The following is a 144179-nucleotide window of genomic DNA, read 5'->3' as shown; positions in this document are numbered from 1 at the left end:
TAGCAAAGTATGGGAGCAGTGGTGATGGAAGTTGATACTGGTGGTGGGATTGTGTTAAAATAATATGCCTAAATTCAACAGTCAATAACTTTGTAAACCATGGTTCTTTAATCAAATTTAAAATACTAAAATAGAAAATAAAGATAATAAATAGAAAAGGGAGCAAGAAAATTATTTCTTTTCTCCTTACTTCCTTCTACAGATTTTACAAGAGAACTTTAAGTTAGTATCATGCCTGCTAGTGAACTCTCGGGGCCCAAAAGCCTTGCTTAAATGACAAAGCAGCTTAGTTTTCAGTGCTTGAATTTCTAATATAAAAATCTACTGCTGTTAATTATTTCTTATTTGTTGAATAAAATAAGCTGTCATCTATTGACCAATGACCAATATCTTTTAAAATGAAACTGTATATTCAAACTAAATGAGTTAAATGGAGTGGCTGTGGAACAAATCTTTTTTTTTTTTTTTTTTTTTTTTTTTTTTTTTTGTTTTTGGGCCACACCCGGTGATGCTCAGGGGTTACTCCTGGCTATGTGCTCAGAAGTCGCTCCTGGCTTGGGGGACCATATGGGACGCCGGGGGATCGAACCGCGGTCCGTCCGAGGCTAGCGCAGGCAAGGCAGGCACCTTACCTTTAGCGCCACCGCCCGGCCCCTGTGGAACAAATCTTAAGACCAATAACAAATGGTTAAAAACAACAAAACCTGGGAACTTGTCTATAGAACTGAGCTTTTCAAGGGCCAGGGAGGAGAGTGGTAGAAAAGAGGAATGTGAGAGGGAACCTTGAGCTAATAGTGGAGGAAAGTGTACTCTATGATGAGGGTGGTGTTGGAACATTGTAGGCACAATACCCTATCATGAAAAGTTTTGTAAAGCATGATGCTGCAAATGAGAAATGAATGAATAACTCAAAAGAATAAAATAGGTATCCAACAAATATATTGAATTATCAGAATTATAATGACGCCAATAAAAGTTCGGAATCCTTAAAAAAAAGTTGAACATATTCAATTGATTAATTTCTCATAGACTATGTATATCAAATTCCACCCCTGAGCAAAGGTATCTGAGGACACATAAAAATAAGGTCTGTAGGACTGGAGAGAGATTACTGTGTTAAGTTGATAACCTGGCATGTAACCAACTCTGGTTCATAGCACCACCAAAAGTGACTCTTGAGTACAGAACTCCTGTGTACTGCTAGGCATGACCCAAATTTCATTTCCCCCCTACCCCAAAAGATAACATAGGTAGACATGTCAATGTAAGGTGGGTTTAATTTTTGATTTGGGGCCACAGTTAATAGTGTTTGAGTCTACTTCTGCTTCTGCACTCAGGGATCACTCCTAGCAGTGCCCGGGACAAAAGTGGTAACAGCCATGTGCAAAGCAAGTGACTAAACTACTGTAACTATGTCTCTGATTTCATGTATGTTTTCTTTGACTTCAAACTAACTTAGACTTAGTTTTCTAGGAAAATATTGAGAAACAGAAAGGCATTGCATATTTGCAAAGGCTTTAAGTTATGCTTCTTAATTTAGTAGCAGGTATTGTTTTTCTTTTTATCCCCTCTATAGCTATTTCTCTTCTGATAGTGATGGAGCTGGGGGTGAGATCACACACCTCACCATAGTGCTCACCAAAAGCTATGCATTTTTTATTTTTATTGTCAGTTTATTGGAAAGAATAGAAAAACAGAAAATTGTATAAGGACCCCAAGTTAGTTACACAATAAATAGGGGCTTGAAGATATGAATATATGCACTCACTATACTCTCTATTGTAGATATGACTCCCTGGTAGATGCCCCTGTGCTCAAGGCTTTAACCAACATTTATAGTCTCTTTTATTAAGCCTGACCATTCCTATGGTTACCTCTTTAATAGCACTGGGAATCAGTTATGGGGCTTACGTATATGTTAACTAGAGGTCATACACACTTTAGTTGTGTTCACATGCATTCTGTTCGTAGTGTTTCCTAAGTATCACTGGGTTCTTACATGCTTGCTTACTGAGTCATAGAACTTGATTGCAGTGCCCACACATGCCTGGTTGTGTGCCAGAAATCACACACTCTATTGTTCTGCATGCTGCCAGGGATCCCAGAGAGCAAAGCTGCCAATACCTTACTCAGTACATATGGGAAGATTGAATTAATGGCTTCATGCATGCAAGGTAAATATAGGTGCTTTTAGAGTCTGAGTCATCACCTGGATCCCAATTTAGTAACTTAAATTAGTCTTTATAAACAGTAGCTGAAAAGGCTGAAGAGATAGCACAGTGGTAGAGGTTTGCCTTGCACGCAGCCGACTCAGGACAAATGTCAATTCAAATCCTGCCATCCATATGGTCTCCTGAGCCTGCCAGGAGTGATTTCTGAGCACAGAGCCAGGAGTGGCTCCTTAGCGCAGCTTGGTGTGATCCCAAGACAAAAACAACAGCGCAACAACAACAACAAAACAGTAGTTGATAAAAAGATTTTTCCCACTATGTTAATGACACATAAACAAAGGTAAGACTCAACCAAAACTCCTTAAAATAACAACCTTGCATACTGAAATAAACATAGAAGTAAACAAATCAGCACAATAAAATTGTCTGTTCATTTGCTTTAAGTTTTTTTTCCAATCTCTCCTGCTGTATGGAATTATTATTTATCTCATCTTCCACAGTACCAAGTCTATTCTCAGCTTCTGATACACTGTCCCAGAGCTTATCCATTTTGTCATTCACTTCGTTTACTGAGTTTTTCAGGCCTGTTAGATGACATGTTATTTCAGTTTGGAGTTTTGTGATTTCTGTCTTCATATTTTCTTGGTTCTTATTAGTGTTCTGTTCAACTCGATCCATGGTTTCTTTGAGTTCGTTGAGCATCTTCCATATTGCTAGTCTAAAGTCCTTATCTGAGAGGTTGATTAGTTGGTTGGTCATTATCTGGTCATCAGAATTGTCATCTTCATTCTCTATGTCTGATGCTGGCCTGCGTTGTTTCCCCATTGTCACACTTGTATTGTGGGTTTTTCTACGTGTTGTGGTGGTATTCATTGGCTAAATGATGCAGGCAGCACACTCCTCTGGCTCCACCCTTTCTGGATAGGTCGATTTGCCTCCAAGGGAGGGGAGTCCTCCGTGGATGAAGCCTCACACAGGATCAAACCTTAGGCCCAAGCACACAGCAGAGAAGACAGTCCGGAGAGAAATGCTGGGCTTCAGTGATCCAGCATAGTTCTTAGTGTGATTTTTTTCTTCTTGCTGTGATGGTGTTCTTTTCATAGAAAGAGCGCACGGCTGCGTAGCGAAGCAGAGCCAAAGTGCTCTGCTGGAGCCTCTTTTCAGCCCACTCCCAAGAGGTTCACGCAACAGGATAGTAGACAGACACACACAGGCAGCACTCACAATTTTTTACAGTCGGGCCCCTACAGAAGAATTTCTACCAGAAGTGTTTCCAACTAGACAAATTTGTGAGAAAAGCCATACAAAATTTTATTATTACTAATGGACACAACATGATCCAATTTATTAGACCATAAATATGATAGAAAAAAAACATGGAGGTGGAGTTTGCATTTTCACCTGTATTTTCTCATTTACTTATTACTGGCTGGTCAACATTGACTTTGCTTCTAATGCAAGTAAATTTGAAGTAATTTAAGTATCAAAGATACTTTTTTCAAAATCCCACAATTTTTTTTGGCAAGCAAAATAAATGAATTCTACTATGCATTATAATGATTATTTTCTATGTCAGCAGCAAATTAGAGAGAGGGAAGTTGAAATTATAAGTGGATTTTTGCCAGATTGCCATACTTATTTTCAAAAAAACTTTAGATAGACTTATGTTTGATTTATATTTTATGTTATTATTCATTGTATAAACATGATTTGAAAAGTCAAATCAACCTAGCTATTTTAAAAATAAATCAATACATGTTTTAATAGAAAATTTCCAGAATTACTAATTAGTAAACATAGATTCATTTCCTAGCAACAAGTCTCATATGAACGATATATTTTTCTGACTGTAAACATGCCTTGTATCAAAAATTATAATTGCATTTCAAGTTGTCATTATTTGTAATTATTTTGCAGCATATACAAACAATTTAACAAAATTAAAGTCAAGCTGAACAAGCTGACTAACAATTTTTGCCAACTTAAGTTACCATTGTAAAAAGCAATTAAAATAAAGAATCTCTTATGTGTTGACAACAATTCCTACACTATATTGAGACAATAGGCACACAATTATTTATTTTCTATGTCATTTTTGTAGCTAAATTTTGAAATAAACAATTGACTTGCTTAGTAAGTATTATATTCCAAAGTATGTTATTTTGACTTAACAAGTATATTAGTAGGGAGCACTTGCCTTGCACTCAGCTAGCCATGGATCCCTAGCATCTGATACGGTCCCATGAGTTTCTCTAGAGTAATTTCTGAGTACAGAACCAGGAGGAAGTACTAAGCACCAAACACACACACACACACACACACACACACACACACACACACACCCTCTAATAGCTTAATATAATAACGATGGATAAAATGAAAGCATACTTTTCAATGATTATATATGTGCTACAAAAACATATTTTAGTCATTTACAAATGTTTGGAAAGAAAGGACATTTTTGTTACCGTATAAATGTTAATGTATCTTTAAGAGGGTGATGATGCCCCACTGTAATTGTCAATGGACTGGCACCAGCCAGCCCCCTTGTAATGGTCAATTGACCTGGTAGAGAAGGAGAAGCCTGATGGTTAGAGAGGGGGCCCAGGAAGATAGTGGAGGAGAGTCTGCTGTCAGGGGCTCTGGGGTGCCGGGGCCCCAGACCTGGCCTAAAGCGCAGCATAAGCAGCATGGGCCAGATGCATCTTGCCCCCCCCTCCCCCGCAGCAAACTTTAGGCGAGCATTTAAAAGCAACTAAAAAGAGAAAATATTGGGTAGAGATGAGGGCTGCAGACAAAATCTAAATTGGCAGAGCAAGATGTAGCTAAGGGATTACACACAAGAGTATATTCAAGCATATATACATATAAATGTATTTATATATTATATATGAAATAATTTGCATACCGGTATTATAAAAACATAATACATAATTTTATTAAAATTTACTTCATATATGAAATAAAGCAACTTTCTGAAATCTTCTATCTCTGGGACTGTGATCTGTTTATGTTGCGTTTTGCTACACTTCTGATTCTTTTTTAAATATTTCTTTATGACTTTGATCCAAGCGTATCATTTGTGCTCTCTTCTTTCTTCTTTTCTTTCTTTCTTTCTTTCTTTCTTTCTTTCTTTCTTTCTTTCTTTCTTTCTTTCTTTCTTTCTTTCTTTCTTTCTTTCTTCCTTCCTTCCTTCCTTCCTTTCTTTCTTTCTTTCTTTCTTTCTTTTCCTTCCTTCCTTTCTTTCTCTTCCTTTCTTCCTTCCTTTCTCTTCCTTCCTTCCTTTCTCTTCCTTCCTTCCTCTTTGTTTCCTTCCTTCCTCCTTCCCTCCTCCTTCCTTCATTCCTTCCTCCTCCCTTCCTCCTTCCTCCCTCCCTACCTTCTTTCTTTCCTTCCTTCCTTCCTTCCTTCCTTCCTTCCTTCCTTCCTTCCTTCCTTCCTTCCTTCCTTCCGTCCTTCCTTCCTTCCTTCCTTTTTCTTTCTTTTTCTCTTTCTTTCTCTCTTTCATTCTTTCTTTCTTTCTTTCTTTCTCTCTCTCTTTCTTCTTTCTTTCTTTCTTTCTTTCTTTCTCTCTCTCTTTCTTTCTTTCTTTTCTTTCTTTCTTTCTTTTTCTTTTTGTTTTTCAGCCACACCCAGCAATGCTCAGGGGTTGCTCCCGGTTATGTGCTCAGAAATTGCTCCTGGCTTGGGAGACCATATGGGACGCCAGGGGATTGAACGTGGTCTGTCCTAGGCTAGCGCCGGCAAAGCAGACGCCTTATCGCTCAGCGCCACTGTTCTGGTCCCCAGAGATGACTTTCTTTTCTTTTTTTTTTTTTCCAACATAGGAAATACCTTTATTTTCTGATAGGAAATTGACCAACATTTTGGGAGTGACAACTGAGGAATAGCAGGCATCCAAAAATGACAAAACACTCAGAAATTAATACATAGGATTGTGAAGTCAAGTATCCCCAATGACCAACACTACCAGATCCAAATTTCCTATCAGTGTAAAGGTATAGATTGCAAGAAATAGTAGAAATAGTAAGACTTGCATCTCAAAATCATCTGTGAAGCCCATCAATATAAACACAGTGACTTCACTACCATTTTTCAACTGCATTTTACATAAATTTACATCTAGTGGCATTCCTGATATTTCAGTTTAAGTTTTAAATTTTAGAGAAAATTTTAAAAAAATGTTTTTTAAAAGTTATCTGAAAATTCTTTTTTTAATTATCTTTATTTAAACACCGTGGTTACATATATGGTTATAGTTGTATGATTACAGTCATGAAAAGAACACCCCCTTCACCAATGCAACATTCCCACCACCAATTTCCCAGATCTCCCTCCTCCTCACCCCACCCACACCTGTACTCAAGACAGGCTTTCTACTTCCCTCATTCATTCACATTGTTATGACAGGCTTTCTACTTCCCTCATTCATTCACATTGTTATGATAGTTTTCAGTGTAGTTATTTCTCTAGCTGCACTCATCACTCTATGTGGTGAACTTCATGTCATGAGCTGCACCCACCAGCCCTCACAGAGATGACTTTCTTTTGTTTTCATAGCCAGTTTCTGGGTTTCTATAAAACTGTATGGAAATGCAAAATATAAAATATATAATATAAACAGTTTATTTGTGAAATTAGTCTCTATTCAATATACTATCCTCCATATTTACCACTGCACAAAAACCTGGGCATTCTGAGGCATGTATAGTGAATATCAAATGAAAATGTAAATATTGTTCAAAATACATGTTGTCTTAAAGTAATAATGGAAAGATACTAGAATCACTGCCAAGTGAGGAATACAATATTTAACTATTGAAAAGGAGAGAAAGCAACAAATATGAGAACAAGATAAATGTGAAGCCTAGAAAAGGGATTCCATTTTGTCAAACCAATGTTAAGTTCCATTTAAAGCTAACAAGGCTAAATTCCAGGTAAGGGCTAAGTTTCTATCCCAACAATGATGATATAAGGCACTATAAACCACAATACATCACCCTAGATATCTAGCTATTAAAAAACATGTTGAAACATCCTAGAAGCTCCCTAGAAAACAATCAACCTGCTTAAAGGTGAAGACCTCCTGCTTCTGGGGCCAGAACGATAGCACAGCGGTAGGGCATTTGCTTTGTACCTGGCTGACCCAGGACGAACCAACTGTCACATATCAGGAAATGGTAGCGACCAACAGTCCACAGCCAAGGGAGGTGGGAGAAAAAGGGCCATTGAGAGCATCTCAGTAGCATAGATGGTGGTAGCTTCGTGGCAGCTTCTTCTCAGGCCGTGGCAAGACTGTTGAGAATCTGTTTTCGCTTTGGAAGCTGGTTGGCAGCTGGTTGGGGTGGGGGAAAGTTCCATTTCCTGAGAAATTAAGAACTGAGTGTGAAAAGAGTAAAAAGGGTTAAATAAAAGATCAGGGGTGGGGGGGAGTGAAGGAATAGAAAAGGATTTGTAAAGTGGTAAGGGGGGAGAAGGGTTATATAGAACAAAGGGAAGAACAATATACAACATAGACACTGAGAATTGATCCAAGTGTTGCAGTTGAAAAGAGCTGGAATTGAAAGAGCTGCAGTTGAAAAGACCCAGGTGGAATGGGTCAGAATGCTTAAAATTCAGGGGGCTGGAAAGATAGCATAGCGGAAGGGCACTAGCCTTGCAAGGCACTTCCCTTGACCTGGGTTCAATCCCCAGCATCCCATATGGTCCCCCAAGCCAGGAGCGATTTCTGAGCACATAACCAAAAGTAACCCCTGAGTGTCACCGGGTGTGTCCTCCCCCCAAAAAATGTTTTAAAAATCATAAATCCAGCAAGTCAGAGGTAAAGGTTTTCCATTTTCTAGGCCATTCATCATTGTTGAGCGAATACTTTACTAAAGAAAAGCTTTGTGGGGCCAGAGTAATAGCATGGAGGTAAAGCGTTTGCCTTGCATGCAGAAGGCCAATGGTTCAAATCCCGGCATCCCACATGGTTTCCCGAGCCTGCCAGGAGCGATTTCTGAGCATAGAGCCAGGAGTAATCCCTGAGCACTGCCGGTTGTGACCCAAAAAACAAACAAACAAACAAACAAACAAAAAAGTCTTTGTGGGTTAGATTGTGTATAGAGCATTATTAAAAACAATCATAATTTTCAAGTCTAGATATGGTAATGAGCACTGTAAGAGGAGTCTATGCCATAAAGTATCATCTATTCTAGAGGGTCTTGAGCATCCAGGTTCCTTTCTAAAAGCATGATGAAATCATGAGCACTATGGTATAATGGTAAATTACCTAAAATAGAAAACAAATTACATTAATATACTAAATGAATGAGCTCTGTAGCAGGAATTTATGGCATGCAGTTGCATATTCCTTTGTATCTATGAGCATAAGCATTAGATCACATTAGCAGGCATAATCAAGTATAAAATGAATATATTAAAATTTTTGTCAAGACATTATCTTAATGAGCACTGACTTTTTTAAAATAATATCTTTATTTAAACACTGTGATTACAAACATGTTGGTTGTTGGGTTTCAGTCAGAAAAAAGAACACCCCCCTTCACCAGTGCAACATTCCCACCACCAATGTCCCCTATCTCTCTTCTCCCCCACCCCCTGCTTATATTGAGACAGACATTTACTTTTCTCACTCATTAACATAGTCGTGGAAGTTGTTAGTGTAGTTATTTCTCTAACTGCACTCACCATTCTTTGTGGTAAGCTTCTTATCATGAGCTGGTTCTTCTGGCCCTCATCTCTGGGCACTATTACAATAATGTCTTTTATTTTTCTTAAAACCCATAGATGCAGGCCTGAAGATAGCACAGCTGTAGGGTGTTTACCTTGCATGTGGCTGACCTGGGAGGGACCCGGTTCAACTCCCGGCATCCCATATGGTCTTCCAGTCTGCCAGAGCAATTTCTGAGTGCAGAGTGAGGAGTGACACTTGAGTGGTACTGGTGTGGCCCAAAAACCTATCAATCAATCAATAAAGTTAAAAAAAATAGATGAGTGAGACTGTTCTGTGTCTCCCTCGCCCTCTGATTTATTTCACTCAACATAATAGTTTCTATGAGCATTGTCTTCTTAGTCTAATAAAATATAGCATTGCGGTGTAGAACTGGGGAGACCAACCTATATATCCAAGTACCACTGTGGACAAAAAGATCAAGGGGTTATTATAGACAGTAAAATTAAGACATTAAAACTTCTTATGATGAGCACTATAGTGTTGGTCCATGGCTTCCAAATGCATTCAGCACCAGTTTCTGTGGACAAAAGCATTAAAACATTATTATAGACATCTATAAAGGGCAGTTAATTGGACACCTACTCAATCTAAACAGCTGCATCTGTTGCTGAAAGTCTCTTTGAAATATAGAAGAGAATATAAACTTTTGTGTTTCTCCTCTTCTCCTCAGTTCCTTCTGTTTTCCTCGCTATATATACTCTGTGGCTAATGGTGTCAAGACAACATTGTGTTTCTTAGTGCAGTTTTTCTAAATATCACATATAAGTAAATCATACTATATTTATTCTTTTTCTGGCTTTCTTCATTTAACATAATATCTTCTAGTTCCATCCATGTTGCTGCAAATTGCATGATGGCATCATCCCTTACAGCTATCCAATATTTTATTGTATATATGTACCACATCTTCATGATCCACTTGACTGTTGTTGAGCCTCTAAGATGATTCTAAGTCTTAATTATTGTACTAAGTGCTGCTATTCATAGAGGTGTGCATACATTTTTTTGGATGAATGCTTTTCTGACCTAGGGATAGATACCCAAAAGGCGGTTTGCTGGGCCATATGGCAGCTAAATTTTGAGCTTAGTGAGAACCCTCTACTGTTTTCCATAGGGGTTAGATAAGGCAGCAATTCTCACCAGCAATGGAGGAGAGTGCTTTTCTCATCACATCCTCACCAACAGAGATTGTTCCCAGTATTTTTGATATGTGACATCCTCTGGTGTAAGATATATCTTATTGTTTTCTTGATTTGGATTTCCTAAGGATAAGTGAAGATGAACATTTTTTCATGTATCTGTTGGCCATCAGAAAAGTGGGAGTCCACTGTTCATTTCCTCTTTCTATTTTTGATTTTTTTTAATTTTGTGGAGTTAATCTTTGTAAGTACTTTGTATATCCTAGAAATCTGATGTGTTGAGTGCAAAAATTTCCCCGCATTCAGTTAGCTGCCTTCTAATTTTTTCATGTTTCTTTTGCCATACAGAATCTTATCCCATTAATTTGGGCTTGATTTAATTTAATTTAATGAAACAAAATACTAACACCAGCCAATAGTAACTGATAAAGGAATGGATGTTCAAATATTTAAAGACTTAAATATAATCACAAACAATTTTTTTACAGAATGATAATAAAATAAAAATTTTAATTAAATAATTTTAAAATAAATAAAAACAAAATTTCAATTTTCATTTTTGGGAGAGGCTGGTTGGGGTAACACTTGGTGGTTCATGTGGGTATTTTTAATTGTGCTCAGAGAAGCTTGCATTGAATTTAACCTGAACCCTTTCTTTCAAAGCATGTGCTCAGCTTTTTGAGCTTTTTCTAGACTCTCCATTCTCAGTATTCTTAGGAAGGTAAAAGACCAATTTTCTGATAAAGATAATACTTTTCTAGATATCATTATCGTTTGAAAATGGAGTATTCTGGGCCAGAGCGCTAGCACAGCAATATGGCATTTGCCTTGCACGTGGCTAACCCAGGACAGACTTCAGTTTAATCCCTGGCATCCCATATGGTCCCCCAGCCAGGAGCAATTTCTGAATGCAGAGCCAGGAGTAACCCCTAAGCATCACTGGGTGTGACTGCCAAACCAAACCAAAACAAAAGAAAAGAAAAGAAAATGGAGTATTCAGTGGTCTTCTTCCCAGTTATGAGACTTAAACAATTATTACCTTTCTGTATTTTTTTTTTGAAGAGGTGGTGGTGGATATATTGAGGCCACATTTTATGGAGTTCAGGGATTACCTTTTGTTCTGTGCTCATGGTCCAAGTGGTGCCAGGAAGTGAACCAAGCTTGACCACATGCAAAGAAAGAGCTTGCCTCTGTACTTTTTTCCAACCCCTTTGAATTCTCTTAAAATTAGAGTAGTCTTTAAAAATAATGGGCCCAAGACTAGAGTGATAGCTCAGCAGGTAGGGCATATGCCTAGTACTCATTCAATAAACCCAGGTTCAGTCCCTGGTTCTACCTTCTCTAGAAGTAATTCCTGAACGCAGAGCCAAGAATAACCTCTGAATGATGTCAGCAGTGGTCCCAAAACAAAACAAACAAATAAAAACCAAAATACAAATAAAAACAATAAGAAAGGCCAGAAATATGGCTTTGCATATGTATCTAGTATGCACAAGGTCCTATGCTTGCTTCCTGGCTCTACATAAATCTCACTCCCCCCTCCCCAATATGATTTCTGAGTATCACTACTGCCAGTACCTCTTCAATATTACTTAGTGTGCCCCAATTAAATAATAATAACAATAATTTGATAAGCAGTTATAATTTATTTTATTCCACCTACCCTAATCAGAATCTCAAACTCTTCTTAAAAATAAGCAAATAGGGGTTGGAGCCATAGCACAGTGGTAGGGTTTTTGCCTTGCACGAAGCCAATATAGAACGTACCTTGGTTCAATCCCCTGGCATCCCATATAGTCCCCCGAGCCAGCGATTTCTGAATGCATAGCCAGGAGTAACCCCTGAGTGTCACAGGGTGTAGCCCAAAAAGCAAAAAAAAAAAAAAAAAAAAAAAAAACAAAAAACAACAAATAAGCTAAATAAAAAAATAAGCATAAAAACATTTTCAGCTTAAATAATATTCTCTTTGCCTAATTTTTTTTCTTTCATTCTCTCAAATAATCTTGCTTCTACTACCTCTTAAATGAAAATGCTCTGAGGTTCTTTTTTCCCTTCATTCCAGTTTTAAATCTTGGATGTCCTGGGAGTTAAGTCTCATAATTTTTTCATGCTTTCCTTATTACCTGCCAGAAAGGTACATTTTAGAGATATTTCTAGATTATTTTCTAATAAAAATTTTACTTCCTTCCTTCTTTCCTTGCTTTTTACCTTCTTTCCTTCCTTTTTTCCTTCTTTCCTTCCTTCCTTCCTTTTTTCTTCTTTTTCCTTCCTTCCTTCCTTCCTTCCTTTTTTCCTTCCTTCCTTCCTTCCTTCCTTCCTTCCTTCCTTCCTTCCTTCCTTCCTTCCTTCCTTCCTTCCTTCCTTCCTCCATCCCTTCATTCCTTCTTTCCTTCCCTTTTTCCCTTCCTTTTCTATTCTTTTTTTATTTTTATTTTTATTTTTATTTTTATTTTGGTTTTTGGCCACACCTGGTGCTCAGGGGTTACTCCTGGCTGTCTGCTCAGAAATAGCTCCTGGCAGGCACGGGGGACCATATGGGACACCGGGATTCGAACCAACCACCTTAGGTCCTGGATCGGCTGCTTGCAAGGCAAACATCGCTGTGCTATCTCTCCGGGCCCCCTTTTTTATTCTTCCATTTTTTTAAATTTCTGTTTTGGGAGCCATTTCTAAGCAGTACATATGGCCTGCTCCTGGTACTGCATTCAGCCGTCACTCATGTCAACCTCATGTAATTCAGTGTTGTATTCCCTCTACTAGCTCTCCAGCCACACTTTTATTTTTTAAATTTTCTTTATTTCTTTATTTATTTTGGCTTTTGGTTTTTGGGCCACACCTGGTGACACTCAGGGGTTACTTCTGGCTATGCCCACAGAAAACGCTCCTGGCTTGAGGGACCATATGGGTTGTCAGGGCATCAAACCGTGGTCCGTTCTAGGTTAGCCCCTGCAAGGCAAACACCCTACTGCTTGTCCCACCACTCTGGCCACCAAACGTTTTATTTCTATGTGAAAATCAAGTTTTATCAAATCAAACAGGTTCAATTTAGAAAGTCCCAGGAGGAGACTTTGTCTATTGTCTAGACTTTATCTAGACATTCTTTGTCTATTTCACTTCTGCAGTGTGAGAACAAGTATCTCATTTTTTCTGTTTTATTCTGAGTGTGAAAAAAATCATCTTCCTATTCAATAGATGAATTTTTGTTTATTTTAGACATTAAAGAATACCATTATAGGAATGAATTTTCAGTTTCTTTGCACTTGAGTAACTGAAAAAGGGGACATGACTGAACAACCTTGCTCATTAAGATTCAGCCAAAACCATTCAGCAATCAAAAAATATAAAATTTTGATACTTATCCTTTTGATACATTCTAATACACCATATAGGTAAGAACTACTTGATCCTTGGTCTATAGTTCTGGGTTAAATGAGAGTAGAAACAGTATCAGGCATTAATTTTATACTGAGTTTGAAACTACCAATATTAGGCTATTTATTTAGTTAGGCTATTTATGTATGATATAATGATAAGCTTTTATAAATCGTTTCATGGTTTTTAATATTTCATTTATAGAGAATATGAATAATATATTGAAAGGAAATATTATTCCTTGTAATATTGGGAAACAATTAAATGGTTTCCTACCCTAAAAATACATCCACGATTATTTTAAACTACTAAGGATTAAAAATACTGATTTTCAAAAAAAAAATACTGATTTTCACAAGCATCAAAATTTTAAGCTTTTACTATGTTAAAATAAAATAGATGACTTTGACGCTAGAGCAATTGCACAGTGGGTAGAGCATTTGCCTTGCACACTGCCAACCCAACATCCCATATGGTTCCAGGAGCTTGCCAGGAGGGTTATCTTTCTTTCTTATTTTCTCTTTCTTTTTCTTTCTTTCTTTCTTTCTTTCTTTCTTTCTTTCTTTCTTTCTTTCTTTCTTTCTTTCTTTCTTTCTTTCTTTCTTTCTTTCTTTCTTTCTTTCTTTCTTTCTTCTTTCTTTCTTCCTTTTTTTCTTTCTTTCTTTCTTCCTTTCTTCCCTCCTTCTTTCTTTCTTTCTTTCTTTCTTTCTTCCTTTCTTTCTTTCTTTCTTTCTTTCTTTCTTTCTTTCTTTCTTTCTTTCTTTCTTTCTTTCTTTCTTTCTTTCTTTCTTTCCTTCCTTCTTTCTTTCTTTCTTTCTTTCTTTCTTCTTTTTTCTTTCTTTCTTTGTTTCTTTCTTTCTTTTTCTTTCTTTCTTTCTTTCGTTCGTTCTTTCTTTCTTCCTTCCTTCCTTTCCTTCTCTCTTTCTTCCTTTCTCTCTCTCTTTCTTTCTCTTTCTTCTTTCCTTCCTTCCTTCTTTTCTTTATTTCTTCCTTCTTTCTTTCTTTTGTTTTTTCTTTCTTCTTTCTTTCTTTCTTTCTTTCTCTTTCTTTCATTTTTCTTTCTTTCTACTTTTTTATCTTTCTTTTTTCTTTCTTTATACTTTCTTCCTTTTTCTTTATTTTTATCTTTCCTTTTCTTCATTAGTTCTTTCTTATCTTTTTTATTTCTTTCTTTCTTCTTTTTCTTTCTTTCTAGATTTCTCCCTTCCTTCCTTCCTTCCTTCCTTCCTTCCTTCCTTCCTTCCTTCCTTCCTTCCTTCCTTCCTTCCTTCCTTCCTTCCTTCCTTCCTTCCTTCCTTCCTTCCTTCCTTCCTTCCTTCCTTCCTTCCTTCCTTCCTTCCTTCCTTCCTTCCTTCCTTCCTACACCCAGTGGCTCTTGAGGGTTACTCCTGGCTCTTCACTCAGAAATCAGATCGAACCTGGGTCCATCCCTGGTTGGCCCCGTGCAGAGCCAAATCACTACCCAGTTTTCTATCACTCTAGCCCTCATGTTAGGTTTGTTCTGTAGGAAACACATTGTCTCTTCTTGCTCTGGGTTCCTTGCTGCTTGGAGAGGATATGGTGACTTTGATTCATATTTGCATAGAACTAAACTACCATAATATATCATACTATTACCAAAACTATTTAACTGGCTTTCTGTCATGTTACAAATTGATTTTAAAATACATTTTGCCTTATAAAGTAAAAAGTTGCATTGCTTGTCCTTAAACACTGCAGAAAATAAATTTAGTAATCTGTTTATTTTCTTTGCTTTCATGGATCAAGTTGGTGTATGTCAAATATCCAATTGAAATAATTTACTGCAGAAAATTTTTTTCTATATTTCTAAAACCTATAACTCTTTAACCTTATGAATTTAAGAATGAGTTCATTTAATTTCATATCCTACTATAATAATATATGTGTGTTCTTGGGTTGTTATATTTATAGTCATTTGATCTCAGTTGTAATGTATATGGTTTATTCAATGCTTATTTAGTTGTAAATTTAACTAAAGCACAACAAAAAAGGTATAGATAAACATATTTCAGTGTGTGCAAAAGAATATGATATCTTATTTTCTTATGAGGTTCATGCTGTTTGGCTTTGTTTTAGAAAATGATGACAACTTTTTTAAGAAGACCTACAAATCAAATCTTTAAAAAATATTATAGCATCATTTTAAGAAAACAAATAGAACAAATTCTTTACAGTGAACATGACTACTTTTTAAAAGCTGGGACCCAAAGTGATAGCATAGCAGATAGGGTGTTGGCTTTTCATACAATCTGAGTTCAATTTCTGGCACCAAATATGACCTCCTAAGCACTTTCAGGAGTGATTCCTAAGCACAGATTCAAGAGTAAGCCTGGAGCATCACTGGATGTTACCTTCCAAACCAAAAATCAATTAATTAATTAATTAACAGCAGACATGCTATCTATCTATCAATAAATAATGCTAGGGAAAAAGCCATATATAAAAAAACTCACTTTAAGTAATATTTAACAAGTCTTTGAATAATCAGGAAACATTTAGTAGTTTTGAGCTTGTAATGATTGTTTGAATTATGAACATGTTAGTGGTTTATTTTTATTGAAAGAGATATAGAAATAGGGCAGGAGAAATAGCACAGCGGTAGGACATCCACCTTGCATGTGACCGACTCAGGAGTTCAACCTCCAGCATTCCATATGGACCCTGAGCCTGCCAGAAGTGATTTCTGATTGCAGAGCCAGGAGTAATCCCTGAATGCCACTGAGTGTGGCCTACAAACCATATATATATTCAATGTTTTTAAAATATATATACTTCTAGGTGTAGGGTTTTTGGTTTTTTCTTTGTTCTGTTGTACAATAAAAAATTAACTTAAATCTGAGGATATTTCTATTTAAATTACAGGGTTACTTTGTCTATGGCTCAGATCCTGGGACATAAAGAGATTTTAACTTTTTTGCCCAAAGCTTCAACAGTTAATTCTGGCACCCTATAATTCCAGATGAAAAATTTAATACCTACTTGGAAATAAAATATAGAGGAGAAATTTCAAAGCAGGTCACATTGTCTATTGATCATAAAGCGCGTTGCACAAAACCTGATAGGCTTTTTGAAGAGGGTATTTTCTTCCAAGGCCTCAATTGGGATCTGACAATTTAAGTTCATCTCATTTTAATTTTTACGAAGGTGGGAGAAAGATTGAGAGAAGTATAATAGTTATCTCTCACACATTGCTTTGCAAACTCTTTTACACCAGGCATGCTCATTTGATGCTCACAGTAGCACCCTAGATTTCTGGATTTGCTTCAGTTTTTATTTTTCATATTTATTAGCAATTGCCCAATCCCCAAGTCCCATCCTCCAAAATCTAAGCAGGATGCTAACAGATTATTTAAAAATATAGGCACCTCTAGCAATCTCTTTTTTTAAGTTAAATAGTCTTTACCATTAAAAATAGTTGGGAAACAGCATGGATTTTTCTGTCCCTGTTTTTTCCTGGTTTTGATAATTATTGCTATCACAGCATTCACTGTTCACCTAAAGCAATAAGCCAGAAGATGTGAAAATGTTTGACACCAAGTTGCTGAGTGTGAAACAGAGCTCTATTGTGATGATGATAGAATCAGAAAAATTTTTAGGTAATATATTTTACCCACAAGATCTGTCATTTCTTTTCTCAGGAAAGCTAAGCCTATGTTTCATGGGCTGGTTGAACAGTTTTGAACAAGACAATAAAAAAGAAAAGTGAAATCCCTGCTAGCATTGTAGTCTCTGCCCATTCTGTTTTGTTAGTAAAGATGTTTCCCCATGGAGTCAGGGAGTATTTTTATAATTAAACAAAGCAAAAGCAACACAAACCAGAAGCCTTCCTTATCTGTCCCTGCTTTTCAAATAAAACAGTTAAATTTCAAACTAAACTCTCAAAGACCTGTGTTTTAATCATCTTGGCTCACAATAATGATTATTTGTTTGTTGTTGTTTGTTTTGGTTTTGGAGTCACATCCAGCAGTGCTTTGGGATGCTCGTGGCTTGATACTCAGAGGTCTCACCCAGCCATACCTGGTTAAGTATACAGTGCTGGGCTTCAAAGCCTGACTTCCTACATATAAAGAATAAATTCAGTCCATTGACCTACCTGTTTATTCCACTTGTTATTGCATTATTTTCTTTTCATCACCATCTTTCACTGGTCATATAATGATGTAGTTTTTCTCTGACATAAATAATTTAATAAATGCAAGTAAGGTGGCTTATGTGGACAAAAGATACCTTTTGTACACATGACTCATCTTCATTTTTGCACTATTACATAAATTACATGATATTTTTCAGGGAGTCTGGTTACATTATTCTATAGGTTGCAGTTTTGTTTGTATAAAAATCTTTTTTTTTAATTCAACTCATAGGTAGTTATGGAGTTAGGATGCTTGAGTGATAGTACAGTGGGGAGGTAGTTAGTCTTGAAAGTGGCATCCCATCTGGTCTTCTAAGCACAACAAGGAGTGATTTATAAGTACAAATCCCTGAGCAGCAGGTGTGCCCCTCAAAATCAAATGCATATGTAAGGAGTTGTTTAGATAGATAGATAGATAGATAGATAGATAGATAGATAGATAGATAGATAGATAGATAGATAGACAGAAAGACAGACAGATGGAGAGGCAGACAGACGGAGAGGCAGACAGATAGACGGATAGACGAGAGATAGATAGATAGATAGATAGATAGATAGATAGATAGATAGATAGATAGATAGATAGATAGATAGATATAGCTGGAATGTTGGATGGATGGATGGATGGATGGAGAGAGTAATAGCTTATGAAATATGGTTAAATGTTTATGGTACTAATGCATAAAATTACTGTACCCCACCACCATAAAAGTGTTCAAGATCCTACTCTAATGTTCTTATGTAGAAATTATTCTTAGCACCTTAACTCCTGGCTACTTTTACTTATGGCACCTTCATGACTATCAGAAAAAATGTTGTTGGTTTCTCCCTCTTTTTCTCTTCTATTATTTTTTACCCTCTATTCTGGGTCCCAAACCAAATTTCTTTTTCTTGCTATATGGAACATGATTTAATCATCACCAATTTGTTCTCGTGCATTTACTTTTTTCAAGTGATTACCTAAAAATTGATTATTCTTTTCTGGGTGTGGGAGATAAGACACTAGGTAGACCAAAATAAATTCTCTCTTACAGCAAGTATTTAAAAATACCCAATGTAAATTATTTAAGTAAAATATAGATATAATGAGTTATCTGGTAATACCTGTTGAAAAACAAAACAAAATGATGTTAACTAGATGGATGAATATTCACTCAAACCGGCACCTCATGGTTTTGTGAGTGGAGGAAGCACAATAAAACCAAATGAGCCAATTCCACACAACACTTCTGAAGGAATAAGACAACATTCCATTATTTCAGAGCAAGTAAAAAGTAAGCCAGAGGAATATTGTCTATGTGAGTAGAGAGATCCACCATGACACAGAATACCTTGCAAAAAACTGCAGCTTAGGACAGTTTGGGAATTAGAAAGTTATGTAGTCCAAAGAAATGGCAGCTAACCCTCAGAGGTTCTGAGCTTGAGCAGATTCACTGTAAGACTCAAAATTGTTACCTAAGAAGTGGAAAATTTTGGATAAAAAATTATTGTTACAGCACTGCATTTGTGAATCAATATGAAAAAAATGAAGACTTTGCTCAAGAGGTCAGGCAGGGGAGGCATCAAATGCTCAGTTTCAGTCATTGTTTTACAACTGGATTCCTAGGTATAATTCTGACATGGACACTGGATAGTATTCATGCTAAGGCAATGAACAGATGCAAGTGAAACTTTCTATCAATAATGTGGCTTGCTTGATGAGTGGATTTTGAAACTAGAAAAATAAATCACTTTTCTGTATCTCTTCACAATGCAGAAGCTTCAAGCATGGCATACTCTGTTTACTAATATCTTCATTTAATTCTTTTTTTTTTTTTTTTGGTTTTTCGGGCCACACCCATTAGATGCTCAGGGGTTACTCCTGGCTACGTGCTCAGAAATTGCCCCTGGCTTGGGGGGACCATATGGGACACCGGGGGATCGAACCGTGGTCCTTTCCTTGGCTAGCGCTTGTAAGGCAGACACCTTACCTCTAGCGCCACCTCGCCGGCCCCATAATTCTAAAGTAAATAAAAAACAGTATATTAAGTCCTGATTTTTAATTTTGGTCCAATATTCATGGAATACTGTGATAAATTATCCCTTAATAATATTCCCAAGGTCAGAGTAGTACCCTGCATGAGCAAGTTTATTTAGATTATGAATGCTACAAATGTTGAGCCCAGACAAGAATCAAATAAGAAATTAAAATGAATTTATTAATTAACTGAAAGTAGACTGAGGGCTGTAAATATGTGGCCAGGAAAGAATAGAATAAAACATTGCCATGACTTCAATGCTACGTATTATAAGTGCTTGCTGATTGTATATCATCATTTAGTTATAACTATATAGTCATCTGGAGCTAGGGAGCTAGGGTAAAAGAGCAGAAATTGTTTTCAATAAATTTTCAGCTTATCCATTTCTTCAGAGCTCTGAAGGAAAGCTTGCAACTTATACAAACCATTGTGTCTGTTTCATTATGCACACCTGGTCTCTGCAGGCCAGAGTCAAAAGTGCTGTTTCAAATAGCTTTTAGTAGTAGTAATCACCTCCAGAGCAGAGTTTAATTTCAAGCTACATAGATAATGCTATTGAGGTTGCAGTTGGCAAAATTGTGCATGACATATAATTTAATATAGTATTTCTATCATAGAGATTACAACAATTTACCAAATGACATTAAAAAGATAGATAACATGAAAAGACAAGGCACAATTATTGGCATGAATGTAGAAAAAACAGAAATTTGTTCTACAGAACAAATGGGACTGAAAATGTATGTGCAATAGTATAGAGATTGGCCCAGCAACTAAAATTCAAAACAAGTTGATTCCTCTGCAGCATTTTCAAAAAGGGTGGGATAGATTCACCTTTCTGTATGAAACTACAACAGTCCAATGCCACACCCTATAACCTGCTATAGAAATGACCAAGTTCCGTAACTTAACCTTATCAAATTGCCAGGCCAACAAATTTGTTTCAGATCTATAGATCCTAAGTGCATAGATTGTCACTTGAGATCATGTGACAGCTCAAAATTTCATAGTAATGCCAACCCAGTAGTATCACAAGGAATTTGATGGGAATGTTCATAGAAATTGACCGAGCTCAGTTAATCAGTAACACAGAAGACTCAACTAGTACCAAGGACAGTACAGTAAATCCTTAGATACTGACTAGTAACACCATGAAGAGATTTAAGAGAGATTTAACAATCATTTTAAATTGTCCCTTGTTGACCTAAGTTTTGATTGCTATATTTGCTTTTGTATTATAACAAACAATAGAAGTAAATTTATTTGTGCCTTCAAGGGACAGGATAGGATGGTTGTGAGAAATTGGGGACACTGATAAAGGAAAGGTCACACTAGTGGTGGTTAAGTATTTTAATATTTAAAGGCAGAAGTGACTGTACTATGAATAAATTGGTTAATCACAGTGTCATAAAAATAAAATAAAGTGCTGAAAAAATCATATGATTCAACTATTCCACATCTTAGTATCTACCCAAAGAAAATAAGAACACTAATTTAAAAATATATGTGTCTGAAGGGTATTGTACATTGTATGATTGAAACTCAAACATGAGCAACTTTGCAATTTTGAAAAACAAAATTAATTGTATTATGAACAACCTGTAACCACCTTGTAAAACCTTGTAAATCCATGGTTATTAAAGAAAGTAACAAAAAATATATATGTGTAAGCCTATGTTCATTATAGCATTGTTCATTAAGAATAATCAAGAAATAAAAGCAATGTTTGTTAAATGGTAAATAGATAATAAGAAAGGATGAAAACTCACTATTTTCAACAACATGATTAAAAATTGAGGAAAATTGGGGTCAGAGAGGTGGTGCAAGCGGTACGGCATTTGCCTTGCTAACCAGGATGGACTGGGGTTCAATTTCCCAGTGTCCCATATGGTTCTCTCAAGCCAAGAGCGACTTCTGAGTGCATAGCGAGGAGTAACACTTAAGTGTCACCAGGTATAGCCCAAAAAACAAAAAAACAAAAAAATTTGAGGAAAATTATCTTAAATTAGTCATATAGAGAAAAAGACACTATGGTTTTTAGTCATGTCAAAAATACATTTACGTAAAACAAAAATTGTATTTTGATAACAAAATAATGGTTACCAGAAGGAAAGGGGGACAAAGTGTGGGTAAAATGAATAAAGGAGGTCAAATTAGGATGATGGTTAAAAGCTAGGCTTCTAGAGTGATGATAAAATAACATAGAGGGATATATTTAAGTATAAATGATAGAAATATTGAGATTTTATTCATTTATTTAATTTTTGGTCTATACCCAGCTGTGCCCAATGCTTATCCCAGTTTCTATGCTTAGGCATTAATTTAGGGACCACATACGGTTCAGTTACCAAACTCAGATTCCAGATTGGTTATCTGAAAATTAAGCAACTTCCCTCTCTATTATTTCTCTATTGCATTTAATATTTGTTACCTTGGCTGTAGAAATTGTAATTATGGGCCCGGAGAGATAGCTCAGCGGCATTTGCCTTGCAAGCAGCCGATCCAGGACCAAAGGTGGTTGGTTCGAATTCCGGTGTCCCATATGGTCCCCCGTGCCTGCCAGGAGCTATTTCTGAGCAGACAGCCAGGAGTAACCCCTGAGCAATGCCGGGTGTGACCCAAAAACAACAACAACAACAAAAAAAAAGAAATTGTAATTATAAGTTTACATGACACAGTTTTTGGTTGTTTCTTGCTAGAGCAAACTTGGTGGTGTTCAAAGGCTATTCCCAGACTGATACCTAATATTCATGAAGAACAATGAAGTGCCAGGGTTTATCAAAGATAGAGTTCTCATGTACAAAGCACATGTCCAATCCTTGGAATTATGACCCTGGATCCATAATATAGTTTCTAACAATGGTCACATTTATAAAACAACTAGTAACATTTTGGAAAAATGAAGCTGGAGTTATAGTACAATAAGTAATGTCCTTGTCTTAAAAGGCTAACCCTGGGCCCGGAGAGATAGCACAGCCGTGTTTGCCTTGCAAGCAGCCGATACAGGACCAAAGGTGGTTGGTTCGAATCCCGGTGTCCCATATGGTCCCCTGTGCCTGCCAGGAGCTATTTCTGAGCAGACAGCCAGGAGTTACCCCTGAGCAACGCCGGGTGTGGCCCAAAAAACAAAAACAAAACAAAAAAAAAATGGCTAACACTGATTCAAACTCCAGAACACCTTCAGGAGTGACCCTCAAGTACAGACTAAGGAGTAAGCCCTGAATTCCTAAAAACTCAAAAAAAAAAAAAAGTTTGTATCCCAAAACCAAAAAAAAATTTTTTGATAGCAACTTGGGAATTTATTTATTTATGTATTTATGTATTTATTTATTTATTTGGGGGGAGTATTTAAATAACATCTTTATTTAAGCACCATGATTATAGTTGGGTTTCAGTCAGAAAAAGAACATCCCCCTTCACCAGTGCAATATTCCCACCACCAATGCCCCAAAAGTACTAGGAATTCAACCCACAGTGGTTGTGTGCAAGTCAAACATCCTACCCACTGTACTATCTCAACAGGCCAACAGCGTGATCCTTTTTATTTTCTGAAAACATATATGAAGAAAAAATATTACTCAGTTTGGTTGAACTTGACTATTTCAATAGCTGTGAAACATATTTCCAAATATCTTTTAAGTATGGTGAATCGGTACATAATAATCTCAGTCATTTTTTGTTGATTCCTGCTATCTTTCTCTCAAAAGATAACTTTTCACTGACTTATTCCCAAATTCTAGGAGTTTCTTATTGCATTCAACTCTATATCACCCATAATATTACTATATAATATGTTTAGGCTGAATCAGATAAAATTGCTGTTATCTGACCATGTTTGACCTATAAAGATAGTAATTTTATATGCTTCAATATAATAGCTTTTTCTTTAGTCAAACTAATGCTGATATTTCCCTATGATTTGACTCTCTGTAGTTATAGGATTTTGTTCCCTTTGAAATAATCTTTCTCCTTTTTCTGCAATTTAAGATTACATCTTCCAAGGCTTATTTCCTATTTTTACTACATTCATTTTTACAAAGATAACCAAGATCATACTAGTCTTCACTAAGCAAAATTATGCCTTTTCTGCACTTCCCTTTTATAATACATATATACATATACATATATTTATGCTACTCAATTAAAAATTTAACTATAATCTATTCTATAATTTGTTTCATTAGTTTGCCTCTAACTAGACAGTTCATTCTCTATAGGGAGTGTCTATAATTTAAACTTCTCTAACCTTACAGTGTATAATTGTGCTGAACATCAGTACATTGGTATTTCAATTGATTGGGCTTTAAACCAAGTCTTTCAAAGTTGAATTTAATTAAAATTAGGTTAAATAGGTGCTTATAATTTGAATTTTGAAGTCAGGCAAACTTGAATTTATTTCTTTGCCATACCGCGTGTAAACTAATTGTCCTTGGCATAATTAAATACTAAACTTCCTTTTATTCTTTTGTCATATGGATAGATAAATGTGTCTAAAATATTGGGTGAATGCCAGGATTGAATGTTTAATAAATCTTAGTTATGAAATTCTTTTCTTAAAATGTAAAACCAAATGGAGTGTATTTTTCTCAATAGTTTGAGTAATTTAGGGAGAGTATGTAGAATTCAAGAATGACAAGTGTAGCTGTAGTTATTTTTTAAGATAATTTTTTGTTTGACTTAAGCTACCAACTCCCCAAATTAAGATCTAAAAATATTATAAAGACATAAAGTTAGAAAATGTTAGTGTCCTATGTAGTTCACTACCATGAGGATATTTCTTTTTCTTTTTTGGTTTTTGGCTCTGCGCTCAGAAATTGCTCCTGGCAGGCACAGGGGACCATATGGGATGTCGGGATTCGAACCACCAACCTTCTGCATGAAAGGCAAACGCCTTACCTCCATGCTATCTCTCCGGCCCCATGAGAATATTCTTATTACTTAAAATAAATTTCTTATTTTATTCTTCTTGAATCTAGAAGGTCTTTTTGGTATAATGAATGCTAGGATAAATTAAGTGCGGTATGTTTCAAGACCTTTGTTAAGTAAATTAACTATTTTATCTTTACAAGGTTAGAGAAAGTGAAAGAACCGAGATTCAACCGAAGTGGGTGGAAGAAAAATTTTATTCCCACAGACCAAAAGTTCAGGTATCCCTGGCAACTCTGGATTCTGAAGGATCCACATAGTTTTTATACCTTTCAAAGAAACATTCTCACACAGACTAAATTGTAGCTAAGACTGAGATGGCTTTGAAAACAAACTGTTTGCCCTAATCTATTTAGCTGTCTTACTTCAGATTCCTGTATGGCACCCCCTTGCCCCTGTGTGCCCCAAACAAGGTAAGTCTCCCTTATCTTATTTTAATCTTTCTCTTGACTGTAAATCTTTACCTCCTTAATTTCCTTTTTTTTTTTTTTTGATGCTTGTAAATCGTTGTCAGCTCTTTTACACTCAGTTTTCCTCACTTTTCCTTCACAACAACTGCAATGAGCCAATTTCTATAATCACCACTCCAGAGATGGAAAAAATTATTTTAAAATAGTGTGTAAAGTTACTATGCATATGCAAAACTGTTGAGGAGATAGCTTATAAATTACCACTTCCAGAGAGTAACTTGATCACCAAAATTAAATTTTAATTCAGTTTTTAAAATTCTAAGGCATATGGTTAAAAGATTATTTAGGTTTTTTTTTTTTTTTTTTTGGTCAGGATAAGTAAAATGAATCCAATACTAGAAAGGCACGATTTCCAAAAACAATAGAGGGTTATAAAAATATTGAAATTGTTCATTGCTTTTAAAGATAATGGCTTATAGCTATTTTATTCAGTTATTTCCCTATTTGTTGAACACAGTCTGTATGCCAGGTACTCTTAAAAACACTGCCTACCTCTCACTTGTCCTATGAAAGAAATCTAAACTATTGCATGAATTTTTATTAGACCAATAACAAAATTTTGAAACACACTGGATCCCAAACAAGGGCCAATACTCATTTCCTAAATGAGCATTTTATGTGCAAACAAACATCTGTTGAATTCCACAAAATTTAAAGCACGCTGTTTGTAAATTTTACTGACAGCTGTTTCTGATGTTTTTTTTTTTTTTTTGTCAATAGAATTTTTCTGCTGTGCACCACAGCATTCTTTTATTACAGTGTCCCCTCAAAGGACTTCCTTGCTTTAATCACGTTTACAGAGATTTATGACTTGATGCTTATTCAGTGGTAGAGCTTCTTAACACAAAATGTCAGTGAGCCTGTTATAAATTGCTTCTGGCATTCCTACTCTATCTTTTATTTGGCTGGGAGTATTTTCACCTGAAAGTGATAAATTCCTGCTATAACCACTTTATGTGCCTCAGTAATTACACTGTACAGAAAAAGGGGGTTTCTACCGAGATGTCTCCTTAAAAATAGCAAGCAATAAAAAGCAGCACAATGGGTTGAACTCTGAAGTCTATTGAACAAAAACAATGACCAGTGAAATATCTGTGTCAGACTGAGTTTGATAAATGATCGGCAAAGACATAAGAGAACAAAAATCTCTAACACTAGAGCTGTAGGTATAGACTGATGTAAGTATGTCTTTAGTCTCATTTCTTTTGCACCTGTAACAGAAATTTGGCAAGTTCCTGCAAGAATGGAATTAACATCATTTCTAAAACTATCTCAGAATGTCTCAATGCTTCTACCAACTTGGTCTACATCTACATGACACTGACATCATCCACCTACCGGTAAATCAGAGACAGCAACATGTCATAGTTAAGTTAGCCTCATTGAAGCCAATGATGTTATAATATGTCCATGAGCTATATGGATCAAGAGGGGATTTGCCAGCATTATTGCGTCCATGGTTGCGGATACTGGCTTATAGTTTTGTTCCTATCAAAGTTGTTTGTTTCTTGTTCTAATTTTCTTTGGATGGCTTTTGTTTTCAGGGCTTACTCTCAGCTCTGTGTTTAGGATCATTCCTGGTAGTTCAGGGAACCATAGGAACTGGCAGGAATAGGACCCAAATCAGCAGAATGTAAGGCAAGCACCTTTTTTACCCACAGTACTGCCTCTCTGGCCTAATTTGCTTCATGTAAGCTCTTTGGGACAAACTTTTAATGGCTGAGTTTTTTTCTTCACTTAAATCAGGAGCAAAATGTTGTAAATAAAAGATCTCCAAGTTAATTGAACAGAAACTATAAAGATTTTCATTATGAGAGTTGTAAAATCATGCTATGCATGGTGCTAAGGAATCCAGCAGATATTTTATTTATGAAGATTCTCAAGAGACAGTGTTTATGACAGATAATCTAAGCTTTCTTTCAGAGTTATTACATCACATTTGCAAAGGAATTGCTACAGCAAGTATCTCTATTCCAGTAGTCACAAAATATGTAGCTTCTTGCTAAGGATATGTACTTTTTCATGGAAGAATTTTAAAGCAAGTACCTTAGAGCAACTCAACAGTGCTACAGGCAGTCCTAAAAATAGGAAAATGTATTGAGCACCTATACATTGTGAATTTAAGTGTTCATATATAAATGAAGCTCAGTAAAGTCTATGATAGGAATTTTCATCAGTTGTGCATGTTATAGAATCGTTTCATAATTTGTTCTTGTTTAGTACTAAGTTTTATACTGTTATACATTAATTTTACATTTACAAAACATGAGACTAAGTTCTAAGAAAGGTTAAACCACAGGTCACTTGATACTATCCAAAGAAATGGCAGGACTTGGTTTCTAACTGGTTCTGCTTGACCTCAAAATTCTAAATACTTAATCATCTTGCCACATTGGATTTCAGAAAAAAAAAAATAGCATCAAGCTTATGACTTTAACTTAGGTTAATGACATTCACAGAGAAAGGCCAGCTCTGTGAAATGTAGAGAGCGGGAACCACATTCCTAGGTGCTGTGGAAGTTTGTTCCACTCCATCAATTATCACATTAGATTGTTCTTTATAAACTCTTTTTAGACTGCATTTGGGTTCCGACTCTAGCTTTTATAAATTTCTTACAAACTAAATGTGTATTTGACAAAGAGAATGCATTCTAGTCAAAGTGATGGATCCCACTGCATGACACTATAAAGAAAAGCTGGAGAAAAATTAGTGTAAAAGGCTGGTTAAATCTCTAAGATAGCTTCACAGTACATGGGCAGAAACCCTGGATATTATGTTTGTCTCATTCTACTTGTTATATATAATTATTTACATAAATAAAACATACTATTTTCTAAAGCATTTTTGCAACAGAAAGGGGGGGCGGAATGAGCATTTAGACAGTTTCCAATAGCCATTAGCTTCAAGCTCAGGTAGAAGATCTGAGGCAGAAATGAAGCACTACAGATAGTAATCAAAGCAATGGGAATGGTGTAAGAAAGAGGCTTAAGGAATGGGTAAGAGCCAGGAGTAACTCCTGAACATCGCAGGGTGTGGCCCCCCAAACAAAACAAACAAACAAACAAAACTAAACCAATAGATACATAAATCAAAGGAAAGGAAGAAGATTAAGTAAGCTAAAACAGACCAACATATATACTTCAGTATCCCAGGTCTGAAGTGTTATAGTGGTAAAAGATAACTAGATAATTTGAGAGAAAAGTGGAGTGAATAATTTAAGATTTGATGTACTCAGAAGCTCTATGCAGGAAATGGAAAAGGATTATTATAGTTTAACTCTTTTTGAAATGGGGAGAGATTGGGGCTGGAGCGATGGTATAGTAAGTAGGTCTTTTACCTTGATACAGCTAACCTGGGTTTGATCCCAAGTACCTTGTGTTTACTAGGAGTGAAGACTAAACCCAGGGCAAGAGTAAGCAGAGTATTTTGACTTTCATTAACCTTCCAGAAGTAATAGTTATTCCTGTATGCAGAGCCAGAAATAATTTAAGAGCACTGCTGGTGTGCCCTACCCACCCCCCAAACAAAACAAAACAAAACAAAAGAGTAAGCCTTGAGCACTTGTCCTGCAAGGCTCCAAAACAAAAACAAACAAATTAAGGATATTGTGAATGCCCTTAGCTAAGATTTTACCAAACCCCTTTGTATGGACTAGATTTCCCTGGGGAGATTTATTTAGGAACAAGAGTTATAAGATTGACTGTATGGGAATGAATTAGCCTGAATTGGGTGGCCATCATTTATACACACACATAGACAAAAGAGAAAGATGAGACTCTTAATTCCACAATTAAGAGTGTGGCATTCCTCTGTGAGAAATAAATTGTCAGAAAATTGAAAACATGTGTGTGTGTGTGAGACAAATATGGTGAGGGTGACATAAATGATCAGAAATCTCAAGAAATTTTTGATTAAAGATTTTGTCTTCCTCACCCACTGTCCCTCAAAAGTGACTTGAAATTCAGGATCCAGGACCAAGATCAAGGTGGAGTTGACTTAAAAATAGATAATTGAAGTGGGAGAGATAGTACAAGTAGTGCATGATCCCTGGGGGGTGGGGTAGTGGAACTATTCTCCTGAATCCCCTCGCCAGAGTGGTCCCAAAATAAAACAAAAGACAACTGATTCAATCTCTACTAATAGCACAGCATATGACACATGGATGTTTTGTTCAGTTTGTTCTAAATATTTTTGTTAAGTGTGGAAAAATAGTACGGAAGGGGACATTTCAGATGGAAGAGTAATCTTGCTTAATCGTTTAATGAGTATTCTCTAGACACAATCAAATTGCTGTGAAAAATTTTAAGTCTTGGGAGAGGTAACGTTTCAATAGCATAATAAAGGAAAAAGAAGTTACTTGGAAAAAGGAACTTATTTATTTTATTTAATACAAACATCAGTAATAACTGTTCCTTCACACATTTAATGCAAAAATTTCTGCTTATTTTTAAAGTTAAACTATGTGTAGTAGTAGAAATATGCTTGAAAAAATATTCATGTTATCCTATGGCAAGGATACTGATTGTATTATCAGAGTACTGATTATATGATCATTTTTCTATTTGGTATCGTTTATTGAGTCCTAATGCTTTTACATGTAACTTCTATAAAAATTGCTCCCAATCTACATGATACAAGGCAACTAATTTGTGGACAAGTTAGGACTTGAATGAAGCCATCCATTTAGTGAGTGAGACAACTGTGTCCTGAACAGCATAAACTGCTCTTTACAAACCAGAGTCACTCATTTTAAGTTTATTTAACCTTTTATGTTTTCTAGACTAATAATCAAGGGTTTGCAATTTTTGTGTGCCTCCGATATAAAAATAGTTTTTGATAGGTGTAATGTAACAAAATAGATCAGCGAAAATTCTAGGAAATCTTTGGTTTTATTTGGTTTTTAATTGATTTTATTTTTTAGTAAAGCAATATATTGTTTTTATTTTTTATAAGAAATTTTTTATTGAATGAAAATTACCTAGAAATATATACATATATTATTATATATTATATACATAAAATACATACATACATTATATACATATAATACATATATATTTTTCCAAGCATATCTTTCTATATCTATATCTATATCTATATCTATATCTATATCTATATCTATATCTATATCTATATCTTCAAGAGAGAACATGGGCTCTAACAAAAACTTTCTCTATTCCTTATTTTTTTTTCTTTTGGTTATGTTTCTCCTACATTGCCCTATGTTTCTCCTACATTGCCCCCAATCGCCTTTTTTGGGAGCCGACGCACTCCCCACTTCTCACTATCTCAGATAAGCCCAGAGGAACCTCGACCAGGCAGGAAGGGGCATTTAGCCGCCCTTTTTTTCTCTTTTTAAACCCGGATGCCCTTTCCTATCCTGGCCCCGTCCCCTGCCCTTCCCTGACCCCGAGCTCGAAAGGCCCCGCCCCTGACTGCGTCTCCAAGCCCCGCCTCCCCCTCTGTCCGCGCGTGCGCAGGCGCTGGGGCTTCCGGCGCGTTCTGACAAGCCCCTCCCCTCCCCACATAGCCCCGCCCTCCTCGCCCCGCCGCCTGCGTGCGGGAACCGCTGGGGTGAAGGGGTCGCGTCTCCGGCCTGCTGCATTGCTGCTGGTGCTGCTGAATTTCGGCCGCGGCCCCTTCCCACCCGCTCAGCCCCTCTCCCAGGCGTCCTTCCCGCGAAGCTGGCCACGATGCCGCCTAAGCGGCTGATCAAGGCCCACTCCGGGAACCGACCTCGCCTCGCGCCCGCCGCGGAGCCGGCCGGGGAGGCCTGGAGCCATAGCCGGGCCGCGCTGGAGCGGCTGGAGCAGCTGCTGCGTTGCTCGCGTTGGTAAAGACAGATCTGAAGTGGGGCTGGGAGGGGTGGTCGTGGCTAGGCGCTCCCAGAGCTGCGGCAGGGGTCCGGGCTTTGGATCCCCGACTTGGCAGGGCCGGGCGATCTTTCCAAACTCTGGATTTGCTCCCATCTCGCCCCCGATCGTGCTGGATGGAGCTGCTTGCTTCTCCCTGCCGGTGCCAGTTCTCCTCTCCTCCGGAGCTCCCCGTGCGTAGACTTCATGGCAGCCTTTGCCGCTGGCTCAGCCACCCCCAAAGCAACTCTAGAGGGAAGTTTTCAAATTTTCGCGGGCTTGGAGGCGCGCAGGAAATGTGTGGTTCCCCTGGCTCCCGGCCCCCCCCGCCTCTTAACACCCACATTCTGGGCACTGAACGTGGCAGAGGTTTCTACTTTTATTTCTGCCTTTTGTTGTAGTTCTAGCAACTGCTCCTCAAGGCTCTGAAATTGCTAGAGACCTGCCAAGTTGGAAGTTGGAAGGCCTTGCACCCTTCATTGAGCGTTTAAGCTATTTTATTATTATTATTATTATTATTATTAGTAGTAGTAGTAGTAGTAGTAGTAGGTGGTAGAGGAGTGGGGGCAATTTTTTAGGATCCTTTTTTTTGGGGTTGGAATGAGTTACAGACAATGGGGTTCACCCCACTCTCATCTTCAATTCACTGCCCCCCCCAAAATCCTAAAAATTGCCCCACTTCCCTAGACGGAGATACCAGCTCGTAGGCTACTATTATTATTGTTATTATTTTTGCTGTTACACGGTCGGACTCCTCAGTCTAAGGTGTGTGGTCCACCCAGAGACAGTCATTTTTTGGCTGGGCCCCTTAACTTCTTTTTTTTCGTGTATTTTTCTCTAATCAGGAAGGTGTCTAAAACTCTGGGAGGTCATATTTCATTTTTCATTTCGACCAGAATTATTTATTGCATACCAACTATGGGCTGCCCAGCACTTCTACTTCTATAAGTAGTATCATTCTGGCCAATTTTCTCGTTACTGTGCCGCCCTGACTATAGGACTCTTGGGGGTCTTTTTTGTGTTTCTTTTATTGGTTCCCCACTTGCAGAACTTCATTATTTATAAGCATATATAAGAGAGAAACTTTTTCATTAAAAATTAAAAGGATGGAGTATACATGCCAAAGAGAGTGTACTGGAGGGAAGGCTGCATTTGCCTTGTATGGCATAAACATCTTTTGATCTAGGGCACTGCATGATTCCCTCGCCACCCATCTCCAAAGTGATTAAGTGACTCCTTAGCACCCAGTAAGTACACCAACAGCACTGTCTGCTGTGGTCTCTTTTGCTTCTCTGACCCACCTCTCAAATGAAAAGAAGGTGCGTTGGGTAAAAAAGAACATATGTTTTCAGTGGCTGGCATTGCAAAAAAGAAAAAGCTAAAGGACTTAACTCAGAATATTGTGCTTACTTTATTTGACAAAAACTTGGAAATCTGTGACCAAGTGTCATGCCTTAGAAAAGTCATGCATTTGCTGAGTACACCAAAACTTGAGTTGTAAAAGCAAGAGGATAATTGAAAAGGAAGAAAATTAAAATCGCCTTCTATTGTAGCCACCTTTCATACTTCAGCAAAGGTTAGACCCTTAGATGGGAATTTATCTGTATAGGATGTACCAAGGCAGCACCTATTAAGTCAGACTAAGCCCAGCTCTAGCACTGTTGAGTGGTCCCAAGTCATTTAGCCTCTTTGCTCTTCTATTCCCCCCATCTGGGAGGTAAATATTAACTGCCTAGACTCCTATGCAGATTTATTAACAAAAATAAAAAAAACATTTACTTAGCTACCTGCAAGGACCTAGATATTGTTATATCTAGGCTTTGGAGGATAGCATAGTGAATAAATCAAATTAACACCCTAATTAGTAGTTTTTCCTGAAATCTGTCAGTTTCACTTTTTATTCCTTGCCAAATAGTTTTACTGTTTCTGTCTGTATTGAGCAAATGCTAAGGGTCGCAGGACTAAAAGCAGCATCATTAAGTAGATCCAGGCTCATCCTGGCTGGAGATAGATTCTGAACTCTAGTGACTTAAACGGCACTATATATCAACTATTCAGTAAATGAACTAAAATCACTACCATTACTTTGGATATAGATTTTAAGAAATTGTTCCATTTTTTTTTCTGTAAAGGATCAGATAGTAAATATTTCATACTTTTATGGCCATAAAAGTTTTGTTCTCCCCCATTCTTAAAATTGTGTATGTACAAAAAAAATGCAAAGGAAAACAATTTTAACCTAAAAATGATTAAAAGCAGAACAACCTGTTGGCTTGATACGGTACATGTTGACTATGATTTTAACAGGTAAATATTTTAAGTTTAAAAGCTTTTTTCATTGGAAATTTCCTTTCACACTTCTAAATGATTTTCCTTTTCTTTCTTGCTGGGCATTGAAGTGAATAAGGCTAGAACATTTGACCAGTGAGGGCAAACATTTTCTTTAGATAGCCTGTAATTTGTTGTCTTGCAGCACTCCAGCTTTTTCCATTTCTTGCTCTTGCTCCCCACCATTCAAACCTGTGTCATGCTACTTGAAATTGTGTGCCAACATGTTCTTTCAGAGAGTTTCAAAGTTCTACCATAGGGCTAGTGATTACCCCGGTTACCCTCACACTCAACTTGCAGCTGTCATCTCTCTGGTGTTCCCAGCTGTCATCTGTCTAGTGTAGCTCTTAGCTCTATCCGTTACTTGTTGGTGCTGGTGAGGGATTGGCTACTCTACAGGACATCCTTTTTTGACCTGTGAGGAAGCATGGCTCCAAGGTGAAGCTGATGAAATTGTTCAAGTGGCCAGATGTGACATTTATGCTGGAGCCAAGCCTCCCACCATAGAAGCTGTTTAAAGATTCAGGAAAAATGAGACCATATCATTTGAGAAGCTGGCAGAAAGCATAGTAATAATGTGTCCCTATGGGAAACAAATGCTAATAAAAGCTGCACTCTATCCAAGCCTAGGTGTCATGTGACATATTTGTCATTTGAGATAATTATATACATCTTGACTTTTTTGGTGCTGGCCCTGTGACAGTTGGATTCTAACTTTTAAAATTTTTATTAGTGAATTAAGTTTATTTAGGAAAGGACAAGAAAGAGGACAGACAAAAGAGAAAAGAGAGAAGAGAGACAGCAGAAGAGAGGAGAAACAAAACTAACAATAGAGGGGGGAGAGAAAAAAATGGAAAAGAAAGAGAAACCTAATGAAGCGCAGTATCCGGACACTGACAACTCCAGAATTGAGCATGCAGGCTTTTGCCTTGGCAAGCTGAACATATAGTTCTTTTTCATCCAAGTTAACTTAGTAAAATGAAAGATTGGCTGGGCTTTTTTCTTTTATTTTAAGAACAGGCAATTTTTGTATTTACCCATTTCAAAGATGACCAAGAATAATGTTTTCTCTTACATCTAGAGCAGGGGTCCTCAAACTTTTTAAACAGGGGGCCAGTTCACTGTCCCTCAGACTATTGGAGGGTCTGACTATAGTAAAAACAAAACTTATGAACGAATTCTTATGCACACTGCATATATCTTATTTTGCAATGAAGAAACAAAACAGATACAAATACAATATGTGGCCTGCGGGCCTTAGTTTGAGGACCACTGAATTCTGGAGTCAGTGTGGTTTGGATTTTGGACTCTTGGCTTTAGATCCTGGCGAAATGATTTTGTGCAGGTTATTTCATCTTTATGTACTTCCTGTTATCCACAAAATGAGTTCATTGTGGTAATAGTTTCTACTTGAATTGCAATAGTTAAATAAATTAATAAGTTACTTAAAACAGTGTTTGCAGGGTTTCAAGGGCTCTGGAAATGTTTGTAAAATTCAGATGATTAGATGTCCTGACCCCCCACATTCATCTTTGGGATGTGTTTAAAATTCTGGATAACAGATTTCTTGACCACTGCATTAGAAACTTTAGTCTTTATTTGTTAGTTTCACACGTTCAGAGATGTGTAAATAGGAAGGTTACTACTCTCTGGTTTAGTGTGGTGCTAATTGTTTAGTCGAGTTTGGCAGTCAGAAGCATCTTGTAGTGCTGAGGTGGTTAGATAGTTACTTTTTTTTGGATTTGGGACCATACCAGGCAGTGCGCCTGGTTCAGGTTCCGTTTTTAGAGTACTCCTGGCAGTGTTCAGTGGACCATATGTGGTGATAGGACTGAACCAGAGTTGGCCGTGTATAAAGTATGTACTTTACTCCTGTTACTGTCTGTCTAGCTCCAAAGTTTCTTTCCTACTCTTAAAGAGTGTGCTTGATTACCAGGAATAAAAAGTAAATTTGTTCTTAATGGAATATAGGGAAGACTGAGTATGGAGAGAAGAGGCCTTGGGAGAGCTATTGAAGGGTAGTTTCATGGGCTTTGGAATTGGATGTTGGGTGGGATTTTTATTTTTATGGATGGAGCCAGATGGGGAATGATTAACAAATTATAAAATGCTAAGAAGTATTGTAGGAAGAAAGGAGCAGCTAGTCAGGTAGGCAGGAACTCAATAAAGGGTCAGGTCATGGTGATGAGTAACCTAACAAACTTTCATTTTCAGTTGGTTAATATGTTACTTTTCTTCTTTTTGGTTTTTGGGCTATAACAGGAGGTGCTCATGGGACTTACTCATGGCTCTACACTTAAGATACCTCCTAGTGGGTTCAGGGAACCATACTGGATGCCAGAGATAGAACCTGGATTGGCTCTGAAAGCAAATACCCTACCACTGTACTGTCACTTCAGTCCCAATTTCTGAAGAAGAGTAATTTGTTTAACTTTCCTGAGGTTTTGCAACCTGGATTATAACAAAAGGAAAATGTACAACTTGATTTATCAGGCACTCTGCTGTCTTAGATTCCCTAATATATAGTGTACATTATGCAGAAAACATTCTTTGATATACACAGAAAGGGGCATAGATCAAAGTTTATATATTCTTTCAAATTAGAGGATTTATTTACTTTCATGGTGCTTTGGTTCTTTGATGTCTGTCTCCTTCAGTTATACTAGATATTTCATAAGGATAGGCTCACATTTGTGGTCATGGTGTTGGGAAGTGAAATTTCTTAGTAGGAAGTTAATCCATGAAAGCAGGCTAGGATCACTTCGAAAGGGTTTATGTGTGCAGAAATGGCAGAAGGCCCTGCATATGCCAACCTCCAGAGATTCTTGGGTTTAATCGCTTGTGATAAATAAAGACTAAAATCTCCAGGCACGTATAGAAGACACTGGGATTTCTCCCTGGGATTCAGAGCTAGAAACAAAATATTCATAGTCTCTTTATAGGTCACCACAGCTAGACTTCTGTAGCATTTGTTATTGTAAGAGACATTTAGCAAATACACGAGCACCTTTCATTTTCTTTGGAGCAAAGGAGATGATCTTACAAGGGAAGTTATTATGGGTATACACCTCAGAAAAGACTTGGCTGGTTGTGGACATTTGAAAATTAATCTCTGTATTCATGGTTGAAGACACCATTTTGGAAGTGAGATGGGCAAAGTAGAAGGAGAAATGCCTGTATCTGAATCTTGAGAGGCAGCATTTGAACTTGGAAGAAATGTAGCTTTAAAGATGGAGGGATATAAATAATTATTAGATATATGTTTTGCTTTGGAAGAAATGTGTGCTAAAAGACAGAAAATATTATTTGAGGAGTTAAAAAGATAGTATAGGGATAAGATTATTGCCTTTCATGTGACTAACACGGAAGTAATCCCTGGCACTGTATATGGTTATCCAGCATTGCCAAGAATGATCCTGGAGCATACCTGGATGTGCCTGTCTTCCACATCCCAGAAAAAATAAAATCTAAAAATCTGAGTTGAATACATCTGACTTTCTTTTTTGTTTATTTATTTCAGAATATTACATTTTTATATGTTAATTTATAGAATTTTATTGCCTATTTCTTTTTTCTTTTTCTTTTTCTTTTGCACCACACCAGCTGTGCATAGCTGTAACTCCTGGCTCTGCACTTAGGAATCACTCCTTGCTGGTTCTGGGGACCATATAGAAAGCCAGAGATTGAACTGAGTTGGGCTGCATAATGTACAAATGCCCTGTTGTGCTATCACTCTGGCCCCTTTTGAGGATATTTGATTCACTGATTTATTTAGTATTTTTTTTGTGGGGTGGTTCACACCTGGCAGCGGTGGTTGCGGCACTCAGGGTTTTCTTCTAGCTATGCACTCAGAAATCATTCCTAGCAGGCATGGGGGACCATAAGAGATACTAGGATTTGAATCACCATCTGTTCTGGGTTGGCTGCATGCAAGGTAAATGCCATACCGTGACTGAGGAGGGGGGAAAGGCCTACCTGGATTTTCAAAGTAGAGAAATTCTGTTTCATGCATCTCCTTGACATCCTGGCAATATTTGATTATTGTACAGGTCTCCAGTACAGATGCAAGAAAACAGTGTCCTTGTGTTTTTTTTTTTTTTTTTTTTCTGTCAAATTATGGCAACCCAGATTGAATAGAGTAGTTTAGGACACCAGCAGAATGTATGCAACTCGGAGACTTTGTAAACAGTCAGAGCCTGTTTGCTCCAGAGAAGAATATAAAATGATTGAGTTTATAAGAACATTGGAATTATTCCCAGTTCTTGCTTTGATTACACTTATAAAAGCTAAAGATGAGGCTAAACATGGAAAAAAAATCCTGTTTCCACATAAGTGTTTTCTTATTTTCCTGAAATTTCTTATAATATGTAAGTAGATAAAAAATCAGGATCAGATAAAATTGTTAGTATAAATTCATTTCATGGTGACTCACTATGGATTTATTGGAATCTTGGCTGTTCATAGCCCATCTTGCTAGGTAGTCAATGGTTTGTTGGGGCCAATCAGGACAGATGAAAATCAAGATCTCTTGTCTGTAGAAGCAACAAAGTATTTGGAAAAAAAAGCACTTAAGCAGATAAAATGCAAAATCAATAGATTTCAACATTTATTTACAGAATCCCAAGTAGATGTCTTTTCTCTCCAACTTTGGAGCATTTTCTATCTCTCATATGCCATGCATTAATTCGGCTTATAAACTGTACAGGTTTAAAGCAGTTTCTTCACTTATCTGGTGTATGATTTAGGGCTTAGGCTTTACAAAAATAAGTGACAATATTGAAACTAAAAACCAAAAATTATTGTATTGGGCTAGAGAAATAGCTCAAATAGAGCAGCGTTTTTCAACCACTGTGTCACAGCACACTAGTGTGCCATGAGATACTGTCTGGTGTGCATGGGAAAAATTCCAATTTCATCTGTAACATGCGACTTCAGCTCACAAATAGACCAATAATTAGATTATTTCATAATAAAGTAATTATAAAATAATTTTTTTGTGTTTATTTGATTCCTATTTAAGAGGATTACTTTATTTATAGTCAATATAGGCACAGTTAAATTTTTTTTAACATTTTCTAATGGTGGTGTGCCTTGTGATTTTTTTTTTTTCATGAAAAAAGTGTGCCTTTGCACAAAAAGGTTGAAAAACATTGAAATAGAGCACATCCATAGCACGTGTCCTAAGTTCAGTCCTCAGAACTGAGGAAAAACCGTTACTGTGCTTTGTTTAATGTGATGTATATTATGCCATCCTAGATACTATTTAGATAATATGTTGACTTTGAATAATCTGGAGTAACAAAATATAATATAGGTTGGGGAGAATAATCTGAGGAATTATGCATTGAGATAGAGTGAGAATTTATTGTAAGAGAACATTTGGGTATTAGTAGATTTTAAGAACTTTGTAATATTAAAAATTGAAAAGTCATATATGTCAAAGAACTAAAACAGCACATTATCAGATCATTCATATGGTGCTCAAGTCTTCTGTCTGTGCTTAAGGATCACTACTAGCACACTTGGGGGGGCAGTCTATGGTGCTGGGATTGAACCTGGTTTGTAAATGTGCAAGACAAGTTCCAGGTCATCATATGTTAAGTGAATGAGAATATATCTGATTCCTCTACTCCGAAACCCACTGTGAATTTCATGTAAATCTTTTTCTTTTTCTTTTTGGTTTTTGGGTTACACCCGGAAGCCCTCAGGGGTTATTCCTGGCTCTGTGCTTAGAAATAGCTCCTGGCAGGCTCAGGGGATCATATGGGATGCCGGGTTTCGAACCACTGTTCTTCTGCATGCAAGGCAAACACCTTACCTCCATGCTTTCTCTGTGGTCCCACATGTATATCTTTTAAGAGATTTTTGATTATATTAGCATTCTTATACTTATTTGATTATATAAGCATTATATTTTCTTATACTTACACTTTGATTATATAAGCATTCTTATACTTACACGTTAGGTATATTACGATTTAACTACTATCTTTTTGGTAAGGGCCAGAGTGGTAGTACAGTAGGTGGGGTGTTTTCGTTTGCACACAGCTTACCCAGCTTGGATCCCTGACACCTGATTCTGTTCCCCTGAGCCTGCCAGGAGTCCAGAAGTGATTCTTGAGTATAGAGCTAGGAATAAGCCCTGACCACAGCTGGGTGTGGCCCCAAAATGGAAAAAGAAAAAGACTATTTCCTTTTTGGTTGAGATTTAGATTGTGGGCAGTCATTTGCTATAATTGCAATTCTGAATATGAATTTTTTTCATATACTTTTATATTTATTTACTTTGGTTTTTGGACCATGCTCAACTATGTTCAGGGATTATACCCTACTCGGGGATCACACCTAATGGTCCCAGAAAACCATTTGAGATGCTGGGGAAGGAATCCATTCTAGCCACATGAATGGCAAGCTGTACTGTCTCTTAGTTCCTTCATATAGGTTTTTTTTTTTTTTTTTGGCTTTTTGGATCATACCTGGCAGCGCTCAGGGGTTACTCCTGGCTCTACACTCAGAAATCGCTCCTGGTAGGCTCAGGGGACCATATGGGATTTGGACCACCATCCTTCTGCATGCAGGGCAAATGCCCTACCACCATGCTATCTCTCCAGCCCTCCTTCATGTACTTTTTATAAATTACAAGATTTTCAAAATTTTAGTTACCAGGTGATTTATATTATTTATTCTTATTTATATGTATTATTTATATTATATTTACAGTACTGTCAGTGGCAGGGATTTGTGCATTTAGCTATTCAACCCTAAACTACCACCTTAGAACACAATTATTTCCCTTCATGTCTGACTCCAGACTTTCCCCTAACCCTATTTCCATCCCTTTACTTTTATCACAGCTTTGCTAAGCTCTCTTCTATAGACCAGAGCTTAGATTCTGTTCTTTTGGGCCATGCGTTGTTTTCTATTATCTGAGTTTTTCTATTCCATGTATGAGAGAGATCATTATTTATGAAAACATTTTTTGTTGTTGTTTTGGGGGTCAACTTGGCAATACTCGGATTATTCCTTGTTCTATTCAGGGATCACTCATGCAGGGGGACCATACTAGGTGCCAGGGATTGAACCTGAGCCAACTGCATGCAAAGCAGGTACCTTACTCTTTGGAGCCCCATGAGAGATAATTCTGTATCTTGTTTCTTGGATGACTTAACTGAGCATGGTACTTTCCATTTTCATCCACATAGCAGCAAATTGGTTGAATTCTTTCTTGTAGCCAAGAAGTAATTTGTTATGTATATATACCATGATTTTAAAAATCTATTCTTGGACATTTTGGTTGTTTTCAGATTTTGGCGATTGTGAGTAATGCTGCAGTGAACAGAGGCATGCTGATGTCTTTTATGAAGAGAGATTTGGGCATTTGGGATAGATGCCCGGAAGTGGAGTTGCTGGGTCATTTGGAAGCTCAATTTCCCAGTTTTTCATTTGTTTTTATATGTAAAGCATTTTATTAGCATTTTAGATGGACATTGTTGATGAAAAGACTTTAATGAGAACATTCTTTTTACTTTATCCCTTATCACCCTTGGGTTCTACTCTAAACTTAATTGTTTTTATTTCTGTAGTTCTTCAAGCACTTACATCCATGTTTCTAAATATGGTTCTATGCTATTTGATTCACTCTTCATTTTAGTTTATTTCCTTTTTAATGGAAACAAGTTTTCTTATTACCTGTTATCTAATAATTTTCTTCTATTGAAAATGCCTGTGTATGGAATTAACAAAGTAAATGGAAAAAATATTCTTAAATATAGTGGAAGTTCTTTTAGAGTAATGTCCGAGAGTTATTCTTAGTCATGCTTGGCCAGGGGGTGCCAGGCCTGAAGATCAGTGTTTAATTCCAATGATGTAGTTGCTCATCTGTCATTTTCAAATCTTAAATTCACTATATGTGTATATTATATATTTATATGGTTATATTAACATATAAACACATACTTTTATATGTATCATATATAGTTTATGCTTTTTCTCCCTAGTGGCATGTGGAGAAACTTCTGAGGTTTAATTTAGGGCCTGATACAGTAGTGTATGTGCTTGGATGCTTTGTGCAATCTCCCTAAATTTATCTATTTTAATTTTGTTTTCCTGAATCTGTCTCAGCTTTTGCTGTGTTGTCTAGATATCATTAGTTTCATATTCTTGGGAAACTTTCTGAGTATATCTCAAAGGTTGTAAAATAAATCCCCTTGCTGTATTTCCAACAAACAGTGAATTGGTCTAAAGCAGGTTTGCACATGAATTAATAAACTAAGCCAGTCAGGAAAGAATCATAGAGTTGGGTTGCTTCTTGCTTTGAGTTCTCTATGGGCCCTCCAAACTGGGAGTGGAAAGGTTGAGTGAAAGACAAAAGTACTTATTCAGGTGTATTTACACAAGTCAAAGAGCTTGGTGAAAAGAAAGAGGAAGTTGGGGAATGCCTTTGCATAGGCAAAAGCAGAGTGTAAACTAACAATGGTGCAAGAGTTTGGTCAAAGTTGGGGTGCATTTAAATTTTTGGTATATACTCCATGGTTGGTAATGAATCTTTGAGTATCTTCTCAACTAAGCTCTAGACATGTCTATAGTCTGGCTTTGTTACATATTAATGTTGTGTACAATGGAATTCTTTGAGCTTTCCCTTAAAGTTCTTTTGATGTCTGTATTGCTCCTAATGTTGGCAATGATCTTCCTCTCCTCACTTCTTCCCCCAGTACAGTCACTTGCAAGGCATCTTTTTCATTTTGCTTTCCTAATGTTTTTTTTTTCATTTATTGGCAATATCAAAAATTTTATTCTAGCTCACCATTTAGGATGTTTAAGTCTTTTCTTGATTAGTTATTTATGGGCTGGATTTATTGCTGTTAGCCATAACACTATAATGGAAGCTAAGAATTGTAGATAAAGGGTCCATGTCATTTTAGAAAGGAAGTTTAAGTTTAGAAAGAGAATCAAAGTAGATTCTTTTTCTAACATATAAAGGAGAGTAGTAAATAAATATACTATGAGAACATTAAAATAATGGGAGAAAGGTTTCAGGAAACAAATCTGAGAGAGAAGTCATAAAGAAAGATATAAAATTACTTTGGAGAGGAGTTTCTGCAGAGTGGTGTGAAGTAAAAGTAAGAAAGATAGAGTTAATCAATGCAGGGTATATTTACTGAAGGCCTTGGAAGGCAGGATCACACATGGTTTTGTGTATTGTTCCTTAGATTATAGGACAGATTGATTAACAGTATAGTATCTTGAGCCATCAGAGCAGCCTTTTCCCCTCATTTTGCAGGATTGGGATAGTTGATTTGGTTTATACCTGGCAGTGCACAGAGGTCACTCCTGGTGACACTTGGGACCTTATATGATGCCAGAAATCGAACCAGGGTGAGCCACATGCAAAGCAGTTGTTTTAACCTCTGTATCTTTGCCCCAGGAGAACAGCACATTTAAAAAAGGAACTAGAACTAAGGAGAGTTTTTTCTCTGAACCTGGAGTTGGGTGGAGTGTCAGGAATGAACCTAGTGGTAAAATAGCTCATACTCTGGCCTTCATGACAGTACATGGGATATTGGGACATAGAGATTAATAGACATCTATTTAGTTGCTGTGATTTGGGAGAGATTCATAGGTGAAAAATACTACCAAGTCAGTTAATTCTTAGAGAAACATGTGACTTCTTTTTTTTTGGTGGGGGGCACATCCAGTGACACTCAGGGGTTACTCCTGGCCATGCATTTAGAATCGCTCCTGGCTTGGGGGAACATGGGGCACCGGGGGATTGAACAGCTGTTCGTTCTAGGTCAGTCGCGTGCAAGGCAAATGCCCTACGGCTGCGGAGGATATTATGATAGGAGGAGATGAAATGCTATCACTTTTTTTGTTTGCTTTGGTTTGGTTTTGGGGGTGGGACATACCAAGCAGTCTAGTGGAGAGATGTCCCCCTTCTTCAGACATGCATAAGGGGACCATGAGGTTTTTTATTATTATTATTATTATTATTACTATGGTATCCTGCATAATGTAATAGGAAAATTAGGTATTGTGAGGTTTTACCAAGAAATGGATTCTATAGTGTTAGTGAGCAACATTTTAAGTATCTTGAGAAGTATTGGGGTGTATACTCTTTTTTTTTTTAGCAATTTGTTGAAAAGTTCCATTTCAATTGAATATCTATTAAAATGTTCAGTGTGATACTTTTGATCATTCAATAAACATAGAAGCTGTGTTATATATTGTATGTATACAGACAATAATGGTGTAAATGCCTCAAGATCTTAGGGTTACTGTATAAAATATTGCTCATTCTTTAAAAGCTTTATATTTACAGCTTTGTTTGTTCTTGCTCTGAATATATGTGTATTAGTAATTGCTATTTTTAGTTTTATCAAGTGTTGCTGGTATTTTGATGAACAAAGTTGGGGATGTGTGTGTGTGTGTGTGTGTGTGTGTGTGATTCCAGTGTTAGGAATCTCATTAGAACAAAATATTCTATTCCTGTGGACTAAAATAGCAGCATTTTTGATGGACATCTAGTAAAAAAGAATAGATGGCTTTTAAGCAGTGGCTAAAACCACTGTCAGAATCAATTAGTCATAGACGTTATAGGCACAGGACCTAAGATGTCCCACTTCCTTGGTTAGCTCTAGAAACACTTGTCTTCCCAGCATCTTGTCCACTTTATCACCTCCCTTCACTTAGAGATGCATTGTATTGTCATTCTTACTAGGGGTCACAGATTGGGATTTTGGTTGCACTTTCAGTCATTTAGTGAAGGATTAAATAGTTAAAAAGTAGCAAGGATAGTCAGTTTTTGTTGTTGTTGTTGTTTTTGGTTTTTGGTTTTTGCACCACACCCAGTGACACTTGGGTTACTCCTGGCTATGTGCTCAGAATCGCCCCTGGCTTGGGGAATTGAACCAGGGTCCATCCTAGGTTAGTGCGTGCAAAGCAAACACCTTATTGCCTATGCCACAGCTACAGCCCCAAGGATGGTTAGTTTTTAAAAAATGTATAGATAATTCAAGGGATTCTAATTTCTATTATTTCCCATTACATGAATTATAAAAATCTTAGGATTTATACCAAGTTGCTGTTTGAATTCAGCAAGTGCATGTGGGGATACAGGGGCTACTAAAGCAAGACTTTCAAATGAATTTATCCTTAGTATCTTCTTCTTTGAGAAAGGAGAGAGAAATATGGTAGTGTTGGGCCTTGAACTTGAGAAATATGACATGGAAAAGTTTATGTATCAATGACTTAAATTGTTAACTGTTTTTTTCCAAACAGCTCTCATATTCTCAAGGAGCCAGTGTGTTTAGGAGGATGTGAGCACATCTTCTGTAGGTAAGTTGGAAATAAGTAACCACATTTTTATTTTTATTTACTTATTAGTTTGTTTTTGCATTATACCAGGCGGCGCTCAGGGGTTTATTCCTGGCTTTGTGCTCAGAAATTGCTCCTGGCAGGCTTGAGGGACTATATGGGATCCCGGGATTCGAACCACCATTCGTTCTGGGTTGGCTGCATGCAAGGCAAATGCCCTACTGCTGTGCTATCTCTCCAGCCCCAAATAACTAGATTTTTAATGCATAACAGCCATATAACCCTACTGGTAATAATAGTAATTATCTTATATCATTCTCTTAGTCTTCAAAGACTTCCCTGTATATTTCACCTTGATCCTCCTAACTTAATGTACATATTAAAATTAAAGCTTAGATGACTTGTCCAAAGTTATAAACTTGGTAACTGTTGATAAACATGGGGGAAAATGAATGTCTGTGATGCAATTCAGAAGTTTTTGCCACCAGTTAGTTTGAAATTTAGACTTTCCAAGTTATGAAAACTTACATTTTTTGGATCTGTTTTGTTTTTTTTTTTTGTTATGGGGGCAACCCATACTATCTGCTTAAAAGTTCTTTTTAGCAGTGCTTGAAGGGTCTGAAAATCCCAGAATTGAACCTGCGTGCAAAGCACAAATGATCGCTCCATCCAGAAAGTTTGTTTTTTTGGGGGAAGTTACTCCTGGCTCTGCACTCAGGATTTACTCCTGGCAGTAATGAGGGTACCATATGGAATGCTGGAGATTGAACCCTGGTTGGCTGCATGCAAGGTAAGTACTTTAACTGCTGTAGTATTTTTCTGGTTCCCTAAAAGTCTTTTATATAATTATTGTACTAGTTTCCTAGGACTGTTAGAACAAAGGGCCCCCCAAATGGATGACTTAAAACCACAGAAACGTATTGTCTATAGTTCTGTCAGGCTTCTCTCCTGCCTTCTGATGGTCTCTCTTTGGTGATAGTGTTTTTTGACTTTGTTTTCTGTGCATGTGACATTGACTCATGTTCATGATTGTCTTGTGTCCAGATTTCCTCTTTTTATAGGAATACTCTTAGCTTGATCATTTGCAAAGAGCCTACTTTCAAATAAGATCATTTATAGGTACTGAGGATTAAGGCCTCAGTATGGTTATACAAGTCAACCCCTAATGATTACTGTGCAATTATGTTCATATTATGTTACACACCCTTAACTTGTAGGTGAGAATATTCTGTTTTTAATCTCATCTTGTTCTTTTTCTTTGGGAGAACTCAATTAAAGGACAGAATGTCTTTGTGTAATTTCTGTTAAGATAACCTTCTCTTAGCAACCTTTACATCATTCCAAAGCATAAGTCTCTAGAGCAAGCTACCTGTAATAGGAAGTTTGATGATCTAATGTTTGACTTTAATGCCTTGGAGATGTCTGGGAGGCACTTATGGTGGGGCTCCAAATTTATTTGTAGTAGCTGAGGCCTATTATTTGGGGCATATCCCTAAAGAGCATATCTCCATTCTGATTGTGACAAGGGATTTCAGACTGGATAATACTGAGAGCAGATCTGTTGATGTAGATGTTGACTTGTTCTTCCTGCCTCTGTAATCATCACGGCAGGAAATGTGGCCTTTGATTGACTATAGATTTGCTCAAGGTAGAGAGACATTGCTCAGGCTTGATTGTTCTTTTTCCCTCTTGATCCCATATCATTATCTTCTGTGAGCTGTGCCTCAGAACTTGCGAGTAGCCTTGAGCTTTCTCACTTGTCTTTATATCTGCACTTTGCTCTTAGTTATCTTACCTCAGACTATTGTATATTAGATCATAACAGGTCTCCTGTCCTTTTTCTGCATTCTTGGTAGTGATGCTTTAGAACATATAAATGACATCCGTGTTGGTATCCTTGACAGTGTTCTTATTGCAGTAGAATAAAAAGCCACTATAGAGGGTTCACAGTCTCTGAACAGTCTCTGCTTGGCTCAGATTACTCGGGCCATCCCCTCCCTTGGTTTGTTAAAATACAGGCCACAAACTCATGCCCCAGCTTGGAGCAGTTTTGATTTCTTCACCTGGAATGCACTTAACACTACAGTTTTTGGAGACTGACTTTTCCTTACTAATATTTGAAATCAGATGTCACTCCTTCAAACAGCCACCCCTGATCCCCATATGAAATATTGCTTGCTCCCTGCCCCCCTCCCCCTAGCTAGCAATCAGGTCTGTTTCATGTACTATATCTTGGTATAAGGAACAACCCACTGAAGCATAGCAAACTCCATAACATTGTGAGGAGGGGGGAGGGAGGGAAGGAGGAAGGGAGGGAGGGAGGGAGGGAGGGAGGGAGGGAGAGAGAGAGAGAGAGAGAGAGAGAGAGAGAGAGAGAGAGAGAGAGAGAGAGAGAGAGAGAGAGAGAGAGAGAGAGAGAGATCTCCTTAGTGGGGCCTGTGACTTTTTAAATGGTCAGTTCAATTAAGAAAGGCATGAGAGCATCTATTAAAAAAAATGGAATCAGGGACTTGAGTGATAATGCAGTGGGTAAGGTACTTGCCTTGCATATGGGGAACTTGGATTTGATCCCTGGTATCCCATATGATTCCTGATCTCTGTCAGAAATGATCCCTGAACCTTGAATCAAGAGTAAGTCCTGGCACCACTGGGTATTTTGCCCCCACCTTCCAATGTGTTCAGTGTTCTTTGGATTTATTAAGACAGCTGTTTGAAACTTAAATTCTTTGGGATTTGGCATGAAGTAACACTGCTACTGAAAAAGGTTTGAATATCAAGCAGTTTTAAAATATGGCTTTAAACTGTCCCAGTCCAATGGGGACCAGAAGTAGGAAGCTATAGGAGTACAGAATTTCTGTAATTGACATTCATTGTTCAGATGTTTTCAGGGTACTTTCATTCCAATCTGATAAAAGTAGTTCATATGCTATCTTTAAAATAGAGGTCATTTAAGACAGGGCAGAGTATCTCAAAAGTTTTGTTTTCAGATTACCTTTTAGTTAAAAGTTGAAGACTCTAGTCTTGAGCTCTGGATGCTTACCTTGCATTTGATTGACCTTGGTTTGACTCCTAGCACTGTGTGCCCCACCTTCTCCAAGCACTAGTGAGTTTGAACTAAATCCCCCCTCTAAGATTAAGTATTTCAGGACTGAGGATATAATTCAGAGTGCTGGAGTTTTGCATGCTGCAGTTCTGGGTTGGATTCCTGGTGCCACATGGTTCCCAAGTACTTCCCAAATCCCTCTTCTATTACTCAACAGCATATTGGGAATAGCCCCTAATTACCACTGGGTGTAAACCTCCCCGCTTAAACCTTCACACCTCCAAAGTGGAGAAGAGTAGAAAACTTGAAAGGCTGAGCACATTTTTTTTTTTTTTGGTCATACCTAGCAATGCTCTTCCTCTGTGCTTAGGAATTACTTCTGACTGTTGGGGAGATAATATGGAGTTCTGGGCTCAAACCTGGGTCAGCCCACATGCAGGCAAGCCCCCTACCTGCTATATTATCTTTCTGGACCCTGGAACCCTGAGTGCATGCTTTTCATGTGAGAATCTTATTCTCACATGTTCATATTCAGCCCCCAGCACTTGCATGGGAGTAACTCCTGAACAAAGCTAGAAGTTGCCCCTGAGCACCACATGGATTTCAGAGCTCCCTTATTATTATGTGTGTGTTTTAACATTTGAAAAAGACATTTAGGATGGAGATAATATAACTTACCCCGAACTTACCCCTGGGCATCACTTACTGGGGGTAACCCTGGCCCTGCATTGTTAGAACCTGCTGAGATATCAAACAAAAAATTACTGTGATTTAAAAAGAAAATTTAGGATCCAGATCCATAGCACAGTGGGTAAGGTGTTTTTGCCTTGTACACTGTCGATCCAAGTTTGCCTCCTAGGCATCCTATATATGGTCCCCCGAATCTGCCAGGAATGATTTCTGAGCTCAGATCCAGGAGTAAACCTTGAGCACCAATATAACCCAAAAACAAACAAACAAAACAAACTATATATATATATATTTGGTCATACTAGCTGTGCTTAGGGTTTTTTCTGGCTCTTTGCTCAGGGTTCACTCCTGGGACTTGGGATCATATATGCATTTTTGAGGATTGAACTCAGACCAGCTTTGCACAAGGCAAGTGATCTACCGTTGGCATTATTTCTTTACGTCCAAAATAATAATTTCCAAAGGAAAATGAACTTTTTTATAGAACAAAGAAAAAGTAAGTGGAAGGAGTGCACTGTTTCATATTTGTGAAAATCTCTTTATTGTCTAATTGAAAAGGAGACAGATTCTTATCTGATGTTGTATTTAATTTGTTATGTTTTAGTCTTTTGATTGAAGCATGTGGAAAAATCTGATCTTAAATATATCTGTAGTTGGATAAAAGATATAATGGCTATTATAGACAGCCATTACAAATTTTCTTTTGCATTATTCTAAAAATGCTAGTTTATTTGGCTTTCTTAGAATGTGAAATCTAAAACAGTTTGAATACATTTTTTATACTCTGGTATATTCACTTCCATTAGTTTGTTTTATACTTTGAATGGGTATTCCCAGCATGTTCTTTTTCTTAATGCAATTGTCATTTGGAAAATATTAACTTACTAAGGTATAAGTAGGCAGCTCTAGTGAGAAATGGCATATTTTTACTGAATTAATAAATACTTGAGACATAATTTGAGACTAGTGACTAGTTCGAGGACATATCTGTTTTTGATCTTTGTAACTGGATTCCATTTTCTTCATTGGTTGAAAATAAGTGTGTAGTTTCTGTCTTGCTCATTTAATTTTGGGCTGCTCCCTGCAGTGCTCTGCTCCTTTGAACTATCTGCTTGGCCCTGGGGTCATAGGTGTTTGTTTTTTAAATTTAAAATATTAATGAATTAAAAAATATCATTACTGGTTTGTTGCTGTTGTTATTGTTATTGTTGTTGTTCTGTTTGGGGCCACACCTGACAGTACTCTTGACTCTTCATTCAGGCATCACTCCTGGTGATACAGACCCGATAAAAGTAAAGCTATTTCATGGGTCAGCTTTGGAAAAGTTCATGTTTAGACTGCGATTCCAAAAACTTGACATTGCACTACTCTATCTTTTTGTTTGTTTGTTTGTTTTGTTTATTCTTTGACCTCACCTGGTGATACTCGGGTTACTCCTGGCTGTGCGCTCAGAAATTGCTCCTGGCTTGGGGGACCATATGGCACCTCCGGGGGATTGAACCGTGCATGGTCCATCTAGGCTAGCCGGCTTAAGGCACCTTACCACTTGCACCACTGCTCTGGCCTTACTCTGCATCTTTTTGTTCAAAGTATGGAGTATTTTTCATTTTCACATACTTGTTAATTCACATAGATTCTGGCTGTCACTTAATATTCTATGGATCTATCAGCCTTTCCTACAAGTCAAGCAGACAGTGCCTTTCTCTGAGGTCTTCTTTTTTTAAGGCCTTTAGGCATGGAGACATATCATCATTATATATTGTAAACTCCCAAGTGTTTACCAATAATTCCAGTAGAAATATTATTTGTAATTAGAACATGTTCTGTAGGAAGTATTTCTCATAAGGTATATAGATTGTGTTTAACCATTTCAAACTGCACTCTCTAAGTTGAAAGACACATGTCATGTGAAAGTAAATTCGAGCTGACTGGGAACAGGCTTCCGTAGTTGTAGCTTTACAGTCAGAATAGTTAGCAGATGGGCAGGTCTGAAAATGTCAGGACCCATGTAATCAGTACCTAGCAGCCATATGGTCTCTGGCCACATTGTTGTGTTCGTATCTGGGTCTTATTTCCAATTAATGGCCCAAGACACAAGACAAGGGATGAGGTCTGTCAGACCTCTGGCTCTGAAACTTACTGACCTGTCTAGAATCTGTAGGAATTCCCATCTGACCAACTATGGTCGATGCTTTTTATGTTTGTTTTGTATTTTGAGCTACATCTGGAGATGATCAGGCTTATTCCTGGCTCCTACCCAGCAATCACTCCTGTTGATGCTTGGAGGGACCATACAAGACACCATGGATTAAACCCATGCTTGTTGAATGTAAGAAAAATGCCCTCCCCACTGTACTATCACTCTTGCTCCTGATGCTTTATTTGATGCTCAGTTTCATGAATCCTACACAGAAGGCTCCAGACAGTGACTTCATTGTTAATCTGAATGAAACCAGGCTCCAGAGAGGTCTGACTTTGACCTTCTTCAGAGCTGGTGTGACCTACTAACTCAGTGATACAAAGTTCTGGACTGCCACACTTTTTTTTGTGCCTACAAATGAGGGGATCACTTGAAAAGGACTGCATGTACTTTACGGGGAGACGGTACTTTTTAGGACTTTCACTCCCAGGTTCTCCAAGCTCATCTGCTGATGTGTAGAAAGGGAAGGGATTTTTAGGCTTCTCACATCAAAGTATTCAGAATAGGTTTTAAGGAGGAATCACTTATAACCTCTTTATCTTTTATTGAATGTTAGGACTTGTGTACATCTGCATCAAATTTGTATGAGTGGTTTGTAGTCCTCAAACTATGAAAGGCTTTTTTACAAGACTAAATTGTAGCTATCTCAGGGTCATTTAATTGAGTTACAGGTTTAAAGTGTGGAAGAGTGAAGATCTTTTTTGAGAACTATTGTAGTTTTTTATTTATCTGTTTTGGGCCCATTGCAGAGGTGTTCTCCTGGCTCTATGCTTAGGGATTCCTGCATGCAGAGCGTGTACTTGGCCAGTTGAACTGTCTCTGGGAATCACGGCAACTGTTTCAAAGGCTTCACACATTTATTAAAAATCTACTTTTCCTATTCTTTTTTAAGTAATTTATGGTATTTTCTTCAAACACAATTTGAGGGTTTGGAATGAGAAAGGTTGAGAGGTAGGTCTCTTAGTTAGGTACAAAGTATGGTAATGTCTCCTCTACTTTTGCCCTTTTTAAGTTCCAAGTTGATTTACAAGTGGGAAATTTTGTAGACTTACTGCCTGACTTTGTAAATTGTCTTCATAGCAAATTACATAAACAATTGTAGTAAAAGGGCTGTGCTTCATTCTGTTTCAAAAACTTTCCTAACAAATATCTTATCATTGGCTATTGTTAAATCAACCCCTGGTTTACTCCTGTTTCAATTCTGCTTATGCCTACTTTTTAGAATTCAGATTTGTTTACTCCTGTTTCAATTCTGCTTATGCTTACTTTTTGGATTTCAGATTCTGCTGAATGTGTTGATATGTGTATTTTTTTTATTCCTTTTCTAGTAATTGTGTGAGTGACTACATTGGAAGCGAATGTCCAGTGTGTTATACTCCAGCCTGGATACAAGATATCAAGATAAATAGACAACTGGACAACATGATCCAACTTTGTAGTAAACTTCGAAATCTAATATATGGCAATAAGTTTTCAGGTGAGAAATATTATCACTGTCTTTCTTAATTAAGTAGCTGATGAACTCATTGGTCCAAATCGTGTAGTACACCTAGTAGGAATTAAAATGGAGTATTTCAGATTTTTAAAAATTTCTTAATGTTTGGAATTATGTTAAAAATGACAGGTATGGGGCGGCGAGGTGGCGCTAGAGGTAAGGTGTTTGCCTTGCAGGCGCTAGCCAAGGAAGGACCCCAGTATCTTAGAGTTAGTTATGGCCAATCACCCCATACTTTATAGATGAGAAACCTAGATACAGAGTTTATAAATGATCTTGCCTAAAGTCACACATTAGTTGACACTAGAAATAAGAGCTAGCGTTCAATTTTCTGATTATCAGTCCAGAGACATTGTTTAACCTATTGTATGCTTTTTGCAGTTTTGATTTCTCTATAAAGTATATGGACTATTTTAATCCTTAATAATTGTTTTAAACCCTCATTCAGGCAATTTTGTTGGATAGAACATTCTATTAATCATCACTCTTCCAAACTGAATTAATGCGACAAGCATTTTAATTGATCAAAAATCCAATCATTCTTTTTCTTTTCTTTTTTTTTTTTTTTTTTTTTGGTTTTTTTGGGCCACACCCGTTTGATGCTCAGGGGTTACTCCAGGCTAAGTGTTCAGAAATTGCCCTGGCTTGGGGGGACCATATGGGACGCCGGGCGATCAAACCACTGTCCTTCCTTGGCTAGCTCTTGCAAGGCAGACACCTTACCTCTAGCGCCACCTCGCCGGCCCCACCAATATTCTTTTTCTTTTCTGTTTAGGTGGGGTTAATGTTTTCAGATTGTTTTTGGACTCTGTATTAACTATATAACCTTCCATTGTGCTGTCTGCCGAGAACTGATAAACTGTAGAGAGTGGTCTGAATCTTAATAATTAGATATTGGAATTGTCTTTATTGACCAGATTGTATCAATTTATTTGTGTTCTTGGGAAGATGGTTTTTTAGTTGGTGAAGGCCATGCATGATTATTGCAGGTCATTTTAAATGATTGGTTTCTGTTTTAAAATTATTCAGTACAATATTTTCAACAAGATGTGTAATGATTATCAGTTACCACAGGTAAAATTGCTGGGCATGATAAAGAAACAAAGCACATGATTTTTAGTTTGTTTTTTTCTGACTTCATAGTTTAAGAAGTATTTCTTTTTTTTTGGGGGGGGGGCACACCCGGCGGTGCTCAGGGGTTACTCCTGGCTGTCTGCTCAGAAATAGCTCCTGGCAGGCACGGGGGACCATATGGGACACCGGGATTCGAACCAACCACCTTTGGTCCTAGATCGGCTGCTTGCAAGGCAAACATCACTGTGCTATCTCTCCGGGCCCAAGAAGTATTTCAATCATAGAATTTTACTCACCACTTACCTCTTCAAAAATTATGTATCATAAATCTCTTTAAGAATGCATTGAGGAAAAGTGTACTGATTGCTCACTTGTTTATTATGACTTTTTTATTTAAGTTAAAACGATTGTCTCATACCCGTGGGATGCATGATCTTCGATAAAAGCAGTTCTTAGTCAAGAATTAGCTTTGTAATATGCAACATGTTCATCTTTCTGTGAACGTGGCTTTCCTTAGATGTCTATAGTTGTATGGTCTGTTAGGACTGTGGTCGAGCATTGAATTTTCTTATGCTATTTTGAGGTTTGTAGCTGTCAGGATGTTTTCATTCAATTGCCTCCTGTTGCTGTATTATATTAGCTGCTAGGGCTACCCAAATGTAGGTTCCATGGTGACTGGGGTGACTACAGAGAAATTTTTACTTCATACACACACCACGACACTTGGAGTGGTGATTAGAATGGGGACAGAGTAAGTTCCAATAGGTCAACCACTCGGCAGCTATTCTGGCTGTTTCTTACTCTTCTCTGCCAGTGGTGTTTGGAGAGGACAGTGGGTCTTCATCAAACCAGGACCTTCTGTGGGCAAGTGACACACTTGGGCCTTTTGAGCTCTCTGGGCTATGGAATATTAGGAATTTATATTTAGTAGAATTTGATTTTTGTGTGGAACCTAAGGCCTCACAGAATACTGCTTAAGACTAAAGGTAGAATTCCCAGGCAAAAGCCATAATGATTCATTTTCCAAAGATCATTTTGTGTCAGTTTTACTTATTATAATGAGGCAGAATTTATTTTATTCACTATCAGACTTTATCAGTCAGTGGATCATATTTTGGGGCAGTAAGTTGGGATATACTTCAGTGCGGTCCGTCAGAGCAACTTGCTGCTACAGTTTGGGGATCAAATCTGAGACTCCCACATGCAGAGTATGTTAATCCCTTTAGCCATCTTCCTGACCCTGGAAGATCCACTTCGTTCCCTGTATTTTGTTGTGAAGAAATTGAGGTAGGTCCTAGACTATGCAGAAGATAATCATTTTGTGAGTTTTTTTTTGCTTACTTGACAGTGCTTTCATGAGCTATTTCACTGCTGAATGAGAGAGAAAGGAAAGGAGAAAAGGAGGGAAAAAAAAGGAGGGAAGAAAAGGAAGCACATCATCCACCCCCATGTAGCCTGCTGTAAATAGTGGATTAGGGGTGACTCTAGGATGAAACTCCTTAACAATTCATTTTATAATGGTATCAGACTCCTTTGCTAATCTTATGGAAGATCTCTGTATTGCATATTGGTATATGAGTTTCTGTTTAGATCTGTCATTTCCCTAGTCAGAATTTATTTCCTACTGCATGCCATCAGGCTTTACTCCTGGAGTGTGCTGAGCCCTTAGAGCTTAGACAAAATAGAATTGAATGATATTTGAGAGATTGGTGGTGGGGGTTGCCTTATTTTTCTTTGTTTCTTTATAGTATATCCATTCAGTGTTATTTTAAGTATAACTTTGGGGGGAGGGTTTGGGCCCCACCCAGTGGCACTTAGAGATTACTCGTGGCTCTGTGCTCAGATATCACTCCTGGCAGTGAAATGAGTTGAACTAGTGAATAGGTAGAAGAACCTAATGGTTTGGTGGGGGGGTAATGATTGATTTTCTTTACAATAAAAAAAATTGGATGACTTTGATACCAAATAAGAATATTAGCTGAAAAGGGGGCTGGAGAGATAGCATAGAGATAGGGCGTTTATCTTGCATGCAGGACGGTGGTTCGAATTCCAGCATCCTATATGGTCCCCTGAGCCTGTCGGGGTTGATTTCTGAGCATAGAGCCAGGAGTAGCCTCTGAGCACTGCTGGGTGTGACCCCCGCACCCCCCCCCCCAAATATTAGCTGATATGGTTTCTAAAGTCTGCTCTAAAATTGTATGATTCTGTCAGGGTAGTCAGCCACTGAAAATGATGAAGTAAGGGGATGTGTGGACAGCTCAAACATTTCCTTGGTGTTTAAAGCACCCATAAGGGTCACAACTTGTTTTCCAAATGAACCTTGTTACTTGCATTTACTATAAAACATATAATTATTGTCATTAAGGTGGGTAATTAGAAGAACTTATTATTAAATCATGGGCATAGTATATAATATATTGTATATAAAGAAGCCTGATTTATAGTGTAATACTTCTTAAAATGAGCTTCTAAATACTTGAACAGATTTTCCTCTGTTCAGTGTACTTTAAGAAGAAGAGATTTCATAAATTGTTTTCTGACAACCACTTACAGATAATTTTACCTTATTTGTTATAACAAAATCTGCTTTCAACTGTTGAAGCTAAAATTAAAAGTTTTTATTTTCTCTTGCCCTTTATCATATTAAATCAGACCTTGCAGGTGCTGGTCATGTTCCATGAAGCATATGTTGGTATTGGTGACATTAAAGAAATACTTTGATTATGCTTTCATAGAATAACAATTTCCTTCTTCTGGATTTGAGAGAGTTCATGGTCTTTTTGTAGCAAATTACATAGTGTTTCATATATGCTATGGCTTTTAAAAAAATAATAGATGAAGATGAGTGTTTGAATAGCTGTTTGCTGTTGTTGGTTTTTTTTTTTTTAAATAGAATGGAATACTCCTTAACTTACAAAATAATCATTCTTCAGTGAAGGCGTTAATGTTGCACAGATGGTAGCAAAGTACTTTCCTTTGATTTTTAATAAGGGACTAGTTTGTCAAAGAGATTTCTCAACTTCTGTTGTGAAACCTATAATAGAGAATAATTTGAAAGACACACAATGTACATCATTATAACCCTTTGATGTGGATTAATGATAGCTAAATCACATTTTCTAATTGCCTTCCTTTTCTATAGTTTATTATTAAATTCTGGGGGAAAAAACTTCACTAAGCAACTGCTTAGCAACATATGCATTTCTGTGCCTCGATATTTTTGTGGTATATTCAGAAATATTTAAATTCAGAGAATAGAATTCCTCTAAATATCATTAAGAAATTTAGTATGTTGAGGAAGGACCAATAATTTCTTCATGAAACGTATATGATAATTTATCATGCTTAGAAGCATTCACCCATAAAAATTATTGGAGTTGTTAATGGTATGATTTATGTTCCAGTGGTGGTGCTAGTGTTTTTGCTTTCACAGTCATACCTGAGATATAATGTGTAAAATTCAGAACTTCCAGTTTAGTTTTTTATGATTCTTGTGTAGGAAAGTCAAGGTACAAAATTAAAATCTTGTGAAGTTTTTATCACTGGCTGATTAGTGAACTCAGTTGTGTACCAATAAATCTCATAAATACCTACTTTCATTGTTTCTTTATGAAGTAGGAAATATGTATGTATGTCTGCATCTGAAGTTTGTTGTCTATTTAGATTTATATTTTCCAGTCTGTTGAGTATGTTGTTACTAGTCTTAATTTCCCTTTAATTGGCTGATGTACATTTTGTAACTTTCATAGGTACTGAAATTTGTTTTTAATTGAAAATCTCATCATCTGTGCTTAAATTAAAAAAAAAAATCAAACTCCTGTTTTCTTGGGAGGCTTCCCAAGCAATGTTCTGGGTCTATTCCTGGAGCTATTTGGCCAGGTATACAGATTTACTAGTGCTTGGAACCAGAATGGCATCAATCTTGAGTCCTTGTGCAAATAAGGCATATGCCATGATCTTTAAGCCATCTTTCTGGCCTCTCCAATACAAGCCTCTACATCCAAGGATTTGCCTTTTATGTTTTTGTAATCCTGAATCAAAATGATCCTGCTAACGTTTTATTTTGACCTTTACTCTGAATTTGAGACTATATCAAAAGCCAGTTGGTTTTGAAATCTACCACTGCAGAGGACTGAACTTGACTTCAAGTCTTTATGTGAATGGATAATTTCGTTCATTGTTTTGATTTCCAAGGTTCTGTCTGAATAAAGCTTTGTGGACTTAAGGAAGCTATTTCACGTCTGCTGTTATTTACCTCAGTTGAACAAACTGCTTTTGCAAACTTATTTCTTTTCTTTCTTGGGTTTCCAAGCTATTGGAGAAAGTGAGGGCTTCTTGGGATTGGAGTGGAGTTTGATTAAAAGCTTTTACTTTCGTCAGGAATCACAGATCTGAAATTTCTAGATTTTTTTTATTTTTTCAAGATTCATTATTTTATTTTATTTTATTTTTTAACCTCTATAAGAGACAGGGACTGTCTTATTTGGTGATTCTCTACAGACAGGAGGACTTATGTACTCAAGAGACATAAAGTGAAAGGATAGAGCAAATGGAGAGATTTTGATCTTTGTGAAAAATTTGGAAGTTTAGTTTACTAAAACCGTAGCACATTAGTAATATTAAGATGGCAGAATAATGAATGCCAGTATTTCTTAACTTCATAAAATAAAAATATTTTAAGTAAATTTTGTTTCTAGAAACAGGAAAATGAAATTGAAATAATATTGTATGGTTAGTTTTAAATCTCAGGAAAATGTACACACGACAATTTTATATAACACTGTTGTGCCATCAGCTAGGTTTATTTCCTCCACAGCGGATGTTGCTGGCCCTCAAGAGAAACCCGGAGGACATTGATTTCTTAAAAATTGCTTTGTTTTGGAACTTAGTTCAGAAGTTTTTTCGTTAGGTTCTGAATGTATGAATCATGTGATACATAGTTTTTTCAGGTTGCAATGAGATTGTTCCAAAGATCAATATTAGACAATTGATCACAGTCTTTTATCCTTCTCCCCAGAAGCCTAAGGATAACTAAGTGCAGTCTTCTTCACTCTCTCCTTGCCCAAGTCTAACCCTTGTCTTTTATTTTGAGGATTGGGGAGTGTGAGTCCGGGGAATGTTGTACACATCTAGGCAGCTGCGTCTGCCCATGCTCTGGGGAATGACCTTTTGTAGTGCTAGGGATTGAAGGCTATGCCACACACATGGCAAGCTCCAGTGTCTCTTGCCCCCTTTTTTTAAGTTTACAGATATCTTAGGTGTAAACTAGATGTCAGAGGCTGCCTTAGGGAACCTGAGCTCTTTAAGTTTATCTATCTTTCTGATGCTCCCTAGTCCATACAACTCACCTTCCTCAAAATTATAGGCCTATATTTCTTTTCTTCTGTAAAATCTGCTTCTTGTGGCCTTCCAGTCAGTTGAACTCTCTGGAATCTAAGGTAAGATTTTTTTTTTCTAAGGGAAAAAATCTTTTCTCCTATGTTAGGCAAAGATAAGATTTTAAAGGAAAATATGGATAACTGGACAAAAATATAATAACACAACATGAAGAAAATTTACTGCAAAAGCAACATAGTTTTTTTTTGTTTGTTTTTTGCGCCACACAGGTGACGCGCAGGGGTTATTTCTGGCTCTGTGCTTGTAAATTGCTCCTGCCTCGGGGGACCATATGGGATGCCAAGGATTGAACCCAGGTCCATCCTGGGTCAGCTGTGTGTGTGCAAGGCAAATTTCCTACCGCTGTGCCATCGCTCCAGCCTTGATATATAATTTATTTAGTTGCTGTTCCTTGAGCATCTATTAATGGTCAATCATGATAGGTCTAAAATAATAATTAAAAAAGTACTCCTCTTCTGTTATTTTCTGGAACCTATTTCAGAAAATAGTTGTATAACCAAATAATTAGGACAGTCAATACTTCCATAGATCTTACATAGGACATTACAAGGATTTTAGGAATTGTGTTTCTGGGACAGTAGATGAAAACCAAATATTTACTTGTAATTACAAGTCTCAAGAAAGTGTGGGCCTAGTGAAAAGTCTTGATATTTTTATTGTTTTAATCTAGTGAAAACTTATATGGATGTCAATGCTCCAGCTCAGTTACCATGAGCAGCACAACTTTGGTTTTCTTTTTTAATTTGCACAGGAAATATAGAACCTGTTCTTTATAATTGTTGGGTAGAAAATAGATTCAATTGAGATATAGACACGTTTAATCAGTATAATTAATTAATTAATATTAATACTAATATTAATTAATAATATTATAATTAATTAATCCCAGTATACTTGGGAAGACTGAGTTCTAGCATATCTGCAAATGTTTGCAACCCACCTTAAATATCTCAAGCTTACGACAAAAGATTATGGGAATTTGTATTGTGTGGTTTCCAGCCAAACAGGATCTTATCGCTAAATTAAATTCAAATCTCTGTTTTCCCATTTATAAAAGTTAGTCTCCTGTTCCTGGAGTGGGAATCACCCTTACAGATGAGGAATCTCTTTAAACCTTCTCTGTTGGAGTTTCTGAGGAGCTTTACTTTGTCTCCTGTTGTTACTTGAAAGTAATGGGTTCTTGTTAATACTGTATTTGCCAGAGATGTTTTACAATAGCAAATTTTACTTCTCTCACTAGCATAGAAGGATCTTTAAGGCAATGGAAGGTAGACTGAAATCAATCACATTATAGATAAAATTTTATTAGTTATTTTAAAATAGCTTTTAAAACCTAATTTATAAAACTAATTTAAAATTAGACTTTTGTTTTACTGTAGAAGGACCCTCAGGTCTTAAATTGTTTCCAATAAAGACACTTTTTATTTCCTTTTTGGTTGGGGAAGAAAATAAAGTGGGATTTTACATTTTACCCCACAATCTTTTTATAAGGCTTATTTGGGGGGGGGGGTGGTCACACCTGGCAGCACTCAGGGGTTACTCCTGGCTCTGCACTTAGAAATCACCTCTGGCAGGCTCGGGGGACCACACGGGGATGCCAGGATTTGAACCACTGTCCTTCTTTATGTAAGGCAAACACCCTTCCGCTACGCCATCTCTCCAACCCCTATAAGGCTTATTTAACTGTGACAGGGATCCTGGGGCAAAGGCTAGGCAGGCCTGGTTCTTTTGTTTATTTCTGATGTGACAGCAGGGTGTCAGGGTGAAGGCTACATGTTGGGACTGGAAACTCTTTTTGGTTGATCACTTACTTTGGTTGTTGAGCTCAAAAGAATGAGACTGATCAAAGTATAATAAAAACACTTTGGGGTTTGATTCGAATCTAGGAAACCTTGAATCCTATCCCCAATAGCCTCAATGACTAGAATAGGCTGAATAGTTCTCACTTGGGTTGACTGCAAATCAGAGCTAGAAGCTCATTTAGTTCAGACTGGTGCAGTAATTTGCAAACTAAGTGAGAAGTTCATTGAGCCCTGGTAATTGGTGAATGTCTGGTTTCACTGCTACTCTGGGACCAGTAAATCCAGAGACCCAGATGATAGACTGAGAAAGAGGTTTAATTGCACCAGTTTGACTGGTTGGAAGGTGGTAGACTCATGCTTACAATGGAACATCTTGTCTTCATGGACTTGGGAGACCAGGGAGGTACTTTTTTAGAAAGGATCAGTGAGAGCAGTTGGTGAATAAAATTCCCTAGAAAATTCTTTTTCTGTGATACACTTTGTCTTATCTTCAAACCTAAACAAAGGGTCTCTACCTCTGAGTCACCTCTCTGGCCCTTTCCACCCAAGTTGCATCATTTAACTTCCTTCCTTCCTTCCTTCCTTCCTTCCTTCCTTCCTTCCTTCCTTCCTTCCTTCCTTCCTTCCTTCCTTCCTTCCTTCCTTCCTTCCTCCCTCCCTCCCTCCCTCCCTCCCTCCCTCCCTCCCTCCCTCCCTACCTTCTTCCTTCCTTCCTTCCTTCCTTCCTTCCTTCCTTCCTTCCTTCCTTCCTTCCTTCCTTCCTTCCTTCCTTCCTTCCTTCCTTCCTTCCTTCCTTCCTTCCTTCCTTCCTTCCTTCCTTCCTTCCTTCCTTCCTTCCTTCCCCCCTCCCTCCTTCCCTTTTAACTGCTAATCAAATCATCTCCCCCCCACCCCAAGCACCACCAGGGAGTTTTTGAGTCCAGAGCCAGGAGTAAAACCCTGAATACTGCCAGGTGGGCTCTCTCGCCCAAAAAATATATTTTGGGACTGGAAAGATAAGTGGCCCTGGGTGACCAGGTTTACTTCTTGGCTAATTGTTCCTAGAGCCTTGCCAGCTGTGTTCCCTCAGCACCAAGCCAGGAATAAGTCCTAAACACTGCTGAGTGAGACCCAAAAGCCACAATCATTATTTAGACTTGCTTCCTAAATTATGTAAAACGTTCTATTGGTTTTTCATTGCTCTTAGCAAATATTGAAGTCTTTAACATCTCAAGCACTGCCTTCTTTTATGGACTCATCTTTCTAACACTTCCTTCCTTGGTCTTTCCTAGGAAGGTATACTGGCCTTTTATGCTGATCTTTCAGTTCTTTGTATAAGTTACTCAGTTCTTCAGCTATTAAACCTTCAAACGTTTTATTGTCTTTCCCAGCAGATTTAGCTAATGAGTAGTCTTTTAGATTTTGTATCTGATACTTTTTATCTTTTCTATTGCTTTGAGGCTTGTAAATGCTACTGTGACCTTTCTCAGCTATTAGCTACATGATTGGTTCCTGTGTCCCTTCTTTTTTTTCCCCTGAAGTTTCTGTACTTTGCAGCCCAGAGTGTTCCGTCTTAAATAGAAAGCATTATCCCCCTTCCCTGAATTGCATCCAAGTGAGATAGAAGCTGCTTCTCAGGAATTTGAGCCTGTTTCTCTATTTAGAAAATAGCATGGAATATTTAATATGTATTAGACTGTGCTTCAGGCACTGGAATATGGCAGGATAAAGGCATAATTTTTCCTTTGATAGATTTTATTTTTCCGATGGGAAGATAGCAACCCTAAATTATACATGAGATGGAGGTTAAATAAGTTCAACTAGATTGTCAGGTTGGAGAGAGATAGAGGGAAGGGAGGAAAAGAAGGAAGGAGGGAGAGTAAGGGAGGTGAAGTTTGAGGCAAGTGCAAAGATTGGGGCCTGGTGGCTGAGCTGGGAGTATGAAGAAACTACATGGAGGCCTTTTGGGCTAGAGCCATAGCACAATGGATCAGACACTTGCTTTTCATGTGGCCTACCTGGTTTTGATCCCCAGCTTTCCACATTGTCCTCCAAGCACTGCCAGGAGTAATTCTTGAGTGCAGAGTCTGGAGTAAGCCTGAGCATCTCTGGATGTAACCTAAAAACAAAACATCACTACCACCAATCCCCTCAAAAAGAAAATCCATAAAACTGAAAGACCAATGACATGGAGGCCCCTGGCTGCAATGTTAAGGAGATGAAATCAAAAGTAAAACGGAGAGGTTGAGGTGATAGCACATCTGGTAGGGCATTTGCCTTGCATGCAAGTGGCCAACCTCACTTTGATCCCTGGCATCCTGCATGGTTCCCCCAGCCAATCAGGAGTGATTCCTATTGAGTGTCAAGTGGGGAATAACTCCTGAAAGGGCCTGGAGTATCTGTTCTATAAGCCTTTGCATAGATTTTGTCTTAATCAGATCAAGTGTCTGGAAGGTATTAGTGACATGATCTGACCGGTTATTAAATACTCTTCCTTCCTCCACGCCTTCTTCCCTTTTTCCTTCCACTCTCTTTTCCTTCTATCCTTCCTACCCTTATCTAGTGTTTCTAGGGGCTACTCTGTACTTGGAGCTATTCCTCATTCTGCAAGGGCATTCTTCCTGATATCATTCTGGGCACCATGTAATGCCAGGAATCTGATGAGGTCAGCTTCACGCCAATCAAAGCACCTTAATTCCTGTACTATCTCTACCCTGGAATAGCTTTCCATCCATTGTTCCCATCTTGTAGGAACTTGGACACTCACTGCTGTTTCCCTTCTTGCACTTTTCTAGACTCTTGCAAGACTGCTTTCCTTTTTTACTGTAGGTCTCAACTCAAAAGTGTTCTTTTCAGATTTTCTACTTCTTATTACAAAAAAACTACCACCAAATGTGGCACCTTATCTATTAGGAAGAGTGATTTGTTTTTTCTTCCAATTGAGAGTGTTTTAAGACTGATTATCAATGCTCATCTTCTTAAAAGACCTCTTTTATCAAGCATATACATGTACATATATACATTCATACATGTTGTATGTGCTGTATACAGTATGTGCTGCAGAATATATGCTGTCTGGAGTAAAGGGGTCACCCAACTCAGTAGTTCTTTAAACTAATTCATCTTGCTTTACCTTTCCAGTTAACGCCTCTTTTACCTAGAGGCATGACCACTTTCTTGATTTCACAAGTTTTAGCTATTTTTATATACTTTTATATCTGGAGTCTTTTACACAACAGTATGTATAAATCATTCTCATTGATTTCTGATTACATAAAATTAATGATATTGATTGGTTTGAGTCTCTGTTAGTTGCTACAACAAGAGTCCTGAACATTATATTATCTTAATACTTTAGATCGATTTTTTTTAGTCCGTCCTTCAGATTGATTTTATTTGAAATTAAGTTGAAATTGAATAACGTGAATCTTGTCGCTTTATCTTTGATGGGCTATTCTACATCAGTTGCTTTTTATATGATCGTTTCTTTGCTTTTCTATCTAAATTTCAAGATTCGTTTAAGTTAAAAGGTAGTGGTGGGGTACCTACTGGGATTTTCAGTGAGATCATATTGAAGTTTCTTGATCTGTTTGAGAATTATTTATGTTTCCAATTTATGAACATGGTACATCTTTACATTTGTGTGGGATTTTATTCCTATATTTTTTCCTAATTTTCAGCAAACAATTTTTACATACATTTCAGTGAAGTACTTATACTTTTTGATATAATGTAAAGGATTGAAAATTTTCATTATTTTAAGTAGGGATTAGTGAACTTGATATGTTCTTATATTCTGTAAATGTATGTTAGATGTTCTCATGTTTTCCTAAAAGAAGGTTCTTTTTTTTTGTTTTTTGTTTTTGGGCCACACCCAGTAACGCTCAGGGGTTACTCCTGGCTATGTGCTCAGAAGTTGCTCCTGGCTTGGGGGACCATATGGGACACCGGGGGATCGAACCGCGGTCCGTCCAAGGCTAGCGCAGGCAAGGCAGGCACCTTACCTTTAGCGCCACCGCCCGGCCCTTTTTTTTTTTGTTTTTTTTGGGTTACACCCGTTTGATGCTCAGGGGTTACTCCTGGCTAAGCGTTCAGAAATTGCTCCTGGCTTGGGGGGACCATATGGGATGCCGGTGGATCGAACCATGGTCCTTCCTTGGCTAGCGAAAAGAAGGTTCTTTAATAGTCTATATGGTGATCAGATTAGCTGGAGCAGATAGCAGCTATCATACAGCTCTTTAAATTTGTGCCTTTTGTACGTTTCCCTTTCTTGTGTTATCTAGGACCTTCAGGTTGGATGTTGAGTAGCAACTGTGAAAATGGACATTTTTTTTACCTTGTTGCCTTTAATTGGAACAAAGTTACCATGAAGTCTGAAACTATTTTGCAGCTTCCTTTTATCAGGTTGAAGAAATATCATATTTTGTTAAATGGGAATTTTTTTTTTCTGTTGGGAAAAACACCCATGAAACAGTCTTTGTATATTTTAAATCTTTATTGATGTATCAATGATCAAATCAGTTCTTGGACTATTGTTATAAATTCCATATCTACTTGCTTGTTAATTTACTTAGTAGTGTATATATAGATATATACATATATACATATATATATACATATATATAGTCATTCAACCCCTGGCAGACTAGGTATTTTTACTTATTTGTGTTTTTATTCTAGTTATTTGTCTCTAGCTCTAGTGGAATATATTCTGTGTATTGTTCTGCTGTATCTCTCTGCTTACTCTCTAGGGAATAAAATAGAATATTATAAGTATGTTTTGTATCAGTGAATATTTGTAAGAAATTTATAGTAAGAAATTTCTGTAAGAAATTTATAGGGAAGAGATAGGCACACAAATGAAAGTTCATATAACTCAGAGAATGATAAACTATAAACAAAATTCACTGAGAGTCTAAGATGGTAGGGATTTTAAATTCATATGCACATTTCTTTTTTCTTCTATCAGATTTGAAAGAAGATACAGCTAGGAAAAGCTTACTTACTAATTCAGAGAATAAGAAGAATTCAATAAAAATGTGGTTTAGTCCCCGAAGTAAGAAGGTCAGATATGTAATGAATACAATTTCAGTGGAAACCAGACCTAAACTAGTAAATGATGAAAACAATCATCAGGCTTCATTGTATGACTTTGTTTCTGCAACTCCTCCAACAGTTCCTGAGAAGCCTAAAAAGACTTGTAAACGATCTGGAAAAAGGAAAAAGAAGAAAACGCTAACTGAAATCAACCAGCAATGGAATTTAGTGGCAGAGAGGGAAAATGGTGAACTTGCCTCAGAAGAAGTAGTTAAGGACAGACAGGTGTCCTTTTGTGACCAACCATCTATTATTGCAAGTCCACAGAAAAACGGTGGAATAGATGTTACTGTGAATGGTTCTGAATCAGCATCGCAGTTTTGTGTAAGCCTCACTGCAGTCTCTTTACCCGTGATTGATCTTACAGAGTCTCCAAAAACCGAGGATAGGAATGAAGTGGTGACCCCGAAGGAAAATCTCTGTGCACGTGATCCGACATCGAAGAAATCCTTCACTGCAGCTCTTAATGGAAAACGAGAGCCTCACAACAGACTTTCCATGCCCATTTCTAAGCGATGCAGACGCACAGATCCAGGTCCTGCTGGGGAGCCTACCGTGCCAACAGCGCTCTCAGAAGACATGCCCTCACTGGACAGTCCTTTGCCACCTTCAAGCAAGCCTCAAGTTGGTGCATTGCGGAGAAAAAGTAATGATGTATTAGATGAACCCTCGAGGTTTTCACCAAGCACGCCACCCTCTACACTGAACAGTTCACATTACAGGCGTATGATGTTGAGCCCTTCAGCAAAGAAGCTGACATCCAGTACTGGCAGCCTTGTGGCTCTGAAGAGAAATCATAGAGGAGAGACTCCGCTCCATATCGCTTCAATTAAGGTAGGATACTCAAACTTGGAAATTCAATTTCTGAATGAGGCTGAATGTGAAAATAATTTTGTTGGTGTTTGTGAGAAATGCATGACTATTGAAAGCATTTAACTTACTGCCCATCTGGTAACTTCTAAACCCAAGAAACAAAATTCAGAGAGACCACACCCCACAAAATTTAGAGGGATTACATCCCACCTTCATCCCAGCAGTGGTCCTCAGCTCTTTCAGGAAAGAGCCATGATTTTGACTTTCTTGCTGCTAATTTGTTGAGCCTCCGGTTTTTGTTCATTTCACAGGGAAGGTACATTGTTCATGTCATCATTCTGCTGACCTATTCTTTCTGTTTTGTTTATTGTCAGTAGCTCCATTACTTCGATAGCACATCCTGACTGTCTGCAATGGTTCCCCTGGCTCACTCACTGCAAAGGAGTTGCTGGGGGACCCCCACAAGAGATACTTCCTATCAGCCTGTTCTCATCTTACTCAGCACTGGGGTTGGAGCTTGCTGTAGCTCATTTGAGCCTGAGATGTACTTGCTATGTCTGGTCTTTGAAGATGACATGCTGCTTGTTAGAAAAAAGAGTAGTCAGCATCCTGCCTTTGACTTCTGACTTTTTGCAAATATTATGATAGTATATGGAAGTGTTAGTACAAACTTAGGATAGTGTTTATGGCCTTTCAGTAAATTCACTGGGGGAGTCTTTGGATATTTTTCATAGATAGTGAACTTAGAGAGGTCTGGAAGAATCTCAAAGAATTCCAAACCATGAGATTAGTGAACAACACAGAGTTTGGAAACAACACAAAACTTGGGAGAATATGGAGTAGACAGTAAGGCCAAAGAAAGGTAAGAAGAGATCTCCCAGCTATCAGTGTTTTTATTTTTCTGTTATCTCTTGTCCAGTGATAAGTGTATATACTACTTTTCATATTAATGAGGGGAGGAACTAATTAGTAACATAACTATATGCTAGGGATTACATAACCTTTTTGCAAAGGATATTTCTGTCAAGTGTAACTTAAAAATAAAACCTTAATTTTGTTCACCTAATATATTTATATTATATATTATTTCATATTCATATATTAAACATTATTGTGGTTTTTTTTTTGTTTGTTTTTTTTCGGCCACACCCCTTTGATGCTCAAGGGTTACTCCTGGCTAAGCGCTCAGAAATTGCCCCTGGCTTGGGGGGACCATATGGGACGCGGGGGGATCGAACCGCGGTCCTTCCTTGGCTAGCGCTTGCAAGGTAGACACCTTACCTCTAGCGCCACCTCGCCAGCCCCATATATTAAACACTTTTATGCTATTCTCTGATCTAAAGTACTTCATAAGAAGCATCAGGAGCTAGCATATATAGCATATTTTTTTATTGTAAAAACTAATACATAAAAATATAGGCTGGGGCCAGAGAGATAGTGGAGTGGGTAATGTTCTTGCCTTGCATACACCTGGCCTAAATTTTATCCCTGGTACCCCGAATACTGTCAAGGGTAATTCTTTTTTTTGGGGGGGGGTTGGGCCATACCTGGCGGTGCTCAGGGGTTACTCCTGGCTGTTTGCTCAGAAATAGCTCCTGGCGCCTTCCTGGGAGCCGGGAGTCAGGCAGGAGGAGGTTTGGCAGGCCCACGCCATGCCGGAGGCCTGCTTGGCCAGGCCTAGGGGGGGTGCGGGATTTGGGTAACCCCAGCACCCCTCTGCCGCCTTGCTCCAGATCTCCAGGGCTTCCCCGGGCCACACCCCTGGGCAAGCCGGTGAGTTGGGTCCCTTGGTGGAGTTTGAAGGACCCTAGGCCTTCCCCCACTATCCATGCGGCTCCTTAGGGAGGGTCTGGGTGGGGCTCTGAACTTCTGTTCTCCCAGCTTCTTGAAGGATCTCTCCTTCCTGGGAGCCGGGAGTCAGGCAGGAGGAGGTTTGGCAGGCCCACGCCATGCCGGAGGCCTGCTTGGCCAGGCCTAGGGGGGGTGCGGGATTTGGGTAACCCCAGCACCCCTCTGCCGCCTTGCTCCAGATCTCCAGGGCTTCCCCGGGCCACACCCCTGGGCAAGCCGGTGAGTTGGGTCCCTTGGTGGAGCTTGAAGGACCCTAGGCCTTCCCCCACTATCCATGCGGCTCCTTAGGGAGGGTCTGGGTGGGGCTCTGAACTTCTGTTCTCCCAGCTTCTTGAAGGATCTCTCCTTCCTGGGAGCCGGGAGTCAGGCAGGAGGAGGTTTGGCAGGCCCACGCCATGCCGGAGGCCTGCTTGGCCAGGCCTAGGGGGGGTGCGGGATTTGGGTAACCCCAGCACCCCTCTGCCGCCTTGCTCCAGATCTCCAGGGCTTCCCCGGGCCACACCCCTGGGCAAGCCGGTGAGTTGGGTCCCTTGGTGGAGCTTGAAGGACCCTAGGCCTTCCCCCACTATCCATGCGGCTCCTTAGGGAGGGTCTGGGTGGGGCTCTGAACTTCTGTTCTCCCAGCTTCTTGAAGGATCTCTCCTTCCTGGGAGCCGGGAGTCAGGCAGGAGGAGGTTTGGCAGGCCCACGCCATGCCGGTGGCCTGCTTGGCCAGGCCTAGGGGGGGTGCGGGATTTGGGTAACCCCAGCACCCCTCTGCCGCCTTGCTCCAGATCTCCAGGGCTTCCCCGGGCCACACCCCTGGGCAAGCCGGTGAGTTGGGTCCCTTGGTGGAGCTTGAAGGACCCTAGGCCTTCCCCCACTATCCATGCGGCTCCTTAGGGAGGGTCTGGGTGGGGCTCTGAACTTCTGTTCTCCCAGCTTCTTGAAGGATCTCTCCTTCCTGGGAGCCGGGAGTCAGGCAGGAGGAGGTTTGGCAGGCCCACGCCATGCCGGTGGCCTGCTTGGCCAGGCCTAGGGGGGGTGCGGGATTTGGGTAACCCCAGCACCCCTCTGCCGCCTTGCTCCAGATCTCCAGGGCTTCCCCGGGCCACACCCCTGGGCAAGCCGGTGAGTTGGGTCCCTTGGTGGAGCTTGAAGTCCCTAGGCCTTCCCCCACTATCCATGCGGCTCCTTAGGGAGGGTCTGGGTGGGGCTCTGAACTTCTGTTCTCCCAGCTTCTTGAAGGATCTCTCCTTCCTGGGAGCCGGGAGTCAGGCAGGAGGAGGTTTGGCAGGCCCACGCCATGCCGGAGGCCTGCTTGGCCAGGCCTAGGGGGGGGTGCGGGATTTGGGTAACCCCAGCACCCCTCTGCCGCCTTGCTCCAGATCTCCAGGGCTTCCCCGGGCCACACCCCTGGGCAAGCCGGTGAGTTGGGTCCCTTGGTGGAGCTTGAAGGACCCTAGGCCTTCCCCCACTATCCATGCGGCTCCTTAGGGAGGGTCTGGGTGGGGCTCTGAACTTCTGTTCTCCCAGCTTCTTGAAGGATCTCTCCTTCCTGGGAGCCGGGAGTCAGGCAGGAGGAGGTTTGGCAGGCCCACGCCATGCCGGAGGCCTGCTTGGCCAGGCCTAGGGGGGGTGCGGGATTTGGGTAACCCCAGCACCCCTCTGCCGCCTTGCTCCAGATCTCCAGGGCTTCCCCGGGCCACACCCCTGGGCAAGCCGGTGAGTTGGGTCCCTTGGTGGAGCTTGAAGGACCCTAGGCCTTCCCCCACTATCCATGCGGCTCCTTAGGGAGGGTCTGGGTGGGGCTCTGAACTTCTGTTCTCCCAGCTTCTTGAAGGATCTCTCCTTCCTGGGAGCCGGGAGTCAGGCAGGAGGAGGTTTGGCAGGCCCACGCCATGCCGGAGGCCTGCTTGGCCAGGCCTAGGGGGGGGTGCGGGATGTGGGTAACCCCAGCACCCCTCTGCCGCCTTGCTCCAGATCTCCAGGGCTTCCCCGGGCCACACCCCTGGGCAAGCCGGTGAGTTGGGTCCCTTGGTGGAGCTTGAAGGACCCTAGGCCTTCCCCCACTATCCATGCGGCTCCTTAGGGAGGGTCTGGGTGGGGCTCTGAACTTCTGTTCTCCCAGCTTCTTGAAGGATCTCTCCTTCCTGGGAGCCGGGAGTCAGGCAGGAGGAGGTTTGGCAGGCCCACGCCATGCCGGAGGCCTGCTTGGCCAGGCCTAGGGGGGGTGCGGGATTTGGGTAACCCCAGCACCCCTCTGCCGCCTTGCTCCAGATCTCCAGGGCTTCCCCGGGCCACACCCCTGGGCAAGCCGGTGAGTTGGGTCCCTTGGTGGAGCTTGAAGGACCCTAGGCCTTCCCCCACTATCCATGCGGCTCCTTAGGGAGGGTCTGGGTGGGGCTCTGAACTTCTGTTCTCCCAGCTTCTTGAAGGATCTCTCCTTCCTGGGAGCCGGGAGTCAGGCAGGAGGAGGTTTGGCTGGCACTGGTAATCTCTGTCCAGTCTACATTTTCAAAATCGCGTGGGGGCTATTGCCCCCGCGCGCACAAGAAACATTAATAGTACTCTCACAAGAAACATTACTAGTACTCACTATCATTGAATTATGTTTTTATGTATGCAGAATGTCCATTTTGTACTCTGCCCTTTTGCATACCCCTTCATAAGTTCATATTTCTCTTTAACTTCTTTAACTCCTATCATCATTACTCCTTTTTTACCCTTTCTAACTTAAGTACTCTTGAGTCCTAATTCACAGACCAAAGTGGTGCCCTAGAGTTAACACCCACACAACTATTTTAAAAGGCATAAAAAGGACACATATCTTTTCAACATTTTATGCGTGTTTTCTTTGACGGCTATAACTTTTGCTAAATACTTTCTTATACAGTGATGATCCCCCCCCATTTTTTTTTATCTTCTCTTTGTGAACTACTCAATATGGAATTTGGTGTGAAAGAATCCCTCAGTTTAATACTTATGTTTGAACCAAGTCATGGGTCTTGTTGGAAATGTTCTTATGCCCCCATATATCTGATAGCACCACGTGGCTTTATATCTTGTTTGCGTAGGCACACTGACATGGGAAAATACTATACATACCAATAAGTTCTTATCTAATAGAAAGGGGAACACACAAATCTTGTAGTACAATGAGACCTTACACCCTGAACATTGACATAAAGACCTGGCACAGGCCTCAGAAGAATGGACATTCTCCATTTACCCCTTGATCTACAGAAGACATTTACAAAACATCCAAGGTTGTATATAACATCACCCGGAGGCATTCCTGTACCAGGGACGACCCTACAGCTGCTCTGACATCGATCTACTCAAAAGAGACATCCCTTAGCACTGAGAAGACAACAAGAACAATGACCTGTTTACTGGACAGGGCTTGCTGTATTGCCCATTTATGGTGAGGTTTGTCTATAACATCACCTGGAAGCAATCCTCTACCACGGAAGACCCTACCACTGCTCAGACATCGTCCTGCTCAAAAGAGACTTCCTTTAACACTGAGAAGACTTAACAACAACAACAACCTGCTTATAGGACAGGGCTTCCTGCATTCCCCTTTCATGGTGAAGTGAAACGAGAAGGCACTCCTCATCATGACTTCAATGTAGGACATGCAGATTCCAGAATCTTTAATACAGAAACATGAGACCAACAACAGAGACTCTGTGATAAGTGTGTTGGCGCTACGGACAATGTCTTGGAGCGAACGATAACTTTCCTGAGGCCTAGAGCTGGTCTTATGCCAGGAAACTTCAGGGGTAGGATCTCTTTGTATTTAGGCCAAGGCTATTCCTTTCCATGCCTCTCATATTTTGGTGGGCCTATGCAAACAACAATTGCCACTCTAACACCGTTTTTACTGTGCTCCTTTGACTCTAATCCTTAAAACACACCCACTTAAAATTTGAGGTTAACTTAAGCTAATATGCATGTACATGGAAATGTAAAAAACACTATGCCTCTAATGTTTAAGGAGTTACGTAAGCTTGATGGCTTTAGATTGCCTTGTGTGCTGTTAAGAAATATTATAATGTGCTACAATCTGGGGACTTGAGGGAAAAAGTAATTGCACATGGATTCTGTTTTATTTATCTTAACTTTTTTTGGTGAAAATTCAAAGTTAAGATATCAGCAAGGGGACTTCTTCTGATAATTATGTTATGGGTGATTGTCCTTCCACTGTAACTTTACCTTATCCTCTTTCTTTGCATCTTTTGTTCTCATAATTCATAATAAAAAATTATAAAAAAAAAAAAAAAAAAAAAAAAAAAAAAAAAAAAAAAAAAAAAGAAATAGCTCCTGGCAGGCATGGGGGGACCATATGGGACACCGGGATTCGAACCAACCACTTTAGGTCCTGAGTCGGCTGCTTGCAAGGCAAATGCCGCTATGCTATCTCTCTGGCCCCCCAAGAGTAATTCTTAAGGGCAGAGCCAGTAGTAAGCATAGCCCTGAGTATTTTCTGTTGTGACCAGGAAATAATCCCACCATACCCCTGTCCCTTCTCCCCCCCCCAAAAAAAAGAAAGATTTTAAGTTTAGCTTTAGTTTCTTTTTTTGTTTGTTTGTTTGTTTTTTTGGTTTTTGGGCCACACCCGGCAGTGCTCCGGGGTTACTCTTGGCTGTCTGTTCAGAAATAGCTCCTGGCAGGCACGGGGACCATATGGGACACCGGTATTCAAACCAAACCACCTTTGGTCCTGGATCGGCTGCTTGCAAGGCAAACACCGCTGTGCTATCACTCCGGGCCCATAGCTTTAGTTTCTACCTCTTGCCTTCTTGGAATTATTTTTAGACTATAGGTAAGCATCCAGTTAGGATGGTAAAGATTTTTTCCCCTAAGGTCATGATTTGACAGATTCTTACCTAAAAGCTCAATTAAAATAAATATTTTTCATTCTATAGCTTGTCTAGTTTCTAATTGTTCAAATCTGCCATTTTGTTGGAAAGGTATTCAGAAATCTTTCAATAACGAGATGCCTGACTGGCAAGTTATTTGCTTCTCTTGGGCTAGGCCATTAGGACAAAAGTATGATATCATAAAACAATTCTGGTGCTATGATCCTGTCTTGGTAGAAATTTCCACTCATGCAATCAAAATGACTTCATTTAAGTTTTGTGGCATTATTTGTCTAGAGTGTTTTCCAGAATTAGAATTATCTATTTGATTCTCCTTAACTTACTAATTACTATGACTTTCATTAGTTGCAGATTTTGCTATCGTATTTTCCAAAGATTAATGCATTTCTGTTGTTTTATGGAATCATTGACAGGTGTTCTCTTACAGAAAATTGTTGAGTTGAATGTATGCTCCACCCCAGCTTGCTTTCAATTAGGACAAATGCTTGGGGATAAAAAAAATCAATGGAATTATCAGCATATGTCTTTCTGTAAGCAGTATTTATTTCATTTTGTGTCCTGATTTTTTTTTTTTTTGCAGCTGAGAATGGATAGATAATATACATGTCCTAGAAAACCAAATATTGGCAATTTGCTGCCTTATTAATAGCTTTGTATTCAACACCTGTCTTAGAAAAGGATAGAGTTGAAACTAGTATAGAATAGAGCAAGGCATGTAATATGGAAGAGGAAAGAGTTTATGTGGCTGATTGATGAATATAGACCTCATACCTTTTAGGTACCCAAAGCAGGTAACCAGAGTAACCAGAGTTTTTGCCATTAACAGTTAAGTTTTGCCAGTGCATAGATTTATTTTCCCCTTAAAGCATCTTGGAGAGATTTGCACTTTCCATACTTTCATTGTTTGCCTCCTCTTTTCTAAGAGTACAGGATAGCAGTGTGTGTGCGTGGCATATCTGCACTGAGGACAGAAAACTTGGGGCATTTCATGTTTGGGAGGGCTAGTTCTCTCCTCTTGTGAAGGTTTTACGGAATATTTTCTGGTTATCTATAGCTTTCTGAAATTCTTTGTTAGCCATAACCTTTCTCTTTCTTTACCACCTTTGAGTGGTACTTCGTTTTGTTCTGACCCATTAGCTTTTGGTTCCTGTTGCTTTCTGTAGCAAATGGTCACTTTAGTGACTTGAAATCTGCAAATTCATTCTCTTAAAGAGTTTTGTAGGACAGAAGTCTGATGTTGGTTTCACCATTTTGTCAGGACATACAGTTGCAGAGACTACAGGAGGGAGTCTACTTCTTTGGTTATTTTGGTTGTTGATAGGACTTAGCTTGGTTCCTTAGGCTTTTAATGCAGTTCTCTTGCTATCTTTTTTGGGGAGGGGGGGTTTGGGTTTTGGGCCACACCTGGTGGTGCTCAGGGGTTACTCCAGGCTCTGCGTTCAGAAATCACTCCTGGCTTGGGGGACCACAAGGGATGCCAGGGGATGGAACTGCGGTCTGTCCTAAGTCAGCATGTGCAAGTCAAAAGCCCTACCACTTGCGCCACCGCTCCCGCCCCAGTTCTTATGCTATCTTTTAACTGAGAGATAGTGTCAGGTTGTAGAGACAGTCACCCTGGTTTGTGATTCTCTTTCTCTGTCAGCATAGCTGGCAAGCAGTAAGGCTTCACTGTTTTTGAAGGACTTAATATGGTCAGATTAGGGTAGTTGGCTAGTGTACAGTCATTCTTTTACTCCCCTTTTAGGGTCTGTGTGATTACTTTTTTATTTCTTTGTTTTGGGACCACACATAGCTGTACTCAGGACTTACTTCTGGCTCTGCTCAGGGAATTAATCCTGGAGTACGTGGGGGACCATATAGACTGCTGGGATTGAACTTGGGTTGTCTGAGTACAGGACAAGTGCCCTCTCACTGTATTCATTGAATCAGCAGTCACACCAAACTTTAGTCTTGTGAATTAGTCAAGACTATTTCTTTTTTGTTGTTGTTTTGTTTTGGTGTTTCGGGCCACACCCATTTGATGCTCAGGGGTTACTCCTGGCTAAGCCTCAGAAGTCGCCCCTGGCTTGGGGGGACCATATGGGACGCCGGGGGCGGGGGGGGGGATCGAACCGTGGTCCTTCCTTGGCTAGCGCTTGCAAGGCAGACACCTTGCCTCTAGTGTCACCTCGCCGGCCCCAGTCAAGACTGTTTCTCAGTTTCTCGGTACTTGGAGTATTTTTTTTTTCTCTGCCAAATATTCTTTCCTCTCATTCTTTTTTCCTACTTGGTCCTTTGTATCTAATCTTCAAAATCAACCTTTATCTCCAACTTAAAAATATTTTGTGGGGGGTCCATACCTAACAGTGCTCAGTCCTTACTTCTGGCTCTGTTCTTTGGGATCATCCTTAGCAGACTTGAGTGAACCATTTAGTGTACTGGGTATGAATCTTAATTGGCTGCATGCAGAACAAGCATCTTGCCCACAGAACCACTATAACCAACCTTCTTTCTGTGTTTGCTTTTGGCCAGACCTGGCAATACTTAAGTGTTACTTCTGGCTCTGCACTCAGGAATCATTCTTGGCTGTGTTAGAGGACCATATGGAATGCTAGGGGTTCAACTTAGGCCAACTGAATACAGACAAACTCCTTACCTGCTGTACTATCTGTCTGACCACTATAGCCAACCTTCCTAACGCTTCTCTCTCTATCTCTGCTCTCTAGAGTTTCCAGTTATTTCTTTTCTCTGTATTAGTATTTTAGTTTTAGCTTTGATTATTCTGAGACTTCTCAGGTTTGTTGTTATCAGAAATATTTTCCTCATTTTGTATTTGTTTCAAAATACTGGTTTTAGTTTTATATTTCAGAAATAAGGATAAACAGGGCCCGGAGAGATAGCATAGTGCCGTTTGCCTTGCAAGCAGCCGATCCAGGACCAAAGGTGGTTGGTTCGAATCCAGGTGTCCCATGTGGTCCCCCGTGCCTGCCAGGAGCTATTTCTGAGCAGACAGCCAGGAGTAACCTCTGAGCACCTCCGGGTGTGGCCCAAAAACCAAAAAAAAAAAAGGATAAATAAAAGTATAATTGAAAGTGAGATTCCTATTTGTGCTCCCACTCACCCATGGCTAATGATTCCCTTCATATAAGCTGCTATTTGTATTTTTCCTGTATACATTTTGTGAATATAAGAAAAAATTTGCATTTTGTACACAGCTTTCTGTGCATTTTGATAGTAGCACAGATTTCAGTGAATTTTTATTAGTAACTAATCCTAGGCTGAGGGTCCCCTGATTATGTCCTTTTGCTTTTATCAATAGTGCTACAGTAAGTAGTCGTTTCTCTCATGTGACTAGGTATATCTTTGCTATAAATTTCTAGACAAGATTTCTGAGGGGTTTTTTTTGTTGTTGTTGTTCTGTTTCTTTTTTTGTTGTTTGTTTTTGTTTTTGGGCCACACCGGTGACGCTCAGGGGCTACTTCTAGCTATGTGCTCAGAAATTGTTCCTGGCTTTGGGGGACCATATATGGGACGCTGGGAATCAAACTCAGGTCCGTACTAGGTCAGCCTTGTGCAAGGCAAACGCTCTACTGCTGAGCTATCACTCTGGCCCCAGGATATCTGGATTAATGTAAATTTTCTATTATTTGTCTTGATAATCTTTTTAGTTGGCTCTAGAAGTCTGTCATGATGGCCTGAACAGTGAGGCTTTCTGAATGCAGATAATGTATACCAGAGTCACTGTTTTGGGTGTTTTCCCTTTCAAGATCCTGGGTTTCTGTCTAACCCAGGGGTCTCAAGCTCAAGGCCTTCACAACATTTTGTGGCCCTGCCCTAGAGGAATCTTTTTTGTTTTGTTTTGTTTTAGTTGTTTGGGTCACACCCCCCAATGTTCAAGGCTTACTACTGACTTTGCATTCAAGGATTACCCCGACTTTGCCTCCTGCGGCCCCCAGGTAAATTGAGTTTGAGACCCCTGGTCTAACCAGATAGAATTTTTACAGTCAGTATAATTTGAACACAAACCCAATACAAAATTATTTTAGAATTCTTTAATTATATTTAGATTATTCTTTTTAGGAACTATGCAAAATACTTTCAATATATTGAATATAGTGTTCAATATGATATTATGAAAAGGCTTGCGCCTAAGTAAAAACTAAGTAAGATAAACACCTTCTTTTGATTTGATAAAAATAAAATTTGTAGTATTTGACATTTCTCTAGATCTAGCAAAATTTGTTTTGATTTTTTGTTACTGCTACTTGAGAATTTGTAGGGGTCGGAATAAACTTCCCTCTAGTCCTCTAGAGCAGATTCTTAAGATGATCATGACACATAATTCATGCCACGGCACTGAACAGATGATAAAACAGAAGAATGGCTGGAAGTTGTCCTGTCATGATGTATTTGTGATGCATGTCAGAAGAACAGTTTGAGGGCATGATAGATGCATAACAGCAGAATTGTTGAGGGTCTGCCGTGCAGAGGGAAAAAATTCCTTGTGAGGTTTCTCCAGGCTAAAACTGTAATTTTTATACTAACTTCCTGAGAGAAAGGAGGGAGGTTCAAAAGCATATGTATCTGAGGTAGTCCCAAAATTTTTATTTCTAGAACAACTTTCGGGGGTATCATTATTTTTCTTCGCCATCCGCTACCATTGAAATTACAATGCCTTTATCCTATAAGCAGTCATATTGTTAGAGCCATCTATAAAATTTCTGTACTCAGAAACTTTCTAAAAAGTTAAGAGAAGTAGAGGCCAAAGCAACAGCAGAGAGGGTAGGGCACTTGCCTTGCACACAACTGACCTGGATTTGATCCTTGGCATCCCATATGGGCCCTCAAGCCTGCCAGGAGCGATTTCGGAGCACAGAGAGAGCCAGAAGTAAAACTCCTGAGCTTTGGCCCTCCAAAAAATAAAATTAGAGAAGTAATTAATAGACTTCAGATCCACACGTCAGATAACAGAACTTTAAGAATTAATAACCTAAGTAAGTTTCTAGGTACTTGATCTCATTCTTTAATGTACGAAATAAGAAAATATAACCTACTGAGGTGAATCATTTTTACTAAATGGTCCTGTACTATTTTTTAAATACACAAATTCTTTTTTTTTCTCTACTTCCCCCCCTTTTTAAAATAAAAAAATTCTTGAACTGAATCACTGAGAGATATTTATGAAGTTGTTCATGATGGGGTTTCACCTTATAGCATACCACTACCTTCACTAGTCTACATTTCCCGCCACCAGTGTCCCCAGTTTTCCTCCAGCCCTTCCTACTTCCTACCACTCTGTGACAGGCATTTTTCTTCTCGCTCCCTCTTTCCCTTCCTCTCTGTCTTTCCTCCTTTTATTTTTTTTTAGACCCTCTGGTTTGTAATATTGTTACTGAAGGGGCATTATTCATATCCATAATCCTTTCAACACCCAATTTTTGTCTAGGGTGGTCATTTCCAACTATGATTGTCACAGTAGACCCTTCTCTGCCTTAACTACTTAACTTCTTAACTTAACTACTTAACTACTTAACTTCCCTATATTTGTGGCAAGTTTCCTATCAGAGACTGATCCTCTTAGTCAGCCTTTATTGTCTCTGGATATTAATACCATACTAGTTTTTTTTTTTTTTTTTTTTTTTTTTGGGTCACACCCGGCAGTGCTCAGGGATTATTCCTGGCTCCAGGCTCAGAAATTGCTCCTGGCAGGCACGGGGGACCATATGTGGCGCCGGGATTTGAACCAATGACCTCCTGCATGAAAGGCAAACGCCTTACCTCCATGCTATCTCTCCGGCCCCACCATACTAGTTTTTTAATTATATCTCACAAATGAGTACAATCATTCTGTCCCTCTTCCTCTGACTCAGCATATCTGAGTGAACATTATCTAGTTCAGCATAATACTGTCTATATCCATTCATGCATATACAAATTTTATTACTTTATTTTTCCCTAACAGTTGTATAGTATTCCATTGTGTAGATGTACCGTGGTTTCTTTATCCACTCATCAGTTCTTGAGCACTTGGGTTGTTTCCAGATTCTGGCTATTGTGAATAGTGCTGCAATGAACATGCGGGTGCAGAGGGCTTTTCTGCATTGTTTTTGGATCCTCTAGGCCATCTAGGGCATATTCCTAGAAGTAGTGTTGCTGGATCATGGGAAACTCAATTTCTAGGTTTTTGAGGAATAGTTTTCCCCCAAAAGTTGGACCAGTCAACATTCCCACCATAATAGTCCATGAGACCCCCTTTCTTCTTAGACCAGTGATGTCACAGATGCAAGGACTCAGACACTATTTTTATAAAGATGTTTATTGCTAATAGTATTTTGGTACTACTCACCTTTATTTTATTTATTTTGTTATTGGGTTACACCTGACTGTGCACAGGGTAACTCCTGACTTATCAGTGATGGACTTGGAGGTACTGGGAACCAGGAATTGGACATGGGTCAGCTGTGCGACACACAAGCATCTTACCTGCTGTACTATTGCTCTGGTCCCTACTCACCTCTATTAAGGAAGAAAAGTTCTTTTGTGTGTGTGTTTTTAGAAAGTTAATTTATTTTCTTGTGATTTCTATGAATATGCATATCTTCCCATTGATAGTTAAGCATTAAGAAAATTCATTGTATCATATATACTCTCTTATTTTCAGTCTTAAAGTTAGGACTTAAAACACCAACTCCTCTTAAAAGTTCTTTCCTTGGTAAATACTCTTCTTAGATAATTTCTCCTTGCTCCCACTGGTTATGGTTTAGGAAAATTTCAACTATTCCTTTAAGTTATGAGGAGCCTAAAAGTGAGTGCCTGTTTCCAAGACAATATTCTGTTAAGAGAAGAAACTAATTTAAAGGGACCAGAAGCAGAAGTTAATTTATTTCCTGAAAACTTCACATTGGTTCAAGCGTACCCATTTATTATGGGCCTTATCTAATTATCATAATTTTATTTATGTGCATGACATTAAATTTGCATACAGTGAAATAATAAAGATATGACAGGCTTTTTAAGTAGTAGGGAGGAGAAAGCAGATTAAGTAGAAAATGCAAACCATTTGCAAATCATCTCCATATTTCAGACAAGTTTAGGGGTAGAATGTTAACAGGAGACACCTTTGTCAATAAAGAGTGGTGACATGAAAGAAAATTACTATTATTTAGCAATCTTAAAGAGATTCTGTTTTTAGTCTCCAAATTGTCACTGTGAGATGAGTGTTTCTCCATTCCACAGTTCCATGCCAAGTTGCTTTTATACTTTTGGACTTCTTTAGGTAAAGTTTTGCAATTACCTGTAGAATTAAAATGAGCCCTGTATTAACTTACATAGGGCTAAAAGCATTGCATCCCTCAATGGGACACCTTTAAAAATTTTTTTTGTGTGTGTGTGGTTTTTTGGGCCACACCCAGCAGCGCTCAGGGGTTACTCCTGTCTCTGCTTAGAAATAGCTCCTGGCAGGCACAGGGGACCATATGGGATGCTGGGATTTGAATGAACGCCAGTCCTGGGTAGGCCGCTTGCAAGGCAAACGCTCTACCACTATGCTACAAAAAGTTTTGTATTACAAATGGGGCAATTGCTTTGACATAAAATACTTGTTTTTAATATTCGAGGTCATTTTGTTAATTTAGGAAAAGAAAAAAATATGTTGCAAGTGGATTAGTTCCCCCCCACCTCTTCCCTCCAAGTGGATTAGTATTTACAAAAAAACCCTAAATAATTACTTTCAAATTTACTGTATTTGAGAGATAGCCTAAAATATACAAGTGCATCTTACAATATGCAGGTTATTTAATGTCTATAAATAGACTAAGAATACATAACAGAAGAGTTGTAAGGGAACCGATTTCCTTGTTAAAGACACACTTCATAAAGCTAGCTGAACACAGCATTGTCCTAAGTGACTTATGTCATATATAGCTATGTAATCAAAGATACATTATTGACTTTCATGACTTGGTAGTTCCTCAGAACAGTTTGTATATAAATTTGGTGAGGGGTGGTTAGGATAGACTTGTATTCAAGGCTTACTTCTGACTTTTGTTCAAGGTTTACTCCTAGGGGAGCTTGGAGGACCAGAAAAATGTCAGAGATCAAACTTCGGTTGTTTGAAGCACCTTAACTGCTGTGCTATTGCCCTGCCCCTTTTTATAGCTTATTTATAAACTTAGAGTTAGTGAACATAAAAGAAAAAATTAAAGGGGTTTTGTTTGGGGGTGTTTGGTTGTGGAACTGTATCTTACAGTGCTCCTGCTTACTTCTGACTCTGTGTTTAGATCTCACTCCTGGCAGTGATTAGGGGACCATATGTGGTGCAGGAATGGAATTCATGTTGTCTATGGTGCAAGGAACATGCCCTACCCACTGTACTTTCTCTGTCACCCAAATTTAAGTTTTATATTCTCTTGAAAAAGCCTTGTAGAAACAGCCTAAAGAGATGGTAGAGCAGGTAGGAGGCTTGGTTTAGCTTGTATACAGCTGAACTGGGTTGATCTGTGTTACCACATGTGTTCTCCTAAGCACAATAGATGTGATCCCAAACAATAGAGGGAAAAAAACCTCTATGAGAAAACCAACAAACATAACCAGATTAGGATTTTTTTTCTTTTATTAACAATTTTTTTTCTTGTTCTAATAGGGTGATGTACCTTCTGTTGAATACCTTTTACAAAATGGAAGTGATCCAAATGTTAAAGACCATGCTGGATGGACACCATTGGTAATTTTCTGTTTTTATTTATTTGTTTCATATGATATACAGTTTAGAGTTATGTAATGATTTGTATATCTCCTATCAGGGGTCCTCAGACTTTTTAAACAGGGGGCCAGTTCACTGTCCTTCAGACTGTTGGAGGGCCAGATTATAGTAAAAACAAAAATTATGAACAAATTTCTATGCACACTGCATATATCTTATTTAGAAGTGAAGAAACAAAATGGGAATAAATACAATATGTGGCCCACGGGCCATAGTTTGAAGACCCCTGTGACATCTACAAACTCTTGGATGAGTTTAATATTTTCACTAAGAGAACTATTATCTTTGTTTATCTTTTCTGTTGTGACAGGCAAATAAGTACCTTTGGATTGATTTACCTTTAAACATAAAAATCCTGAATAAGGCATAGTTTAGCTGGATTTAGCTAGTGTATTGGGTAAATACTTACTACAACTGACACCAGGCTCCATCCTGTGTTATTGGCTTATTTTGAAACCGGATTTCTTCTTTTTTGACTGCTCAGGCTTGTTTTTATCTGGTTTATTCCTCATTTAATATTTAATTTTAAAATAATGAGTATATTTTATTTTGAGAGTAAGGATAAATCAAAAGGGAGAATGTATTTAAGTATAAGAAAGCATCACAGGTAATGATTCTTACTAAGGATTTATCTTAGCCTCACTTACACCGTATCCAGTTGTACATATGCTTGCTTACATTAGATGCTTTTAAAAGTCTTTGCTTATTATTACTAAAAGTACAGTATGGCAAGTAGCACAGATAATTGGAAACAAATGCTGTATTAACTAATTATATGAGAACAATAAGTATGAATTATTTATTTCAATTTTTTTTCATTTGGGGTTACACCTGACAACGTTCAGGATTCTGTGCTCAAGAATCACTCCTGCTGGGCTTTAGGGGACCATATGGGGCCCCAGAAATTCAGCCTAGGTCAGCCAGCTATGTGCAAAACTAATGACCTGCCTGGTCTACTATTTTTCCTGACTCAACCATGGGATTTGGACTCAGCAATAGAAGTGCCAGTGAAGGGGTAGGGGAGGTTTGGAAGGGATTATCCTTACCTTATGAACTGAGGATTCATCACTGAAATTGGAAGATTTTCATTATTAAGCCAAGGTAAAAAAGATTTCTTGATGTATTTGCCTGCCAGTTTCTTAACTGGCAGAGTCTGAAATCATATTGTTTGAATTTCACAACCTTGCTTACATTTTCAAAGAAATGTTAATTGTTAATTTTTTTTCAATTATAAGACCAATTGTAGCCTTTTCTGTCTTTAAAATAGATCTGCAGATGCTGAATGGGATATTATCTGTCATGAAGAGATGTAGCCCCGTATGCTAGAGATTTATTAGAATAAGTTTAGTGGCATTTCTGCTTATTTAACTTAAGACAAGATTTGCATTGAGTCATCTTTGATCATTTCATTGTTCCCAGTTACATGATTCATTCAGTAGCTCTTTTCAAGAGAGAAACATTTCTCTTATTGACACCACCCTCAAACCAGTAACATATTGCTGTAGACAGGGAGACTTGTTTTTATAAATCCTCATTCTACTTTGTTCTTTATGGTGGTGGTTATGGTACATAAACTTCATGTACTGCAAAGTCAGTGAATTTTATTGAACCTTGGAGAAATCTGGATTTTATTCATGATCTGGTTGCTTAACATTTTGTCATGTTTATTTGTTTTGGTTTTGGTTTTGTTTTGTTTTTGGCCACATCCAGCAGTACTTGGGTTACTCCTGGTTTTGCACTAGAAATCACTTCTGGCAGGCTTGAGGGACCATATGGGATACCAAGATTGAACCCTGGTCAGCCGCATGCAATGCAAATGCCCTACCCACTGTTCCTCTGTTTTCTCGTTTTTCACTTACTACTGATAAGAATAGTTTAGGAGCTTTAGTTCGCTTAAAGGTACATATTTTTTGGGTGGAAATTTTAAAAAAAATTATTATTTATTCCCAGACTCAAATGAACAGCATCATTTTCTTTGAATTAGGTTTCCATCCCCATGTCTATTATCTCAGAGGTTGTTAATAATGGCCTTTTGCTCTATTCATAATTTGAGGTCAATATGGAAAATTTTAGTAAGAACCAATAACTGGAGTTCACAATTATTCTCTAAGGTACAATTTCATGATGGCATTATTCATTACTCCTCCATATCATTCTTTTCATTTAATTAGCATGAAGCCTGCAACCATGGGCACTTGAAGGTAGTTGAATTGCTGCTCCAGCACAAGGCATTAGTGAACACTACTGGATATCAGAACGACTCACCTCTTCATGATGCTGTCAAGAACAGGCATATAGACATAGTCAAATTGTTACTTTCCTATGGCGCCTCTACGAATGCTGTGTAAGTAGTCTAGGGTAAAAGCTGTTTTGTTGATTTAACGTTCCTGAGCCAAAGGTCTCAGTTCCAAGTTTATAGCCATTTCTTTTCTCCACAAGTCAAAGTAAACTCTGACCCATTATACTCTGGCTTTAAAATTCAGTATTCATCCTCTCTTGCCTTACAATATTTAAATATTCAAGGGAGATGTGTTCATTTAATTTCAGGAATAATTGCTGAGTTAATTTTGGAAACTGGTTTTCTGGACACTTTCACTTAATTTTTCCTGTTCTGTAGATTGATTAATGCTTAGTAAGAAGAGAAGAATTTGAATCATAGAAACAACTATTTTGTATGCTTCTCAGTACTTGAATGTTGTTTGAAATATTCTACTTTCTGCTCTTTCTTTGTAATATAGCATCCATTAAAATATGTAAGAATTAGATATTGGGCAAGTGTAGCAAATTATTTCTCGGCTATCACATCCTTCAAATGCAGTTTTGGGTAAATTGTTTTGCAATATTAGGGCACAGAGGCATTGTAGGGAATGCTGACAGCTCCATTTAAACAGTTATGATGTCATGAGTGTCACAAGTTAAGGCCATATGTATATTTTATATTTTTAATCTATCTTGGTTCATGTCTCCTTATATATTATTTCACTTTTCTTTTCAATTAATGAGGGGTAAGTGAAATGGAAATGTAAAAATTGTGTCTCTCGGTTTCTGTTGGCAGGAATACAAAAAAAAAATTAGGCTTTGGTTATAGAGGCAAGTAAGAATTACAAAATGTAAAGCTTCTGGGATTGAAGCATAGTGATTGCTGAGTTAGAGCCAAGAGTAAGCCCCGAGCACTACCAGGTACGATCCCAAAATGAATAAAAACACTAAAATTCAAAGCTTCTAGGTTGTGATTTTTAAATAGGTAATCATTTTACATAATTGGAAAGCAACGATTAATTTAAGAATATACTGTGCCTTTTTGCTGGTAGTTTCAGTGAAAGTGTAAAAATTACCTTTATTTTCTTTCACTTGTGCTATGAGTGTAGGGCAAGTTCAAGCGATAGTTGTTCTTCTTCTCGAAAATTCTTTCCTTCACAACACATGAACATGGGTTGAGTATCTGTGTGTGGACCGCACAGATATGACCCTCCTGTGGGTTTAACAAGCCATTTGATAAAGCAAATGGTTGCTTGGGTCAGGTGAAACTGAATAGTTTCCATTCTTGGGTCCTTAAATCAGCCATGACTACTTTAATGAATGGAGCATGGTCAGGCTGCTAGGGAATCCAGCTTTTATTTGTGACTCCATTATTGACTTTATAGCCGTAGGCAGGTTAATTTCTATGCCTTGGTGTCCTCACCTATAAAACATGGGTGATGCCTGCTGCTTTTCTATTTCTTGACTTAGAGCATAGTAAGGATTAATGAGGCAAAACGCAAGGCCTGTCTTGTGTTTGTAGTCCATGATTCTTCACTGTACTATGGAATATTAATATGCAAGTTGTGTGCAGGTGACAGTGAACAAGTCTTCCTCTACACGTGCCTTTTCAGACGATGCGTTGTCTTAAATACGCTTCTAGTAAAGTGACAGATTTAGCTATATTCATAGTCTAGCACCATTAAGTAAACTTTCTTTAGTGACAGGAATGCTCTGTATCAGTGCTGGATACTCAGATTCTGAAGCCCTCTATTACTTTTGTAAATTTGAACTATGGCTATTTCCGTTAAGGAAAAATTTGGGGGTAGACATTTTGAAATGAAGATTTTTTTTTTTTTAAACTTGACCACCGAGCCAAATTAGCTCCTGAGCACCCATGCGATTTTACTGTGTATACTTTAGTACTTTTAAGAAAAATGCATTTGAATATAATAATAATTTTAGCTCTGAACTTACTATTGTTTTATGTAAGGAATTTACTTCAAGTGAGCTAAAATGTATTTTAATGTGAAATAAAATTTGAATTGAAAATTCTATTTTTGCCTGAGATAATGAGAAAAGAGATCATATCTTTTATACTTTTTCTTGAAAATAATTACATTGATAACTGTTCAAAATCTCATAGGCTGTGTTTCTTCCCCACTGCCTTTTTTGCATACTAGTATTAAAGCCAGCATTAAAGTTTTTCCAGTCATATAAGAACCATTTTTAGTATATCTATTTAAAGAAAAATAATACATTTAGAAATGGTTTTGATTTTGTATTTGGAGCCACACTTGTTGGTGCTTAGGCCTGACTCCTGTCTCTGCTGAGAGATTACTCCTCATGGCACATAGGGGACTTCATAGGATACCAGGGATCAAACTCTAATAGCCTGCAGGTAAGTACCTTTCCTGAATTACTCTTTTTTTTTTTTTTTTTTTTTGGTTTTTGGGCCACACCCGGCAGTGCTCAGGGGTTACTCCTGGCTGTCTGCTCAGAAATAGCTCCTGGCAGGCACGGGGGAACATATAGGACACCGGGATTCGAACCAACCACCTTTGGTCCTGGATTGGCTGCTTGCAAGGCAAACGCCACTGTGCTATCTCTCCGGGCCCGGAATTACTCTTAAGCCCCCAAATAGGTAGAGTTTGATTTTCTCGGAAAGGAAGTTAAATTCCTAGTTAGAAAATACTGCATGGACCAAATTTAATATAAATATTAAATATATAATATTTAAACCTAAATATTATATAGACATACTATCCTGCTTTATTTAAGTTTTTTTTTTGGCGGGGGGGGGGAGGGGTCCACACCTAGCAACACTCGGGTTACTCCTGGCTCAATGCTCAGAAAACGCTCTTGGATCATATGGGATGCTGGAATTTGAACCACTGTCCTTCTGCATGCAAGGTAAACGCCTTACCTCCATGCTACCTTTCCGGCCCCTTAGTTAATTCTTACAGAAGTCAATTTTTTTACAACAGATAATTTATGTGTTTTAAAAACACATAAATTTATGTGTTATAAAATATGTGTTATGTTAAAAACACAAAAATTTATGTGTTATAAAAACTTACTGTTCTTTGGAATACCTCTACATTTTTGTGCCTCACAGCTAGCCAAGTGACTGACTTAAAGGATTAAAATCAGTGCTTATAATCGAGTTGTTCATAAAGGATTTCACTTGTGGACTGTCTTTGTAGTTTGTCTTGCACTCCTAAAATTTCTCCTTTTTGAATTTGTGTTTGGGATTGAATGATCTGTATTTGCTGGTGGAAGTAGAATTATACTGTATTCTCATCTTTGGGGTCAGAATGTGAGACATTAAACAGCATGGTTTTATTATTTACCTTTCTTCCTTTTCATTTGTTGGCATGATCAAATGGAGTCTTAGTGAAGAAGAGGATTCTCAGAGTCATGTACTAAGACTGTTTATATTGTACAGTGTAAGAAATTAAAATACCTTGCTTTAATTTTGTTAAGAAAAAGACTTCTATATTCTCTTCAGTAAACATTCAGATTATGTTTGAAAAGCCTGCATGAAATACATTTTAAAATTGGGGAAAATGAAGATAAAAGTCAACACTGCAGATGTAACTTTTGATTCACTTATCTTCATTTTCTGTCTTCTAAAAAATATTGCTTGGCAATTACTGAACTTTATGTTGCCATGCACTATTGCCCCTGGCAGGCTTGGGACACCATATGGGATGTCAGGATTCGAACTGTCTTCTATCCTGGGTCGGCCACGTGCAAGGCAAACTCCTTATCGCTATCTCTTCAGCCCCTATTTTAATATTTTTGATGTATTAATTTATTTGGTCCTCACAAGGACTTTATAAAGGAGGTTATATTGTTATTTTCATTTTCTAGATTAGAAAATAACTGGTGCAGAAACACCATTTTTGTTGTTGTTGTCATTGTTGTTACTTGTAGGAGAAAATCTAGCTCCAGCTATAAATGCTGTTTTTTGGGGGGTGGGGTTTGGGCCACACACGGTGATGTTCAGGGGTTACTCCTGGCTATGCACTCAGAAATTGCTCCTGACTCGGGGGACCATATGGGAAGCTGGGGGATTGAACAGCGGTCCATCCTAGGCTAGCACGGACAAAGCAGACGCCCTACTGTGTAAGCCACTGCTCTGGCCTCTATTAATACTCTTTACAAATTGCTCATTAATTTTCTTGAGGCGTTCATACCAACTTTTCTCTCTGTTGATTTTGTTTCTTATTTTCCTCATTCATATTGACCAACTTTGTCAAACTTGAAGGGAATATATTTGTTTCATTTATCTTTGGTCTGTGATGATAGAACCTATTTGTAACTTTGTTGGCTGTTCATTCATTAAAATAATTCTTTTTATTTTTTCGGGGGGGGGGGGTTTGGGCCACACCCAGCATTGCTCAGTGGTTAATCTTGGCTGTCTGCTCAGAAATAGCTCCTGGCAGGCACGGGGGACCATATGGGACACCGGGATTCGAACCAACCACCTTTGGTCCTGGATTGGCTGCTTGCAAGGCAAACGCCACTGTGCTATCTCTCCGGGCCCCATTAAAAGAATTCTTAAGAACACTTTTGAGTGCATGAGTGAATTTGCCATGGTCATCTGCATATCTAAATCTTATGCACATATGTTTATTTTGTTGTTTATATTTTGAATTTTAATGATTTTTCCTAGTTGAGATAATGTGTGTATTAATGCATAGGTGTATTTTTATATAGAATCTCCTGATTTCAGAGCAATGATTTTCCAGTATTTTAACATCCTCTCAATAGTAAAAAGCAATCATTTATAACATTTAGATTTTATGTTAAGTTTTAAAAGTAATTTTAAAATATTTAACAAGAGGGGCCGGAGTAATAGCACAGCAGGTAGGCTGTTTTATTTGCATGCAGCCAACCCTGGTTCGGTCTCTGGCATCCTATATGGTTCCCCAATCCTGCCAGGAGTAATTTTTGAGGGCAGAGTCAGGAGTAACTCTTAGCACCTCCAGGTGTGGCCCAAAGGCCCTCCCCCCTCAAAAAAAAACATCCTTTAACAAGAGTTTTACATGGAACATATTTTCAAAATTATGTAAAATCACAGCTAGTAAAATTCAAGCAGGAATACACTAGGGAAGAAAAAAAATGAGAACATTTTTTTCTTATGTGAAGGAATAAAATAATAAAATAAAATATATATTTTCTTTATAAGGCTTATGTGAAACGTCTCTAGTATGTATCTAAAAAAAAACCAACACCTCAAAACCTGTTAAAATGTATTTAATCAGAACAGACTTCCTTTGATAGAAAGAAGAGCATTAAGAGAACTGTGCTGTCAAGAGTACTACAGATGAAAGATATTACTGCACTGTCATGCGCCACTTGTAAATTCAGCAGTGAAGATGTTGTTTTCCTATATTCCTGAAACAACCCTAATTATATTAGTGTTGCATTGACACATCAAATTTAACTAGGAGACACTGTAGCTTTCCTGTGGCTGATTATATGATGAGTTTTCTCTTACACACAAACACGAAAGTGATCAGATTTTCTTAAGCCTTTGTAGAAGTCTTTCATTTGTTCCATCTATTTCAACATAGATGTTTTTCATTTATTAATAGCCCATTCACCAAATTGCTATCTCTGGTCCTGAGGTCGAGGACATTTTGCTTGCTACTATCTATCTGTTTTTTAACCTCCATTGTTTGGCTTTGTTTATACTTCATAACTTTATAACTTGTTGAATTAATCATCAGCAAATTTATAGAATAAGGGTAGTGTTTTCTAAGTTGTATGCATCTTACCAAAATAGCTAGTTTTTTTTTAAGAGTGTTACAAACTATTTAGATTAAAGTAGTAGGAAAACAGGTAGACAAAAACTTATTCTAACAGTTCCCTTGGTAATCTTTTATACTTAAACGGACAATTATATTATTGTTGTTTATCTTGAATATATTCATATTACTGTCAATTGCAAACAAAACAACTTTCATTAGGTAGCCATACCTTTGTCTTTAATTAATAAACATACTGATAGTCCCTTTCAGTGTGGTATGTGAACTTTCTGTATATTATTTTTACTTATTTTAAAAATAGATCTGGGGGCCGGAGAGATAGCATGGAGGTAAGGCGTTTGCCTTTCATGCAGGAGGTCATCGGTTCGAATCCTGGCGCCCCATATGGTCCCCCGTGCCTGCCAGGAGCAATTTCTGAACCTGGAGCCAGTAATAACCCCTGAGCACTGCCGGGTGTGACCCAAAAACCACAAAAAAAAAAAAAAAATAGATCTGGTGCCAAAGAAACAGTACAGGCCTTAAGGTTCTTGCCTTGCATATGGTCAACATTGTTTTCATGTCTGTCCTATGCTGCATATGATTTCCCCAAGCCCCACCAGGAATGATTCCTGCACACAGAGCCAGAAATGAGCCCTAAGAACAGCTTGATGTGGTCCAAAAATAATAAGAAGAAAGGAAATACAGTTATATACATTAAAAAATTGTTGGGGCTTGAGCGACAGTGCAGCCAGTAAGGCATTTGCCTTGCAAGTAGCTGACCCAAGTTCAACCCCTGGCATCCCATATGGTCCCCTGAGCCTACAGGAGTGATTACTGAGCACAGAGCTAGGAGTAACTCCTGAGTACTGCAGGGCATGGTCTCAAAACCAAAAAGTTTTGGGGTTTTGTCACACCTGTTGGTCACTCCTGGTTCTGCATTTGGGAAGGGCTCATGGTAGGCTTACATGGTCATATGCAAAGCCAGGATCAAATCCAGGTTGACCTCATGCAAGGCAAGTATCTTACTAGCTGTACTGTTGCTCTAATCCCTTTTTATGTATATTTTAGAATGATTTTTTTCAGGAAGAAGGAAGAGATGGAGAGAAGGAAAGAAAGAAATTGATATGTATACTTAATGATATTTCAGACTACTTCTTTGCAAAGTGTTTGTCCATTCAAATATATCATTATGAGGGGAAAATTACTTATAGTTTCCTTCATGCCCTATGATAAAGTAGGACTTGTATTTTTGTTTTCCTTCTTGTGATGGTGCCACATAGAAGTTTGTATTTCATTCCTAACTATTGGTCCACCACAAAAACAAAATCTGATGGGTTTCAGTAGACTCTAGTAGACTTACAGACTAGTTTAACAGATTACCTCTTGATTGATGAGTAGCATTTGTAGATGCCATCCTCCAGAGCAATACAGATCATTAATGTCAGATCATTGTAGTATTGGCTATTTGGGGGCTTAAAGTTCTTGCTAAGTGATTGTGGTATTTTTGAAGTACTTTCATTAGTGCTTTTTTCATGTTGCCTTCAAGGGCTCTTATTCATATTTGTGTAATATATGTCATAATGTATTAAAGTGTACATGATACTGGTTTTATTTCTTTAAAGTAAGATATGTTTATTTTTTTTAAAAAAGCCTTTCATAGTAGCATGTAATATGTTTTTCTTGTTTATTTACTTTTTTCTTGGTTACTTAGAACCTAGGAATTTGTTTTTTATTTTGATGATTATTTTGATTATCCTGTGCCATTGTTTAGGGGATTAGGCCCACTCCTGGTGGTACTCAGGTCTTCCTTTTGGTTGGGCTCAGCAGTGAACCCAGGTCAGCCATATACAAGGCATTGACTTACTTACTCACTGTACTATCTCTGGCACCTTGTCATACGTTACAGTATATATATGTATATGTGGTAAAATTGTGTTTGTGATATGTGGTTTTAAATAAATGTAGTAGAGATGTGCGCCTTTTAAAATATGCTTAGAAAGTATTCTCTAAATATGTGATTTCTATCTTCCCAGCATCCTAAATACTCAATTTTGGCATAGTGACTTAAATTACATTGCTTGAAATCAGAAAATTTAAACATAATTTAGATTTTTGCTGGAGAATCACCTTTGCCAGCAAAGGGTCGGAGATTTTGACCTGTACATAGAAGGGAATATGAGAGTATAAATTTAATAGCGTTGCTTGGAGAGAGATTGTCCCATGGAGAGAGGTTGAACCTGACTGTCCTGAGAGTAGTTCTTAAAGAAAGATTTGCTGTGATTTGTTTCTTATTTTTAATCTTCATAGCTTTCTTTTCCTCCTCTTCCATCAAACTGTTTCTTCAAGGTCATTAATGATCTGGTCTCAAATCTGTGCCTCCTCTGTGTAGCATCAAAGAGATTTGATACCTTTCTTCCTCCTTGTGTGTTGGATCTGTCCCTCCACATATACATTTGTATACATATATTTGTATACATTTACTATTTTTTTAAAGCTTTATTTGTTGATTGATTTATTGATTGGTTGTTGGGCTACACTCAGCGACACTCTGGGGTTACCCCTGGCTCTGCACTTAGAAATCTCCCCTGACAGGCTAGAGGACCATATAGGATGCCGGGAATCAAACCAGGTCTATCCCAGGTCAGAGCATGCAAGCCAAACACTCTACCGCTGTGCTATCTCTCCAGCCCCAATGTATACATTCACTATTACCTAGAAAATGATCTTGAAAATAAAAGCTTGTTATTTTATATCGTACATTTTGGAGAGGAAGCTCAATGTTCAGAATATCCAAGGGTCCCAACCATTCTTAGTCAAATGGCCAGTAGATCAGGCAAGGACTTAATGATGTGTTGCTGCTGGAGTTGTATGGTGTTAGGCACTTGGCCACTCATTGGGTGCTAGGGACTCAGGACTTCTAGTGGTGATCACCTGAATACTATGTGGTGCTGAGAAAGTCAAGTCTAATAATCTCTCCTGACCTTCAGTCCCTTCATTTTGTTTATTACATTTCATTTTCACCAGAAATGTAATGGTTATTGTCAAAAATTGGTGGTGGGGGGGTTGTTTTAGAAAGTTCTTGTTTAGGGGCTTCACCTAGTGGTGCTCAGGGGTCACTGCAGTCAGAAATTACTCTTAGCAGTACTGGGGGGTGTCCATATGCGATACCTGCTGTTGAACCTGGATTAGTCAATAGGCACTGTACCCACTGAACTATCATTCTGGCCTTTTTTAGAAACTTAAAAAGTTTTAGGAAGTCCTTATATCCTTGAACTCGTATGTAAGACAGTGCTGTTGAAGACAAAGAAATATAAATGTTCATTGGACTTGCTTTGTCACTTGTGAAATAGTAGAGTTGTGTATTTCTCTGAAGTCTGTATTGAGAAATAGTCTTTGACTTGTGAATTCAGATGTCCTGGGAACTCTACATCAACCATTCCATGACCCACTAGTTTGTTTTCTGATAGCTATGATTATTATGATAGATTATGGTACATATACATATTAAATTTGATTTGAAAAATGCCCTATTCACTGCTTTGTTAAATTGTTTGACATGTGTGGCATTGCTTTTCTTCTAGTGGATCTAAATGCCTATGATAAGAATTTATCTGGTTTCTGTATTTACTCATATAGACTAAAGAGCCTATAATAGCTGTAGTAAATGATTTTTATTTGCGTTTGAGAGCATTTTATCCACAGTAGTTAATGAGTATGAAGGCATAACTTTAAAAGAATGTAAATACAAAAGAATACAAACTTGCAAAAAAATATGATTTTTTTATAATGTAAGTAGCAATATATTTAACTTAAAATAGTGGCCTAATGTCAAATGGATATTTTCCATCTTATTTTTTCCCCCTGTTGAATGCAGCAGCTTGTGATATTTGGTTATATCTTATCTGATTCTGAGCCATTTATTTTAATAAAAATTGTGTCATTAAGGAAATTGAAAAGTTGTTGTGTTATGCATCCACTTACTTAATAATCAAGTCACACATTTTATTTACTTAAATCCATCTGTACTTATTTTACCAGTAACATATTTGGTCTGCGGCCTGTGGATTATGCAGACAGTGAAAATATGAAATCACTATTGCAGCTCCGAGAGAAGAGTGAATCATCATTAACTAGCCATAGCACAGTGGTAAGTATGAATTTAGCTTTGGAGAATTTATATCTTTTATTGAAATTGGTTATGAAAAGGACATAGTGTGACACAGTTAACAAATTGCTTTCATTGGCCAAACATTTATTGATGATCTCTTGTGTACTAGTCACCAGGAATTCAATGTCATAATAGTAACAAATTTATCAACATACTCATTAATAACTCTCTTCAGCCTTGTATTTTAGGCTGCATTCACATTCTCTAGTAATAAATAGGGTGGTAGGACAGTTTATATTCATGGAACTTACATCTAATAAGAGATAGGAAAGAGATGATTAAATATGAAATTTAATATAAATAAAAATAATTTTAGGAAATTAAAGTGAATGCTTTGAAGAAGACTTTGAAGAGAGCAATTGAGTGTTTATGGTGTGGACTCTAGAATAAACAATGCTTCAGGTTGGGTTATTAAGGAGAGCCTTTACCAAATTTATATTTGACATGAAATCCGAAGGATAATGACACAGCAAGGTCACTATTTGGAGGCTAAGGGTTTCAAGTAAAAGGAACAGCAAATATAGGCTTGGATAAGCCTGTATCCTTAGTGCAAAGGCTTGATGTGTTTGAAAGTTAGAGAGAAGGTTATTATTATTAGAGACTAGTCGGTATCCACGAGTAATGGGAAACCACTGAAAGGATTTAAAGCAGGGGAATGACATGATTTGATTTATGCCTTGCAAAGCTGATTTGATTTATGCTTTAGAAAGTTCACTTTGACTGCTTGTAATAAAGATGCTGAATGGTGGGGGCAAGAATAGAAGCAGGGGAATTATAACTGACATCTGAAAATATACTAGAATTATTTAGATGAACGTAATAACAGTAGAGTTTATAAGAAGTCATGGTATATGTGTGTTCAAACCAAAAGAACTTTGGTGTAATATATGTAGATGAAGTAGGAGGAAAGAAAATACTTAATATAAGTATAGCAGTAGAATTATCATTACTAATTATTATTACTAATAATAGAGTTGCCATGGAAAAGTTACTCAGTAGTTATCTTTAACAACTGTTTGTTGACTAATGGAGTTGTCAAATAGAATAAATATTTGTATATGCAAGTCTAAAGTTTAGGAATAAGATACAGGCTAGAGTTAAAGTTGAAAGGATATGTATGCTTTAGGAGCTTGTAGCTTAGTGAGGAATTTAGATTTAAGATACTTCAGTGTGTACTGTAACATATAACACAAATCATAGATATATAGATTCAGAGAAAAGGAAGGAGATAACTTCAGAGGGTATCAGGGATTGTATCACAGGGAAGATGACAGAGATTAATTGAGCCCTTAAAGGTAAGTAGTCTATCAAGGAGTTCTGATAGAGTTTCGTTGACTACAAAAAACAAGGAACCTTCCTCAAGTGCTTAAAAGACAAATGTATCTCGTATATAAAGGTAATCCCAATATAAGGCAGTTCTCCTTTGCTTAACTCAGGAGTTAGGTGACTACTTGCAACACCCAGATTCATACTGACTTGAATTTTGCCAGCATCAGCTTGGTGGCTTAGTTCTCACTAAACTGGGTTTAGTCTAGGGTTAACTGGCCTTAAAATAAAAACTTTTTCTTTTGTTGAATGGATGGATAAAGTAAAATTGAAATGCCCTGAGTCAGAAAGTTAGTACCGATATTAAGGTGCTTGTCTTGCACACGTTGAGCCTATTTGGGTCCTAAGTGTGGCAAGGTGGGAGAAAACAGGAAACATTAGTGACCTTTTGCAGGAAAGGTGTATTGGTACAGGAGGGATCACTGCATGCAGAGCCAAATGTAATCTTGAGCACCATTTGCTACAACCCCCACATGCCTCCCCCATACTCCCCCCAAAATAAAGAACCTAAAACAAAAAATACGCAAATGTCTTAAATTTTGGGTCAGTGCTCATCATTTAGTTCCATGCTAAAAATATCTGTAAATTGACATTTATTTGAACATAAACTCAGCTGGCAGAATATAGCATAAGTGATCATTTGCCAATGTTCCTTTTACGTAAAAGCTGGAGAAAGATTATTTTAAATGTGCTATAAAGATATCTTTATGGTATTCTTGGAGTCTTAGAATAGCTGCACCCTCCAGGAAAGAGGAAAATGAGTATCCTCTCATTTTAAGTATCCACTGCTTTTGTGATTGATTAAAGGTATGAAATATACTTTCTTCAAGTCACATGGACATAGCTTGTATGTATCATTATATTGTCTTTCATCATTTGCTATCTTGATGGTAGATACTTTGGCAAAGAAGAGGTAGTGAATCATTAAAAAGGAGTATAAAGAACTTGGGCTGAAAGTGAAGAAGAGGTAGGGGGAAAAGAGGGAGGGAAGGAGGGAGGAAATGGGAGGGAAAGGAAATTTGCTTGCCCAAGCAAAGCAGGGGTGGAGGAGGTGAGAGAAAACAGGAAACATTAGTGAACCTTTGCAGGAAAGGTGTATTGGTACATTGTATGACTTAAACCCTACAATGAACAATTTTGTAACCATGGTGTTGAAATAAAGCAATTAAAATGAAAAAATGGGGGGGGGGGGCGGCTGGCTCACAGCAGTAGGACATTTGCCTTGCATGGAGCCTATCTAGGACAGGCAGTGGTTTAAATCCTGGCATCCCATAAATTACCCCATGCCTGTCAACTGACTTCTGAGCAGTTAGGAGTAACCCCTGAGTGCTGCCAGATATGACCCCAAAACCAAAACAAACAAACTGATAAATACAATGAAAAAATTTAGTTTAAATGGAAATTTTCCTTCTTAAATTTTGGGGCCATACTTGCTGTGCTCAAGATTTACTCTTGACTCAGGGATCACTCATGGTGGGGTCTGGAGTTGGAGCTCTGCTCAGCCACTTGCAAGGCAATTGCAAGGCAAAAAGCCTTATTCCCATACTATGGATCCACTCCACAAGAATCGTTTAATGCTTAAAATCTGAGTTGGGCCGCATGCCAGGATTTCTGGGTGTCTTTGACTGGTATGTTGGGGGCTCTGGGCAGGACAGCTAGCCACAGGCCCCCGGGGCTGACCACTTAATCCAGGGGACCAAGATCCTCCCACACCAGGTGGGTCTTCAGGGCCACGCCTGGTTAATCGGGCCTTGGGGGGAGGGGGGTGAGAAATTCCTCCCTATGCACCCAAAAACTACAGAATCGTGTGGGGGCTCACGCCCCCGCGCGCGCACTTTAAGCATTAAGAGTATTCCTTATCTTTATGTTATGTTTTGCATATCCAGAATGTTCATTTTGTATTCTGCCCTATCCCACAACCCTACAAAGCTCTTTTTTACTCCTTAACTCTCTAACCCCCCCAAACATCACTGACCTACATTACTCTTTTTAACTTCAGTACTGTACAATCCTAATCACAGACCAAAGCCGTGCATTGTGTGCAACAACCCCAAACTGTTTCAAGATACATAAAATGGACACGTATTTCTTTAGAATATTTTGTGTTTTTTCTCTGACAGCTATAATTCTTACTAAATGTTGTCTTATACAGTGACGATTCTAACCACTTTTTATCTTCTCTATATGAGCTGTTTAACAAGGAATTTTGGTGAAAGAGCCCCCCAGTTTAATGCTTATGATTGAACCATATCATGGGAATCAGTTGGACTTGTTCTTATGTGCCAATAACACCACGTGGCATTGCTCCTTTTTTGCATAGGCACATTAAAATGGGAAAATACTATACATACAAATAAGATCCTATCTAATAGAGATTGGAAAACACAAATCTTGTAGTGCAAAGGGACCTTACACCCTGAACATTGACATAACGACCTGGCACAGACCTCAGAAGAAAGGGCATTTTCCATTCACCCCTGAACCAGGGAAACCACGAAACATCCAGGCTTGTCTATAACATCATCTGGAAGTAATCCTCTACCACGGAAGGCCCTACACTGCTCAGACATCGACCTGCTCAAAAGAGACTTCCCTTAACACTGAGAAGACTTAACAACAACAACGACCTGCTTACAGGACAGGGCTCTCTGCACTGCCCTTTGATTGTGAGGTGAAAGGAGAGGACGCTCCACATCCTGACTTCAATGTAGGATATGCAGATTCCAGGATCTTTAATACAGAAACATGATACCAACAACAGAGACTGTGTGAAAAATAAAAGTGTGTTGGCACTACAGACAATGTCTTGGATTGGACGATCTAGCTTGCCTGGAGCCTAGAGTTGGTCTTGTGCCAGGAAACTTCAGGGGTCAGGTCTCTTTGTATTTAGGCCAAGGTTATTCCTTTCCATGTCCCTCATATTTTGGTGGGCCTATGCAAACAACAATTGCCACTCTAACACCATTTTTACTGTGCTCCTTTGACTCTTATCCTTAAAAAGAACCCACTTAAAATTTGAGGTTAACTTAAGCTAATATGCATGTACATGGAAATGTAGAAAAATACTATGCCTGTAATGTTTAAGGAGTTACGTAAGTTTTATGGCTTTAGATTGCCTTGTGTGCTGTTAAGAAATATTATAATGTGTTACAATCTGGGGACTAGAGGGACAAAGTAATTGTACATGGATTCTGTCTTATTTATCTTAATGTTCTTTGGCTGAAATTTCACAGTTAAGATATCAGCAAGGGGACTTCTGAGAATTAGGTTATGGGTGATTGTCCTTCCACTGTAATTTTACCTTGTCCTCTTTCTTTGCATCTTTGTTCTCATAATTAAAAATAAAAAATTAAAAAAAAATCCGAGTTGGGGATTCCTGATCCCCTGCTGAGTAAGACCCCAGCAAACTTAATCCACTTAATCCCATCGAGGTTCACTGACCAGGTAGACGGACCCAGCCCACAAGGCAGTACCATCTCCTGCCTAGTGCCTTCATAAAGCCTCCATATCACTCCATGTTTGGATTCCTGATCCCTGCAGGAGACTGCTGAGAAAGACCCTAGGGAGCTTAATCAACTTAATCCCATCAAGGTTCACCAACCAGTAGGGAGGAGCTTGGCCACTCTGCTTTGCTACGTGACTGCACACATATCCCAGTCCATGAACCCTACCACAATGCACAGTAAAAGTCAAGTTACAAGCGTGTCAATAGGGAAACAAGGCCAGACAGCAGCATGCATAGAAAATGAAGATAGCAGCTCTGATGTCCCCAAGAGTACCAATCACATAGTTAAACTCTCAGACAAGTAGTTTAGAATACCAATATGGAGGATGCTCATGGAACTCAAAGAAAGAATAGATCAGGGGTCTCAAACTCAGCTTACCTGGGGGCCTTAGGAGGCAAAGTTGGGGTGATCCTTGATTGAAAGTCAGTAGTAAGCCTTGAACATTGGGGGGTGTGACCCAAACAACTAAAACAAAACAAAACAAAAAAAGATTCCTCTAGGGCAGGGCCACAAAATGTTGTACGGAGGGCCATTTGCGGCGTCCAAGCCGCGAGTTTGAGACCCCTGAAATAGATTAAGCTGAAGAGAACATTAAGATAGAAATCAGAACACTGCAAACTGAAATGACAGGACTGAAAAACTCAGTAGATGAAATTAAAAATTCAGTGAAAAATCTCTCCAACAGAGTAACAGCAGTGGAGGACAGAATCAGCGAGCTCGAAGATGAGATGCAGAACAACATACAGCAGAAGAGGCTGGAAAAGAACCTTAACACAAACAATCAGACAATGGAAAAAATACTCAAAGAATGTGAACAGATGAAAATAAAAGTCCTTGACAAATTCAACAGAAACAACATAGAATCATTGGAGTTACAGAGACCCAGGAAGAATCAATAGTCATGTACATCTTTACAGAGAAACTCCCAGAGATGAAGATGGCATGCAAGCAAATCCTGTATGCCCAAAGAGTACCAAGTAAAAGACACCGAAAGGAAAGTACCACAAGACACATCCTAGTCACAATTAGAAATCGCACATGTAGGGAGAGAATAATGAAAGCAGCAAGTTCAAAAAGGGAGATTGCATTTAAAGGAGCATCCTTAAGATTTACAACAGACCTGTCGCAAGAAACCCTCAAGGCCAGTAGGCAGTGATGGGATATACTGTCAAAACTCAACAAAATGAATGTTTCACTTACAATACTGCACCCAGCCAGACTCACTTTTAGGTTTTAAGGAATTATATATAGCGTCACAGATAAACAGCAGCTCAGAAACTTTAAAGACTCAAAACAAACCTTAAAAGAAATCCTGAAATGTCTACTGTAAGACAAGACAGATCAACAGACACATAAAACTTCTGCATAAAGATTATATTAAGTCCATGACAATTCTCTCTCTTAATGTCAATGGGCTAAAAGCACCAGTTAAGAGAAACAGAGTGGCAAAATCGGTCAAAAAGCTGACATCTACATAGTCAGAACAAACAGACTCAAAATAAAAGGCTGGAGGAAAATCTTCCAAGCAGACAACTCCCTTAACAAAGTTAGAGTGGGGCCCGAGAGATAGCAAGGAGGTAAGCCATTTGCCTTACATGCAGAAGGACGGTGGTTCAAATCCCACCATCCCATATGGTCTCCTTAGCCTGGTAGGAGCGGTTTTTGAGCATAGAGCCAGAAGTAACCCCTGAACGCTGCTGGGAGTGATCCAAAAACAAAAAGTTGGAGTGGCCACATTAATATCAGATGACACAAACTTTAGACTCAGAAAAATTTTAAAGGACAAATATGGTGGTTTCTTACTTATCAAAGGATATGTATGGCAGGAAAAAATCACTCCCCTAAACATATACGCACCTTATGGGTACCAGCAAAATATTTAATACAATTGTTGACAAACCTGAAAGGAGACATCAATAGCAGCACAATAATAGTGGGAGTTCTCAACGCTGCCCTGTCTCCCCTTGATAGGTCAACCAGGCTGAAACCCAACAAGAATATACACTAGCTCTGAAAAGAGAAATGTAAGTAAGTGGACTATATATATGAGGATATATATATATCCTCAGAAAACTGGATACACATTTTTCTCCAATGCACATGGGTTGTTTTCCAGGATAGACCACATGCTAGCCCATAAAACATATCTCCATATAACCAAGAGATAGAAATTGTACAGACTACCTTCTCAGATCATAAGACACTAAAATTAGAAGTGAACTACAAAGGGTCACAGAAGAAAAACTTTAATAGCCGGAAATTAAACAGCACACTGCTGAACAACCAGTGGGTCAGAGAAGAAATCAAAGAGGAAATCAAAACATTTTAGGAAACAAGTGACAATGAAGACACAAACTATCAGAATTTATGGGACACAGCAAAAGCAGTACTAAAAGGAAAATGTATACCTTTGAAAGGAAGAGGAGCCTACATAAAAAGTTTAATAACACAGCTTTTAAAATTAGAAAATGATCAACAAAAGGAGCCAAAAACTATGTGGGCAGAAGGAAATAATAAAACTTAGAGCAGAAATCAATTAAATGGAAATCCAAAAATAAATAAATAAATAAATAAACAAGATTGATAAACTATTAGCAAAACTCACAAACACAGAGAGAGAAACTTAATAAACTGGATTAGAAATGAAAAGGGTGAGATCACTACAGATACTGCAGAGATACAAAAGGTAATCAGAGACTACTTTGAGAAACTCTAAGCCACAAAACATGAGAATCTGGAAGAAATGGATAAATCCTTGGACTCGTACAATCTTCCAAGGTTAAAGCAGGATGATAGCATATCTAAATAGACCCACCACTTGAGGAAATTAAAAGAGTAATCAAAGTCTTCCCCCAAACAAAAGCCCAGGCCAGATGAATTCACTAACGAATTCTTTCAAACCTTCCTCGAGGAACTACTCCCAATCCTTTTCAAGCTCTTTAATGAAATTGGAAAATCAGGAACACTCCCAAATAATTTTTATGAAGCTAATATCACCCTGATATGATACCAAAACAAGACAGATGTTACAGGAAAAGAAAACTACAGACCAATATCCCTGATGAACACAGATGCAAAGATCCTCAACAAAAGTCTGACAAATAGGATTCAATGCCTCATCAAGAAGGTCCTACACCACGACCAAGTAGGATTCATTCCAGGAATGCAAGGTTGGTTTAACATATGTAAATCAATCAGCATAATACACCATATCAACAAAAAGAAAAAAAGCATATGGTTGTATTAATAGATGCAGAGAAAGCATTTGATAAGGTCCAACACCCACTCGATAAAAAAAAAAAAACTCATCACAATGGAAATGGAAGGAACTTTTCTTTTTTTTTTTTGGTTTTTGGGCCACACCCAGTGACGCTCAGGGGTTACTCCTGGCTATGCGCTCAGAAGTTGCTCCTGGCTTGGGGGACCATATGGGACGCCGGGGGATCGAACTGGGTCCGTCCAAGGCTAGCGCAGGCAAGGCAGGCACCTTACCTCTAGCGCCACAGCCCGGCCCCCAGGAACTTTTCTTAGTATAGTCAAGGTCATCTACCACAAGCCAATGGAAAATATTCTTTTTTTTTTTTTTTTTGGTTTTTGGGCCACACCCTGTGACGCTCAGGGGTTACTCCTGGCTATGCGCTCAGAAGTTGCTCCTGGCTTCTTGGGGGGACCATATGGGATGCCGGGGGATCGAACCGAGGTCCGTCCTAGGCTAGCACAGGCAAGGCAGGCACCTTACCTCCAGCACCACCGCCCGGCCCCGGAAAATATTCTTGGTGGAGATAAACTAAAAGCATTTCCTCTAAAATATGACACAAGTCAAGGCTGCCCTCTCTTCCCACTCCTATTCAACATAGACGTTGGAATTTCTTGCCATAGTGATTAGGCAAGACAAAGATATCAAGGACATCCAGATAGGAAAGGAAGTCAAGTATCACTGTTTGCAGGTGACATGATGCTATATTTAGAAAACCCTAAAGACTATCAAAAAAAGCTTCTAGAAATAATAGATTCATATAGCAAAATGTCAGGCTACAAAATTAGCCCGCGAAAATCAATGGCCTTTTTATACACCAATAATGATAGAGAAGAAAAGGACATTAAAAAAACAACCTCATTCACATTAGTGTCACACAAACTCAAATATCTTGGGAGTCAGCTTAACTAAAGGAAGAACCTATACAAAGAAAACTACAAAACCCTGCTTTAAGAAATAAGATGACACAAGGAAATGGAGACACATATCCTGCTGATGGATTGGCAGGATTAACATTACTAAAATGGCAATATTCCTCAAAGCATTGTACAGATTTAATGCAATCCCTCTAAGGATATCCATGACATTCTTCAAAGAAGTGGATAAAACACTCCTGAAATTCATTTGGAACAATAGACACCAACAAATAGCTAGAGCAACCCTTAGGAAAAGGAGTATGGGAGGCTCCACTTTCCCAAACTTTAAATTGTATTACAAAGCTATAGTCATTAAAACAGCTTGGTACTGGAATAAAGACAGACCCTCAGATCAGAAAAATAATAGACATGGTTGAATAATGCCCAGAGATGAGGGCCAGAGGGACTGGTTCACAATATGAAGCTCACCTCAAGGAGAGGTGAGTGCAGTTAGAATACTAATGAAGTACCAGGGCAGTGTTAATGAGTGAGAGAAGTATAATGCCTGTCTCGAATACAGGCAGAAGCTGTGCGTGGAGGTATATGGGGTGCATTGGTGGTGGGAATGTTGCACTGGTGAAGGGGGTGTTCTTTTTTGTAACTAAAACCCAACTGCAGTAATGTTTGTAATCACAGTGTTTAAATACAGATAAAAAAAAAAAGAAATAAAAATCTGAGTTCTGGGATATTTTTCCATCAACTGTCAGGCTTCCGTCACTCATCTTTCTGAGCCACATGGGATACCTCATTGCCCTGAAAGTTCGACGTATGACCTTTTTCAACTCCTTTGTACTATACACTTTGCCTGGAAAGCATTTAGAGATCTGAATGTCTGCATGTCCATATGGCAGCTTTTCTAGCCCTTTAAGTCCAACCCTAGTGTCTCTTAGCAGATTGGCCTTTCTGTTGTTCTGTCGTTTCCTAGTGCATATTTCCCACAACCAATGTCACCAGTTTCCCAGTTTCCTTCTTCTCCCTTATGCCCTCTCCCTTTCCTCTCTGGGGTATGCATATCCCCTCCCCCCTCTCTTTGGTTTTTGGGCCACACGCAGTGACACAGACACTCAGGGTTACTCCTGGCTATGCGCTCAGAAATCACTCCTGGCTAAGGGGACCATATGGGACTTCCTGGGGATTGAACTGGGGTCTCTGAGGCTAGTGCAGGCAAGGCAGACATCTTACAGCTTGCACCACTGCTTTGGCCCCCCCCCCTCTCTCTCTCTCTCTCTCTCTCTCTCTCTCTCTCTCTCTCTTTCTCTCTCTCTCTCTCTCTCTCTCTCTCTCTCTCTCTCTCTCTCTCTCTCCCCCCCCCTCGGGGGACCATTCATATTACTTTATCCCCTTTCAGTTCCCTGTTCTTGTCCAGAGTGATCAGTTTTAATCATCACTGTCACCATGGATCATTCACTACCCTAACTGCATTCACCACTCTTTGTGGCAAGCTTCCTACCATGCTGCACTGGTCCTCCTGATCCACAGCTTTATTGACTCTGGATATTATTAAGTTACTATCTATTATTTTTCTTATAACCCACAAATGAGTGTGTTGATTCTATTATTCTCCCTCTGACTCATTTCACTAAGCATGATAATCTCTATATCTATCCATGTATAAGCAAATTTCATTACTTCATTTTTTCTAATAGCTACGTAGTATTTCGTTATACGCACAAAATGTATTGAGTTGATAGAAGTGATGTGAGTATGGGATATGCGTATATGTATATATACATATATAAACATTTTTTTATAGTTTTCTCACAACTAGACTATGAATTGTGCTGGTATTTGAAGAGTGACTGCAAAAATTGGGCACAAAAAGAAGGGTGGAGGTGAGAAAGGGAGGGAGGAAGAGTTGGTCCTGACTGCCCATCCTGATAAAGCTTGCTCCTAAAATGAGCACAAGTGCCTGCTATTAGCTAAGTTTGAAATTCTTTAAATCAGTTACTTCCAAACAAATACTAGAAGCTGCTATAGGTTACCCAGTAGGTGGGGTTGATACACGAGTAGCAATTTCCTAGTTAGAAGTTCCATTTCAAAGGAAGATGAATGGCATTGAAGAGTTCTTCAAGTCTAGAGAGGTAAAACTGAAGGAAGCAAAACTTAGAAAAGCAAGCATCTGGGCTGAAAGATTTATTAAGCTGTTTGCCATACTTCTTTTGTAACTTCTCAGCCCATGAGTCCCTTCAGAATTATGGTTATCCTTTTTAAAACTATGGATTGACATTTTTTCAATTAAAATTATTTGTTTCTTGTTTTGGAACCACACCTGGTGTTTATTTGGATAGGATACTATTGGAGTGGTGCTTTTGGGTCATTCCTGATAGTTTTGTGGGGACCATGGGGTGCAAGGAACTTAGACAAAATGACTGTGAACTATTTTTGAACTATTTCTGGAAAAATAAAAACACTGACTTTTTTATATAAATAAAACACATTTTTTATAAATAAAAACACATAAGTTAGTATGAATTAACTTATCTAAGAAGCCATTCTATTGGCTTCTTGGAATTCTGTTGGAATTAATTATATTTATTAATTATTTTATTTATTTTATATTTATATTTTATACATTTATATATAATTATTCATATTTATTAAGTATTATAATTCTATTGAAATTATTTCTCAAAACTTATTTACCAGTGTACATAATATTGCATATGGTTATTGACCTATTGGGATGTTATTTGAACCTTGTATTTCGGAACATCTGTTTATTTAGATCCAGTAAATGCTCTTCCACATCGTGCCCCAGATCAGACATGTGATTTTGCCAGCTGTTTGCTTTAAGTTTGTGATTTTTTTTAAAATAGCATTTCTTAACTGTAAGAAATTAGTGCCAATTTCTATTTTTTATTCCAAGTAAAACACTGATGGGAAAAAATGCTTGACCCACTTTGGAGCTTTCCTTGGGTTGGTGGAAATAGTATACAGGCTATATTTAGAATTGATATCTTCATTCTTGTATTGTGCAGAGAACTGATTGAGTTGAAGTGGAGTTATGTAATTAAAAAGTAATGTGTTCCATTTAGAACTATTTTTATGGCCCTTTATTTGTATAACTGAGAACACTTTGATTGTTTTCTAATATTAACCTAGAATAATGGAACAATTCATAAAGTATTGAATTGTTTTCATGTTTATAATCTTTAGATTAGACATGGATACATGTCCTAATAATGCAATGATGAGGAATGTTACATATATAAGAAATGCAGTGCTGGACCCGGAGAGATAGCACAGCGGCGTTTGCCTTGCAAGCAGCCGATCCAGGACCAAAGGTGATTGGTTCGAATCCCGGTGTCCTATATGGTCCCCCGTGCCTGCCAGGAGCTATTTCTGAGCAAACAGCCAGGAGTAACCCCTGAGCACCGCCGGGTGTGACCAAAAAAAAAAAAAAAGAAATGCAGTGCTAATGCTTGTATGATATGTGCAGCATGACCTATAACCCTTTGTATTTGAGCCTTACAGGAAATAATGACTCAGGTAAACTTTTAAGTGCTAAGAAATGTCATAAAAATTATTAAAAAGGAGCTTAAATTGTCTTGTGTATGTTTTTGCTTAATACATATTAAACACACTTTTTTTTTTTTGCCACACCCAGTGATGCTCAGGGGTTACTCCTGGCTATGCACAGTATCCACTACAACTACCATTTAGAGACCATTGAGTTTCTTCATGCAGTTATTCTAACTCCCACATATAAATGCTATTATTCTGTATTTATCCTTTTCTTTTGGTTTATTTTACTTAACATAATATCTTCCAGTTCGGTGCAGGTTGCTGCAAATTGCATAATGGTATTATTTTTTACAGCTGTGTAGTATTCCATTGTTTATATGTACCACATATTCATTATTCACTTGCCTGTTACTGGACATTTAGGTTGATTCCAAGTTTCAGATACTGTACTGAATGCTGCAATGAATAGTAGTGGATGAATGCTTTTCTGTCCTGGCATACATACCCAAAAGAGAAATTGCTGAGTCATATGACAGCTCAATTTTGAATTTACTGAGAACCCTCCATACTGTTTTACTTAGGAGTTAGACCAAGAATCATTCGTACCTACAGTGGATAAGAGTTTTTCTCACCACATTTCCACCAATAGAGATTGTTCTTATTATTTTTGATATGTGCCACTCTCACTGGTGTAAAATGGTATCTCATTGTTGTCCTGATTTGGATTTCCCTAATGATAAGTAATGCTAAGCTTTTTTTCATGTGTCTGTTGGCCATCTGTTGGTTTTTCTCAGAGAAATATCTGTTTATTTCCTCTCCCCAGTTTTTGATGGGGTTTTTAGGTTTTGTGGAGTTAACTTTTGTGAGTATTTTGTTTATCCTAGATATCAAACCTTTAACTTTTGTGAGTATTTTGTTTATCCTAGATATCAAACCTTTTTCACGTAAACACATTTTTGGAATGAGTTATTGAGTTATTAGAATGTTTATTCACCTACGCAACATTTTAGATCTAGCACAATTACTGTTGGGCATGTGTCTACATAAATTATAGCTACTCTTCTATGAAGTAACTATTTAAATTGCAGCTCTCTTTTTCAAGTTGCTGAGCTGTCCTAGTGATCAACTTAGTTTTTGCTCACACTCTTCAGAGCCTCAAGAACCCAAAGGTTCAGCTTGCATTTTATACCTAGACACATTGGGGGATATCATGCCATATGTTTGAAAAATTGCAGTATTTTGTCATTTTTTGTTGTTTTTTTGTTGGTGGTGATGGTAGTTTTTTGGTTTTGGTATTTGGTTATTTTTTGGTTTGGGGCCACACCGAGCAATGCTCAAGGGTTACTCCTGGCTCTGTGCTTATTAATCGCTCCTTGCAGGTTCGGGGGACCATATGGGATGCTGGGAGTCGAACTCGGCTCTGTCCTGGACTGGCCGCATGCAAAGCAAATGCCCTACCTCTGTGCTATCTCTTCAGCCCGTCTTTTTTATTTTATTCTGTCCTTCTTCAATACATTAATGATAATTTACCTTTTTTTGTTTTGGCTGGTTCATTGTTTTTAACTCATTAATTTTTGACTAACTTATTTTATTGCTATATAGTAAAGTATATTAAATTTTTCTGTCTGCTAATGAAGATGATATTCCTTTGTTGGTTATTCCTTTTTTATTTGTTTTAACTTTTTCTCTCCTAATTTATATTTTTGTTATGAGTCACACCCAGCAGTGCTTACTTTTGACTTAGAAATTATAGACCTGCCAGGGAATGACCCTAGGTTGGTTGCATGACGATCAGCACGTTACCTGCTATATTGTCTCTCCAGCCCCTGCTAATTGATATTGCTGTTTCTTGATGCCATTTAAAACATTTTATCCTTTTGGGGTCTCCTCAAAATTTTAGGTTTTTCTGTTTAAAGTGACAATATTAATAAATGGGGAGAATGCTAGAGAGTTGTAGGCAGTCCAGTAGATCTAATAATTTTATATATGGATACCTAAAACTTGAAAACTATTACAAGTACCTAAACTGAAATAAAAATATTAGCTTTTGTTAGAAACTTTTTTTTTTTCATGATCAGCCTTGATAGTATTATTCAGATTGAATCAACTTTTGTATTCTCTTTTGTTTTTGTTTTCTTGGTTTTTGGAGTTAACACCTTTGGTAGTATTTGTATGTGTCTTTAAGATGAACACAACTATATTAACATTAATGTTCTTGGATTTTTTTTATATAATCTTAATCTAAACAGACCATGTTGAGGTTGATATTGTCATAAATTAGTGGAGGAAGATAAAGATATTGGGTATTACTTAAAAAGGAATTTAAAAGCTCACTAGTGAAAGAATGAAGTCTAAACCTCCAGGAATGCTATTTTATTTAAGTAAGTTTATTTTGGTTTAGGGGCCATGGGCTGTACATGGAGATATTCAAGGGTTCTGCTGGCTCTGCACTCAGGAATTACTCTTCTGTTGCTTGGGGGACCATGTAAAATGCTGGGGATTGAAGCCAAGTCGGCTGGGTACAAGACAAGCACTGCTAAATTATTTCTCTCACAATGAGAGACCTATTTTAGACTGAAGAAAAGAAAATCTCCTTGATTTTATAGAGATTTATCCCAAGTACTGTTTAATTGAGTGAAAAAAAACAAATAAGAAAATAACTTTATATACATTGAGCACTAAGACTGAGTGATGGATCAGTGGATCTTACTGAGAAACACTATTGTAAGTAATGAAGTCCAGTGTTATATCTAGTGAAGGCTAGTTTTTCACCAATCATTCTCTAGATTTTTAATTGCCTTTAATGCTGTCATATTTGTTTTTTTTTCAATATCAGGTGAACACCAGTCAGCGCAGGAATCACCCTTTGATACTTATAGGCAGTGGACTGTCTTCAGAACAACAGAATATGCTGAGTGAACTTGCAGTAATTCTTAAAGCTAAAAAATGTGCAGAGTTTGATAATACAGGTGAGGATATTTATTTGCTTCGACCAGAAAAAACTTTCAAATACATTTTACTTTATATAATTTCCTTTGATAAATATATAGTTTAACCATTGGAATATGGATAGTCTGACTCTTGTATTGAATGCATAGAATTTTTTTTGAACTATTTGTAGGCTTAGTTTAATAAAGAAATATGTCAATAGGACACAATCAGTGAGTTTGTAATGACAAGTCTTATGCAGTGCTTTCAGTTTTTACTTACAGTTTGAAAATGAAAGAATAATTTGTATTTGCTAATGTGCCTTAAAGGTAATGTGGTTCATGAAATGACTTCGTGTTGGTATACAGGCTACAGAATGATCATAAAAGAAAGGCTTACTTTAAATCTAATGATGTCTGACTTTAAAAAGGTTTTAGATGGGTTTATGAAGACTAGCTGGTTAAACTAGTTAAAGAATTATTGTGGTGTACAGCTCTATTTATTGTTTTTTTATTTGTTTATTTTTATATTCTAGTAACTCATGTCATTGTTCCTGGTATGACAGTTCAAAGTACTCTGAAATGTATGCTTGGGATTCTCAATGGATGCTGGATTCTAAACTTTGAGTGTATGTATTGGATTTGGGTAAATCACAAAATGAATGAAGTATACCAGTTTTGGGGGTGGGTGACAGGGGGATGTTTGGCCAAACCCAGTGCTACTCTTGAGTTTCACCTGGCTTTGTACTCAGGAATTAATTCTGGTAGTACTTGCGGGGACACTATGGATTGCCAGTGATTGAATTTTTGTCATTCATGTACAAATTAAGTGCTCTACTCTCTGTATATCACCCTGAGCTTATGAAGTAGAATAATATTTTTCAAAAATGTGTGTTTCAGCCAATAATTATTTAAGGAATTATGCCAATTTTCTTATCTTTTTTTTTCTACTATATTTACAAAGTTTATTTAAAACTTTTGTTGCTGTGCCAATCCATAGTATGTCAGGTAGGATACTTGCCTTTCACGCTGCTCATCCAAGTTCAATCCTTTGAACTTTGACTTATTTGTGCTTTTCACTTTGAGGTATCAGTTTTAGAATAAAACAAGAACAAGGTAATAAAGAAATCTTTTCTAATTCTCAATTGCTAAAGTTTCTACTTTGTGTGTTGTTGTTGTTGTTTTCTTGTTTATATTTTTGAGCAACACCTGGTGGTGCATAAGGGTTACTACTGCTCTGTGCTCAGAAATTACTCCTGGCAGTTCTAGTTCATATGGGATGCCGGTGATTGAACCAGGATCAGCCATGTGCAAGGCAAACGCCTTACCCACTGTCCTACCACTCTAGTCCCTAAAGATTTTACTTTTAATACAGTGGTTGACATAAGATCATGGATCAATTTTAATTTTTGTTTTATTTTTGTTTAGTGGCAGTTTTTAGGGATTATTCCTTGTTCGGTGCTTAGTGATTACTTCTGGCCAATATTCAGAACCAAATGCAGTGCCGGGGATTGATAATGTTACAGTTGAATATTTTGATACTAGTGATGGTTATGTTAAATTGACTTATATATACATAAATAATAATAAATATATGTATTTATATATTAAATATGCATGCATAGCTGATCAAATCTGATTAATCTGATAGATTGTATCTATTTAAAATTTTGACTTTGTTATTGTCTTCCAGTTGTATAAAATGTTGCCATTGTTCATGGGAGGAGTAATCTGTATTATATCATTATAATGTTTTGGCAACCTCTGAATCTATAATTATTTTAACAAAAAGTGTTAGGAAAGAGAATTTACTACTCTTTTTTGTTAGTTTGGTTGCTTGGTTTTTGGTTTTGGGACCACACCTAACAGCACTCAGGGGTTATTCTTGGCTCTGCTCTCAGAAATCACTCCTGAGAGGCTCTGGGCTGCTGGGGATCGGAGGCCCCCAAATTGCCACATTTAACAAACTTTTCTTTTTAAGAAGCAAGTGATTGAATTAAGTTTGGTTGCTTTTTTAAAAAAACAAAACAACTTTGTTCTAACCTTTGTGCTTTGAAGTAAGTTTTATGGGAGGGATACTTGATTTATCAAGATCTTAATTACATTATTTAAACTGTGCCTTGGAGTTAATTTGTTTTGCAAAGCAGTTTTCCTTTAGCAATTGATATCCGTGTGTTCTGAATATAAGCTATCAGTTTCCTAGTGTGACTGGTCTCCACTGCTGCAGACTGATCCCTTTAAGAGGCTGTGGTGCTGCCATATGTCCCAATCAATTTCTGTGATCGGTCTCTGCTAGTCTCAAGCAGTTTTAGAAGTAAGATAAGAAATGGAACTGACTGTCTGTTTGCATAGAAAATAAAATTTCTCACTTTTCCTTTACTTTGGAACTTGCTTTTCTTTTTTTCAATGTAGCAAGTCTTACTGGGCTCCATGATCTAAAACTTATTTTAACTTCGTTCAATTATTATAAATAAGCCTTTCACCAACCCCCATGCCAGAAACTTAGCCCATGACTATAGGAAGGAATAGATTTTCATAATAATTTGGCCTTAGTAATAAAGAAGCCCTGTAAAAATGTGAATGTTAAGGCATTTACCACTTAACTTCAAGTCTTCTTCTTGTGAATTTGCTGAACTAGCATCTGGTTACAGTTATAGGCTACCCAATTCATTTCCATAAAGTCAGCCTTCTTCAAAAATACGTAAGTTTTGTCACTTTAATGGTTTGGCCATGTCATTTTTATAGAATCTCTGAAGGATTCAGGCTGGCTTTAGAGTGTGCTATTGGGTGATTCTCACAGTAGTGAATAACATACGCTGCTGTCAGTGGTTCTTACAAGATAAAGGATGGATAAAATCTTATTCAAGTTCGTTTCCCTATATTTTCTAACACAGAGTCCAAAGAGAAGTAGGTTCAGGCATTATACAACCACTTTTCGTAATCCCTGGCTTTGGAAAAATAAATCAGGAACCCTCAGATATCTTATTCCTAGTGTCAGGAATCTCACACTGATTTTTTTCTTTTAAAATATTTTGTCAGTGATGGTGGTGGTGGTACATCCAGTGATTTTTTTTTTTTTATTTTCCCAGCCAACCCTGCAGACAGTTCATGCCAGCAATGAAGCATGTGGTATTAGTTGAATCCTGTCATTTCAGAGATTTTCTATAGCAGCCTAATGAAGTTTGGGGGCCTCCAAGACTGCATCTGGTAGTGCCCAGGGGATCATGTTGTGCTTGAGGGAAAACCATCTCAACCCACATCTACATCATGGGCCTTAATCTCTGTATTATCTCTCCAGCCTGAGTATATACCTTTAGCTTGCTTCAGAGGAAGCCTTTACAAATGACTTTAATCTTTTGTTTCATCTTAGGGCCATGCTATCATTAATTGTGTGTGACTTCTATCAAGAGCTTGCAGATCACTACGAAAATGTTCTGAGGACTATATGGTTAATTCATTTAACAAATTAGATAAGTTCAAAATTAAACAAAACTTAAAAAAAATCTAAATTTAAAAAAATTTAAAAATGAAAATTAGGAGCCGGAGGATAGTACGGTAGGGCATTTGCCTTGCATGGAGAAGGACGGTGGTTCGAATCCTGGCATCCATATGGTCTCTTGACCCTGCCGGAGGCTATTTCTGAGCATAGAGCAGGAGTAACCCCTGATTGTCACAGGGTGTGGCCCCCCCCAAAAAAAACAAAAAAAAATTAAAAAAATGTTGATCAATTGAAACAAAATTTAACTACTGCAAGTTTCCTTTTTTATGGTATTTTGCTTAGTTACTATCTCTCTTATTTTCCCACTTTATATATGTATTTTATAATGTCAGTAGACTTAGCCCAAGTTTTTTTTTTAGATCTCTTAGAATATAAAGAAGGTGGAATTTTATCATGCCAATAACCTGTATTAATGCATACCTTTCAAAGTTTTTTCTACTCTGACCTTTAAAAAAAGTTCTTTATTTTTCATTGTGAAGAGAACAGATGGCTGTAATTTTTTTTTAACAGTTGCATCCCTTTTTACTATTCTCATCTATGTTATATAAAGTCATTGTTGTATGCATTTAAAAAAAAACCTCTGGGGGCCAGAGAGAGCATGGAGGCAGGACGTTTGCCATATATGCAAAAGGATGGTGATTCGAATCCCATCATCCCATATGGTCCCCCCGAGCCTGCCCAGAGCAATTTCTGAGCATAGAGAGCCAGGATTAACCTCTGAGTGCAGCTGGGTGTGACCCAAAAACCAGAAATATAAAAAATCTCAACACCTAAGGACATTACTATAAGAACGTGTCAATCCTTTTGCATTAAACTTGAGTCTTAAGTATGGACCAGGCAAATAAGAGTTTGCTTTAGATGAGAAAGATTAAATAGAAAAGACAGTTATTTTGTTATAATTTTATAAGTAAATTAATTTAAATTCGTAAACTTCTATTTAGCATTAAAATTTCATAAGGATGGAATTTAGCAGTGCTGTGGAATTCTAAAAATTAATTGTAATTTTATTCTATTTAAAAAAGCTAATTATCAAAATAAGATTATTTGATATATAAAGCATCAAAAAGATTAATGGTAAGGATATTTTATGCTTAGAATGTTCCTTACCAAAGATTTTCTAAGTCCTTTAATGTGTCATACATTGAATATATTGCTCAGTAACTGGTCACATATACCACAATGGTGCCATGGGTGATCTAATGAAATTATTAGTTTATTACCTCCAAAGTGGGGAATAGGCTATATCCTCTTGATGTGTAAGTTTCTGTGCATTGCTGTGTTTGTGCAGCACAATGTCTAAAGAAGATCTTCTTAGCACATACCCACATCTTTCACATGAGTGTAGCCCCACTTATGAGAATTTACTCAGAGTAAGTAATATAGCAGAGAGAAAAATCTACAAGAAGGTAGGAAATAAACTTAATTTGATAGACTTAAGAAAATTCTGAAATATTTCCAATATCTGCAAAAATACTTACACAATTAGAAAAATAATCATAAAATCATGATTTTTAAAAAATTTTGAAGGATAACCCAGTTACATTTTTTTTTTTTTTTTTTTTTTTTTTGGTTTTTGGGCCACACCCGGTAACGCTCAGGGATTACTTCTGGCTATTCGCTCAGAAGTCGCTCCTGCCTTGGGGGACCATATGGGACACCGGGGGATCGAACCGCGGTTCGTCCAAGACTAGCACAGGCAAGGCAGGCACCTTACCTCTAGCGCCACCGCCCGGCCCCACCCAGTTACATTTTTATTTTGAACAATGTATAACTGTGAATGTAAGCAAAGAATCAAAAGAAAACTGGTAAATAAAGGCTTGTTTACTATTAAGCCTTTTAAATGTGTATGATAGGGTGCCAGAGAGAGGTAAAGGTGTTCACTTTACACACAGCTATGACTCTGGCCCTAGAAATCTATTCTTTAACAATGTACTTTACAAATTTCTTCGTTTCTATCTTGTGTCCTTTCTCTTCTTGGCCAGACAATTTCTCCTACTTAGTTTTAACAACCATGACAGTTCTGAGAAGTATTGAGCTCTCAGTACTCAGAAGTCAAAATTTTGTGAAATGTATCGTAATTGGGATTCATCTGATGTTTTCCTTATGTTTAGGTTAGATCCTGAGACGTGAAGGTGAAATGCCATCCCATCATATGATATGCAGGGTTCATGCTCTGTATTTGTCTTGTCAAATTGATGTTGACCTTCATCACCTGGATAAAGTAGGCCTAAGATATTAGACTGTGGGTTTCTCTCATCAAAGAACCCCTTTCTCCCATTTGGATATTTATGACTTCTTTCATGAGCCAAACAATATAGACAGGCTGCAGACAGCCTGTCTACATAGATGTTGGTCCTGTCATGTACGAGAGCCAGACCATAGGAACTCAATACCTTTTGCAGTCTTGGAGCCAGACATTCCCTCCGTAGAGCTTAAGCAAGTTAAATCCAGTCATGGCTTAATTAATACAGAACTTGGAAACTCATCTTACACTCAAACTACTCTTGAAAGATTTCCTTGTGTTCATATGAAAAATGTACTTTCTTGTCTCAGATAAATATACCTAAGTTTCTTCCTACATTAAAAAGTATACAAATGCCTTTTTTCTCTCCTGTCTATCTAGTTCTAGATGATATCTCTGGCAGACCAAATTTTTGTAGCTAGGAGTTATGCTTTACCTCTTCAAATTTTTGGGATTCTTTCACCTAAAAATTTTGCCTTCCTCCATGTACTTATTGTTGTGCATTTATTTATATCAATATGAGATGGTAGATATATATTTTATACTTAAGGCTCTAGCCAGTATGGATGAAAATGTTTTCTTGTTCACATTTGTTCATCTTTGATGATTGGAAACTTTCAGTTGACGCTATCCTTATTTGATGGTTAGAAGGGGCATGGGTGCCAGATCTGGTGGTGCTCAGGATTTACTCCTGTCTTTGTGCTCTGGAATCCCTTCTTACAGGCTTGAGTACAGTATGGTTCACCAGAAATTGAACCCTGGTCAGTGGGAAGTACAAGGCAAGCACTATAGCTACTGTCATATCTCTATTTGAGGGTGAGTGGACTACTTATTTGTGGCCAGATGATGTTAGTTCATTTTTATGTCCTCTGTTCTGGTTCTCTCATTAGAGAATTGTTTTAGAGTGAGATGTGCAAGTTAAAACTATTCATCGACACCTGGAGGTGCTGGCAGAGCAAAGACATACTGGTTCAGTTTTAGTGGTTAGTGGGTATGGCTGGTGAAGTTAGTTGTTCCCAGTTCTCTATGAGAGATGTTAGTTCTTAAATGCAGTTGATTTTGCCTTTGTTTCCATGTATTTTGAAAGCTATTGGTCAGCCTGACTCCTTTTAGTGAAGATGTTCCATGCAATTGTTATGCGATTAGATTTTTATTTTGGTCACAGTCTACAGTGCATGCTGAGTTTCTCAGGACCTCCTAAACACAAAATTGTATTTGTGTGTGTTTGAGTGTGTTTTAAATTCTCATGCACAAGGGTTCTCTTTGTGCTGTCAAGTTTCGTGTGTTTTGACAAATGTGTTATTTATTCCCCCTTATAGTTTTATGCAGAATATAGTTCAACTGCCCTGTGTAGCTTGTTTTTCCCTTCCTGTGCTCTTTTTAACCAATCTTCAGTCCTGTCAACAGCTATGTTGAGAGTTGTTTTGCCTTTTATGAGAGAGTGGATCTGAAAACCGCTCACAGAGGATCATTTTCTCCAGTCCCAGCAAATTTTGGTTAAGGGGTGGATGGTAAGGAAGGGTTAATGCTAGGTCTAAAGATGTGATGTTACTTATACTCTGCAGTGCCTGGGACCACCAAAGCCACACCCAGAGATGATCAGAAGACTGATGCAAAGGATTCATGTGTCATCACTGAAGTCAGAATATATTATAGCCTGTTCATATTTAGATGGGCCCTTTTAACTTAATAAAAAATGCATTTAAAATTTATCCATGCCTTATTATGACTTGATAGCTCATTTATTTTCCTTTATCACTAAATAATAACCCACATTTTTTTTTTACAAAATAATTGTACCAAAATTGGTTTATTCATTCTTCTATTTTGAAGCAAGTCAGTTGCTTTCAATTACCTCTTTGCAGTTGCTCTAAACTTTCATGTGCAGGTATGAATGTCAGTGTTCAAATCTTTTGAGAACCAAGGAGTGCCTTTGAAGGAACTGCCAGAGTCTTCCAAATGACTGTTCAGTTTGTATCCTGACTAGTAAAGGAAGAAAAATTCGGCTGTTTCTCATCAAGTAGATCATCTGTTTAGTCTTCCCCAAAGATTATTTGATGGCTTTAGTCTTTGAAATATTTAAAATCTGTGTGTAGATTTCTCCCTAATTTCATAGACCAGGTTTATGTACTTGATATGTAGACTTAACAAATATAATTAGATATGGACTCTTATCCTGCACTGTGGATGATTTTTTTCTCTTATACTAAGAGAAGTGACTGCATCACATAAATTCATGACCATATTTGTTGGTTCCTTGGCTGAAATGAAAATGTACATTTGTTTATATACAAATTATTTATGAAGGAAGAGTAGTTATGAGATGTTTAGAATAATGATTGACATTTCTGACTGGAGTGGTAGTATAGCAAGTAGGGTGTTTACCTTGCATATAGTGACTGACCTGCATTGATCACTGGCATCATCCTATATGGTCCACGGAGCATAGAGTCAGGAGCAAGTCCTGAGCACCAACAAGCGTGGCCCAAAAAGCCAAATTTGATTCCTGGCATCCATATGGTCCCCTGACCCCACCTGGAGTGATCGTTTAGTGCAGAGTCAGAAATAAGCCCCCAAACCAAATTTTTTTTTAATTTTAATGAAAAATTAAGGTATGCTTTTGTATTAAAAGATCTTTGGGTGCCAGAGAAATAGTGCAGCAGTAGGGCATTTGCCTGGTCAACCCGGGAGGAACCCGGTTCAATTCCTGGCATCCTATATGTTCCCCCAGCCTGCCAGGGGCAATTTCTGAATTTAGAGCCGGAGTGGCCCCTAAGCATCTCCGGATGTAGCACAAAGCTCAATCAGTGAATCAATTAATCAATCAATAAAGTTTAAAAAGAAATCTTTAAGAAAATCTAATTATAGAACTCCTAATTATTTATGCAAGGATTTCAGAATTTGATAAGATTAAAGCTAACTTAATGAGTTTGACTTAAACAGTACTTTAGGAATTGGGTTAATGCTTTATCTACATTTAAAAAACTAATAAGATCAAGGTAAAAAGGAAACTTATTTGAAATAATAGACATGATCAGAAAGGCATCTAGGCTAAAAGAAACTTTATTCTAATATTATATTTCTATAAAATAATAATACTTTACTCAAATCCTTAAGATATAGTGGAACATGTGAAAAGTAAGAAAGATAAAATAAAGATATAAAAAATTTATATGGATAGAGCCCTGACATATTTTAAATTTTAGTATTCAGACATGGGAAGAAATTCCCAGAGTTGTGTATTCACATTTGAATACAATGTAAAAAAATTTTTTGGATGAAGAAGCCATATCAGGGAATGTTTAGGACTTACTGTAGATACTACATTAAGGTTGTTTCTGGTAGGACTTGGGGAACCATATGTAGTGCTGGATATTAAGCATGCAAGGAAATCACCCTACCCACTGTACTCATTCCAGCCCAAGTTATTACTGTTTATATTGTTATTATATTACTATTTTTATTAAGGTGCTTGGGTTATGTACCGTATTTTCTGGCATATAAGACGACTGGACAAATAAGACAACCCCCTAATTTTCTTGTTAAAATATAGGGTTTGGGCTATATTTGCCATATAAGACTACCTCTCCTTTAATGCACACCAAATGGAAATTAAAAAACGTAAAAAGAGTAGAACCCTCAAAGGTTAACAGTATGTATAATAAAGCTAGTCATTGGAGTGCCAATAATCATTTTACATTTGTCATTTGTAGTGAGTGACTGATTTTTTTTTGGGGGGGCCACACCCAGCAGTGCTCAGGGGTTACTCCTGGCTGTCTGCTCAGAAATAGCTCCTGGCAGGCACGGGGGACCATATGGGACACCGGGATTCGAACCAACCACCTTGGTCCTGGATCAGCTGCTCGCAAGGCAAACGCCGCTGTGCTATCTCTCCGGGCCCTTGACTGATATTTTTAATTGTGATCTACATTGAGAGTGGGGAGAGGGGTCTTCTCCAAGAGCATCTGGCTGGGGTGCAGTAATTAATAGGACAGCTAGAAAGAGACAGCCTCCTCTGTGTCCCATAAAAGCCGAACAGAGGACTGAGCACCAGAAAGCCACATATCCGGCAGCTGGATGAGATGCGGCCCTTACTAACTCAGCTCCTCTTAGTGCCCTGAAAAATGAATCAGGACAAGCAGAGGACTGAGAGATGATGCTTAGCAGCTGGATGGGATGCACCTGTAAGAGGGGGGTGGATCACTCGTTCCTAAAGCTGTAGTAAGTTTCAGCATGCCTTATACTGGCGTATAAGACAACCCTGGACTTTTTTTGGGGGGGATGCTCAGAAATTGCTCCTGCAGGCTCCGGGGACCATATGGGATGCCGGGATTTGAACCACCGTCCTTCTGCATGCAAGGCAAATGCACCACCTCCATGCTATCTCTCCAACCCCTCGACTACCCTGGACTTTTAAGAGTTTTTCATGGGTTAAAAAGTCGTCTTATACGACGGAAAATACGGTATTTTAAGTTATGCTTTTTATGCATCCCAACCTCAGACTCATCATCAGAGTACTTGCATCCCTCCACCAGTGTCCAAAGCTCCCTTCAAGCCACCATCTCCCAATAAGTTCAGTTTTATCGATAAAATATCCAGTTCTAGAGACTTTGGCCATTTGATATTTCCTTATATGTTTCTTTATATCCCACATAGAGGAGTTTTGTTTTGTTTTTCTGACTTTATTTATATAGGTGGTTAACACCTACATTCAGATAATAGGTGATTTAAGTTAAACTCCTTAAATTTCACAAACTTGCATTACTGATAATACTGAAAATTACTGAAAAATAAGCTTTAAAAAGGTATTTTTTTTCTTTGTAAATTTATGAGTTGAAAAACAATGGTGTGAGTAATTTTATGTTTTAAAATTAATATGAAATAGATAAAACCTATAAAAAACAAATTAGTAAGAGTGAAAAGGGGAGAACTAAGAAAATTTCAAAGGAAAATCTGAGTAAACATTAAAGTATAAAACTGTATATTAAAAATGTATCTTATCTGTAGCTTATAAAATGTATCCTGTAGACTTTATGTTAGAAAAATATTATAAATGCCTAAATAAGTACCCGCATTAACAAGTAAAAGATTATAATAAAAAACTCTTAAAAAAATTCTGAAGATGCTGCAAATTCAACCGAATAAACAGAACATTTAATAATAAAGCACTTACTATTAAAAATCATAAAATATTTTAGCGAGCTATAAAATAAAAAAATAACTTTGTTAATATTATGACAGACAACCTCAAACAAGTGAATGACATACTTAGTGACAGTGCTAAGGAGTTAGTCTTGCCTCTAAAGAAACTCATTTAACATTTCTTGCAAAAATAGCATCTAGATTATGAATTGCCTAGGCTGTTTCTTGTCTTAATGAAGCTATGTATCATTCCTTCAAATCTGAATGTTAATGTAGCTAGGGAGAGTATTCTTGGAGAGGTGTTCATTTCATTGAATTTTTTTCTTTGTTTTTTTTTTGTTTGTTTGTTTTCTTTTTTTTCTTTTTTTTTTAATTTTTATTTTGATCATATTGGCTTACATATCTTTCACAGTAGTATTTTAGGTACATATTAACATTGAATCAGGGGATTACCCATCACCAAATTTGTCCTCACCCCATTCCCGTTCCCTTCCTTCAACCAACTCATCTTTCAATAACTGTGTATATCATGAACATTTCATTAAATAAAAGTTAATGAATTATGCTTATGCGGTAAGGTGTCTGCCTTGCACGCGCTAGTCTAGGATGGACTGCAATTTGATACCCCAGCGACATATGATCCCCCAAGCCAGGAGCAATTTCTGAGCGCATAGCCAGGAGTGGCCCTTGAGCATCACTGAGTGTGGCCAAAAAAAAAAGTTAATAAATTAAAAAAATGTAAAGAAAAATATTTACTCCTAGTTTGCCAAGAGATTTTATACATTTTTCAATGATGAGTTGTCTCAATTACTTTGAGAGTTCTGCCTTATGATTATTGTAGTAATTAGGCTTCCCTGTCCTGAGTAAAACTTAAAAACATCCTGCACTAATATAGTTTACATGAGTTTACATGAAATAGGTAAAAACAGAAACGTAACAGTAATAGTGAAGAGACTTAGAAATTTTAAAGAACCCTATAAAATGTTATATGATACATGCTGCCTAAGTATCTACAGTAATAAGTAAATAATTGCAATAAAATCTATGAATGTTTGTTTGTTTTCTGCTATCTCCTATTCTCTTCTGGTGCAGCCTAATTTGATCTATGAGTCTTGGGGACTTTTTTGGCATATAAATGTCATTTTTTTCTTGCTATTTTCAATATCCTATCTTTGGCTTTTGTCATTCTGATTATAATGTGTATGTCTTGGGGGTCTTTTATTTAGGTCAGTTTTTACTGAGACCTTCTGAATCTGTCCCCATGTTCCTCAAATCTGGGAAATTCTTAGCTAGGTTAGTCAACTTGCTTTCATCAAATTTGCCTTCCTATTCTTCAGAAATTGCTGATGATTCTTACATTGTGCTATTCAGTTGTTTTTAGACTTTTTTCATCTTGTTTTCTAAAGGTTTTATACTTCTTGTCTTAGAACTTGATCTTTTCTACAATTAAAATTCTACTGCATTTTAACATACTCTATTGCATTTTTATATCACCAACTATATACTTCATTTTTGTCGCTTTTGAGTGTAATTTTCTCATTTGGTTCTTGTACTTTCTTGTGTTATGATGACTACCTATGCCATCATTTCTTTGAGCGCATAAACGTCCTCAACCCACTGTCTTTAGTAGAGAGCTGATTGGTCACCTACCATGTTATTATTTCCTCTTGTTGAGACTGGGTAAGCTTCATGTGTCTTCCTGGTTGTATTTGCCATTTTCTGTGAATCTCTGCAGTTAGCCCTCCTGGCATCTTAAGGACTTAGAACTGAGTTGTTCTTCTCCTTGATTATCTGTCTTCATCCAGTTACAGGAGTTATGGCTGTGTTTGGAGTGATGAGTACCTGGCTGTCCAGTTCAGGAAATGTGAGGGTGACCAACTGAGAAGATCTGTATTACGTTTTGTTTTTGTTTTTTAGCTACCTTAGGGCAAGTGACAGAGTAACTTCTAATTCCATCTTGGTTGGTTTTTGTATTACGTTTTTAAGTGAGACTGATTAAGAATGTTTATGTAGGACTAGAGCGGTGGCTCAAGCAGTAGGGTGTTTGCCTTGCATGTGCTAACCTAGGGTGGACCACAGTTCGATCCCCTAGAGTCCCATATGGTCCCCCAAACCAGGAGCGATTTCTGAGCGCATAGCCAGGAGTAACCCCTCAGCATCACCAGGTGTGCCCAAAAACCAAAAAATAAAAAATAAAAAAAAATGTTTATGTAACTTCTGGTAATTTGTTTAAAACAGAAAATGCATAAAAAATATCTTGATACAATTTGGCTCACTTTTGAGTTAAGGAAACCTTAAAATAACAATATTTTAAAATGCTGATTCAATAAATAATATTTTAGTTCCTAGATTCTTTTTCATTAATGATATTATTTATAGCATTGTTTACCATGTTTCTTGATGAAAGTTTGAAGTATTATCATTTCAACTGGTTTATCTCAAGCTTCACTGGGAAGTTGATGTGAATTTGTAATTTTGCAAATGTCTATAGAAAATGAAGTATGTGTTCATTCTGAAGCTTGAAGAATACAAATTAGAGTGGGAACTGTGGTAACAGTCGGATTCATTGATCTGTTAAATACAGAGCCAACTGCGTTGTTGTTCCCACAGTATCTCTCTAGCACAATCAAGTTTTTACTGTTTGGCAGATTTTCTGGTTCATGATTTAAATTTCTTAACTTCTCTCCTATTTAATCATCTATTAAGTTTTACATGATTTTTGTTACAATGCACAAAAGCTGAGAATACATAGTATTTCTATTTTCTTAGATGCTTTATTTTTAAAATAAAACACGTAAGTTATATTTTTGTTTTTAATTGATTTTGGAATTGGAGTTGCATCCTCATATCCTCACTATCACTGGGAAAGCAGTTGAAATCGCTTAGAATAGAAGTTTTCTTCTCTGAAAGAAGTCTAAGGACAATAGTAGATAAGAATTGGTTGGCTTGGTCCAACAGAGCTATTTAATGTCTATTCTCTGATATGAGATACTTTTTGGGGGTGTTGTTTGTTTTTTTGGAGTATGAATTGAGCTGTACTCAGAATTTATCTGGCCCTGGAATCAGTGTTCACTTCTGGTGGAGCTTGGCGTACCATATGGAATACTGGGAATCATACCCAGGTCAGCAATGGACAGGGCAAACATTCTACTTGCTGTACTACATAGCTTTGGTTCCTGATACACATTTTTTTTTTTACTTGCTTGTCTATACAACTTTCAACCACATAAGGAGCCTCATGTATTTATGTGTTCTGCCTTATTTGCTTTGAGTTACAACATGTAGTCTAAGGACCACTCTCCCCTTTTGAAGTTTTAGGGTTTTGTGTGTTTTTGTGTGAGAGCAACTATAACAAAACACTTAGTCATCATTGAACATATTATAAAACTAGGAACTTTTAATTTTTAGAAAGGGGAAAGAAGTGTTTTCATGCTTTGACTATATCAGGTGATATGGGGTGTTAACAGATTGTAAGTAGGAATAAGCCCCTCTCAGAGGGATAAATTTTTCTTTCAGTTCAATAATCATAATTGGAATGATACATTTATCTGTTCTGCTTTAGAACAATGTATTGAACAATTGCGATGCAGATGAAAGTTTTATGACGGATTATATTTTCACAGTATAAAGTAGTTCTTTTTATTAGAAAATAGAAGGCCTCTTCCTCTGGAGGTGCCATTTTGTTATCTTGGTGCCCGCTCTGCCGTTTTCTGGATGCCCATATAATGACCTCATTCCATTGTGCCATTTTTATTTCTTATTTTTTAATTCAACACTATGCTTTTTTTAACATTATAGAATTAATTAATTATGCCAATTAAATATAGAAAATGGCTAAGTGGCCAATACAGGCACAGTCTTTGTCATTAGAGCTTTTCACATTTTACCTTTTATTTCTTCCAGTGGATACCAGAGCATGTGCCATGTATAGTTTCTTTTTCTTTTTTTCTTTATTTTTGATTTTTATTTTTAATTATGAGAACAAGGGTGCAAAGAAAGAGGACAAGGTAAAGTTACAGTGGAAGGACAATCACCCATAACATAATTCTCAGAAGTCCCCTTGCTGATATCTTAACTTTGAAATTTCAGCCAAAGAACATTAAGATAAATAAGACAGAATCCATGTACAATTACTTTGTCCCTCAAGTCCCCAGATTGTAACACATTATAATATTTCTTAACAGTACACAAGGCAATCTAAAGCCATAAAACTTACGTAACTCCTTAAACATTACAGGCATAGTATTTTCTTACATTTCCATATACATGCATATTAGCTTAAGTTAACTTCAAATTTTAAGTGAGTTCTTTTTAAGGATTAGAGTCAAAGGAGCACAGTAAAAATGGTGTTAGAGTGGCAATTGTTGTTTGCATAGGCCCACCAAAATATGAGGGACATGGAAAGAAATAACCTTGGCCTTAGTACAAAGAGACCAGACCCCTGAAGTTTCCTGGCACAAGACCAACTCTAGGCTCCAGGCAACGAGTTTGTCCAATCCAGGTCATTGTCTGTAGTGCCAACACACTTTTATTTTTCACAGTCTCTGTTGTTGGTATCATGTTTCTGTATTAAAGATCCTGGAATCTGCATATCTTTCATTGAAGTCGGGATGTGGAGCATCCTCTCCTTTCACCTCACAATCAAAGGGCAATGCAGGGAGCCCTGTCCTGTAAGCAGGTCGTTGTTGTTGTTAAGTCCTCTCAGTGTTAAGGGAAGTCTCTTTTGAGCAGGTTGATGTCTGAGCAGTGTAGGGTCTTCCGTGGTAAAGGATTGCTTCCAGGTGATGTTATAGACCAGCCTGGATGTTTCGTGGATGGCTTCCCTGGTTCAGGGGAGAATGGATTATGCCCTTTCTTCTGAGGTCTGTGCCAGGTCGTTATGTCAATGTTCAGGGGGTAAGGTCCCTTTGCACTACAGGATTTGTGTGTTCCAATCTCTATTAGATAGGATCTTATTTGTATGTATATTATTTTCCCATTTTAATGTGCCTATGCAAATAAGAAGCAATGCCACGTGGTGTTATTGGCGCATATGGGGGCCATAAGAACAATTCCAATGATTCCCATGACATGGTTCAATCATAAGCATTAAACTGGGGGACTCTTCCACCAAAATTTCTTGTTAAACAGCTCAAAAAGAAAGATAAAAAGTGGTTAGAATCATCACTGTATAAGACAACATTTAGTAAGAATTATAGCTGTCAGAGAAAAAACACAAAATATTCTAAAGAAATACGCGTCCATTTTATGTATCTTGAAACAGTTTGGGGTTGTCACACACAATGCACAGCTTTGGACTGTGATTAGGATTGTACACTACTGAAGTTAAAAAGAGTAATGTAGGTTAGTGATGTTTGAGAAGGAGTCAGAGAGTTAAGGAGTAAAAAAGAGATTTGTAGGGGTGTGGGAAAGGGCAGAATACAAAATGAATATTCTGTATACGCAAAACATAACATAAGAATAAGTAATATTCTGAATACATGAAATACATGAAGTACACGCGGGGGCTCATGCCCCCGCGAGGTTCTGTAGTTTTTGGATGCCTAGGGAGGAATTTCTCACCCCCTCCCCCCAGGGCCCGATTAACCAGGCGTGGCCCTGAAGACCCGCCTGGTTTGGGGGGAATCTTGTTCACCTGGACTAAGTGGTCAGCCAAGGGGTCCTATGGCTAGCTGTCCTGCCCAGAGCCTCCATCATCCCAGTCGAAGGCCCACGAAATCCTGGCTTGTGGAGTGTTCTGAGCCCAGCAGAGCCTCTGTAGTTTTTGGATGCCTAGGGAGGAATTTCTCACCCCCTCCCCCCAGGGCCCGATTAACCAGGCATGGCCCTGAAGACCCGCCTGGTGTGGGGGGAATCTTGTTCACCTGGACTAAGTGGTCAGCCAAGGGGTCCTATGGCTAGCTGTCCTGCCCAGAGCCTCCATCATACCAGTCGAAGGCCCACGAAATCCTGGCTTGTGGAGTGTTCTGAGCCCAGCAGAGCCTCTGTAGTTTTAGGATGCCTAGGGAGGAATTTCTCACCCCCTCCCCCCAGGACCCGATTAACCAGGCGCATGTTTAGTTTCTTTAGTGGGGAGGGAAGTTCCTAATTAGTGCTCAGGGAGCCCCTTGGACACTGTGAGATTCCACCGGCAGCCAAGTCAAAGAGTTCAGTGCTTGGACCTGATGACATGCTGCTGAGACCCAGTGATGCCCCTGGAGATCATGAGGTCCATGGGAACCTCCAGAGTTACAAGTTTGCTGTACTGGCCGGGTGTGGGGAGATCATCCATGCTGGGGCCTTGCACATAAAGTGCATGTGCTCTGCTGTTTTGCACTCTACTCCTCATCCCTACTGTTTGGTTTTTATGTACTGGCACATTCATTCATGTAAAGATATTCTTAGGAATACACTGCAGATATTAGGAAATTTTAGGAAAGATGATCACTTTTAAGTGATGAATAAAAAAATTTTAGTGTTTACTAATTCACTCTTCATCCTCTTTGTAGACTATAAATACTGCAAATAGTGAGAGTTATTATACCAGTCTTTCTGGATTTCTGGAAAATGTACATTCATAATGTTAATATAGCTGTAATCATAATTTTTTACTAGGACTATTAGAGCAATGGCTAGTTTTGTTCAATTAAAACTAGAAAGAAAATAGATATAAATTTAAAAATAACCAGAGAATAGTATTGTGATTTTAGCATTGATTTTTGTTCTTATAAAAATATATTTCTGAGGAGTAAGCCCTGAGCATCACTGGCTATGCCCCTCTCTGAGTCCCTCTTCCCCAACTCCTGGTACCTGAAATTTAGTACATGTTCGGTCTGTTTGAGGCCCTAGGTTTGATCCCTGGCACTGCATTGCTCCTCCAAGCACCACTGGTTGTAGTCATGGTGGGCTTTTACTACTTGATCTCTCAAGCACACATCATTTTTCTGAACTTATGGGGAGTGGCCCTTTTAACACACACACACACACACACACACACACACACACACACACAGTGGCCCTTATAACACACACACATCCCGAGTTTGTCTATCTCTTCTATTTGTAACAGTGTTGATTTAGATTTGTTGGGAAGGAGACCAGTTAGTGATTTGTTCAGTGATCCTTCGCTTTGAAGAATATATTATCTTTTTTTTCTTATATGAAAAACTAGCTTTATTGCCTCTTGTTCTGTCATAACTCAGGTTTCTATCATAGAAAAATAATACAGTCTTGAAGAAGAATTCACCAGGGTAATTTACTTAACTCAATAAGAATGAAACAGTGCTTACTTGATATTTATTTTGCTTTTGTCAGGGGTAAAAGCATGTCTACAAAGTAAAGAATGGGAACAGGAGGAAAAGTATGAAATTCCTGAAGGACCTCAGAGAAGCAGACTCAACAGAGAACAGCTGGTATTTTTCTTTTGATATTATTGTTATTTTTAGAACTTGGCATTATTATCACCATCAGGAATACCTTTTCTGCCCTTTCAATAGTACAGGTGACTGACTAAAATTTTAATGGTGCTTGTTTCAAGCACTTGATTCTGAGAGATGATCTTGATGAGCAGTAAAATCAGAAGGTAATAATTTCCTGCTGTTAATGGCTTTTTGGCATCTTGAACATTCCCATAAACCTTTTAGATTCTGAGGTAAGTCTCAGATACAGGAAGTAGCTTGAAAGAAGACTTAACAGCTGCTGCTCAGATTCAGTTACCATATGTCTTTATCGCCACATTTTGCATGTTAATGGATAATATTCCATTATCGGTTGATAGATAAGTATATTAGGAATGACGAAGAAAAATTTTCTTAGAATAGAAGTGTGCAATTTATTTTTCACGAAGCACACTGAGATGTGTTTTATATAGTTAGTTTACTCCATAGCCATGATTTCATAATGTGCTGTATTCCCAAAAATGTGTCCACAATTCTTGGTGTCACTCTCACTTTGATTTAGCATGCACCTGAATATGGAAGGAAGAATGTATCAGAAAACGGTCTATGGATAAGATATGACACTCTTGAGATTTAATTAAACTTAATCTAGTATCCCTGAGCATATTTCATACACCCTAGTTATTTGGGGATTTTAAATCCCACCAGAGGAGAATGACCATTGTTACAATAGACACTGGTTAGTACTTTCTGTGTTCTTTTGTGGTGTACGTACAAACACAGCTAAAGGCTGAAAATCACAAGTACCCAAGATAGTGACTAAAATTCAAAGTTGGAAAGTTGCTTTGCATGAATATTTTTCTTGCCACAGATAGTTCGCTTGAAATAGAGCTTGTCTTTGAATATCAATAAGTAGACTCCTTGCTACTTGGAACTCTTGCTTTTATTTCTCTTTGATATGTTTGAAAATATCTTGGTCTACTCTTAGTTTTTATTTCCCTATAATTTCAGTTGCCAAAGTTGTTTGATGGATGCTACTTCTATCTGGGGGGAGTCTACAAACACCACCCAAAGGACCATCTTATTAAGCTCATCAATGCAGGAGGGGGCCAGATTCTCAGTAGAAAGCCCAAGCCTGACAGTGATGTGACGCAGACCATCAATACCGTCGCTTACCACGCCAAATCTGATTCTGATCAGCACTTCTGTACCCAGTATATCATCCATGAGGATTTGACCATTTGTCGCCCAGAGAAGGTTCGACAGGGCAAAGTCTGGATGGCTTCTTCTAGCTGGCTTATAGACTGTGTGATGTCCTTCAAATTGCTTCCTCTCGACAATTAAACACTTTACCCAAATGAGCAGTTCAGGCAGACTTAGCTAATGTAAGAATCCAGCCACTTCAGTGGATCACACATCTTTGGCAATAGACTCCTCATATGTAATTTCACTCCTTGAATTAAAAGATAAAACTTATTCTAGGTTAGGAATTTATTCTTCGCTTACTATTTAGATGCTGAGATTACTTTGAAGATTTTCTTTTCTTAAAACTGGCCTATGTTTTTGATCATCATGTCTTTTTATTCAAATGATCAGCTATCAAGAACTAATAAGACTGAATTAGTACTATTGGTTAAACATATAAGGAATCTTAGATTTTTTTTTTTATGTTCTCTGATACCTGCAACAAGAAAAAGCGTGTCATACTTGAGCATACAAGAATAAGGTCAAATAATGTGTTCGTATTTTATTATAATGAAAATAGAGTACTTGGTTTAAATGTACTGTCACTGGTATAAAACTCTTATGTCCAAAGTTGTCTTCATATTATTACACTGTGCTGATTTGTTTCCTTCCAATTTATTTGAATGCCTGTTCCTAAAATTTTATCCCTTTTTTAAAACTTATCTGTTCACAGAATCATGATTGAACTGTACTATTCTTTCATATAAAAATGAACATTGGGCTCAGGCTACATATTTTTATTACATCTACTTGCTGAATGTTAATAACTTCCAATTTGTTTATGTTATTATATGTCTAGATGCTCAGAGCACATTCTTTAGGATGTTGTAATATCAATATTTCTTAGAAGATTTTGCCAGGGTAACAAATTGTCAATCAGATGTTAAAATCAAGAAGAAGCAGTCTTTAGTAAAGGTTACTAGATATTGCTAAAATGAGTTTTTTTTCAAGGTCCTGATTTCTTCCTAAGCGTTATAAAAATACTTCTAAATTGATGTGGAGTCAGTCATTGGTATTTATTTGTTTTCCCTTTCTTTTTTGAACAGTGCATTGTAAGAGGCCTAGTAAGGGCTGAGAGTAGCTTTCCAAGCTGCAGAGCTATGGACGGGGTCCATTGGCATTGGCCAATGTGCCAGGGAGATCTAGAGATTTAGGGTGTTCTCATTTGTGAGTCAGTAGTGTAGACTCAATCACTTTCAAATGCTTCTCTTTTAAGAAGCAGAGTTTTCTCAGACATTATTTTTTAAATGAAATGAAATGTGTGCTGCAGTTTTAAAGAGTGAAAGGAAGATACTGTGGCATGCCAGAGGATGGTTTGTTAATCCCTGGAGTTGGAGATTGAGAGTCTCCAGATGATGAGCTTCGTGAGAATTATCACCCACTTAATTTGGGATTTTGAGGGTCTGCTGATTATTTAAAAATAAATTATAGTTTAATTCCTACTTGACATTGGGCTTTTCCCATAGAAGAAAAGAAATACAGCCAAAATAATATATGCTGACCTTGACCTTCAGAGGTGATTTTGCTCCCAACATTTTCTTTCCAACCAGTAATGTTTGTCCCATATTTCATTTTAATAGAGAATGATGAACTTTGTATCACCAAGTTAGATACTGTCTGGATTAAATAATTTAAGGCTTCCTGGGATTTGCATTGTCATTTTTGATTTATAGCTGACTTTAGTCACTTTCTGTTACTCATTGGTCACATTCTTAGACAGGTTCAGTCTGTTCTCTGAATTACTGTGTGTAAATCACCATTGGGGGTTGCTGTGTGCTTTCTTCCCTCCCTCCCTCCCTCCCTCCCTCCCTCCCTACTCCTTCCCTTCCTCCCTCCCTCCCTACTCCTTCCCTTCCTCCCTCCCTCCCTCCCTCCTTTCCTCCCTCCCTCCCTCCGTTCTTTCCTTCCTCCCTCCCTCCCTCCCTCCCTCCTCCCTCCCTCCCTCCCTCCCTCCCTCCCTCCCTCCCTCCCTTCCTTCCTTCCTTCCTTCCTTCCTTCCTTCCTTCCTTCCTTCCTTCCTTCCTTCCTTCCTTCCTTCCATCCATCCATTAAGCAGTTTTGTTTCTGATTTCTTAAATAACTATTTTGACAGCAATTGATCGATGTTAAAGCTCTTGAAGCTTTTCCATATAGATTTTCAGGTAATTATTATTTTTTATTATTGAATCAAGCTTTCTTTTAATATAAATCATTAAATTTACTTTGTTTTATTTTTATCTATGGAAATGATTCTAATAAATCCTCTCTTTTAAAAAATATCAATGCTTTTAAAATTAGTTCGGAAAAAATATGTCCACTAAAGTATTGGATACTTTATTACCATAAATACATTTTGAATTCAGTATAATCTTGTTAAGTTTGAATGATAATTAAGAGCATCAGTTTTTCTACTTGCAATGTCTTCCTGGTTCTATTATAGTTGGCTGGTTTGTAGCTTTTCCGCAATATTAAATTTGACTTTATTTTCTAGTTTTACTTGACATTTTGCAGATTTTCCTCAGCCACTAGCTAGATACTAGCTATTTTGTAATTACTATTTCTATTGATAAAATTTACTCTATATGATTTGTTCTTTTTTAATTTTTTTGACTTGCTAGGAAATGTAAGCCAGATAGGAACTAAACCAGAATTCTAACTGAAATGAGGACAATGTGTGTTCTGATGGTTTCCCTAAAATTAATACTTAAATTTTCTTAGATAACACTGGTCAATTATTTAATGTCTTGATTTCTTTTCAGCAAGCATTGTGGATTAGGAAGTTAAATGATTTCTACAAAAGATGATATTTGGGGGAGGCTTGATATTTTTTTGCTTTTTTGTTTCTTTTTTCCCTGTGAGGATGAAAAGCTGCAAAATGGAAATGTTGTCACATGTGTATAGCTGTGATTGCCTCCATGGGTTGGGGCAAAAATAGTTTTTTGAGGGTTCATGGGTTTCATTATAGTCACAAATGCCTGTTCTTTAACCAGAGCACATTAAAGTGGTAAGAATTTTACCAATTTTATTTAATCATAAGGAAATGACAAATTATGGATTTAATGGCTGTGTTCACAAGTCATTCTTTTAGAAATGTACATCAAAAGCTATAACATGAAAACACCAAGCATTTCTAATGTCGTTCTGTCAACTGAAGTGTATTTTGTTTGGCTTCTTTGTTTAGGGATTGTTGATGATTATATAACTTTATAAAGCACCAAATGAACCTTTTCAAAGTGTACATCCTTACTCAAGAACAAGCATTAAACAGATTTCTAATTTAAAGGGTTTGTGGCTAATCCTGTGGAGGAAACCATTGACATCCCTGGTTTTCTTGTCTATCTAGCCCTTTCCCATTAGCTCCAGGAACCTGCCGGGTTGGATATATTGAAAGGGGCTAAACGCTTGCTTTGACGGTCTTCAGCCTAGTTTGCCAGCTGCTGCACTGGTTTAGCTAACCTCTCTTTACTGCTGTGCTCAAGTACTGTACATCAAGGGACATAAAGATATGAAGCAGTATTGAGTCGGCACTCTTTGAAACATATATGGGATACTACGGATAGAACCAAGGGCAGCTGCATGCAAAGCAGCTCTAGTTGCTTGAAAAGCAGCGTTTTGATAGCACAAATCAACTCAGTCCTGATTAGCCTTGTTCCATTGTCTGTAACCCCAGCTCAACTACTTATCTGTTCACTATACTATCTTGGCGTTGGAATTAAACCAGAACCCAACCTGTTTATTCATTTCCTCTCCTCTAATGTCTCACCAGCCCTTCTGCACCAGTTCAATTTTTCAGCCATGCAGCCTTACCTTTCCTTTAAATGATTTTTTTCAATTTCATTTCCTATGTGCCAGTGCTTTGACCTGGATCCCAAAAGAGTTTAGTCCTCCATACATAATATATGCTCCTTAGAAAGTAGTCACCAGATATTGCCAGCTTGTCACAAATCCTTTTGGCCACCGCAGCTTGTTTCTGCTTAAAACAAGGGGCTGATCTTTTCTGCTTTTATAATTTGTGAAATTCAGATTTGTGTTAATAACTACTGCAACTATCCAATCACTCCCATTCATTCACTGGTCCCATTCTTTTCACCTGTTGACTAAAACTGATAATTATTAAATGAAATATAAAGATATTTTTATGATTTTTGTTTATGTTTTTAAATAAAAATAATTTTACCTGTTTTTTAATAATTGCTTTAAAATGTTACATAATCACAGAAAATATGTAAGTTACATAAACATCATGAAAGTAGTTAAGTTCAGGTGCCATAAACTGACAAAATTATTTTTGTTTTTCTGTTGTAGTTTTTTTAAAAGTTGTTTGAATAGTCTCCTCCTTAACACTCCTTACTGTCTCACCCTTCCATTTTATTTTCTTGGTCCTTGGACGTAATTGAGTTAATTTACAATCTAGAATAACAACTACTGATATTCTTGTCTTTATTTTAGGGCAAGCATATAAACAGCTTCTACAACTAAGGGATTTAATCTGATAGTTATTTTTCAATGAAAATTAATTTATCCTCATGTTTTACCTACCATGCAGTAAAATATAATTTTTTTGTTTTGTGTTGGGCCACACCCAATGATGTTCAGGCCTCACTTGCTCAGGAATCATTCCTGACTGACTTGAGAGCTCCTATGTTGTGGTAGGGATTGAACTCAGGTCAGCACTTTCCAAGGCAAGTTCCCTACCCACCATACTATCACTCCAGACCCTTACACATGATTTTCAGTACTTAATAGTGTTGTGGCTTATCTAAAAAAAATCTGAAATATTGACTCTTTGGATCACTTCTATTATACATCTTTACATATATTTTGCTCCTGGGAGAAGGGAGAAATTTTCTTGACAATGTCAAGCTAAGTCAACCATTTATCATTCATTACCTTCTCTAGAGAATTTAGAGGATAGCCTACACATTTAAATTGAAGCTTATATTTGTGCTAAGAATTCAAAAATCAGAAAATGAGCTTAATTGCTATAATATTCATGAGCTGATAAAAATTTACATGAAGTATTCATAAACACTGCAGTACTTCCTTGGGTAGTGGGACTATGGAGTGGGTCAAGATATCAGGCATAAGAGATGCTGAAGGCCATCTCACCTTAGGATAACAAAACAGTCCCAGAGTTTAGTTCAGAGCTCAGTAGCCACACTTCCCATGGTACACATTCTAAGGCTAATGTGACTAAAGCTCAAAGCATCAGGAACCCTGTATCTGGTCTCTTAGAATGAATCTCCTGTCTTGGACATCTGGGAAGGTGAGGTGGTATTTAATCTCTCATGCGGCTACTCCACTTCTACTGAAGTTACATGGTATCAATATAACTGGATTTTTTGTTTGTTTTGTTTTGGAATCAGACCCAATTGAGCTCAGGGCTTACTCTTGGTTCTTGAAGATCACTCCACATGTATGGGAGGTGAGGGAGACCTCACCCACCACAGCTGATTTTTTTTAAGACTCAGGTGGGTCTGAAAAACTCATCTCTTATTCTAAGCAGCACTAACAAACTAGTCTGGTAGAATATATTTCTCCCTGCTGTCTGGAAGTCAAGTGTTCTAGGTCTAGGAAGCCTTCAATAAGAAAATGTCTTAAGGAAAAGTAGCAATGACTATCAATTTAAATGGAAAATATTTTTAGTATCCCTTTCCCAAAATAACCTGCCAAATCTGATGCCATTAAAGGAGTCCTGAGAGGAATACATACTTTTGTAAACAAGTTTTCGGGAAGAATCTTGGAGGTGTCACTTCGATTGTCTTAGGTAGCATTGTTTGTGGTCGTTTGAAAACATACCAGAATCTTAGATCCCTCTGAAGTAGAAGCACACATTCTCTGAATTTCTTCCAGTTAGCAGATACAGGTACTAAAGTAGGTCTTTTATCTAAACCAAATGGTGTGACTCAAACTTCCCAAAAAGGGAAATCACTGTATATCATCACTAAAACGACCTGTTTTAACTCACACTTAAGTTATCTTTTGTTTGTTGCCCCCTTCATTCCTCATGCATGCCTATTACATGGGATAGTTTTCTGTCAGTATTTCTAGCCCAGTACAGCAGAAATGGTTTTCTACCAAGAGGTCATGCTTTCCAAGTTGGGTGTGGAAAGGATTTAAATTAAAAAAACAAACAAACAAAAACACCAACAACAAAGTAATGTCTTTGGAGGGTAAGCAGGTAGGGCACTTGCCTTATATGCAGCAGACCCTGGAACTGCATTTGGTGCCCCAAACTTGTCAGGAGTGATACTTGAGCACAAGCCCCGAATTTTCGTACACATGGTCTTCAAATTAAAGAAAAAACACTCAGGGGCCGGAGAGATAGCATGGAGGTAAGGCATTTGTCTTCCATGCAGAAGGTCAGTGGTTTGAATCCCGGCGTCCTATATGGTCCCCCAAGACTGCCAGGGGCTCAGGAGTAACCCCTGAGCGCTACTGGGTGTGACCCAAAAACCAAAAAAAAAAAAAAAATGAAAACAAAAACAAAAAAACACCCAGGGGTCTGAGTGGTAACACAGTGGCAGGTAATTTGCTTGCATGTAGCCGATCCAGGACAGACCTGGGTTTGATCCCCAGCATCCCATATAGTGCCATGAGCCAGGAGTGATTTCTGAGTTCCAGAGCTAGGAGTAACTCCTGAATGTCATGAGTGTAGCCCAAAACACACACACACACACACACACACACATTATCTATGCCTTGCATGCAACTGACCCAGGATGGACCTCAGTTCGTCCCCCATGCCAGGAGTAACCCCTCAGCATCACCGGATGAAACCCTCCCCACCCCACCCCAAATCTACATTTGTTGGGAAAGAAAATGTAAGGAGAAATATAATTTGAAAAGAACCTTAATGTCTATTCTTGCATTTCCCATAGTTGCATGTCACTGCTTTGACCCCATTCATTCTTAGGAATTGACTTAGAACCTGGCCCTCACCATTTAGAGGTTACTTTTCAGATCCAACTACTCAGCAACATAAAATTGTGTTTGTGTATTTGACTTAGTGTGACTCTTCTGTATGTATTTGAATGCTTAAGATATATTTCTAGGGGCCAGAGAGATAGCATGGAGGTAAGGCGTTTGCCTTGCATCGGAAGGATGGTAGTTCGAATCCCGGCATCTCATGTGGTCCCCCGAGTCTTCCAGGAGCGATTTCTGAGCATACAGCCAGGAGTAACCCCTGAGTGCTACTGGGTGTGACCCAAAAAACAAACAAACAAACAAACATATATATATATATATATATATATATATATATATATTTCTAAAGCTAAAGTGTGTGGAATGTACAATAGAATATGATGCTGTATGTTCCTTAAAGTCATTACTATTAGTAATAATTATTTTGGAGCAAAGCCACACACAGCTGTACTTAGGGCCTACTTCTGGTTCTGCAGTCAGAGATCACTCCTAACAGGTTGTGGAAACTATATGGGGTGCCAGGAATCAAACCCCGGCCATCCATGTGCATGATAAACACACTAGCCACTGTGCTCTCTTCGACCCCAATAATTTTTTTTAATAAATTTTTATTGTGACCAAAGTGCATTACAAATCTTTCACAGAATTATTTACGGTACATAGTGACAATGAGGGGCATTCCCACCACCAGTGTTGTCCTCCCTCCGCCCCTGTTCCCAGCATGTATCCCACATCTCCCTCCTTTACCCCCCAGAATACTTGTGTAATTGGTCTCCACTTTACAGCTTGTTGTAGACTGGGTATCCTGTTGTCATTGACTTTGAGTTTGGTGTTCAAATCTGATCATATTTTATTTTCACTACATGTTCATATGACTGGTCCTGGTATCATCCTTCCCCTCCTCATTTTATGAGGCTGAATGATTCAAGTTATGTGATTCTGTTGGAGATAAAAAGGATAAGAAAAAGAGAAGAAAAAAAATTGGTAGCAACTGCCAAAAGAAAAACAATGCACCCAGAAAAGAAAATCATCAAATAATAACCACAAGAGTGAAAAAGAAAGAAAAAAGTGGAAGAAAAAAGAGAAGGAAAATAATATCAAAAACAAAACAAAACAAGAAAAAGAAGTGCTGGAATGGCAGGGTTTGGTGTTCCACACACACACACACACACACACACACACACACTTTTTTTTTTTTTTTGCATTGGCACAGCAAGTATTGGGGAAGAAAGGGAATTTCCGTGGCCTAAAAGATTCAGGGTTTCTCCACCCTTGAAGCATACCATCATGAGAACAACCACTGATTCCATACATACTCATTACCACATCCCAAGGGCTTTTTTGTGGTGCCAGGAAACTTTCCTTTCAGTTGTGGATGAGAAAATCAGGCCACTGTAGCTAGCCATCTTGGTATTTGCACAGGTCATAGGACAAGGTCTAGGTTAGAGTCTTTACGGTTCTAGAGTTTCTGTTCCATCATTGTTCTTGTGTTCAGTCTTCTGTAACAAATGTTCCCTGTTTTTGCTCAGTCCCTAAGCTGAAGCCTAGGATATTATTGTTCCAAAGGTTCTTCTCAGTCTCTGTTGTCAAAGTTGAGCCTCTGTAATAAGAAATCTTAATTTTTGTAAGAGTCCTGAGGTAGGGTCCTAGGGTAGGGTTTTCCTTTTTGGTCCCAAGGTAAGTTCTGCCCAGTCATGGTTGTCATAGTCAGTTTTCTGTAGTTAGTGCTCTTATTTTTCACAGTTCAAAGGACGATATGTCTTCTGATTTCCACTTAGTGTTAGGTGATGTGATAGGACAACCTGGTCTTAGGTCAAGTTGTCATTTCCTCGTTGTCCTCATCATATCAAAACTGACACAAGTTAGTGCCAGAGCGATGTTATAAATCTCCCAACGGAGCTTAGTTCCTGGTGGTGCAGGGAGCTGTATCAGTTCTAGGTCTGGGATCTGGGGTTTGGGATTGAACTAACACTGTCCAATCTCATGGAGACTGAGTCCCAGACAAGACGTTATCTTGGTTTTCATACCATGCAGTATCAAAACTGGTGAGGATAGAGAAAATATGTGTATATAAAAAAATAGAACAAATAAAACTGAGTTAAAAAAGAAAGGTATTTGAAGAAAACAAGTGATGGAGAAGGCTACCTGTATATTTAGGAATACACATCTTAAGATGCATTATTATAAAGGTATTAAGCTTACATAGGCAATATAGGCCTCCCAATTAGATCTTTTGAGATATTCTGGGGAGTGAAAGCCAAAAGGCACTTTTTTGTATCACAGACCTTGGTCTTGAGTTTGAGACATGATTTGCCGCGTTACGGAATCATGAAGTGTCCTTGATCTGGGGTTTTTGCTGAAGCTGATTCTGGTATCATGCAACAGTCCACTATTTGATGGGGGTGAGGGGGGGCACAAAGCATAAGTCAGCAGGCGTGTTGGTTGTAGTTTCGTACCGAGGTACGAGATGGGGGACTGAGAGTGTCTTTCATTGAGGAGCTGGATGGTGGTCTGTTGGGGCAGGAGATCGGTCTTGGTGCCTAACGAGTTAAGAACTGAGGGTAAATAAGGGGAAGATCACAGATCCGGGTTGGGGGATGAGGGAATAGAAGAGACTCTGGTGTGGGGTCGGGGCAATAATAAGAGGGGCTATATACATTATATAGATGAATTGTTTACGGTTAGGCTTGGCAATCAGAGAGGACCACTGTATAGAAAGACACGTCTACATTAATACTGACTTTAGAGATCTGTTTGAGTGTTATCCTCCAAACCTTGGGCATTCTGTTTCTTTTCCTAGAAACAGTCTAGAATTAAGAACATTTTTGGATTATGGTTAAAAAGTATATTTGTCGCGTGAAGGCCAGTCTGGTGTGGGGGATGTCAGTCTCCTGCACTAAGTGGTCAGCACAGGGGCCTTTGGCTAGCTGTCCTGCCCAGAGCCCCCAACATACCAGTGGAAGAGGAACAGAGAAGTCCTGGCGTGTGGGGTCTTCTGACAATAATGTAGTTTCTTAATAAGTGCTAAAGTTCTGACAGCTGGTGACAAATATGGATTAGTATTCTGGGTTTGTACAGAATGATGAACAAATATGATGTTTAATTTATATTGAAAAGGCATGAGTGCATTTTGAAAAGTAAAGTCTGTGAAGATTTTTTTTATTGACCTTTCTTTGCAGATATGTGGCCTGAGGACAAAGAGCAGACAATTGACTTTCCTGTAAGTGCCCTCTTATTTAAAGTGCTTTGTGAAGATTCACTAGCAGTTATATATACACAGTTTATCCTTTACCTTCTTAAAGATGTAGATCTGGTTTTACATCTTAAAAGGCACTTGAACAAGCTCCTAATCCTTATTTATTCACCAATTTTTACATTGATTCATTGAATATTTATGGAGAAACTACAGAGCTTTCTCACCTGCAACAACTAAGCAGAATAAGACACAGCAGCATCTTGGATGGGCTCATCCTTACAGGAGAGTCAAGCAAAGAGATGATGAAGTCACTGCAAAAGTGGATTACGTGCAGTGGTGGGTTCTTGAGTATTATATGAAAGACCTCAGGCGGCAAAGTTAGAGTTTATTGTACAGTTTAAGTAGAAAGGGTTGGTCCTTATCCCAGTGGCCAGGCCTCACTTTTACCCATGGTGGACAGCATTATTCACCTGTCCCATATTGCCCAGTTTATATCCTCACCATCTGCTTGCCTGTCTTCACTCAATGATGGCTTTACATTGTTGTTCTCAATCCATTATACACTTGGCTAGTTTGAAATCTTGTCACTGGGCCTCTCTCAGACTGTCTTTCAGCAGTTCCTTGACAATTCAGCTTTCCTTAGGTCTTTTTTTTTTTTTTTTTTGGTTTTTGGGCCACACCCGGCAGTGCTCAGGGGTTACTCCTGGCTGTCTGCTCAGAAATAGCTCCTGGCAGGCACGGGGGACCATATGGGACACCGGGATTCGAACCAACCACCTTTGGTCCTGGATTGGCTGCTTGCAAGGCAAACACCACTGTGCTATCTCTCCGGGCCCCTTCCTTAGGTCTCTAACCACAGTTAGATATGTGTGCACCTTCTGTTTCTACTTTCTGTCTGGGCCTCAGTCCTACTTGATTCTGTGGTCTGTATGGGTGAATATGACTATGCACCTGGCTGGGAACTTTTTTTATTTGCTGCCATTTTCTACCCCAGCCATTTCATTACAGGTGAAAGGTAAAACTGACCAACTAAATTAACTAGTTCAACTGAACTATTCACCCTTCCTCTCTCTGTAGCATTATGTATACATTGTTGTTTTGTTTTGTTTTGTTGCTAAAATAGCAGGACTTTGTTTCTGGGTCCCGAGGAACAAGATGGCAGAAATCGGCACACAAGTGGGCATGCATATGTCAGGACCAGCTTCTAGAAATGTACTCATTTCCTGGGACTCAACAGTAGAACCACTGGTGTTCTAGATATAATCAGTTATTTTTGGAGTTTTCTTGGTTGTCTCTTGACCGGGAAGTGGGGTGGGGTCACACCTGATGGCACTTGGGTTACTCCTGGCAGTGCTCTGGGGACCTGGGATGAGGGGGCTTGGATCTGAGTCAGCCATGTGTCAGGCAAACACCCTACCTGCTGTGCTATCACTCCAGTTTGTGTGTGTGTGTGTGTGTGTGTGTGTGTGTGTGTGTGTGTTTAAGATATGTGGGTCTAATTCTTTGTATCAGACAATTTAATACTTTGATCTTCTCTAAATATTTTAAATTTTTACTTGAGTGATAATTCAGGATACTTTATAGAAGAAAGAGAGTGACATGTTATCAATGTTTTATTAGACAGGTTTTTTTTCTTTAATTAAGAAGTCAAGTCAGAAATAGGAAATGCAGCTTGCTGAAGCCATGAATAGGAAATGAGGTTTTTGCTATCAGTGTTTAATTTGCTAAGTTAGCAACTTTAATCTCAAGATAATTTAAACAGTAGTTAAGGCTATCCAGATTTATTTCATTTACCTTCTCTTTTTCTAAAGTCAATCTATTTTAATATTTATGTTGGTTTTCTATGCATTTAGATGTAGTCATGAAGATGGTTCTTTTTTAAGAAAGGTTTTATTTTAAATAAACAGTTGACATTTTGAATGTTTCCATTTTTGTAGCAATTTGTATGGTAGTTTTAAAAGTCAAATAATGTAAATTGATTTAGTATAAAAAGTATCCTCTACTTCTCATTGGAAGTCTTCATAGTTCCCTTTGATAGTCGCCTTCTATAATATAATGTGTGTGTTCCATTCTCCCAGAGATCCTTCTTAGAAACTTTCTATGGTGGTTCCTGTTATGGTGGGTGATCACTGTAGCTCTCAAAGATCCCTTTTTTCTTCTAACAACGCATAAGTAGTATAGGCCTCTTTTGTTGTTGTTTTGGGGTTTGGGCTATATCTGGTGGTGCTCAGAGGATACTCCTGGCTCTGCACTCAGAAATCGCTGCTGGCAGGCTCAGGGGACCATATCTGATGCCGGGGATCGAGCCTGGCTCCATCCAGGTTAGATGTGTGAAGGACAATCACCCTACCACTATTCTATCATTCTGGCCCCCAATATAGGCCTCTTTTCAGCATTCTCACAATAATATAATGACCAGAAATACTCATTGTGTTTCAAGTAATTTCCAATTATATTTCCCTTAACTGTTTTTGCAAACATTTTTTCTTCAATTTTTATTAGTTTTAAGAAAATCTGTATATTTGAACTTACGAATACATCTTTCACGGTTTTCTTATGTCTCTTGAAAGGGTCTCATATTAGATTTTTGATTTTTTTTTTGCCTAAAACTAGCCTTTTTGGTAAAATAGATAAGTTTTCATTCTGGAAATAGGGTTCTTAAAACTCACATTCCCTGTTGCCTTCCTACTCCTTTTGGATCATGTTATTTTCATCCTGTAGCTGACTTTCTCACATCTATTATTATTCCCTATTGGATTTCCTATTTTCTCCCCACCACCCTTTTTTCTTTTTTTAATGTTTTTAGGTCTATGCATCAGAATGCTTAGGTGCTACTCCAATTTCTTCAACTCAAACTATACAGTTGGATAATTGATTTGAATCTTGCTGCATGCAGGGCAAGCACCTTAGTGCCTGATTTACTCTTCTGGCCCCTCTATCATTATTTTACCTTTTTTTTTTTTCTTTTTTTGATCTTGAGCCACACCACGTGGCACTGAGGGGTTACTACTGGCTCAGTTCTCAGAATTTACTCCTGGCATGCTTAGGGGACCATATGGGATGCTAGTGATTGAACCCAGGTTGGCTGCATGCAAGGCAAATACCTACTCGCTATGCTATTGCTCTGGCCCCCTATTACCTTTTTTTTTATTGTAAGAATTTATTCAAGGGGCTGGAGAGATAGCATAGAGGTAAGGCGTTTACCTTTCATGCAGAAGGTCATCGGTTCGAATTCCAGCGTCCCATATGGTCCCCCGTGCCTGCCAGGAGCAACTTCTGAGCACGGAGCCAGGAAAAACCCCTGAGCACTGCCGGGTGTGACCCAAAAACCACCAAAAAAAAAAAAGAATTTATTCAAGAGACAAGATTGATTAACATATTGAAGTAAACTAACAATATAATATAGTAACATAACATAAAATATAATTAATGTAATATAATACATGTAAGTCAAAGAACATTTCTGATTAAAACACAATTTTTATCATAATGGCTTACATATCTTTCACAGTAATATTTTAGGTACATGTTAACATTGAATCAGGGGAATACCCATCACCAAATATGTCCTCCCCCCCATCTCAATTCTTTTTCTGCAACCCATATACCCCACCATCAACCCCTGGGCTGCTAGAGTAGGTGGTCCCCTCTTTGTCTAGCTTACTATTAGTGATCATATATCTGTTTGGTCCCGGTACCCTCCCTTGTTTCCCCCTCTATTTAAGAGGCGGAGCTAGATAAATCGAGTTATATGGTTTTGCTTGAAGGAAAGAAAAGCAATAGATTGGGGTACAAAATAAGAAAAAAAAAGAAGTCAAATATGCTGAAAATGGGCGGAGTCCTAGAGGCTTTCAACCTCAGTTTGAAAGAGGATGTAAAAAAGGTAATTGAAACACCACAACAATACAGAAAGAAATATCAAATTAAATATTCAGTGAGCACTACAGCAGTAAAGACAAGCACCACATAATAGTCTCGGTTCTGAAATCAAATCATGCTGTAGTGCAAAAAGAAAGAAAGATAGGAGACATCAACTTCAATATCTACACCAAAATAAAGACATCAAAAAAATCGATCAATTGATAAATAAATATGTGAAAAAAATGATTGTTTTGTGCTTTTTTTTTTTTTCCTTTTCTTTTTCCCCCTGCATAGGCACAGTAACTATTGGGGATATTGTAGAGGCAATTCTCTTGGCCTAGGAGATAAAGGGTTTCTCCACCCCTGAAGTATACTGTCATGGGATTAACTATAGGCTCCTTGCATGATCATTTACTCTCCCCTCAGTGCTTTCACGGTGTATGGAAGACTTCTGCTTTGTCTTGGATGGTTAAATCAGACCTCTGTATCTAGAGATCTTGGTGACTGTGCAGCTCAAGGAATGGAGTTTATGATGAAGTCTTTCTTTGTGGTTCTAGCAGTTATGCTTCTTCAGTGTTGCTTTAATCCATCTTCTGTAGTTGGTGGTCTTGGTCATTATGTTTCTCCTAGGATGGAGCCTGGGATAAGGTCTTTTGTTATGCTTCCATAAGACCCGTTCAGTTGTTCAGTTGAGGTTGTCAGAGCTCTGGAATTGGAGATCTTGTTTGTTGAACAGATCGTATACCAAAAGCTAGACTAGAGCTTTTCGTTGCTGCTGTTGGTGGTGGTAGTCCCTGAATGCGTACTGTCCAGTCCTGGTTGTAACAACCAGTCATCTGTATATAGCGATCTTGGCTTTTGCACAGATCAAAGGGTGACATGTTTTCTGATTTTGTCTTATTGTTAGCTGATGAGGAAGGACAACTTGCTCTTAGATCAAGTTGTTCCCATTTCCTCATTGTCTGATTATCAATTTAGAACTGGGGTCAGAGCAGCATTATGAATGCCCTGGAGGGGCATCATGGATATGTTGACAAATTTATTCTGTATCCTTTTTTGGTATATATACCAGAAGTTCAAATATTTGAGATCAACAAAGAAATATTAGTCAATCTGAAAAAGCAGATGGTGCTTAGGGATTACTTATGACTACTCTCAGGAACCCTCTTGGTCAGCTTAGAGGATCATATGGGATATCAGGTATTTAACCCAAATTGGTTGCATGCAAAGTAAATATTATACCCACTGTATTTTCTCTCCAATCACTAATAGGAATCTTGTGGGGAAAAGAACTCTACAACACAGATTGTCATTGCTTTATTGAAAATGTATTTTTTAATTAATTTTTACTAAGACAGTATCATTTACAGTTAATCATAGTTGAGTCCCACACATACATGTCTCAACATCAATCCCATCACCAGCATCAGTTTTCTTCAATATCCCCAGATTCCGTCCCTTTGTTATTTTTTTTTATTAATGTTATCTGATGGTTCTAGGGGTCTGAGGTTGCATGTGAAGCATGCACTCACTCTAGCACTAAGCCACATTCCCAACCATGAATGATATATTTAAATTGAGTGAGTCACTCTTTATCCAAAAATCCTTATTATTCAGTATCTA

The 144179-nt window shown here is 38.1% G+C and overlaps 1 protein-coding gene across 1 annotated transcript; it reads left to right on the top strand.

Moving 5' to 3' along the window:
• Positions 1-24893: 24893 nt before the first annotated feature.
• On the top strand, positions 24894-128771 carry BARD1 (BRCA1 associated RING domain 1). Its single transcript, XM_049768328.1, has 13 exons — positions 24894-24928; positions 26206-26325; positions 30516-30818; positions 44443-44499; positions 51740-51888; positions 65128-66089; positions 81408-81488; positions 83699-83871; positions 93563-93671; positions 108999-109131; positions 109626-109718; positions 127266-127363; positions 128360-128771. Exons 1-13 carry the CDS (start codon positions 24894-24896, stop codon positions 128690-128692), a joined length of 2646 nt encoding a protein of 881 aa, XP_049624285.1. The 3' UTR covers positions 128693-128771.
• Positions 128772-144179: the final 15408 nt, after the last annotated feature.

This window comes from Suncus etruscus, chromosome 1, assembly GCF_024139225.1.
Source record: "Suncus etruscus isolate mSunEtr1 chromosome 1, mSunEtr1.pri.cur, whole genome shotgun sequence".
Lineage (NCBI taxonomy): Eukaryota > Metazoa > Chordata > Mammalia > Eulipotyphla > Soricidae > Suncus > Suncus etruscus.
This window is presented reverse-complemented; position numbering and strand designations above follow the sequence as displayed.

Excerpts from the sequence above, each read along its gene's own strand:
- BARD1 (XM_049768328.1), top strand. The coding sequence starts at position 24,894 with ATGGCACCCCCTTGCCCCTGTGTGCCCCAAACAAG. Across the intron at positions 51,889-65,127 it reads ATATGGCAATAAGTTTTCAG|ATTTGAAAGAAGATACAGCT; the intron begins GTGAGAAATATT and ends TTCTTCTATCAG. Across the intron at positions 127,364-128,359 it reads GACTCAACAGAGAACAGCTG|TTGCCAAAGTTGTTTGATGG; the intron begins GTATTTTTCTTT and ends CTATAATTTCAG.